The sequence below is a fragment of the Musa acuminata genome, chromosome BXJ1-9 (genome assembly GCF_036884655.1).
Source record: "Musa acuminata AAA Group cultivar baxijiao chromosome BXJ1-9, Cavendish_Baxijiao_AAA, whole genome shotgun sequence".
Lineage (NCBI taxonomy): Eukaryota > Viridiplantae > Streptophyta > Magnoliopsida > Zingiberales > Musaceae > Musa > Musa acuminata.
Genome location: NC_088335.1, coordinates 12,021,121 through 12,161,196, shown reverse-complemented (window position 1 = coordinate 12,161,196; position 140,076 = coordinate 12,021,121). Strand labels below are relative to the sequence as shown.

Genomic DNA, 140,076 nt, shown 5'->3' with positions numbered 1-140,076 from the left:
AATATTATTTTTCAAAAGAGTGCACTGAAACCATTAGTTTCTGGTGCCTCTACAAAATTTAAAGCCATAACCAATGTTTGCAATAATGAGCTGATGATGGATTCATTTAATTTTCAGACACTTAACTATATTTGTTTAGTTCTGCATCAAAGTTTCAGGATGAGCAATACCTGAAAATTTTTTTTTTCTTAATTCTGAGGTGGTGAATGTGACCATATTTTTGGTGAAGCAAAAGCATTTTCTCAGGGTTTTGTATAGATTGCTCATGACATCTGCTTTTTGTAACTCCAATGGTCATTTCTCCTTTAGTCATATAATAGATTTTGGAAAACCTAGGTGACAAGACACTGCCTCAAATGACTAACAGCAACCTGGAATGATCATAGATTGATCAATCATCTGATTTGCCATTGGGTTCTTTCTCTCTTTAGTCTTGATGGAGTATTAAAAGTTTAAGTTTAGCATGATAGCCATTTCATTGTTTAATTTGCCATACCCATTTCTGTTTATGAATTGGCTTAAATGTCTTATTGAATTTCTGAATTACTCATTGTTTAATTGCTACTGAGCTTTTCATTGTCCCTATTAACAGGGCTGTTGCATATATTCCTTTAACAGTACTAGCAGTCCCTGCATCAGTACTCACGGTAAGTATAAAGTTTTTTTAATAATGTTCATAATATCTTGGATTTGTAGTTCTGTTCTTATCCGTTTCTTATGTCAACAATCTTCACATATTTGGGTAGTTGTACTGGTTATCATTTTGTAGTTTATGAACTTCTCACAAGCCTAATATGCTTTGTTGCACTGATTGCTTCATTTGTAATCAATATGTGGCCTTCTTTTTACTTGTAATATGTCAAGAACTATATGTATTTAAAGCACTCTGTAATCTAGATAGTCTTCTGTTTATAGAATCTATGATAGTTGTTGAACTGACAGTTTTCTATAATCTAGATGCTGTACCACTGGTAATAACCTACATGATTTTCTATTTGTGTTGAATTTCCTATAGATGTTGAACTTGTAACTTAAATGTGGGCTTATGTACAGCTACTCCATTGTAAGCCTAATATTGATAGAAAATTTCAAAGTCTATCCATGCACAATTGCAATAACAATAAGCCATTATGTCCCAACTATGTGGCTAGTTACATAAATCTTTTTCAGTCATCGGCGATATCTTTAGTTAAATTGAGAGAATTGAATCTCCGTTTATAGTTTCTACTAAACTTTTCTTGGGTTTCCCTCTACGTTTGTTCATACCATTAATGTTAATTTTCTCACCTTGTTAATCATAACATCTACATATCTCCTTATAACATGATCGTATAATTTTAGACTGTTTTTGTCATTTTAGATGAAACTATACAAAATTGTTTATAAATAAATACAATTGTTATACAAGATATTCTTTTCTTTGTATCTAAACTCTTAAGGACACCCAGTGATCAGACAAAACATCTGACTCCTCTCTCACATCAGCCACTCAGCTTTTACTCATTGGACAAAACACATGAAAGCTTCCTATTTAAAAACTTTCTTTTTTGTGATTTATTGTTATTCATCAAGACCAACCTTTTAGAGTTTGCTTCTTGATGTAATTACATATTTGGTGATAACTAAGTAGCTACTTTAGTTGCTTTTTTAAAATATATTTTTTATATTGGAACTTTTATATATTGGTTGCCACATAGATAAGAGCTCATAGAAGACTCATTAGGTTGCACTTGGTTGATGTGACATCTTCTAAAGTGATCATGCTTTCTGCAATATTTGTGTTTAAAATATTTTAATTTTGCTTTGGTAATATGTTCAGTTCACCATGTGATAGAATCAACATTTTGGAATCTTCCAATTGTTATAACTTAGAATTAGTTTTTGACATGGCATTTTGGTTTTCGATAATTAAAGCACTTTCTTAAAACTATGTTTCTATTCATGTTTTAATGACTCAATGTACTGGATGAAAGTCCTTTTTATCTTGTCAGACCTTCAACAGTCGTACTAGACACTTTCAACGGTTGATCGCAATTTTTTTTGGAATACAGTATTTATGGTTAAATATGTATGCATTTTTTTTTTATTTCTTTGAGGCTCAATCATTATTGAATATGGTATTTTACCAGCTTGGTGGCGGATATCTATTTGGGTTGCCCTTAGGCTTTGTTGCTGATTCTGTTGGAGCAACAATTGGTGCAACAGCTGCATTTCTGCTTGGGAGAACGGTGAATAATTTTTAAATCTTTAGATTTGACCTTTAGTTAACATTTGACAATTCACATCACATCTTTATTGCCAATCAGTCTTTTATCTGCAGCAACAATTTTGGTGATAATTATTATTTAAACAGTGTTCATACTTCAAAGTAATGCTTTCAGCACCTTGGGTAGTTTTTCATGTTCATTTATCTCCATGAGCGTATTGGTCAAAATTGCCAAAGAATAGGTGTATTCTCTCATCAGTGGAATAGCAGGGTTTGTTTCTTTGCTAGGATTTCCAATTATTGAAGTATTAGAAAATCCTGTCATTTCAGGTGAAGTTTTTCGAGTAGATGGTGTACCTCTACCTGTCTCTCAAGGGGCATGGTTGTGTAGCAATCAATGCATACAAGACTTCAACACATTATTTTAGATTGGTGACAGCTACACTTTCTGGACACGTTCAGTCTATTATCAGTCCATAAAACAGATCAAGTTCCCTTCTTTTGCCATTGAACTTTTGCTTGACTTTTCTTTCATCGCTGTGCTTCATCTTGATCCTAGAGAGGAGGCTTAAGGAAGTGATCACTGGATGGGAGGAGGGGGTGTGCCGGGGGCAAAATGTTTGTACTATTTGCAAAAATCAATTAGAATTTTACAGTTTTTTGGGTTCGATTTTTTTGACAGAAATCAGCTCTGCCAACACTTGGCATGTAATGGTAAATCATGTTACACTGGCCACCTGAAAACTCCTATTGGAACTTTAAACCTCATGAAAAAGCTATGCAGAACTGCTTTGCTATGTACATTTTTAGGCAAAAGGGGACCTAGATTTTTTTTGGGTTTGTTTCAATGGAAACAGTAAATTGTATGCCTTTTTTTATTATTTGGAAGGCAAAGGAATACATATCCTCTCTTTGAACAAAATGAAGTAGACGTATAGGGACATTAAAAGAAACTGCAACAGCTGCTTCGGCCGTGCTCTTTCTCCTTTGAGTAAAGCTTTTGTTTCAGCTATTTCTTCAACAGAGAACCAAGGGTGTGGTTGGTTGTGTTCTTAAAGCACATTTCTTTATTCTTGAGCTTAAAAAAAACAAACTTTCTTGTTAAACTGCTTCTTGTTCAGAGTTGTTGGTTACACCTTTGCAATTTGGGTAACCAGGGTCAGAGTCACAGAAAAACTTCCCTTTCTGCAGGAGTAAGATTGTATATTTCAACTTTCTCAAATCGTTCAATGGTGGGAGCCTCATGCACTGAGCCACCTTGAAACAAATGCTTAGGCCAAGGTTTTAAATATTAGTTTGTAGTAGTTATGCATCACTAATTTTTTCATTTGCTGTTAATTAACAGATGTAAAGGTGTAAGTTCTTATGGTTGCCCATTAGTTTTGAACTTATTTTTTATTAGTTGGATCTTTTTAGAATTGTTGAATTGCTGCTTTTGGAGACCAACTTGGTTTGTCTTGTATCCCAGATCATTACACATGTCGCAAGACAAACTTAGATTTGGGTTTACTCTCAGAAATATTGTCCTTTTTTCAGTATGTTTAATTATGTTATTTGATGATTGCATTCATCTTGCTCCCTTTTTTGTTTTTTCAGATTGGGAGGCCTTATGTTCTTTCCAAGTTGAATGATTATGCTAAGTTTCAGGCAGTTGCTATTGCAATTGAGAGATCTGGGTTTAAGGTAAAAAGACATTTTGATACTTTTTGTGTTACCTTTACACACAGGATATGGGTCTCGATATTTTGTTAATGCATAGATTAAATTATTGAAATACAATTGGAAGGAACAAAACCAAGTTTCTGGTTGAGAATAATTTTCTTTTACAGTTCTTATAGATAAACCCTTATAAGGTTCAAATAATTTGTATTATATAAAATTTTCTCAGTTCTAATTATGGATGCCCTCGTTATCTAGCAATATTCTTAAGCACCTGAAAAAGTCAAGTATGTTTCTTTTCTGACATATAAAATAATTTCACTCAACAATTGTCACAGGATGAAGTATTTCTAATTTTTCGGTTCATAATGTTCGTAGCAAACTTCTTTGGAATATTGTCGTGTATTTGCTTCGTAGACTTACAAAATTTCTTGAACTTGCCATATGTTTCTCAAATATTCTGTTGTCTAATCAATCATCAACCACATATTTGTGCAACTCAAACTGCTGTGGAGAAATAATTGATGTGAATTGCAAAATCATCATAGATTATTAGCAGAAAATACTAGTTTAAGTCCATCTACTGGTACAAAATGCTTAAAAATGATGACTTGATGTCCTTGGCTGTTTATCTATTTCATTCCTATGGCTGTGTATGAATCAAGATTAATTGCCGTTAGTTTGTTACTTCCATTTGTTATGTCACTTCAACTTAGCCCATGCTTTTCCTGCAGCAGTATCATCATAAGGAGCTAAGCCAACATTAGTGAAATTGATTTATATTTGTTGAAATGACTATCTCAGATGCATGTCTCCAAATGTTCTTTTAGGTCCATCAGAGACTGGAGTTGGTCAATGTGCTCATGTATTATTTTACAAAACACTGTTGTCTGTTCAGTGTTCATTCTGACTCACTTTCTGATTCCATCTCTCTGTCATGTTTAAGAGGCAGTTTATTTGTTGACACTGCCATTCGTATAAGGCATTAACTACAAATTGATTATTTTAATAATCTGATATAGTCTGTGCCAGATCACATGTCCTACAGGCTTCTGAAGGAAATAGTCTGTGTTTGGCATTCAACAATTAGATTATTAATTTTTTTATGATATATTTATATGTGAAGTTATTATTAATATGGACTAGTTTTGTGGAGATGTGCATTGTAACTGCAACATCAACAAGTCATGATGTCCCAACTATTTGGGGTCAGCTGGACATATGCATTATAGCTAGTGAATAAAAATAAGTATAACATAAGAACAATGTGTTTGATTTTATTGATTTGTTGTGTTTCTTCATCCAATTCTGTTACACTGAACGTCATTCTAGTTCAAGCAGGGAGTAGCTTATCCACTATTTGATCATTTTATTTTATCTCTTTTTGCAGATTGTGTTGCTTCTTAGGCTTACACCTTTACTTCCATTTAACATGCTAAACTACCTCTTGTCTGTTACTCCTATTGGCATTGGAGAGTATATGATGGCATCCTTCCTTGGGATGATGGTATGTTTTCTTGAAACATCTTATATATTTTGAAAAGGTTACTAGAGAAGCGAAAATAGCAAAGTATAAGAATTTCTCAGCTGTTATGAGAGATTCAAAATTACTATAAGGCCACTCTGTTTGAATACATGATTATTTCTTCTGTTACAACTTTTCACATGTTTGTAAGTTTTGCATTTATTATGTTGATTTTGATATTGTTACTATGTAGCTACTGTGATCTATTTCAAACAGTAGGTTGAGCTATCATGATGAGTTTATAATTTTTAGATGTTTATAGATATATATAGTATGGGACAATGTGCTGGGGGCTTCAAAAGAGCTCAATGACTCGAGAAATCCTATGTAGCCAATCCACTAATACTAGGGACCTTATGGCTTGGTGTTGTCCTTGGTTGTTGTATTTGACTATTTTCTAAGGCATGCATACATTATATATGGGCTTGTCTTTGATTTCCTTACCTGGTCAATGGCCTAGATTTTTTATTTATACATCTAAGTGCACTTATTGGCTCTTTTTAGACATCTGATGTGTATACAAGTGACCTTCAAAAGCTATAAAAAAAGTGATATAGATTATTTAGTAATAAGTATTTTGGAGTCAGGATCAGCGGAGAAAATGTAAGATTATGATCAATGGAGCAAACTTTCGATTTGTCCCATAATCAGTAATATTGCATGCCTATCCACTCTCAATGGGTAACCAAGCACTGTGCTGGACGATTATGTATGTAATTATGTATTCTTTTTTCAAAATGCTTTTAACTAATGTTCGTCTTATCACCATAGATCCACATTGTATTTTTGATTTGTACTTGTAAGCATATCCAGAGCACCTTTTCATGCTTATTCTTCTCAATTTTTTATTACAGATGGTCTGGCGTGATCACTTCTACATCAATTTCATTATCTATTATTTCTTTTAATGCTTATTGCCCAAAAAGGTGTCGTTTGTTAATTAGATAATAGATAAGCAGCCCAATATTGTATGAGTCTACAAGAGTGACTGCTTAATTCTGACATTAGGATATCTAAATTTTTTACTATGTTCATGCCACCTTTTAGTGAACTATATGTTTCTTTTGGCTTTTTCTTATAATTGACATATACTGACTCTTTGACTTGGCAGCCAATTACGTTTGCACTAGTATATGTTGGAACAACACTGAAGGATCTAGCTGATGTCACGCATGGATGGAGTGAATTGTCGCCTACTCGTTGGGTAAAAGCATCAACTGCAAGCATAACCATACACATTCATGCATTCCTCTTTGTTGATGGTCATGAACATAAATGTCTATTGTTATACAGCTCAGTCATATGCATAAATGCATTTCCATATTTCTATTCCCGGTGTATCTATAGATCCCATTACATATATATTCATATATTTGTATGCATGCGAGTGTGTGTGCACGAGAATGAGAACATAGATCCCCACTTATTGGCATCGCAATTTGAGATCCTTTTGGTTTAAAATGGATGCAGGTGCTTATCATTTCAGGACTCGTAATATCTGGTAAGGAGTCTCTCTGCACATATCTTTTATTGAAATAACTCTAGAATGTCATGTTCATTTTCAAGGAGAGGGGAAAGGTACCAATATCCACAACCACAAGAAGTGAAACTATATGCTAGTAATATTTCATTAAACATATTTCAGGGGAAAATGAAATAGTGCACTGGCATTGTTCTTGTGCTAAATACTTTTAGTTTTTTCTTAAACATAATAAAGCAGGCATGCAAATGTATTTCCAAACTTAAGGGTGTGTAAACCAGATAATTGCATTTGCATGGTTTATGCTAGTGTTTTTTGCTTGGACCTGCACAACAACAAAAACTCTGAAAACAGTCCTTTTTCTGTTTTCCAATGAAACATCATGGAGATTCTAGAAGCATATACAAAGAAAGGAAAATAAAAAGAATATAACTTGATTTTTTAGGTGGAAGATTTTTTGTGTGTGAATTAAGCGATGTGCTTTCCTTCACGGAGGATATTGAACTTTTTGCTTGGTAGTTATAAATATTTGCCTCAGACATGCAAGAACAGATCTCGAAATATACTCATGTTTTTCCTGATTGGTCTTAGAAATCATGGAGAAATGGAGTGGGCAAACCAGATTAATCTGGTTAAAATGCATGCCAGTCTCATTAGTTGCTGTTTAAATCTTACGCTATGGGATTATTATTAGGTGAGACAAATGTTCTCTCTCTGTTATTGTGCAGCTATCCTCATCACATGTGTGACAAGAATAGCAAAGGCATCCTTGGAGAAGGCATTAGCTGAGAACGCAGAGGTGGATGCCCTAACCGCACCTTCACCGGTCTCTCCAGGTGCAACTGGTGACTTGCTCGAACCTCTCGTGGTTAAGATTGACACCTCTAGAAATAATCACGAAAAGTAACATTCTTTCTTTTTCGCAATGTAAATACTAACCCTAACAGGTTCTTCTGCATTATATAAGTTCATATATGCACAAGTCTCAATCCATCACTGGGTTCCAAGCAGCTGATCTTTATGCTGCCACTGTATTGACTATGTAGCTTTTTCAACCTAATATGGTAGTGTACAGTTGTAAGGATGTTTAATCAATGCGTGGATCCTGGTTGTAGCCTGTTCTCTTTCATATTCACACGATTACCATCAAATTCTGGATTTAATATTCTTGTGCATATACATGCACAATAGTTATCAAAACTAGGAATCAGATAATTGATTTATCTGATCCATCTATTGAATTGGTTTTTGGGTGACTAGGATGAATCGATCAGGTTAAATCAAACCGTTTTGGTTTTGTAATACGGTCCATACTACTTTTGTATTTAAATTGTTGTCATTTGTTCTAGAAGGTTTTTATATATGTCTGATTGCGTCTCTTCCCTATCAAACCCTCTCTCCTCCCGTGTGCCTTCTCATCTTTTTTTTTCTCTCTCTAACGATCCCTCTTTCATTTTCCCTCTCCTTTTTTCCATTTAAGCTTTATTCCTAATGTCAGATCTTTATTTTCGTTTATGTTTTAAGATTATTTGCCTGTTTACTAATTTTTAATAGTATATCTATCTTTTTGAATTTGAACACTACATATGATTTCAAATTATTTTAAAATATCATTTAATTGAAGATATCGTCCACCAGTTTGACTAGGAATCCAGTGGCTCGAGAGTTATATGCAGCATCGAGCAAGTGTGCCATTCAATCAAAGCCCAGTTCACATGCTAATTATTTCGGCCAGAAATAATTGGTATGTTCAGAAATGAATGCATTCGGGGCTTACATCGACAAGGGTTTACCTCGTTTCCTCATTGGTAGATTTGATGTGGAATGATGGGAATTGCTATCATAGAGAAACATGTTCGACTTTGGAGTCCACCTGAATCCTCACGCACCTCTCCAAACTTGTCCTCCGCCATGAGAAATCCTTAACCTTCTTTCTAATGGAATCATATGGGTAATAATAGACCAACGATTGTTAGCATTTCTAGCTTGCTAATGAAATATAAATCTCAAAAGGCATTAAGACTTATGTAACAAGTTCATATCAGTAGATGAAATTAGCATGTATACATTCTGAAGTAGCTCTGACTTTCCGTATCTCCTATATAACAGCACCAGTAATGCTACTAACATTTCTAAAGCATATCGTCCTCAGAAAGGGTGCCTATGGCAAGTCAGTGCCTTGAGCTTAAAACCAACAAAACTGCCCTGAATGCCATTTTAGCACCGCCAGCCAGCGTAGTTAACTCGTAACATTAGTAGCTACTAAATCAGTGTGAAGAAGGGAGCATGCAAGGACCAATGGGTAATATGATCAAACCTTTACTTCCCAGCAGATCCAGTGCGGACTGCATGTTCGAATCCATCAGTTGCCCCATCGCTTCTTCAAGAGGCTCACCACAACACTGCTGATGGAGCAAGTAGTGCCCATAACCCTGCAAAACAACAAGCTCATAACTACAGGATATGAGCACACCAGAGCTGTGGCAATCAGATTGGAGATATAATACAGAATGATACAGAAAAATTTACTTGAAGAATTATCTTGATTGCTGTTATCTCTTGCACAATCATATAGTAGTAGCGGGATTATTTTTTCTTTTCCCAAACTGGAGTTTCTATTTGCCAAGGTGAATGCGACAAATAATATGTTGCTATTGCAAGAACAATATGTGTATCGGTCATTTTAGCTTTAATTTGAATAAGCAATCAGAAACTATGTGCTCTAAGATAGCCACTGGAGGATGTCCTATTCATATTGTTGAAAATTGATAAAGATTTGCTCCTCATAATAAACAAAATGAACAACTGCAAGGCATGATTTGGACAAGATAGAGAATCCTTGACGTATGATGATTCAATTCCTGGCGTCTAAGGAAGCTCATGACAGAAATATTTAGCTCTTACGCATTGGAACAACATGGCACTCATGCGTGCCAAAGAGAAGATGAGGATCATTTGTACATGATCCGTTTTGAGCTGTCAATACATTGCAGCTCAGCCTATAATTAAAACATACTCATACTTACCACATTAAAAGTTTGCTCTTACGAAAGCAGGGAAGGAAAAGGAGTACCAACCAATGGTTCGAATGGAACTAAAAACCAGTGGTAGTGGAGTACCTCTACATAAACAAAGGGGTATATCGCAGCTTCACCATTTAACCGGCTCTGGCTTACTACCTGCAAAATAATCAAGGCAAAAGATTTTGAAATTCTATAACCACTATGTTGAGGTTCGTAAAATGAAAACAAAATTGTTCAAGTTGGAAAAGGAACAAGGTATTTGTATCTTCTATAAGGAGTCTTGATTTAGAAAGCAAAAAAAAAGAGTACCTGAAAGATAAACCGAAGTTCGGGAAACTTTTAAACCCTCTTAAATCCTTATATTAAGTTGCCTAAATAATAAAACAACAACTAAGACCTACTTATGGTTGGGCTGGTAAGGTCCTGTTCTGAACTTGTCCAAACCCTCCCAAACCCTTTTGTTACATTTATTTGCTTCATAACAGAAGACATATGCATATAAGATCTATTACAAACCTTATATACATAAAAAAATGTGATAAATTAAAAAAAAAAAAGAAGCCAAAATTAGAACATGATATACGAGTCATGCAAGACAATACCATATTAATAGGGGCCCTATTAATACTAAAAAATGAAAATGCTCCTACAGCATTTGATACCGATACAATGTGTCTCAATTGTGAATCAACTGAATAATAGTTGAGCCACTCATCAAATGTGTCATTGGTAGATAGTACAATTGGAACACCTTCAACTTGTATGTATTGGGATCAGGTATTAATATGACCAGGCACAACTATTGAAAACTATAATTGCCATCACTAAACTGCAACCACAGGCCACATAAAACCATCGACTCTGCAACTTTGGCCACAAAACCCTGTGCTAAAATGGTGGTTGCAGTCATGAGCATCTTCTGCATGCTTTATCTCACTGATCTCTCTCGTCTTCTTTTGGTCATCAACATCTTTTCCCTTGCCCTTTGCCTTCCCTTTCATAAATTATTTTTTGACCACTGCCTACCTCTCTATGTTGCAAGAACATAATTATCCCTGGCCACCATTGCCATTACCATCAATGTGGGTAGAAGCATTTTGGATCTTGTGGAGATTGGAATCAGACGGAGAGGTCCTGCCATTCTCATAATTGGATTGCTTATTAATTGCATTTAATGGATCAATACAATGAGACAACATTTGCCTTGTCATGCCCCACAGATAACTGAGACTACTATCATGTCATGAAACTCACGGAGGACTGACTATACATTTGGTGCTCTAATCTGATATCTTTCCTCCTCATATCAAGCCTCCTAATCATGTTGGTCCTCAATCTAGAATTTTAATAGATGTGGCGGATCTCCCACCTCATATAGTGGGTCATCACACAAATACAGGTCAATCATATTTGTCCCAATTTAAAGAAGAAATGCAAAGCAAAGGATGCCAAGATTTAGAACAGTAAACAAGCACAAACACTAACATAAAGCTTGGGTTTACCTTAGTCTGGAGAAAAAGATATCTATTACTTGAGATTTAAGCTTGATTTGGATGAAACCTTTAAGAGAGAGAGCTTCTCAAAAAGAAAACTAGCTATTACAAAAGTGAGAGTTAGAAGTGAAGGGTCGTTACTATTTTAATAGAAGGAAAAATTGAAAATGGGGCTGCTACTACAAATTGCATGGTAGGATGATGTGGATATCAAGTGGTACAGATACCATCTTGTATTTGTACATTTCTTTTGTGCCTAGTATGAACTGGTATGACCTATGATGATCAGAATGCAAGCCCATTGTGTTTAGACCAATAAATACCAGTCAGTCGTGCCCACACATGCTATTTCAAAATTTCAGTTCAAATATATTGATTGATGTCATTGGTATGGTCTTTTGTTAAAATGGAATGCCCAACATAGCTAAAATTGTACTTTCATTTCCAGAAATTTTAAGTTCTAATTACCTTTTTCTAGGATATTGAAATGTTAGGTTGCTAAAATATCCTGCTCTTGATGGCAATATTTATTGGTTACTTGTTACCATCTCTGTAACAACATACTCTAATGCTTCTTGTAAATGCTAATGATTGTTGAATATGATATTATATGCTTGACATATTCTCTGTAGACAAATCCATGTCATAATGTATCTTTCTCTTACAAGTTGGCGATATTTGATGTATAAGCAAAGTCCATTACAAGATTTGATGCATAAGCAAAATATCCTGTTCTTGATTAATAAGTTGGTGATATTTATTGATTACTTGTTATCATCTATCTGTAACAACATACTCTAATGCTTCTTGTAAATGCTAATGATTGTTGAATATGATATTATATGCTTGACATATTCATTGTAGACAAATCCATGTCATAATGTATCTTTTCTTACGAGATTTGATGTATAAGCAAATCCATACCATACCATATCATACATTCTTCTAAGCCAAGAAGAACAAATGTTTGTCAAAGATATGAATTGCTAAAACACAACTTATAAAATTGGTGATCCAATATGCTTTTTCTGTTCGTTTCATTCAGATATTTTTATATCTATTTCAAAGAAAATTTACAATAGTAATTAATCCGAAAATTACTAAGGAATTTAATATTTTTGTTATTTGGGCTTAAATGCTAATGATTGTTGAATATGATATTATATGCTTGACATGTTCTTTAATAGACAAATCCAATCTCATAATGTATCTTTTCTCTTGTGAGGTTTGATGTATAAGGATATGAATTGCTAATCAATATGCTAATGGTATACAATATGCTTTTACTGTATGTTTCAATCAGATATTATTTGTATCTCTTTCAAAGAAAATAAATAATTTAATCTAAAAAACTAAGGAATTTACCATTTTTGTTATTTGGGCTTAAATTCCGAAACTTGGACTAAAGATCTACTAATATCATTGAAAATGACAATAGCAAAAGTTTTCAGCATATTGCTAAACTTTACCTGATCCTAGAAACAGCATCAGCTGAACAGTTCATAGAAATTTCTTTCAAGCTTAATTTTTAACGAGAAAAAGCAAATATTTATCATGTGCTGTTCAAACTTGGACCCATATGAGATATTTGCATGGTGAGAAAATAGAGTAAGTCACATTGGTATATTTTGATTCCCTGCAATTTGTCATATAAGTTTTCATATTGGTATAATATAGCTTTGCTAAGTTAAAACTTAAAACTGTTTCTAGAACATAATATTTTCTTCTTTTTTTACTTTTAATACAACATATTAAAAGAGATATACAAATCAAAAACTTTAAGAACACAAGAAAGAAATTTAACCAACCTTGAGCTGAAGTTTTAAAAACTTTATATAATCGATGACATCATCCAGAACAGATTCTTTTTTACCCTAGATGTGATAAAAAAAAAGGAGGGGAAAGATAAGACTTCCATGATCATACGATGAATACATAGCCACCTATTTTGTATGTTTTACAAACATAGGAATGTTAATTATTATTATCTAATAATTAGCTAACACAGAGTACAAATTTTCATTGCATTAGTGGAGTAGAATGAATATGGAGTAATACATCCCAAGTCAACATCTGATATTAAGAGGAAGTGCCAGAGCAATTCATATATGAGAGTAACTAGTTCAACATCTAGCAAGAAAGAACAAGGAAGAGGCAAGGTAATATTCAAGCAGTTAGTTAGTTATGCTAAGATCATAAAGCACTGTCAAATATTGCAGATTAAACAAATGTATCACCACATACACATACAAACAAGCAAGAGAAAGCTACCAACACATGACAGAAAGTTTGTGCACAGCCAGAAGGTACATTTTGCCCAGGCAACTCGCTGATACCATTTTTGTCTTGATTTAAAACTGCGTCCATACTCCATACTATATAAAATAATTAAAATAATTAGCATGGAAAGATGCCAAATATTCTAATGGAGGAGTTATGTTGGTTTGTTATGAAAAAAGTGGGTTCAACAAATGGCCTTCTGATCATGCTGGGGTTTGGTGAAGAACATTGACAATATAAGATTATAGACTACCAAGCTAGGCATCAAGTGGAACTAAGATGGAATAACATAGGAAAGTTAACAAATTCAAGGTACAGTCCTCATGCCATAAAAATACAATAATTAAGTACAAGTTGAGACAATTATAGCAAAAATGAACTGAAGAACGTATCATGCAGCAAATTAGGAATAAAAGGTAGATTGCCCAAAATTCTCTTAAAACTATTTAAAAATAGATATGCAACTCTGACAAGGCCAGCAAAAGCTACAAAGATAAAACAAAGCGTAGCTTAAACAAAAAAAAATTTAATGCTCATCTATCTTACCTGGCCAGAGAATGGTATACTATTTTGCAATGCTTTAATTCCTTCAGAAATCCTAGCTCTGCGGAGCTGCCATTACCATATTAATAAGAAGCTCATCCAAACCAAAGATTAAGAAATTAAAATATCAAATTATAAAAAAATTTATGTTGTCCATGAAATGCCAGAAAATTAGGAAAATAATCAAAAAGCTAAATTTACTATGATTTATCATAAATCTGCAACTATTTTCATGAACAAGATATTCATTGCAAGAAGTGAAGATTTTAGTTCGAGATACAAACTGATGGATTATTCATGATCAAGCAGTTTGAGAATGACACAATGAAAAAAAGACAAATAACATCAGTTCAAACCACATTCAAATTCGATATACAACAGAAAATAGACAAATAGCAGTGATTAAGTGAAGACTTGGACTTGCAGCAAAATAGGCTACTTCAATGGATGCCATCAAGCTTGAACAAATTGTATTAGTTAAGCTGATAATATGATAGTATACCTGAGCAAGCTCTAAGAGCCATGTTCCATGATCAGAACTGCTTAACTTAATTGCAGTACAAGATATATAAACTTCAGAAACTCGTATCAGAAAAAAAATCTTATATTTTTGTTATAGACATCTTTACCCTGTTCTTTGTAGCAGCTCTAGCTTTGTCTTCTCTTGAGTGAACCATCTCTCTTGAATGAATCTCAATGGCATGTTCTTTCCTTTCATCAGAGTTCTCTTTCATTAAAGCATGACTCTGTTTATCGAAGTCACATCAGAATACAGCAACTATGTATAAAAGATTAACATATTCTTAGACATGGCCTAGAGTTTATTTTCACTACTAGAACATGTTCATATTAAAATATTAACATATTCATTTTTGTGAAAGGGAATATATCAGTATTCTTAGGCATGGTTTCCTTTCCTTCTTCGACACTTGGACATAGAGATGCAAGCTGATTATCTCTTCAAATTTCCAGAAAGTTTTGTTCTGCAACCGACATTACTTGTCTACAAAGAAAGGAAATTCTTACCCTGGGAACTGTGGCACTTGTGCCAACCTCACCATTCTGAACAAGAGACAAAGCTTTGCCAATGTAGCTTGTGGATTCCCTTTTAATGTAAGGAGTGTTTACTACTGTAGTGCTGACATTGTCAATCGATGAGTTATTTGATTGATCCAGAAGAGGATTCTCGATGAGTTTGAAATGTTGAAACAGATTTCTTGTTTGGGAACCATAATATGATTTAGCAGCATCCACTCTAGAAATTGGCAAAACAAAATCGCCCAGTATGTTTTCAGCAGGAATGGTACAAAGTTGCCTTGGGTCAGAAAATGGAGCATCAGTATAAAGCTCATTAACACTGTTGGAAAATACTTGCATATAATGAATCTGAGGTGAGATGAAATGCTGGGAAACAGAAGATTTTTCACTTCCAGGAATAGGCACGATATTTAGTGATATTGCTCTTGCTTGATCTGGCAACAGCATCAAGCTGCTCATCCTGAAAAAATTTAGTTGCTCTCTTGACCAGGGTTTCTCACCACAACTACCTTCACCCATGTTGCCAAAAGGAAATGAAGTCCAATGCATGAAACTACTTGCAATCACTGACTATTTCTGCATAATTAGGTACAACAGAATATTAATTAATGAAAATAGAAATTTGAATATACAGTGAAATTGGTGTTTGATCAAATAAGCACTCTCTTTCATTTCATAGAATTGTTCTTCCCAGGAGAATGATTGAATGAAAAAAGTGGAAGGTTCATAATGGTATACTAGGATTCTCCAATAATATTGCACAAGATACTACCATTATCATGCTATAATAAATTATTTATAATTTGGCAACAGATTGATTTTTTTTTAGTCTAAGGAACCTTTGGAAATTTAGATAACATATAAAAGAATGCAAACTACACATAATTCTGAGGAAAAGCATATGGAGGGATAGAAAATCTGAATTGAAGATATGAATGTAACCCGCATGCCTGTTTAGATATTTGAGCAATTATCCAAGTCAATTGAAGTCAAAATTCACTGAACTTAAATATAAAGTTCAGGTCATTGAAAAATGAAGTTAAGCTCATCTTAAACTTTTATCCTATAAATCTTACCAGATAGCAGACAAGAAAAGTAAATAAACAAAGTGAAATATGCATATGTGGATTTTCTAAACCCTTTTGTTAGTGACACAATCTCAACAAATGTATTTAAGCATTATAAAGGTGGTTCTAGAATCTGCAATCTTCAGATTTATACTACATATTAATATTATTAAGTTCCAAATTTGGCAAAGATTATATTCTAAATTGTGCCTACATTTGTATTGGCCTGATAGTAGCCATCTTATATTTCTTTGCTCTGATTGTGAGTCACAACATGTCATACATTCAATTAAATTACCAGGAGTTCCAATATCCATCATATTTCACCTTTTGCTCAGAATATTTGCACAGAGGATTGCACGTTTTTGATGCATACACATTTTGTAGATATGAAATACATACATAATTGTGCTTGTTTACAACCTTGTTCTACAAGACATCTTCAACCAATGAAGTGCTTCAATGATACTGAACTGACCTTATTTCCAGGATACCTAAAATCAGTTCTCAACATGAAGTTGCTCCTTTAACTTTGATTAGGAAATGTTGAGGCAGAAGCTAGTTAAAAGTGAGATGAAAACTTAAGTTATAGTTAGAAAAAGGGAAAGCCACCAGTCTGCTAATGCATTAAGTTCTTTATCTGGAAAGGAAAATGATTATGTTGGCAGGATTAGCAAATATGCAAAGAAGCATACCCTAGTATTGGTCATCACCAAAAGATTCTTATGCCAATCTATGCAAATGAGTGCCAGCAATATATTAGTACAGTATGCATATACATGGATGCCAACAATAGAAACCATATCCATTACAGAGAGTCAAACCATTCTAAGTCAAAATAGATATAATTCTTCTTTCTTGACTAAGCCACAAACCAGGGAAGGCTGAGTTCCCATTGGTTAGTAGCACCAGCCCCATAGGGGGCTACCGGCCTCTCACCTAGCACATGTGTCAAGAGAAAACTAAGCCCATGGATAACTAATCGAAAATCTATCTTCTTTGGTTGGTGGCTCAACCAAGACTGGTAAGCCAGACAACCAAAATTATAGATGATTATCAAACTTAGGACCTCCTAGCATATGATGCTCTGATACCAAATACAAAGTAAACATCCATATGTAGGATATGCTGCACTGATACCAAATACAAAGTAAACAAGTGAATGAAGGAGTTTCTAGTATGGAACAAAACATATTTTTTCTAAGATTCAATTGTAGAATATTTAAAACAAGCATTACGTAATTTAATTAAAAGACAAAAAAATGATCAACACCAATCGCACTCTCACTCAAGAATTCACTCACAAGAACGGAAGTTAGGCGCACCACGCACGTCTTCTATGTGGATGATGGAATCACACAACTGAGAAATAAACATGATCTCACAACACTTGTACATAATGTGAGGAAAACAAATTTAACTAGCTCGGTCATATTTCTAACTATAAATCTTTTTCTATGTATATAGGCCCCCAAGTACAAAAAAATAAAAATTGAAAATATATAAAAATATAGTCAAGAAAATTCATATCCCTTAGGTTGAGGACCATCAATCATTCTCTTTCTTTGGGGAAGGTGTTCTTCCAAATATATTCGATATATAGTCTTCCTTTTTTTACAAAATTTTTCACTGGCATTGACTACCTTTGCATAGGATCTTCAAAAAGCTTAAAAACCTTATTTGATAATATTCAGTTAAGCTCAAAAGTCTTATTTCTTTCATCCATTTCCATTAGTTTTTTCCTTTTTTTCCCTCCTTGAACAATTAAAGGAGCAAGTCTGTTAGCTCAGCTGGCAAAGTGCAGCCAAGATCTGTCAAGATGAGAGCAAGTGGTCGACAGAATTGCAGTTAAAAGAATTTCTGAAATTAAGTAGATACTGTAACAGCAATGACAGAGACAATCTAGTCTAACACAAAGCAGAAGCAGCATTCAGTTGACAAATCTCCTATCCACAAGACTATCTAATCGAGTCTAACAAAAACCAAATGCAGCATTTAGTCGACAAATTTCCTATGCAAAGAAAAAATCAAGTGACATTAATATTCTAGAGCTAATTGGTTGAAGATCAGTGCCTAAAGTTACTTATTCTTTTTTATGATACTTGTTAGGGCAGGAATAAGAGGGCAATTAGGTAATTTTCTGGTTTCTTATTTTTTAAACTCTCTAACACTAATGCCTACTACTGAGAGCAGCACAAATAAATAAATTCTCGATGCGCATGACGCATATGGACATCAGTCTGATGATGAGCAAGGAATTTGACAAGTTGTTGAGCTGAAAATACAGCAACTGCGCACTACTTATCAGGATTACTCTGAGGTGATTATTTGTGTTGATCAATACATCACCGATGCTGAAAAAAGTCATCGGTATTCTCGATCGTAATCATCTCCCGTAAGCACCAACAAAACCTACATTGCTCCGATTTCAAAAGAATCCCCAATCAACAGTCAGTAGGTCCAGAACACTGTAATGATCGAATAAGATCTAGAAATCATCAGAAGTTTTCATATAATATAGTATTATATTCACAATCTCATATCAAGAAGCAAACTCAACATATAGATGCAGTCGGTGTCAGGCATTTCGTTAGACATTAATCACCAGTAGAGTATAAAAGAAGCACAAAGCATCTCCATCAGATAGCTTGGTTCATTTATCAAACTGGAAGAGCAATAAACATCATGCATCGGAAGGCAAGTGTTCAAAGAGACTGATGTATCCTTCGAAGAAACCCAACTACAACCAAGGAAAGATCAAGAACAGAGGCAGCACATAATCCGAACGGGGAGAAATCTTCGGTTCACTGAGAACAAAAGACCGGGATGAGGGAAAACAAGGCAAGATGTGGATCGATGCCATACGAATGGGAGAGGGGGACGACTCCGATGGCATCACCTTTAGGGTTTCGAAGAGGAGGACGAAGAGACGTAGCGGAGCAACAGCATTTGTTGGTTGCTCGCTCTCACTTTGATTTGGTTTCTGAGCGTAGCAGTCGCGTGCCTGCTCTTATATGAGAGAAGAGATGTTTTTACGAAATTACCCTTATCTTTCGAGGGAAGGCAAGCAACAACAATATGCTTGATCATTGATCATTTACTTGCTTTGTTTACTAAAAGATTCAAATCGGATCATATTTGAATGCAGGATAGGATTGGGATCATAAAATTTACTCTATTTTGTGCTCGAATAAGCAATATCTGCCTTGCAATCGGCTTTTGATTTTATATAGTTCTTCGCCTTTGGAGAAGAAATTTTTACACTCAAAACCAATATTTTTTTACACTTAACTATTCGTTTAGTGATGCTGTATCAATCTCATTCTTTAACTGTTAATAATAATAATAATGCCATGAATTCACATCTCATCTACAATTTATCTTTTGTAAGAAAAAAAATATAATAATTCTAGTATAACCTATCATCTTCCAATATGAGTTTTGAATCAGAACACATCTTCATCTCCTCTACAACTTTGCTACAATTTGATAGGGAGAATAGTTTTAAGACTCTTTGAGTTTTGAATCTACCTTCAGCAGCACCTTTCTTCAGTTCTCTGTATTTATTTAATGGCATCAGTATAGAGATCACTTTGACAATTTAATGCAGCTAAAATATCATAACCTCACAATTCAAGCAGAAAGATTTTATGTCTGCATTACTGAAAGGAATTCGATCCACAGAAAACACCTTATGAATCTCGAAGTGGTTTAGGCCACATTATTGATGTTAAAGATACATAGATCAGACTAACAGAGATCCAACCATTACAGTCACAGCTTCTCCCTGAATGCATACACGCTGAGTCTCCTCCACAAGTTGAAGGTCCAATCTTCCACCTCTTGGAGAAGCCTGGTTTGGTTTACAGTAGAGATTAAATACATCGGCATGAACAGTTTCTATTTTAGAAAGAGGATGATACCATGTAAGCGATGAGGTTTGTTTTCCCCAGCTTTTTGCTCCAGTAGGGGGCTAGAGCACAATGTGCGCTTCCACAAACAGGATCCTGAGATGTGAATTTATATGAACAAGAGAGAGAAATTAATTTCTTATACATCATAAAACCACACAACCCAAAACCAAGATCATATCTCAGTTAATCAGATTCATTCTTATGTACATGCATGTGCAAATACATATCAATCATAAGCAACTGGACATGAATGCTATCAAATTCAACCAATGCATTGAAACCTACAATGAAAAAGTTATTTTCTTCCAGAGAAAAAGAATCAACATGTTAACAACACCACATTGCAGGAACAGTTCCATGGTTGTTTGAACATGCTGGTTTATCATTTAAATTTAAATCAAGTTTGAGCAAATGATGAAATGGAAATGAAAAACAGGTCCTTTACTTACAGAGAAAGTGAAAAAAGGTCAATGGGCATAGCATGAGCACGGGCTAGTCACTACAAGAAGAACAAGAAGAAAAGGAAAGATGATGCATTTCTGAAGAGGTCAGTATTAAAAGTTCAAATCGATACTTCTCAAAAACCTACATGTGCAACCTCCTCATTATTTATATGAGTGTAGAATGAGGCTACCTCAAATTTGATCTACATTCTTCCAACACCCTCACACCAAATCATGAGATCTGAACTTCATTTACCTATACAATAACTTGTTCAAAATATGAATGAAGTCATAAACTATTATTGTATTAGTTCATGTGTTTTTCTTATTATGAGAACAGAATCAGTGGAATATCATATCCTTTTAATGCCTAAAATCCTCAAAGTATGTAGAACAGAATCAGTGGGGTGAGTCATTGATTTTCAACATGTCAACCATCATAACACATATGGATTCACCTTTAAGCACATAAGACATTAACATTAAATTACAATTTCTACAAGTTTGACATGAAAGAATTGTCGAAGAAAAAGATTGTTTTGTCATCCTCTGTTGCCATCAGGACTGTTCCTCAATTGTAAGAGGAAGATGATAGTTTCCCCATTATACATGACTTCCCTCGGATTGTTTTGTCATCCTCTATTGCCGTCAGGACTGTTCATCAATTGTAAGAGGAAGATGTTAGCTTCTCCATTATACATGAGTTCCCTATTAATACTTCCCAAGAAGACGCTTTTATGCATAAAATGTGCAGCCTTCTAGTATTTATGACGTGCTCTCATTTGCATATGCCCACTATGAAGATTCAGATTCTAATTTCTTTATTCATAATCACATCACTACACTATCCTTTACAGTCTCGCTTAATCAAGATCATAAGAGAAAGGTAAAAGATGTGTAAAAGGAAATCATTGGTGATCTATCCAACATAATCCAGTTCTACTCAAGGGCAAAGCTTGCTAATGTTCACAATCCTCATTAGTAGATCAACCACATATGATGGTTAACAAGTAATTTAGTGAAATGTTGACTAGAGAGGATTTAGAAGTCATAGGATAAGAAAAAAGGAAAAACAAACATGAGGAAATCACTATGCCCTTTAAATAGCCTCTCTCAAGTACATGAAGAAATAAAATCCAAACATAGAAGGAAAAAGGAAATCCTTAGTTTTCATTTTGTTAACTGAATGAAATACTGATCAGAAATTGACTAAGGATTATTATAGATATTCCATAAAGGGCTAGTTTAGAATCAATCATGTCATGACCTATTTCTCGAGATTCTATACTTTCTTTTTCTGTGTGATTCTTGAATAAGGATGATATTAATGTGCAAATTGGTATTAGTTTCCACAGTCGAAAAGGCATCTTCACCTTAACATTACTAGATGTATTGTTGTAAAAAGTCAGAGAAGTGGTTGCTAACAATTAATATGATTCTGAAATGTGGTCATCAGTACTTGCTATCAACACTTGTGGCTGGTGGATAGGATTAGAAGAGAGAATCCAGAAAACGAACACAATGCCAATATGATGATGCTCTTGATGTATTTTATCTTCATGCATCAAAGCTGAGAACAAAATGGCATAGATATGACGACCAAAACCAAGCATAAGTGCAACTAATAGCCTTAATAATCTTATGGTATATCTATAATGTGGAGAACATGAATCTTGTAACTAGTTTGCATGACATATGCAAAATTATTGAAAGTTAATGTCATTATCGGTTTATATATTGGTCAAAGAGGAATGAATGATACAAAATGCCACCATATAATGATGGTGGATGCACAACCTACCATATAATGCCACCATTTTTGGGCCCCACATCCACAAGAAATAAAACCCTTTCTTGCTTCAACCTTAAGAGAGGAACCAATGACTTGGAATACAGCATTACTTCCATTTTTTCTTTTTTTTATTCTTCAGGTGAGAAGCATGCAAAGACAATCAATTTCTATGATGAGCTTCAAGTATCTACCCAGTAAATCTCAGACATATAGAAACTCTGGCAACAAATACATGTGCCTCTAATTGTGTACAGACATAAAATGTCTCAACAGTAAATGGCAGCAATATGCAGTTGCATTGACCCCAATAGTAGTGTTCTGAATCAATCAAACAAGTGGATAAATTCACATGTCTTTACATCAATTACCTCATTGATTCCAAACTTTGGGCAGAAGAAACGAGTAAAAATGTCATATTCAGATCCTGGAGGGGCAGGTGCAGTTACAATAAGGCCTCTTCCAGCACACTTCTGTATCTCATCAAAGTTTGGATGTAAATCAACGACTTCCTTTCCTGAAGAAAGTTCTACCTACCAAGTGAAGTTCAATTCTCTATGTCAATGAAATCTTTTCCAATATACCATAACTTCCTTAAGTGAAACAGCAATTAAGCATAAGATACATTCGACAACACCAAAAAAAGGTGGATACAAACCTAGCATAAAATTTCCAGAAAATTTGCTTTTATTGTATATAAAGCATGACAGATTTTAGAGGTAGTTCAGTCCTGCAAGCAATGGAATTGTTCTTAATAACAAACAGACAGGTGGTCCATTGCACAAGAAGCTCCTGCCAATACGGGATCGGATCAATGTATGTCAGCCTTACCTCTACAAGTAAATAGGTTGTTGCTATGACTCAAATGAACTACAAAGGAGCAACCATATTATTGGACAAGGCTTGCTGTTAGTTGTTCAATATATAAGTGTAGCAATTCAATATCAAATTTTAAAATATGACAAGTGATGGTTACTAGGTATCAAGGAAGGTTACTCAGATGTCTATCAAGAGATAAAAGAAAAGATGCACACAATGAGATCATGACTGGTCTCTGTTTTCTGAACGTTGACTATCGATGCACCATTTAGTGTCTCCGTAATTGATGGCATCTCTGCAGCATTGCATCCTCCCACTGGAACCACCGGAAAATCCAATTCAATAGAAAACTTCTCCCCAGCTTCGTTTATCGCCACATTTGGTGTACCCAAAAGATTGGATCGGATGACTTTCTTGGCTGTCAAAATTCCAGATTCTGTCACAAACTCAATCACTGTGCTGCTCACAAGACCAGATGTCCAAAGAAAATGTGCAGCTGCTAGAGTTGCATGTCCACAAAGCTTCACCTGCCAAAAAGGAAACACATATTAAGTTATCAAGAGAGAACATGTCTAAAGCTGCTTAAGAAACTCAAAATTTCTAAGCTGCTTAAGAATTCAATGAGTAGAACACGTCTAAAGCCTAGGCCTTTTACAAATCAAACCTTGCATCACTGTTGCACACTTACATGTTGGAAGCGTGGAAATCTGAGTTTAGTTTTCAGCATGAACGAGCATCATTTCAGAGAAAATCATGTCATTTTTCATACTCAAATTGAATGCAATTGATAGGATGCATGTGATTGATGGATCATATGTGATACATGAAAAACCAATTAATGTTGAGGGGTTAAATGTGCAATTAATGACTCCACGAAGACACATATAAAGACTAGAAAGGAATGTGTTGATAATGAACACTTCTTCCACCCGTGGACGGTCTCCAGCCCTTTACCTGACTTGTAATTGGATGAAACGGTGGCCCCTGAATCGGGTCCCACAGGGTCCCATCACCAGAAGACAACCGAAGCATCAAATGCGTAGAAAGAGCATGGTATAGGACAAAAGACCAAGGGCGAAGAGTAACCTCGGCGACGGGAGTGAACCACCGGAGACTAAACCGGGGAGGGGAAGCGCCGTTACTCGGACCATCCGATCCAGCACCGACGGCGGAGATGGCGCGGGAGAGAAAGCAGGTCTCCGAGATGTTGAACTCGCTGGCGACCGACTGCATCCACTCGTCGCCCACCTCCACCTCCGGCGACGAGGAGTCCAGGAGGCACACTGCTGCGGGATTCCCCTTAAACGGTGACCTAGTGAAGGCGTCTATCTGAACAACACAGTAATCGAGTTCCTTGATCGCAGCAGATTGCGAGCATTAAACTGGGACTGGGGAAAGAGAGGATGGAGTAGCTCACCACAGCGTACCTCACCGCTCTTTTCGCCATTGGAGCAAGAAACGGAGGCGTCGTCGAAGCTGGAACTTTGAATTGGGAGCCGAAACGTGAAAGACGAAACGTGCTTGAATCTGCGGCAGCGAAGTCAACAGCTTGGCCGCCAAGAAAGTAACCCAAATGTGGCCGAGTTGGCACAACAAAATATAACTTAATATAAGTTTTAGGAATTTATGATCATCTAATTAAATATATTAGAGGATTATATAATAACTATAACCTAAATCGACGATTAAAGCGATTTCGATAGAAAAACCGATTCGTAAATCACTTTAACTTGTGATCAAGCAGGATGTAGTTAAAGCAAGTCTATGAAGGCAGTTTGCAGTTATGATGGAAATTAGAATGTAAGCGTAAACTGAAATATGATGTTCGTACGATAAAACTGATTTACGTCTAAACGTCGATTCGGAAAATACTGAACTTTGAAACACGATCGTAAATCCGTAGAAGGCATTAAGCTATTGAGGAGGTTTGCAATAAAGATAATATTCTCAAAGTAAATGCAAATCAGAGAGCACCACAATTTTAGAGTGGTTCAGTCAATCTTAACCTACATCCACTTCTGGCTTCCTCCTTTGACAAGGTCATCGACATCCACTAGAGGCCTTCCTTCAATAGGCGAAGGCCAACCACCTTTTTACGATTTCACTCCGTTTGACGGGCTTAGGAGACAACCCTTACAAACTTTTCTCTCTTCTCTTGAAAGATCAAAACTTGGAAGAAAAGAGGGAGGAGAACTTCTAGACTTTACAACACTTTTGAGCTCTAAAATCGCAGAGTAAGATCAAGCTTTCGGTGTCTTTTGGGTTGCCCTTTCATTGCTAAAAGGGTGGGGTATTTATAGGCCCCAACCCAATTTGAATTTCGAGCTCAAAACTATCATCTCCCGGAATTCTGGGGTTTGGCGATTGCACCGCTTGACTGGGGCGGTTGCATCGCCTGGCAGAACTCGAAGACTGAGCCTCTAGGCGGTGCCACCTCCTGTCAGGGGCGGTTGCACCTCCTGCCAAAGCTCGGAGACCGAGCTCAGGCGGTTGCACCTCTGTCAGAGGCGATTGCACCGCTCAGCTAGAGCTCGGAGACTGAGCCTTGGCGATGCCATCGCCGACCTATGCGGTGCCACCTGGCCAAGTAATCTGGGTCCGAATGGGCTGATCCATTCGACCCAATTGCCCCAAGATTAAGTTAATGGGATCACCTCCCATTTCTAACTTAATCATCGTGCTAACTACGAATTTCTTAAGGCATTTACTGTAACTTGCTCCGGTGCGTCAATTGCTTCTTCCGACGAGCTTCCGGCGAACATTCGGCGATATTGACATCATCGTCAAAATCCAAGATTAACAACTTAGAGAGAGAGAGCTTTCACGACGTGCCAGAGATTATGATTTGACAGCATTTACCTCCTGATCTGGTTATACTTATAATTTTTTATGTAAGAAGAGATTTTTGTATCTGATTTAATTAATAAATTCATTTTTCTTTTGAAAAAAACATACTTGCAAAATGCTTACAATATAAAATAAAGAATAACATTATTACATTTGTGTATAAAATGGCCACTTATCAGATCCTAATCTTTTAATCTCATCACTTGCACAAGTATTATAACACCTTTGATTACATGTTAGCCTCTGAAGATTCTTATCTCTTATCAAAATCATGTCTGATTACATATCGTTTGGATTCTCATATATTCAGTCAATGATCGATTAATCTTTAGGGCAAATATATGTGATTATTCAATTCGTATAGAAAGGACAATTGTTACTTTAAATGGGCATATTGGACATTAGATTAATGACTTGTGTTTCATGTAATAAGAACTTATATAAAAATTAATCTTCATTCAACCTCCAAAACGTACGTAAAAAATGACTTAAAAATCATGTAAAATCATTTTTTATCATAAGTAGAATAATTCTTACGGGTTCATTTAACTCCTTGCTGATATGTATATGTATACATATACATATATATATGTATATGTATATATAGAGTATTTTTCAAACAATTATCCCGTTTTATTTTTTCCAAAACCATACCCTATTTCACAAAATACCAAAATTACCCCTCTCTCACTACCCTTCACCGCCACCGAACCTGTCGCCGCTCATCGCCACCCACTCTCCACCCGCCGCCGACCTAGGAAAGGGGAGGAAGGGGGAAGGGAGGAGACGACAAGGAAGGAGGGAGGAGGAGAAGGGGAGAGGAGGAGAGGGTAAGCGGCCAGGAAAGAGGGGAGAGGAGGAGGAGGGGGAAGAACGGGTGACATGAGAGAAGAAAGAGAGGCGGGCAACGGGTGAGGAGGAGAGGATGGGCGACAATAGAAGAGGAGGGAGGACGGAGAAATGTGGGATGCGAAGGCAGTGGGGACGGTGGAAGAGGGACGGAGGGGCAGTTTGGGTAATTTCTGAATTAAGAAATATGATTTGAAAAAAATCAAAATGAGGGTATTGTTTGGGAAATACCCAAATACGAAATTTTTTTAAAAAAGTACCCATATATATATATATATATATAAGAGATTTTTTTAATTTAAAGTATATTGGATATTAGATTAATGTGTTGGCCTCTAAGCCTATAGTTCACTCTGCAAAAGCTTCATTCCCATTCCTTTGCTTCCATCTCCAAAATTATTTATACTGTACGGATTTTGTTACATGCAAATTGACTTATATATAAATAAACTATTTCCAAAAATATAACTGCAGACAACCATCAAAGTTGTTTAGATTCGTGCAAACATCTCGAACTGATACAAACCACATTTAATAATCCAAGTTTCATTTAAAAAAAATAAAATTTCTATCATTTCATTAAATAGTTTACAACATAAATTCGAATCTAACATTTAAGATCAGATAATTGTGCACTTATCATCAAAATGTTAGAGACTTGCCAAAGATGAGGACGGAAAGGGAGAGTGTAACCAACGATTCAACAACATGATGCAAACTTGAAGACAAAGATTTCTAATCAAGGGGAAAAAAAGAACGACAAAAAAAAGAATATAATGGAAAAAGAAGAGCAACCGATTGTCATACACGAACCTCAACAGATTCAACGAAGACGAAGACGCTCGAAAGATCGATCGACCGACAATCGCCGGCGGATCCACTTCAGGCGGCCGTCTCTTCTCTGGCGTATACCGCACCAAGCCAAGAAGCAAATGAGGAACCCTAACGCCACAGCCCCAATACCTCTACTCCAAGCCCAAGCCCTGTTGTTCTTGAACCCCAGAAGCGTGACTCCAACCGCCAGCTCCTTCTCAGGGGCCATCCCCAGTGCCGCCGCTACCGCCATGGATACGAGAAGCCCGATCAGACCTCTTCCTCTACCCCTTCGTCGCCGGCCCCATCCCCCAAACCATCCGCCGGATCCGTAGCCCCAGAGCCCTCGCCGTCCTCCGCTCCCGTTCCCTCCGCCCGCCACGAGTTGTAGGATCAAATCCACTGGATCCGCCCGCGGAGGCCCGAGGAACTTTGCGGCGAAGGAGACGGCGGCGCGCCGAAGCGCCTCTGGTCCGGTGGCGATCCATCGCCTTCTGCTTCCTCTTCTTTTTCGGCCCTTCGCTCCGCCGAGTCCGAGGACGGCGGGAGGCGCCACATTGCGGAGGAGAAGCCTGGGTTGGATCGCGATGAGCGGCGGCGGATGGAGCACGGAAAGCATCGTCTGGTGTCGATGGCAACGGTATGTTTTGAGTTTTACGTTCTACTATTTTCGGTGGTTCAAAAAGGACCTCCAAAGGAAAGGAAAGGAAAATAGAAAATAGAGGAGAAAGCGGAGGAATTTGATGACCCAAACGTGGTTCCCCACCGCGTACCCAAATTCCTACCCGTTTCTGGTCGGCCACTCATGAGCCTGATTAATGGATCGGAAAATGGGACCCACTTTGGGACCACAAAAATCGTCAACAACAAGGCAGGTGGCGTCGTGGGCGTTCTTACATCAATGTTATTATATGAATTAATGTTTTAGTATTACTAGTTCATGAGCGAACAGTTACTAAAGATTCAGGTATTTCTACGAGCACTACCTGCCTTATCATCGGGTCCATTATAGAAAAGCTTATTATGCTGGTGATTCTGAATAGTTGCAATGAGTTCGTTTACAGGTTGCCAAGTTTTCATGTATGGTTCGTTTTCCTTAATATTATTTTAGTGTATGTGAATGTTTCATTTGCATATTCTGTGCTCAGGTATGCTAAGCCTCTGAAAGCTTGCTTGCTCAAATGTTACATTGTTTTGATAAATATCTGACTGATAATTATTCACATTTATGTTCTCATAAGTCATAAAGACCATAATCTTTTCCTCAAATAATGGAATTCTCTATAACATGCTGAACATTTATACATAAATAAAAACAATTGGTCTATTTGCTCATATTTGTATATGGATAATATAAGTTAAATGTTAATAAGCATTAATGTGAAATTGGTGGATGTAAACATATTTGAATGTATGATTAAATTATGTGCTGGTTGTCTAGATAGAGTGTAAGTGTAGTGCTTGCAATATTTCAACATTCTTAATCTGCATTTTGCTTTTCAGCATGCATTTCTTCTTTTATTCCTCTATAATTCACTGGGTGTCCAGATACCTCTTCTTGTGATGCTTTGTATTGCCAATTTGAAATTCTTAATATTATCATGATGTAATATATTTCTCATGCATAAGGAGTTTTTGTGTTTTAGAATTCCTGATAGAACCTACAATACTGATGCATGAGCTTTTGAAATCCACAAAAAATTCAAATCTTCCAGGTGAAATATATAATTATAGTTACCATGTAACTGTAAAATTCAGATTGCTGTGTGATTTGTATTACATGAAACGAATCCTGAAATCAATAAAAAATTTTGGATAAATCCTGAGTCTTTTGACTTGTTTTCATCGTTTGATGGTTATAATCATATATATTTAGAAGTTACAATGTTAAGCATCTTCTCATTATAATCATAGAAGTCTATGAGTCGAGGTATTTATTTCCCTCGACATGCTTGAGTCTAGTTTTCGACATTTTACTAATAAATTATCCTGTATTCTTTTGTATTTCTACAGTAAGAATAGAAAGATACATTTGATTTTCAGGCCATTTTCTGCCTATGCAATGCAATTTAGTTACAATTTGAGTATCTGCTTAAAGGCTGCTCTCCTCCTTCCAGATATTGGTGTTATTGTTAAATGTGTATCTCTTGGTTTACTAGTCACAAAACAATTGATGTAGTGGAGCTTTTGGATAATGTCAATTTACTTTCCCATACACTGGAAGTGACTGTTTACATTGACATGTAGAAATTTCTGGGTGAATGCTAGGTTTCTTGTTTTGTTGAGGAATTTGAGAAAACCATGTTCTTCTCCCCCAGTATAGATTTTGAATGCAGGAGAAAGTGCATGCAAGTATTGCATCAACCAAGGTTCTGCACATCCATCTCCTGGAGAACAAAATATAAGATGATTCCCACAGCCCACATGCATGCATTCTGCCTATTCCAGCCTCTTTGTTCCTTCTTATTAATGTTAGTTTCCCTTGCAGGGCACTGATGGCTGCTACTTTACTACTAGGTTTTCCAGATTCCATGCACTTTCTCACCACTTATAGCTAGCTCAGGAACATAAAAGCAGTTTCTCCTACCAGGAGAATATCAAGCTTTGTTGGATGGAAATGTAGCTCTCAAGACCCCATGCACCATGTCATATACATACCAGGAGGAGCACACTTTTATCCACATGAACGCCATGATTGATGACACCCCAGTTGTGATGATGAATACCTTCCTTCTGATCTACCATGAAACAGACTAAATTATCCATCACAGCGTGTTTTCATAATCCCAAGGCGCTGCAGACACTGAAGCTAAGCCTCATGCATGCTTGTCCAGTACAATGCTAGCCTAGCAGCTGAATTCTTATTCCTTGAACACACCAGGTAACAGCACAACTTCAGTACCTGGCAAACATGATGAGAGATGTAGGGTTTTATCTGTCTGGGGATCATGCTTGCCAGGAGACCACCACCACATTAAAAGACCAGAAATCCTGGTCCATGTTCTGATGCACGCAAGTGTTGCAGCTCAGCTGTCCTTCCTATATGCCTAATGATATGATAAAATACCTACTGCAACCAGTTGTTCAGGATAAATGTGATGTGTCAAACAGCACTTTCCAATATCTTCATATTAAATTACGATTATGAAGCAAGGCATTGTCCGGTAACAGTTGATCTAACTTAAAACTATGCCACTTGGTTAAGTCTTTGCTGGTTATACCAGAAACCTGAAGATGTTATACTGAGGAAGATAAGAACAGTAGATTTGCATATGCCAGTTGTTCTTAATTATAATGAGTTCAGGTCACCTTATTTTATATATTGTGAATTTTCATAGCATGTCCTTTTAGACTGGAAAGACAAAGAAAGAGAAATGGTTCTCTCACCCACTTTGTTACATGTTATAGTGCTCACAGATTTTAGGTGATGATTTCATGAAATTTTTAGCCACAGTTGGTGAGAAGATATAGGGAAAAGAAGTCTGGTTTGAGAAATACTTTCAATGGAATTTGGACACATCAAGAGGGTGGGTGACCTGGTGTTTGACCAAATGAGTGCCAACAGTGTTTCCCAATAAAGTAGCATCATCATATTTATAATGAGATAGCAGACAACTAATCCTCCTAACATTTCAATTTAGATGATGAATTCAATGATTCAGTTTTGTGTCCTGACATTACTGACTTCAATTTTGAGAAGGAAGTGAAGTTAGTGGTCAAGAATTCCACATCACTTAATTAGGGAGCCACCAAACTATTTCCCAAGAGAAGAAGAGAAAAATTGGCATACAACAGTTGTTGGAGTGGAGAGAAGCCCTGCCTTGCACCCTTTCTATCACATAGTGAAGTGGATTGGGATAAGCTAAAAGGAAAAGAAGAAGTTTGAAGGACAACCAGACTGGCAGACATCTGACCACTGGATATGTTTCAAGTCTATCTTGGATTTCAATCCATCCCCTCATCCTTTTGCTTGCAACTTTTGCTGGATAATCTCATGCACTTCTCCTCTCCACCTATTTATTTTCTCTGGGGCCACAAAGTAGTGGATTGATCAGCTACCATTGGGGCCCATATGCCTGTTTTATGCACAAGCCTCTCACCTGCTCCCATCCCTTGCCATTGCCTATTAATAGGCAAAGAAGTTGTAAAAGAGAGCAAGAATGAGCACTTGAAACAGAGAGAGAGCTGTGGAGTGGATCGGGACTGCTGGTCCCTACCTTGTTTTATTACTTCAACAACTTGGTGCTAGTGCTGATGGCTGTGGAGGTGGAAGATGATGTTTTCTTTGCAGATCTTGCTAAGCAGATTGCTCTGCTAATTATGGATGATGAGGAAGAGTTCCTAGTGCATTACCCTCAGCTTCCTGTTCAGGTTGGTTGCCTGTTTCCTCACTAATCTTTTTGAGCTGTAACACCCTCAGGTGATCATAGGAGGATAGCAGAAGATGTCTGCCGTGAGATCTTTCACTGCTTTTGCTCTTTTTTTCCCTTCTTTCTCTCTACTTCTCTCTCTTGTTTCACTAATTGTTAAAAAACCACTCAAACCAGGAGTTTTGAGGTGCTCGAATCAGTTTGGACCAGCCGATGTTATTCTCAATCTATTACTCAGGCAAGCATAGTATTTGAGTGTAATGTGCATGATGCTAATAATAAATCTATCCTTGTGGTTTGCTTGGGGGACTGTATTGTTGCTCTGGGCACCAGAAAGAACTTGGTTTCTCACTTGCAGACAATGCATCGAGTTGTCTATATACTTCACATCCCTCCTGAGGCATGTACTAAATTTGGCATGCCTCAGTTGTTTCTGCAAACTATGCAGTCCTCATCCTACTACTCACTGGATGTGGATCCTTTTTAATTACTAATTTTCATTTGAAAGATCTAATTTCCAGATTGTAATCTTGTGTAGGTCATGACAGAGACCCATCTGAAATAGAGCTGGATAATAATTGAAGATCTCAAATTGGATAACTATTGGAAATTTAATACTGTAGCCAATACACATCCAGTTAAAGCTCTCTCTCTCTCTCTCTCTCTCTCTCTCTCTCTCTCTCTCTCTCTCTCTCAATAAACAAGTCACCTAACAGTCCATGTTAATGCTCTTATCAAGTAATACTTCAAATATTTTGTATTCACCAGTGATTCATAGTTATAGTAATTAAAGAGGATCTCAATTTTGACTCTGTGACCAACACAAATCCATCTTTAAGTTTTCTGTCCATGTGAATGCTCTTATCAAGAATTAGTCTATGTTCTATATTCAGCAGGAGCTTATAATCCTTTACCTTTCAGTCACCACCTGTTCAATCACTTAGTCTTGGAAGTATACGATATAACCTCACCACAAATCATATGTTAATAAATGCAATTACTACAAGATGATGAGTTGCTGTTCTCACAGGAGCATCCTTGCATGCCTCAAATCATGATTCCACCACCGCAAAGCTATCAGATGGCTTACAGAAGGGAGAGCAAAGGAACAGGAGTCTTCATCCCATGCTCTACTGCACCAAGAAAGAAGAACAGGCCAAGGAGGCCCTCACCCTCTCCACCTGACAGTAACCCCCATAGGCAGCTGGGCAAGTCTGCAGCTGTGGTTTCTCATGTCACCGGCAACAATCTCATATACAGCAATCATTACCGTAACTCAAGTGTGCTAAAGAAGCAGACACAGAAGTATCAAATGATCTCTGGCTCATACTAACTTCTCTACAATGCCATGGTACAATGTGAAGCTAAAAATAACACTATTCCATCCGGTGATCTACTAGTGAAGAAGGCTTAAAATAAGCTTCCAGCCTCTTCAATGAATTGTATAGTGCCTGAAACTGCTGGAGTGTAGCTTGGTGGAGTGCAGAGCATGGCAATGATCATGTTTTTGAGATGCTGCTGTTGTGATGAGGGTCTTCAGGACCTCCAGAACTGATCAAATCAACAGTGATGTACCAAAAGCTAATGATGCACTCCCTTTTTAATCCAAGTGATGAGTTAGAGACAAGAAGACATCAAATGTGGTGTTCTACTTTAAGATGTCATTATGTATAGAACTCCTGTTCCCATTTACACAAACAAAGTGAAACTTGTCCATATTGATACTTGGAGAATGACAGAAAAGCCTTTCCTTGCATGATGTGGAATGTAGAGGAGATCTTCCACACTGTAGTGTGTACAAACATCATGATATCAAAACAGCAACTGCAGATAACATTGTCATAGCCACCAGGCAAAAGATAGCTTAGTTTATTGTTTTCTTTTCTTTTTCTTTTTTTTTTGTTTTATCACAGGGAATCCATTTGTTTTTGTTCCTATTTAACAAAGTACTTTAAAATATTATTAATTTAAATAAAGATCACACTAACCTGGGAAAGACCAAAGCCCTAAAGGTGTGACATCTCTCAAGGTATTAATGATTTCATGTGGAAAAAATATTATCAACAACTTGCATGACTTCATGAAGAACATGCGAAGGAACAAACCAAAAAGTATACTTCAAGGTATAAAGAATTAATCATAACAAAATCCTTTGTTTGATGACTTCATCTAATTTGGTTCCACCTCTTTGTCTTGCTTATAAAGGTTCAGTTTAAGATATACCAATTGGTTCAATCCAATTGATTCAACAATACAACAATAAGAAGATTAAGAAATATAAATTTCAAAATGTGATAAAACATCAAAGGATTGGTTGAAATGAATTGAAAACAAAAAAATTCAAATCTTTGTGATTCTTAAGTAATATTTGAATTACATCCTTTGCCTTCGAAATGTTTTACGATTCAAGGATACAAAGAAAAGAGAATCAAAAATATAAAATTTATCTTTTATACTTTTTTTTAATATCATTGAATTTTATCATTTTAAGAAATATAAAATTTTATGTTTCATGCTTTTCTTTTTTTGTATCATTGAATTTTAAGATATCAAGAAAATATATTTAATATAATCAAAATTTGATAAAAAAATGGATGATACATACATACATACATATATACATATACATATACATATATATATACACATATATATATGTATATACATATGTTTATATATATATATATATATGTATGTATATATATGTATATATATGTAGATATATGTATATTTATATATATACATATACATATATGTACATGTATAGATATGTATATATATACATATATATACATATATATATGTGCATATTAAAAAAAGTGATTTTATGATATGCATTCAAATATTTTTCTTCAAATTATATGGATCTGAATTATCATGAATTCTTTTAATAAATTCGCTCATTTTATCTCAAATGTTAATTAAATTATACATTTTTCCTTAAATATTCATAAATGAAAGGTTGTATTTTTGATGAAATAAATTTGATATAATGATTTAAAAATGAAATTATATACAAATATTAATATTATTTTAAGTTCATAAAAAAGGTTTTTTTATACATATTTTTTCATTTAAAATTCCTCAGTTTCGCCCGTCGTTACCGTCGTTGGAACAAAAAGCAGCTGTCGTTGTATCTCGAGCGCACGCATCTTATAGCGCCCGCGGTGCGGCGTTCCACCGCTCTCCCCTGCCCTTCCTCCCCCCGCTCTTCTTTTCATGATCGGAAGACGGCGCTGCGGACGCCCGGTCGGTCGCGGGCGATCAATTCTCCTTCTTCTTCCCGCATCCCCCCTCGTACCATCGCGTCCTCCTCTTCCCCTTTGCTGAGGACCACGAAGGCCATGATCCCGGGTACGGACTCCGGTGGCGGTTCCGCCGGCGAAGAGGATCCCTCTCTAGCGAAGCGCGTCGCTGACCGCTACCTGAAGCGCGAGGTGCTCGGCGAGGGCACCTACGGGGTCGTCTTCAAGGCCATCGACACCAAGGCAAATCGGTTAATAGTCTTGCTTTCTAAATTGGATCGTCGATCGTTTAACCGATCGATGTCAACGAACACTCCATTTGATCTCTTGGATCAGGGTTTAGAATCAATGCTTTATCGTCTTGATTGCATAAGATTTTTTGTGTCTGAACCAAAATCTGAACTTACTATACTGAAAGTAAAAAACCACCATTTCCATCAGACCCAACCGAAGCATCAAGATCTGGAGGCCAGATTTCTCTCCACAGACAAGAATACTTGGTGGCTCCAGCAAATGAAGCAGCCAATCATCGATAATTAGGTTTCATATGATTGCCAAGCTAGCACAATTGGGTTCACAGGCTATAACAACAATGAGCCATAATGTCCACCTATTTTAGTTTGGCTATATGGATTTCTTCCCACCATTGACAGGATATTGTTATATTAAGAGCAGTTAGAATTCATTTTATTGTCCCTTAAAAAGGTTTCTCAGGATTTCTTATTCTTCTCCTCACCACTAATCCTTATCTATTCACCACATCCAATTGGGGCATCAATAGGTCTCCATTGTAAATGTTCATATTTATTTGAAATGGTCTTTCCCATTTTGTCTGTTACTAGAGTTCAGGAATTTAAAAGCCTTTTTTTTTTTTTTTTCTGGTACTCCTACACATCCATACCAATATCCTCATCTAAAAAACACTGATTTTTTGTACATTTATTTCATCATAATTTAACTTTGCAAACTGTGAAGCATGGTCATACACTTATGACCTTTAGATATCATTTGTCAAAGAATCCAACAGTTCTCGACTTCTTATCTTATAAGCATTATGCATGGAAGTACTAATAGACGATGAACTTTTACAGACAGGGCAAACAGTTGCAATAAAGAAGATTCGACTTGGACAGTACAAAGAAGGTGTAAACTTCACTGCACTTAGGGAAATTAAATTGCTTAAAGAGCTTAAGGATCCAAATATTATTGAGTTGATTGATGCTTTCCCTCACAAGGGTAATTTGCATCTTGTGTTTGAATTCATGGAGAGTGACTTGGAAGCTGTCATTCGTGATAGAAATATCGTCCTGTCTCTAGCTGACACAAAATCATATCTCCAAATGACCCTAAAAGGACTTGCATACTGCCATAAAAAATGGGTTGTACACAGGTAATTTATCTTCTCTATGTTTTCAATTTTCCTTTTTAACAACTTCTAATCCAAGTGTGCTCATGTATCAGGGATATGAAACCCAACAACCTACTCATTGCTTCTGATGGACAGCTTAAGCTTGCGGACTTTGGTCTGGCACGCATCTTTGGAAGTCCAGATCGCAAATTTACTCACCAGGTTTTTGTTTATTTTTTTCTATGTTCCTAATTGTTTAGATAATGCATTGCAAGCCATTCATATGTAACTATCTTATATCAAATAGATAAGACATGTGTATGGAGACTTAAAATAATCGTGTTAAGAATGAAATGTGCATGAGATGAAGCAAGAACTCCATTTTTGTTTTCGTGTCAGTATACATGTATAACAGATTATGATATTTTTAATCTTGGTTTCTAAGCATGAGTGACAAACTTTCACATTTAACATATGTGGTGTCAAATTCCAACTATACCTCAGATAGATGTATGACATATAATTTTTTTCCTTTCTGGGGTTAAAATTATTTGTATGTCATATAGAGTTTCTAACAGGAGATTATATGGTGACCTTTGTCTTTATATTTGACATCACCAATTTTGACAAAGTACTAAACTTTTGTGCTAATATGCAGTTGTGTGCAACTGTGCATCATATGTGCTATGGGCATGCCTGCTCATCGGGCAGGTTCAGAGAAATTACTGGCTCACCGCAATCGTTTGTTGTTCTTTTTCACCCATAGTTTCACTATATGTATAATGAATCAACTAGACTTACCTGGATGCTTATGGAAGTTCGAATGGAAGACCCAGTCAATCAACTTATAAAGCTCTTTGTTTGGTTACAAATAGGTGATTCCATTTGCATCACACTCATCTCCAGTGTCCTGCCTAAGATAGTGACTATGGGGAATCCACTTTACTACACTACTTGTGCTATCTGTCTCCACTCTCCAGCTGCAACATGCCTATTACCCAGGGTGCCTTCTTCTCATGTGGTTCCCTACACGCACATGATTGTGCTTCTCACCTGGTCCGTACCCACATCCAGGCCATGTTAGCGACTGACTGCAGTCTCCGCCAGCACCATCTGATATGTCTCCTGCGACTCATGTGGTGTTTCTTTAGAACTTAAACCAAAGGGCTGAATCAGATTAGGAATTGCTGATTCCTCAAACTGCAGGAATAGGGTTGGTGACCATGTTTCCCAACCAGATGTGGTTTTGTGTACCTATTCTCATTGTCACAAGCCTGGGAACCAGTGAGAAACATAGTAACAACTGTAATCTAGTGACAAAATTATCTTTTTACTAATATTTGGGCCTATGCAGGGTTTAGGTACTGGAATTGTGTGAATAAAAGGAGCACGAGAGCCCCAAAGGCATGTCAAGAGTGGTATTATTTTTTGTTATTCTATCTGCAATCTGCAATTCCTGGCAAGAAAATTGGTTACATTTCTTTTAGATTAATCCTCGGAGACTTCTTGTCTTCTTCAAACTAGAGACACTTGACAATTTGGCACTAGAACTTGGGTCACTTGACATCCGACAAGTTTGTACTATGGCAATCGTTGTTATGAATTATCCATTGAAAGCGGATCTGAGCATATCTTGTTCATATTATACATTTTGTTTCTACCTGTTGAGTAGAAAATGTATTTTACAAAAGTAATAATCTGTTCACTTCTCTACAGTCTCAATCCAAATATCATTACATATGCTGTTCATATGTCTTGATCAGATCAACTTAACATATGATACCCATTTTACTTTGTAGGTTTTTGCCCGTTGGTATAGAGCACCTGAGCTATTGTATGGGGCCAAGCAATATGGGGCAGGGGTGGATGTGTGGGCTGCAGGTTGTATATTCGCCGAACTTCTCCTTAGACGACCCTTTCTGCAGGTCTGACTAGATTCATTTTCGTTTGCCCTTATTATCTGAATGTGGATTTTTTTTTGAGATACTTCTATTTTACAAGATATATAGCTACAAATTTATTTCTTTTCTAAATCATAGGTTTAAATGAGATTGTGATTCTTTTTTTGTTTGCATTGGCAAACAAAGATCAGATTCCTTCAAATTTTTGCTTCACATTCTTGAAAGTAATGAGGAGGATCCTATCCTTTTTCTGTTGAAGATGTATAAATATGAAAGAACGTTCTTTAAGAGCCAACAGAATGGAAAGCAAAAGAAAAATCCAAACTACAACAACACATCACTATCCAGATCACTATAACCAACTACACACTAAAAAGTGTGAACATATGCTTACACACAAAAAAGAAACCAGCAAATAGATGCAGAATTTGTCATGGCCCAAAGTAGCATACCTCATCAATGAGCACATATTCAATGGAAGATCCAAAAAAGATCATACTATCAATTTTCTTTCCACCAAATCTGGATTTATAACTACAGGTTCTTGGAGATGATCGAAGGAGGCTCTTCTATATGATTCTGTTACTGATATTTGATATTATGCTTTTGTACCCTTTGTTCATGTGATGAAATTTACCTAGAGTCACATTCATTGAAAATTTAGCCATTCAGAATCAAGTTCCTTATGTATAATGCCTGAGTGGTTTTTATTTTCATACTGTGCTGATAAGTTTGTGCTGGTGTGTTGATGGTGTTTTCATAACAAACAATTTTTTTCTCATTTCAGTTATTATTTTAAGTTGGTGTGTCGTGGCACACCGTATCAACCAATACATGCTAATCTGTTCTGATTTTGGTGTAGGTACTAGTACCAGTGTTTTTTATTTTTATTGTATTTCTCTGCTTTTCAAGTAAAATATTATTAAAACAATCATCTTCTTCAGTCATCTATCTATTAGCCTCTTCAACTTTAACAGTCATCTCAGGGATCAAGCATATTGATGGTTATGCACATATTGACTCTTGAGAGGACCTAAAATTCTGGGCCCGTGCAGGTCGATCATAAAAGACAGTATTTGTTTTTCAGGGCTCAAGTGACATCGATCAACTGGGAAAGATTTTTGCGGCTTTCGGGACTCCAAAGCCTTCTCAGTGGCCTGATATGGTGTACCTTCCTGATTATGTTGAATACCAATATGTTCCTGCACCTCCATTGCGGACACTTTTTCCAATGGCTAGTGATGATGCCTTGGATTTATTATCAAAGATGTTCATTTATGATCCGAAGGCAAGAATAACGGTTCAACAGGCTTTAGAACACAGGTGTTTGTGGTTTCATTTGTTGCGGAAGGGATTATACAGCTTTCACTGAGAACTATTTTATCTTGAAATCAGGTACTTCTCATCAGTACCTGCACCAACAAAGCCATCCTTGCTTCCTAGGCCACCTCCGAAGGGAGAATCACAGAATCAGAAGCCTTCAGACTTCAATCCACAGGAAGGGCCTATCGTTTTGTCTCCGCAAAGGAAGCTGAGGAGGGTCACCCTCGACCACGATGGATTGGCGGGAAGCACATTCCGATCCGAAAAGGCTGGTGAGAATGTGAAGGAAGTCAGACATATGGATGGGACTACTAGTCAAAGTGGTAGTATGCCGATGTCAATAGACTTGGGAGCCATGTTTGGCTCCAGACCACCTCCTAGACCAACTTTGAACAGGTAATAAATATTTGTCTTGAAGTATTTATTTCGTACCGTTTAAAGTTAGCAGCTTTAAGAAATAATCATGCAAATATCTTCTTGCTCTTATATTTCTGTGAAATCTCTATCGGCTTTGTAGTGTTGATAGGTCACATCTGAAGAGAAAACTTGATCTGGATGCTGAATTTGATCACCTGTAGCGAGAGCAGACGCATGTGGTGACTCGAGGAACAGTGTTGTAAGTCAAGTTTGAACTTGTCCAGATAGCAGCAGGACCAACAATGGCAATGCAAAAGATGCAGTTGGAATGAAGAGCACTGTTGGATGATACGGTTTCGACGGTGAGTGCAGAACGGAAAAAGAAATATAGGTTTGCATTGAGATGGGTAATTAAATCGATCACGGAGAACAATATAGTTGAAGCAACTTGCTGCTTATTTCGAGCATGTAATTTCATCCAATCCAATTTTTTATCTGTTTTTTCTTTTGACATCTGATAATAGGTCGACATTGCGGTGCTGTGATTACAACTCGTGCTGCCGAGCATAGCTTTCATGGTTAAATTAATTTGATTATTGTTGTGCCGCATCGGATGTATATTTTGAGTTTGTCGTTCGGTTCAATGATCTACTGAGTTAATTATCTCATCATCAGATCGTCACAAGTGGTAGATGTGGACGAGCTAAGAGTGCATGTCGCATCGAATCATCGAGTGGGGCTTCATACATATCATTTTAGGGTTCGATTTTGCTTTATATTGCTGATTATATTGGTCGACGTCATGCATTTAAAGGAGGAAAAATCATACTCTCGCATCGGAGAAGTCGGTAGTGACTTGAATCACATCTATTACCAATTGATACAAATTTAATAAGTTAGATTACTCCATCAGATCATGATAAATGTTATCAGAACTAATATAATATTATCATATTGAGTAGGAAAGGATTATGATAGAATAAATGGAGCCATCGCTGAGTTGGAAATTACTTAAAATATCTCATGCTAAAATTTGATTTTGGAAATAACTTTAATATCTCATACTAAAATTTTGATTAAAATGTTGATTCTCTAGGTTTTAAAATAGGGAAAGTTGTTAAATCTCGAATTTTGACGATAAAATAAATTGATGAAAATATGATATAATGTGCATTTGAGTAATTTATGGTTAACCTCAATCAAGAAAAGGTAAATCGATTGATGCAAGAAGAATCAGACGTTGGGTCGAAGTAGAACATGTTAAAAGATTGAACGTCGGGCCGAAGGATCGGTCGACGTGCCAGAAGAACTTCGTGCCATGAGTTTGGGCATCGGGTCGAAGGATCAAACATCGAGCTAGGGAGATTGGAAGTTGCGAGAGTCAACATACTGATTAGGCAATATACTGAAGGAGAGGACGATGCGCCGAAGAATCGGATGAAGCACCGAATGAACCAATGACATACCAGACAACATAAGATTTGAGTTTATAATCAATTGTATATAGATCGAGTTAGTTTAGGTCTAATTGAGTTGGTATTGAGGTGAAACAATACAGACTCAATTAAGGCCAACTGGGCCCGAATTGGAGCCGTTTTATGCCAAGTGGAAGGCTCATTCGGTGACCCATAACTAGCTCAAGCGATGGTACCGTTAGACTGGGCGGTGGTACCGCCCAAACACAATCTCCTAAATAGTATCAAGCGATGATATCGTCCAAACGGTCTCCCAAACTGTGTCAGACAATGGTACCATTAGATTGGGCGATGGTACCGTCCAATGTTAGTATCAGTGTCAGTGCTACAGGTGGTAGTACTGCCAAGACCCGAGACCTTTTTTGGCTTATTTTTTAAGTCATTTGGTGTCTATAAATACTCCAGCTATTCATGCTTGGATAAGCATGAAATAGAGTTGAGAAATGAAGAAAGAATCCTTGTGAAAAAAGTTATAAATCTATCTTAGTGTAAAGTCACCTCTTTCTAGTATTTAGCGAGGTCTAAGTTTAAAAGAGAGAGGTGTAAAGGTTCTCGTGAAAAGGAAAAAGAGTTGTAAGGATAGTTGACCTTCGCTCGTTAAAAGAAGCTCGGTAGTGGAAGCCAATGACCTCGAGTGAAGAGGAATTGGGAGTAGACGCAGGTCTCCATGACCGAACCACTATAAAATCGATTTGTATTTCTTTCATACTTTTTATTTATATTAATAATTGATTATCTTGGTTACTACTCTCACTATGCTTAAGAACGTACTCTCTAAGTTTAAACACTTTCCAATATCGATATGATCCTATCATCTTTCTAACCTAATTAAACTTAGGCTTGGTAGATAAATATAATTTGGGTGTGATCAAGATTGCTAGGGAAATGGGTGAGATGTCGAGAGAAAGTTAGGGTGATCCAACTTAACAACTAACATGAGAGTTATGCCATATAAGCTTGACAGATCAATTCATCACTTTCACCTATCGGCATATTATCTCCATATGGTCAACACATTAAGTGGGACCGAGCTTACGAGATTAGCACTATGGTGCGAACAAGAATATCGACTCAGCCCTACAAAGTCAACCATATTGTCACGACCTTAGCTGGAATTGCCTAAGGCGTGAGGCACCCTTGCGGCCAAAGACGCGAACTTAGCTTGCGTTGCCTAAGTCGCGAGTTACCCTTGTGGCAAAGACGCGAACTTAGCTTGCGTTGCCTAAGTCGCGCTTTGCCCTTGCGATATTGCTCTGCAAGGATCAGCCCACTTTGTAACCTCTCGCAGGTCCCGAAGGACCTGTAAAAGAGAAAGTTGGTTAGTTCAAAAGAACGAGCAACGAACAAGTCCCGAAGTCTCGCGAAAAGGGGAAGCTTTACAAGCAATTCGACGAACACCTTGTGTGCACAAGAGAAAAGAGGGAGAGGGAGAAAATAAGGCTTTAGAAGGATGAACGAACAGCTGCAAGCCTACAAACAGCCGCTCACCTGGTCCCGGGTGCGAAGACAAGTTCCCGTAAAGGTCACGTGCGAACTTGCGAAAGAGAGTTCAACACCTGGTATATAACCGAAGCCCCATCCAGCCCTGTGCCACCCGGGGGGTTCAAAGGGGCTAAGATGGCTGATGTTTTAGTGAGCGGAGGCAGTTCTCCGCAACCCTCCCGCGGCACGCGAAAACGGAGCTGTTTTGGGCTGTTTTGGGGTTGTTTTGCTCGGTTCGGTGAGCAGTCGCTTTGTAACGCTGCAGCTTGTTCGAACTTACATATTTACAAGCAAAATGACCCAAAACCAAGAGAAAACATGCTGTCAAGCAATTGTACATGTAGGTGTGAGCGACGAACGGTTCGTTTAACGGAGTTGTTGCGGGTGCGCGACGACCGTTCGTGACATTCTCCCCCACTTAAACTGTCGACACCCTCGTCGACGCTTGTTGGTAGTTGTTGATGACTTCTTCTTCATGTCGCAGGGCGTCATCAGGCTCCCAACTGGCTTCAGTTCGGGGAAGCTTTCACCACTTCACCAAGTACTCTGTCTGCTCAGCTCCGTTGGGTAGCTTTATCTTGCAGTCCGCTAGAATGGTTTCCACTCGCTTCTCGTAGGAGGCAGTGATGGGAGGTAGCCGAGTTGGAATACTTCGGGAAGCATCTTGCGGATCCGAGTGGTAGGCTTTTAGGTTGCTGTCGTGAAGAACGTCGTGAATTTGAACCACGCCGACAACTGCAACTTGTAAGAGACATTGCCTACCCTGCTAATAATTGGGAAGGGCCCTTCATACTTGCGCACCAATCCTTTGTGGACTCTGTTCCTAAAGAATTGGAGTGATGCTGGTTGGAGCTTTACCAACACCAAATCGCGAACTTTGAACTCTTGCGGTCGCCTTCCCAAGTCGGCCCACTTCTTCATCCTTTTTGCCACCTTCTCCAAGTAAGCCCGCGCAATATCTGCATTTCGATGCCACTCCTTTGCGAAATGATAGGCTGATGGACTACTCCCAGTATACCCAATTGCCATGGTGTGCGGAGTCGACGGTTGTTGTCCTGTGATAATTTCGAAGGGGCTTTTGTTGGATGCAGAGCTCCGCTGCAAGTTATAGGAGAATTGGGCAATGTCCAATAGCTTCCCCAATCTCGTTGATTGGCACTCACGTAGTGTCGGAGATATTGCTCCAAGAGCGAGTTTATTCTTTCAGTCTGGCCATCCGTCTAGGGGTGGAGGCTTGTAGAAAAGTATAACTTTGACCCCAACAATTTGAATAGCTCGGTCCAGAATCGTCCTAGGAACCGAGCGTCTCGATCACTAATGATATTGTGCGGGACTCCCTAATACTTCACTACATCCTTCATCATCAGCCTGGCCGCCTCTTCTGCTGAACAGTGTAGGGGAGCAGCGATGAAAGTTACATACTTTGAAAACCGATCGACCACCACGAGTATCGATCCGAGTCCCCCTATAGGTGGCAAGCTTGATATGAATTCCAAGGAAATGCTCTCCCACGGCCTTTCTGGTACAGGCAACGGCTCCAAAAGTCCCACCGGCTTCCACTGCTCCACCTTGTCTTGTTGGCAAGTAAGGCATGTTCGAACATATTCCTTCACATCAATCCCCATCTTCGGCCAATAGAAGGCCCTTTCCACGAGAGCCAACGTTCTGTGAATGCCTGGGTGTCCAGCCCAAAGGGAATCGTGACACTCTTTTAAGAGCTCACGCCTTAAATTGTCCACTCGGGGAATATAAACTCTATTCCCTTTTGTGTAAACAAGTCCCTCCTGGACCTAAAATCACCGTGCCTTGCCTTCTTTGATGAGCTGCATTAGGATAACTGCCTGGGGATCACTATAAAGTCCATCCCTGATTCGGGAAAGGAAGTTGGAGTGCAACTGACTTGCTTGGCCTCTGCTCTCTAGTTGTACAGCATTCACGCATTCCACTTTCCGACTCAGCGCATCGGCCACGACATTTGCCTTCCCGGGCTTGTACTCCATTGCCATATCAAATTCAGCCAGGAAGTCCTGCCATCGCGTTTGCTTTGGGGAGAGCTTATTCTAAGTTTGGAAATAGCTCAGGGCGATGTTGTCCGTCCTCAGCACAAATCGTGACCCGAGGAGGTAGTGTCGCCAAACTCGTAGACAGTGGATCACTGTTGTCATCTCCTTCTCATGCACTGGATACCGTCGCTCGGTCTCGTTGAGTTTGCGGCTCTCGTAGGGCACCGGATGACCCTCCTGCATGAGTACCCCCCAATAGCAAAGTCCGAAGCATCTGTATGGACTTCAAAGGGCTCTTCATAGTTCGGCAATTTGAGCACCGGTTCTTCCAGAACAGCAGCCTTCAGGTCTTGGAATGCTATCTCACATTTGTCCGACCACTTCCAAGGCTGCTCCTTCTTCAACAACTCCGTCAGTGGGGTTGCCCGCTTCGAATATCCTGCTATGAAGCGTTGATAGTAATTGACGAAACCAAGGAAGGATCTTAACTCTGGCACCTTCTTTGGAGTTCGCCATTCCGCAACTGCTTGCACCTTCGACTTATCCATCCGAATGGAGCCATCATCGATTCGATGCCCCAAGAATAAGATCTCAGTTTGAGCAAAGTAGCATTTCTCCCTTTTCACGAACAAAGTTTTCTCCCTGAGAACCTTGAAAATCGTTCGAAGGTGCTTGACGTGCTCCTCGAGCGTTTGACTGTAGATGACGATATCGTCCAGGTAGACGACCACGAACTTATCCAAATACTCCTTGAATAGCTGGTTCATGAGAGTACAGAATGTGGCCGGAGCATTGGTTAAGCCGAAAGTCATCACCAAGAACTCAAACGCTCCATACCTGGTCACACAGGTAGTCTTCGCTTCATCGCCTTCAGCAATGCGCACCTGCCAATACCCCGACCGAAGGTCGAGTTTTGAGAAATACTTGGCCTTGCCCAATTGGTCAAACAAGTCCGCGATGAGTGGGATGGGATACTTGTTCTTCACTATTACTTTGTTGAGGGCTCGGTAGTCGACGCATAATCGGAGGCTCCCATCTTGTTTCTTCTGGAAGAGAACTGGAGCTCCGAAAGATGCTTTAGAGCTGCGGATGAGACCACCGCTTAGCAGTTCACCTAACTGCTTCCTAAGTTCTACCAACTCTGGCGGGGGCATGCAGTAGGGTGGTCTCGCTGGAGGCTTCACTCCTGGCTCCAGCTCGATGCTGTGATCCGCGCCTCTGCGTGGTGGAAGAGTCTTCGGCAACTCGGGTGGCATAACGTCTTTGAACTCTTTTAGGACGTTCACCACCATAGCAAGTTCTTGAATGGCCTCCTCGTTGAGTGGCTCTAGCTTCATAGCAGCCACGAATGTCAATTCGTCTTTTTGCACCCCTTTCTTCAGTTGTAATGCCGAAATGTGTTAGGGCTCCTTAGTTCCTCTCCGTGAGACGGGAACCACGCAGGGGTTATCGCCTCCCATCATATATATGGAGTTCAAGAACGGCATCGGCACCAACTTCGCCGCGTGCATAAACTCCATTCCAAGAATCACTTGTAAGTCGTCCAGTGGCACAGCCATCATGTTGGTGTTTCCGCTCCATGTCCCAATTTTGATGGGAACTCCCTTCGCCAATCCGGAGATTCGCCTGGCCTCCGAGTTCACCGCCTTCATTCGGCTTGGGCTCTTCTCCAAGGTCAACCCAAGTTGCTGTGCTTCACGATCGGCTATGAAGTTGTGGGTAGCGCCCATGTCCACCATCGCACAGGTCGTTTGGCCATTTAGCTTGATGTCCACATACATCAGCTCACTACTTCCTGCTTTTTGTACCTTTGTCTTCATGTTCTCCCCCACTTGACCCCGCATAGCGTTCAACAAATGCATTGCTCCCATTCGGGGTCCTTGCGACTCTTCGTCGTCGCTGCTGGATTCAGAACTGCTCGAACTAAGAGCAACAGCTTTGCCCTTGTCCGATCGGGGGGGTGGATGGAAGCCGTCAAAGCATTGAGTGCTTGTTTTTGTGGGCACTCCCTTACCATGTGCGACCCTCCGCATAAGAAGTATCATCCAGGTTTTGAGGCCTTGCCTTTCGGGTTCGGCCCTTTGTGGGAGCTCTTCTTCTTTTGTTCGCCCCCGAGCTCCTTCCCTCAAGAATGTTTTGGAGGGCGATTGCCTGAAGATTGTTTCCTTCTTGCTGGGTCTTCAGAGGAAACAAAGTCGGTGAGCCTTTCTGCAGCAGCAATTGCCCCGACCACATCGGTAACATTCCTTCGATTTAGCTCCTGTTGAGCCCATGGTTTCAAACCATCGAGGAAGCTGAACAACTTGTCCTTCTCGGACATGTCCTGTATGTCCAGCATTAGTGCAGAAAATTGTTTCACATAGTCTCGGATGGTGGTACTTTGACGGAATTGTCTCAACTTCCTTCTTGCGACGAACTCTGTGTTCTCCAGTAGGAACTGAGTTCTCAACTCCCGCTTCAAGTCCTCCCATGTGTCGACTCGACACCGACCTTGTTGGATCTCCTCCCAACGAGTTCGCCACCAAAGTTTCGCATCTCCGTTCAGATACATTGTTGTTATAGAAACTTTGGTATCTTCAGAACCGGGCCTCGTAGCTCGGAAATATTGCTCCATGTCGAACAGAAAGTTCTCAAGTTCTTTGGCATCTCTGGCCCCTTCATATCCATGAGGCTCAGGTGCCCTCAAGTTTTGTGGCGGTGCAACGCAGGTGTTGCTTCCTCCCGCATTTAATGTTCTTGTGAGCATGGCCACCTTTGTAGTGAGTTCCGCCACAACATCCTGTAAGTGTTGCACGGAGTCTTTGGTGTCATCAGACAGTCGATCGACTAGGGCCTCGACCTTGTCGATCCTGGACTCTGCTTCCTCTTGCGAGCTCTCTACCCCAACAAGCCTTTGTTGGCCATGGTAGAGTTCCTCCATGCTCGCTTCAAGAACATCCAGGCGGGTTTCCGCCATTGTGAGTCACTCCTTGTGACTCTTTTTCCCAGTTAGCGCACCAGATTGCGCTTCCTCCGCTCGCGGAGAGTAGCCAACTTCTCGCTCATCCTGTTCGCTACCGCGCTCCTCTTGAGCGGCTCCAACAGCATGAGAGCGAGTGTGCACATGCAGCCCACCTGCGGCTGCTTGGGGCAAGGGTCCGGCTTGCCCCGTCTTGCTTGATTCGCCACGATGCTTTGCCATGGTGAAGTTGCGAAGTTAGTTCGATGTTCGCTCGAAGTGCTTGCCCGCTCTGATACCATAATGTCACGACCTTAGCTGGAATTGCCTAAGGCGTGAGGCACCCTTGCAGCCAAAGACGCGAACTTAGCTTGCGTTGCCTAAGTCGCGAGTTACCCTTGTGGCAAAGACGCGAACTTAGCTTGCGTTGCCTAAGTCGCGCTTCACCCTTGCGATATTGCTCTGCAATGATCAGCCCACTTTGTAACCTCTCGCATGTCCCGAAGGACCTGTAAAAGAGAAAGTTAGTTAGTTCAAAAGAACGAGCAACGGACAAGTCCCGAAGTCTCGCAAAAAGGGGAAGCTTTACAAGCAATTCGACGAACACTTTGTGTACATAAGAGAAAAGAGCGAGAGGGAGAAAACAAGGCTTTAGAAGGATGAACGAACAGCTGCAAACCTACAAACAGCCGCTCACCTGGTCCCGGGCGCGAAGACAAGTTCCCGTAAAGGTCACGTGCGAACTTGCGAAAGAGAGTTCAACGCCCGGTATATAACCAAAGCCCCATCCAGCCCTGTGCCACCAGGGGGGTTCAAAGGGGCTGAGATGGCTGACGTTTTGGTGAGCGGAGGCAGTTCTCCACAACCCTCCCGCGGCACGCGAAAGCGGAGATATTTTGGGCTGTTTTGGGGCTGTTTTGCTCGGTTCGGTGAGCGATCGCTTTGTAACGCTGCAGCTTGTTCGAACTTACATATTTACAAGCAAAATGACCCAAAACCAAGAGAAAACATGTTGTCAAGCAGTTATACATGCAGGTGTGAGCGACGAACAGTTCGTTAAACGGAGTTGTTACGGGTGCACGACGACCGTTGGTGACAATACGGCACAGACCAGAAAGTCCAATACATATAATCACCCATATAAGAAAGTCAAATACATACAAGAAAGTCAACCATACAGCCCTACACAATTACATGATCCATTAATAGTCAAATACATATAATTATTCCTAGTATTTACCACGATCTCAAATCAGTAATCACCTATCACATATAATTATTCTTAGTATATGAGAGGTCTTGTCAAATATACCTAATATAACTTTTTGTAGGATTCAATTGATTCGAAAGTGATTTTTTGTTTTATATATACAAAAAAGGGTAAGCGATAAAGACATGATTCACATGTGCGATGAAGGACCGAAGATCCTTTATCAGCTAAGTTGACACCTTCGACAATCAAAATTTAACTTAACATCTAATAAAAACGTTAATAATTAACAACAAAATCTTGAGATGGAATCGGTATTAATAAATTACCGGAACCTGTATTAAATTAAATTAAATTAAAATAGTACTAGTTTAGTTGGATATATATATCCTCCAAAAACATTGATAATGTCGTTATTATCATTTTACCAACAGGTAGAACATTTACAAATTCAAACACTTGCTAATCACTAACACGAAAGCGACTCTTTAAGTTTAGATTCGCTGTCGTGCTAGAGATTTATATATTTGCACCCTTTAAATTTAAGTTTAGCTTCGTCCATGTATTTTTCTTTAACCATTAAAAGAACACCATATGTTCACTACTAGCATCATTTAAAGAGCATGAAGAGAAATTATCATTTACTATATTAAGAATATTAAAGATAAATATATATATATATATATATATATATATATATTATCTTGAATTACTAAAATCACCAACCTAATCACGATTCCCAATCTTGATGCGCACCGAGAATCATCCTCCAACACCAATCTTAAGGAGATTGCAGATGACAAAAGCCAAGCCACCTCTTGTAGGAGCAGACACACCCACCGCCGGAGAGAAGAACCACGCCGAGGTCGCTGCAAGACGACCCTAACCGCTTGCGATTAAAAGAATATTATTTAAAATCAATATTATGCTATTATTCCATCAACATATTTTGTCATTTTTTTGACAGCTAACAGCCAAGTTTCAAGTCTTTACAAGAAGATCCAAGTGCAACATCAGATGCTATATCAATACTTGATTGCCTTGCCAACTCAGATACGTATATATACAGAAACTAAATATAACAGATCAAAATTTGGCTATTAGAAAGAGTGATGTGAATCAATGATAGATAATAACCATGCTACTTTACTAATGATTGCATCGCCTTAAACCCTGTGGCCAAGTTGGAAAGGAGAGAAGCCAGCATACGGTGGTAGAGTTGGGGGGGTGATGCCAAACTGCAGGGTTTTCTAAAATCGAAGGACAGTTTTTTTTTTTGTAATAACAAGTGAGTGGAAATTTCAAGTGTCATTAGCTTCAACTCCGATGCTAGTGATGTACCGTACCAAACAGCATCCAAGAAAAAGGAGATACAGGTTCCAGAAAGCTTAGAACATTCTTCCCCAAACCTGCTCTTGGAAAATAGAAATCACTCGATGCAGAAGGCTTTTCCAAACTGTATACAGTCCCCCCAGCAGCATGAGTTAGCAAAGATGGTGTCAGAAAAGAGTAGTTAGGATCAGGAGTTTCTTGGATTAGGTCGCAATGCTTTTGCGAAGTAGTTGCGGATCTCCGGGATGATCCGTTGAATCAGATGGGAATGCCTACAGAAATCCATCAGGGACATGGCTTGAGTTCGTGCAGACCAAGTTAAGAAATTTTGAAGAAACAGCTGAGTAGAAAGTACCCTGGCTGAATGCTTATTTTGTCGAATTGCTCCAAAATAAACAACACACAAGTGTGCCTCAGGGACATGGCATGGAATGCCTCTGACAATTCATACATGCTAGAGATGTTGTCTATGTTGACATCCTGCATAAGCAAAGAATATTTCAGCTTTAATACATAACTACTATTACTAGCCGAACAAAATTTCCGAAAAGAAGGAAAAATATATCATCTATTCACCTGAGCGATAGCATATTCACATAAGCGTTTAAGACCCTCCAGAAGATACTGATCTGCAGCTCTTAGTAGGTCTTGTGCGATATTAGTAGTAACCTCGACTGATCCTGTGTATATAAATCTGCAAACGAACACCCAAATGTCAAACCCCATAACACAAAGCATCATTAGTATGAAGAGTAACTGCACTTGCCTCATCATCAATTCAAAAACCTCCCATCTTATATTAGGTATCTCAATGTCTCTAGCATCCTTCTCCTGAAACAAATCAGTAAAAGTAAGACATTTTTAATCAGATCTTACTAGGCCAGAACAGGTACTACGATATCTTGCTCTTTCCAGAAGCGACTTGTTAAAAATAATATAACTTTCGTCATTCATACTCTGACATTGTTTAGTAGAAAAAGTTTCCGAACATATCATACGCTGACATTCTTAGGGCTTGTAAATACCCTAACTTTGCAAGAACACTTATTTATCCACCTGAATGTGAGTAAAGCCTAATTATAGAGGAAAAACAAACAGGGTAAGAATTAAGAGTTTCCTTACCCTGTATCCACCATCAAACATTGCACGAAATGCATCTGAAGAAGCAAGCAAAGCAATTCTGTGTGCATAGAAGCGCTTGCCTGGAAGAGAACAGGAAAATAAAACATTTTAATATGTAGCAAATAACTGATAGCATCCTCATGAATGGGAAATGAAATGTGAAAAACTTCATGAAAATTTTAAAGGTTATCCACATTTTTTGATGGAAAATAACAGCATAGTAAGAATATTCTACAACCTTCAACCAGAAAGGTAACATCTGATAGCGTGGAGCTATTCACATACTGCTCACCCAGATAAACCTGCAGGAAACAAATGACTAGTAACACATACAATGCATTGATTGGAAACAATAACAAACGTTACTATTCTGTTCTCACAAAAGCAAATCCAAACAACATAATTGAAGTTTTTCTACCAGGCACTTTAGAAGGAGGATGTCACCAAGATAAGATATAGTTGCTTCTATATTCATAGATATATACAGCTGTCTGTTCTGAGTCTTCTGACAAACTGGTAATTAGCTTTTAGGACCTTTGCATAATTCATGCATTTCTCAATATCGTAGCATGAACAAGTTCCAATATGAAGTTAATCCTTGTACACTGGGATGTCCAGTGTAAGAACGCCAATACTGAGAATCCAGGATCTTTAAATTATTAAAATAATAATCATGACATTCGATGTGAATAATTTTCTTTCCTTCCTCAATGTGATCAGGAAAATAAAAAGATAAAGGCACCCACATTAATTTCAACAACCATCTCAGTGTGAAAACTCAAACACACATGATGGCACTTATATAAGAACAATAATGCTGCATTAGTAACTCCTTTTTAGCTATGAAAATGCCAGTTGTCTATCCCTTACCTGAAGGAATATATTTATCACCTAGTTTTCTTATGATTCCAATTATACTCCAAAATCATATTTTACATTTGTAGCACAGATTTCTTGTAGAAGAAATGATATTTTAGATAAAAATAACCATTTTCCCATTAGAATAAAGGCTATACTTGTGAAGTAATAGTTCTTTGCTTAATAATACCTTGATAGTGACAACTGTGAAATTCGACAAATATAGAAGATAATTCCATCAATTTAAATAAAAGATTATTTTTTAAGTATACAAGTTTTAAGCATTGAAATCCCGACCCTTTTTATTTGTATCTCCATGATTATGGAACAAATTTTAATCATTAAAACTCGTAGCAAAGCTAACTAATGCCTGTTTTAACAAACCTGAGGTGTGGGGGATGGAGGAGCTGCATCCATAGAAGAGAGTGTCATGGCTTTGTTAGCCAACTTGTAAAGAGCAACTGAACCATCTTGTTGCTGTTTTAGATTAGTAGACCCCAGTAGATCTAGAAGTAAATCAAGCCCTACATTGAGAAATTGTTAATTAACAAACAAAGATATTTTCTTAAAGTACAAAAGAGAAATGAAAAGGATATCGGTGGTGAAAGGACGATATGGATAACTGGACATGTAACAGTTACCATTGTTATCAACGAAAATTGTTCTTTGATCCCCAGGTAAGCATAGATGAGCAAGAGCCAGTGCTACACGCCTTTGAACAACCTTCTCTCCAATTCGCATCAGATATAGCAAATGCATTAATACCTGAAAGAGCAAAAAAGGAAGGTACAGGATGTTACTATCAGAAGTAAACATGATTTAAAACTTGGAAAGTCAATGTTTGTCAATCAATTTACAATGCAAAGGACCTAAGAAACAAAACCCACTCGTCCAATGATCTTCTCTTCTAATCTTTTCAATGTCTTTGCTACACAATCCTTTGTTGCCTGCAATTGAACTTATATATCTTGTTAATGCACGATTTAAAACAAAACAAGATTGACACTCACAACCGAAAGCATTGATCTGAAGCATCACATCAACATACCTGGACAATGAACTCACCATCTTGGAGCTTTTGAACACCTCCTACCTTGATAAAATCAGAAACATTATCCTGAAAAAAAGACGAGTAAGCCTATCTGAACTTCTAGCATTATAAAAAATAACAGAGAATCAAGTCAGAACAAAGGAACATTTGATGTAGATTCACCTCATTGTCTGCAATTCCATAAAGAGCAAATGCAGCATTGTGCTGCAGAGATCCATTTTTTGAGTCAAGAAGTTTCAGCAGAGGAACCAAACCACCATTGTAGACAATACCAGCTTGGTTGTGTGAGTCCTATAAAGAAAAAGGGTCTTTGAGACACGCCAGAAATTAGGTACTATTGACCACATGGAAGCTTAAGAAACAAATCCAACCAGAACAAATTCAAGAGAAATTATTAAACAGGAAAAAGAGAAGTTTTTTATGACCAAAGGATATTATCTTAACTACAAGCACAAAAGATCATAGAAAGCATTTAAAAGGAGCATGTCGAATAATTTCAAAATGTGGCAAATATCTGTTATAGAAAGATTAAACTTAATCCTCCTTTTTTTCTAAGAATTTAATGAAGAATTATTCAAAGTATAAATGAAAAATCAATCTAAGCAGAGAATCAGAGGAAAAAACTTAAATTTGTTGTCAACTCATTTGACACCAAACTAGACTTGTGAAACAGTGAGAGTAAGGGTACAAATATTCTACAATTCGGTATATCCAATGCTAGAAAGTGCACAATGGAGGCACAGCCCAAACAAAAATAAGCCATGGCCCAATGAACCACATTGCTAAATAGCAATAGTGTTCTTGAAACTTCAAATTGGTAAGCAGTGCTATGACCCAATATATTACAAGTCTTATGTCCGGAAGCTCTATCTGAAGTAGGAAGCTTTCTTTTCCCCTGAACATTCCTTCTCATGGATTTCAAATTTTCAAATTAATGCTTTAACCTAGAACTATAAGTGTGCTAAAGAAAGCACATAAAGCTGCAAAAGCATGAACATACATGAAAAGAGAAATGAAATAACTGAATGAGTTATTCTTGATAATAGCCTATCCTAATCTTCCATATACAAAGAAATAGTAACAAAAAATGGCAAGAATAGCAATGATGAACAGAGCTAGCTTTAAAATAAACACTAGTAAAATAGAAAAATTAAGATATGATAGGTATCAGATTGAACGGTAACATATATCAATAACCTGGGCCAGCCTGCCAAGAGCAAAGGCAGACATCTCTTTAAGTTGAATATCTGGGGACTGAAGCATCTCAATCAGTGGCCGTACAGCACCCCTCTGTACAATGTGCACCTGCAAGAAAGTCAAGGTAGCAGAACCGGTACATGGATAAGATTATAACTTAACCTATATCAATATTATCCTTCAGATAGAACAAAGAAGAAAAGCGTTCAATGAAGTACTTTGCAATCTGAATCAGCTGAAGCAAATTGCCCTAGTAATAAAGCTGCTTCCCTTTGGCTCTCCGTGCAGCATGAACTGTAATTAATTACTTGCTCAGTTTAAAGGAATGCAGAAAGAAGTATTTAACCAACCCAAACATTCTATGATGAATCTAATTTGAAATTACAACACGATGTACGTACTTATCAAGCACATAAGTGCACATTTTGCCATCATTATCACACAATTATATCTTCCCACTTGCAAACTAAAGTCAAAGATCTGTAGCAATAGTGTCAAAGGCAGTGTGTCACTGGCATCTGCTTCTGTTGAGTACTTGGGAAAGTTAAATCCCAAATGATATGAATGATGACACCTCAGGTCATTTTGCTTGTTCAGAAATAGCATAGCAGTTAAACATATGATAACTATTCGCCCACAGGTGTCAATTAAAGAACTTGGCATCATATACATCATAGCATGCTGAACACCATCGAACTAGCTATGCCAATCACCCAGGCCAAACTGAGCGGGTAGCTTTGAACTGGCCTAATCCAGTTGGAGTTGATTATGTCCAATTTGAGATGAATTGGGGTCATATACATCATGGCACTTACCTATCAAGACTACAATTGCACTTCAAGAAGACACACAACTCACACAATCAATCTTCACATAATTCACATGATCATTCTTCAAATTTCTCTAATTGAAATGAGAAATCAAATAACTTGGCTGATCAGTTATGGGTAAATGACATTGCTAAAATTTATCAAAATTTACACCCATGCATCTGTTTAATGCAGTATGGTTTTCTATTCCATATTCATCAGGAGAAGCAGGAGGGAAAAGTTAAACAACCGAAAGATCCTTTTATTCTAAAGGAATCAGTATTGGGAAGTCAGACAGCTAGAGTCTAATCTGTTGAAGTAAAAGCAGAAAAGCTGATTGTTAAAGAAACAGAACACTAGGTTGTTCATTCCAATGTTAACCATAGCAAATTCAGGAGGCCAACTTGAAGTGGGCAACACTTCTTCCTCCATTTCCTACTAGTGGTACCATAACCTACATTAGTTTTTAACTCTATTTCTGCAATCACATTGCCAGCCATACCAATGATCAAAATACAAGCTAATCTTTAGATCTTTGTTGACCCTCATCAGCTCAGAACACTGCTTAAATTAATTGAAAATTCACACCGAAAGAGAATTATAAGCTTGATTTTTCAGAAGGAAAAGAAACCCTTTAGTTTTCTTTCAAAAAATATCATAATATGAAGAGCACAATGTCCTTCCTTTATGACCAGGAGCCAACTCTAACCTTTTATTTTCAATCAGATATAAAGTTCAGATTTCCTGATCTCGTTCTAGAATTAAGTTTAATCCTACCAGCATAACAGCTTTTATTGAAAGTCAAATCACCAACTTATAAATGAATAAGTTAAGATGCAGTTCAGGATTGTTCACCACTTTCTTACAACAACTAAGGAAGCACAAATTGAAAATAATAAATGATAAAATAACAAAATAGGTTTCACAATCACCTATTGACAAATGAGTCATGCTACCTTAATCAGGGCAATGAAGTCCAAAGATATACCTTAATAAGCCAATTACAGGTTGTAAAGCTCCTGCAAGAAGAACTTCTTTCTTTATGTTAGGTGATGAATGAACCAGATTCCCAATTACACCTACCTGAATATCAAGAGAAAATCAACTGGTTAGCTGGACATTGAAAAAGAATAAATCTCAAAAAATTAAGAAACATGAGTACCTTTAAAATATAGATAACATGTGTTTGTCATGACATCCAAGGAATAGATAATAATAATTCAATGTATTTTTTTATTCAAAGCTGGATGAATCATCCACCGTAAGTCTGTAAAGCTGCATGAGCATTATTGCAGTGAACAACAGTTCCATTATGTACTGCATCCCCAGAAGATTGTCACATTGCATGAGCTAATTCATAGCTTTGTCATCAGCTTGTCTCCAGTAAGTGATGCATCTCTAAATCATGATTTCAGGAAGATTATTCAGCAAAATGTTCCTTCCCAGAGACACCAATATGACAATTTGTTAATCAATTTGAACTTCCATCATAATTTAAGGGAGTGTCACTTGTTGAGTCTATTAAATCATTCACCTCTATATGTTACAATGTAACAATGTTTTAGACTACAAGTATGCCACTTTCCACAGTAATTATGTAAACAATCATGATTCTGAAAAATGTTGTACTTCTCCAAAACTTATTATAATGGAGGCTATTACATAAACCTCAAATACCTACATGACTTCCCTCTACCTACTTTAAAGATTAGGCATTGCTTGATGACTCATGGAATCATGAAGGTTATCTAGATGTGTGATATTCTCTTGTAGATATTGTTGACCTCCATTACTTTGTCACTGTTTCGAATTCCAACTACTGTTTGATCACTGATTAGGAAATTTACTATATTGCAAGTTATAAGATTCTACCTAACAAACTTTGCTACACACTGTTATCAACATGTCAAGTTACAATACACTTATGAATTAAGAAAGTTCAGGATGTGAAAAGTTTATACGTATATTAAAAATAGTTGCACATCTATGACATGGACCAGTCAGCTCAGATGTACTGAACTGAAAAAACATGATTGACACTAATCACTATTTTTCTAACCTAAGCATTACCGGTGCAGCTCTGAAATACCCAATTTAATAAATTGATTGTACTCATATTGGAAGCTGGAACCAACTGGTTCTAGAAAAGCAATGGGAGAATAGGGAGGTACAAGAGAGACATGGATCAACATGAATCCATCTCTCATTAGAAGAGAAAGTAATATCATCTGAAAGGTACTGCAAGCCTAATGTCACCCTCCACAATATAAGCTAAGTGCTCTTCCTTCTCAGAAACTGATATGTAGCACTATCATTGACAGAGTCATCAAGAGTAGGAAGTGTGAAGCGGGGAAGGAAATTGTAAATTAGTTGATAGATACTTGGTGGCAAAGGAGGGAATAAAAGTCCAAAACTAGAAAGGAAAAAGGGACAAAATTATCAAGATCATAGAACAACAAATGGAGAAGAGAGTGAAGCAGATGGCACTAAAGAGTATGCAACTAGATTACATTGTTGTTGAGTATAGGTATACTTTTCTTCAATACTCTAATGGTGTCCAAACTATAACATAGTAATAAATAACGTGGATGGATCTCCTTTTCAATTTACTTGATTGCTTGTACAACAGGATGGGGTTAAGCACATTCAAGATCATCTGAATATTAACAGGGCTCAACCCAACAAACATACTTGAGTTGCCAACCCTGGTAGGATAATGCACTAAACATTTATATCCTCCAAAAGCACTAGGATTCACCTTACATGCATCCAATTCATCATAACTAATCCAGGTGCAGATCGAGCACTTCATAAATCAAATGCATTCTATTCAAATAAATTAAAATATTTGTCTAAATGTGCAAGATATCAGGCCATGTGTTTCATCTGCATTATCTCACCGCCTCATAATGGATGGCAGCATCCTCTGATCGAAGCATGAGAATCAGCGTGGGAAGAGCATTACATTCCACAATCTGCAAATTTAATTTGAAATGAAATAGCAGCAAAAATATTTCCATATTAAAAGTATAAATTTTAAATCAGTTAGCAGAATGACCTGGTTCTTGTTACCATCATTTTTGAATGCCAAAGTCCGCAGGGCACCAGCAGCTGCTCTCTGTACCTTCAGGTCTGTAGACTCCAGCAATTCAACAAGCGGTGGAATTCCACCTTCAATTCTAGAAACCATTAAAGACAACAATCAGAAAAAGATGATATGCTAAATATTCAAAAGCAAAACTAAGTTTTGTGAGAAAGAACCTGACATAAGTTTTGATATTGCTATTTTCATGAGCAAGATTAGTTATTGCATCAGCTGCTCTCCTAATAACACTATTAACGGCTCGGCAATTGGAACCTTTTTTGTGCCTTCTTAACAGATTAACAAGCAGACGCAAGGCACCCGCATCAACTATAAGTTGCTGGTGTTCAGGCTGTTAAAATCATTAAAAAGCACTTAGAGCAATATCAAGAAAAGAGTGGAACAACCCCAACAAGAGGAAAATAATATTCATATACTATGAAGTAATCTATCAAAGAAGCAGTAGAAGTTATACATTAGTTGACACAAAATATTGGTGAATTATTTGAAAGCATGAATAACTATTAAATTGTGCAAATACATTATGATTCTGCTAAAAACAAATGCATACAGCAAAATCTTCATAACAGGATGACAAAATAAAGCAACCACTAAACTTCTAAATATCTTCAAATTACAACCTATGCGACTTGTAATGTGCATCTTGGAATGGAAGAGAAGTTTGAACTTAACAACAAATAGTGTTAAGAATGTTTAGTCTATGTAAGAGAGTAGAAGTTGATACAAAGACCAGCATCAGAAGACAATCTAAGGATTATAAACTGATACCGGATGAGTTAAGAAAAGTTCCTACCACAAATACAAAAGGATGTAGGACAAGTTCAAGAACAGAGCGCTAAAAACAAATTGACACAAACAAGATGAAAAATAAATTGTTAACCATGCCAACTTTTAAAGAGAAGGCATGTAAAAAACCACTGAAAACTATTTAATCTCATATTATCTTCCCTCTTAATATGCAAAACGTGTAACTCAGTGAAATTACTAACCACAAGCTTATCAAGCAGCCAATCAACTAACATCGAATACAGAACTATAGCAAGTGAACCGGTGAAAATCTACAAAACCCATGTTCGAACACTGAAAATCTACATATCCCTACCTTGCAAACATCTGAAATTGCATTGCTTACCTAAAACAGGACTTCATTTTTACAAATATTAGATCGCAGTTAAAAAGAGGATCCTTGTCCCATCCTCATAATTTGTCTCAACTAAGATCATAAGAGCTTCCAGGTCTCATGTCCACATGAAAAAGTATAAAAAAGTGCTACCGTGGATACCTTCACTGCAAGAAGTCCGAGAGCAAAAGCGCTCCCTTTTTCGACCTCATGTTCGAAGGGGCGATCTCCTCCGGCGGCACTCCCTTCCCTTACCAGCAGAGGCGGCGGCTCCTCCAGATGCTTTACAAGGGCGGGCACCGCCCCTCCTTCCACAATCACATTCACAACCTCCTCTGCAGAAAGGATCGGCAAACAGATCTATCAACATCAAGCATCAATAAGAAATAAAAACCCTAAAACAGACAGCAACCAGAACAACACAACATCAACGGACGAGCAAACTGATTGAAAGGAAGAAAGGGTTCGGCGGACCATTCTTAGCTAGCTCGGCGAGGATGTGGGTGGCGCGCTTCGCGGCGGCGCGATCGATGAGGCGCCAGGAGAAGCTCCGCTCGAGGACCTCGACCTGGGTCCTGACCTCGCGGGCGAGCGTCTTCTGGGACCGATGGCAACAGATCTCGTCCCCGCCCGCCTCCCCTCCATCCTCCGCCTCCCCGTCGTCCCCCTCTTCCGCCGCCGGCACCGAGGCCGCCGACGAAACGGCGGCGGCGACGTCCTCCTCCAGCTTCCGCTTCTGCCCCTTTCTCCGCGGCCGCTGCTGCTCCGCCTCCATCGGTCCCAAGGAAACACAGAACAGAGAGATGAAGGAATTCGACTGTGAAAAGAGAGCCAGAGAGAGAGAGAGAGAGCGAGCGAGAGAGAGAGAGAGATGGTGTATATAATAACATTTATTACAATTTGTTTTAATGAAATATTATTGAATGCATGCACAAGAGAGTGGGTGTGTGCCCGGTATGAATGAGAAGCTCCGATCCGCTTCAAATACTCCATGGATAGAATACCAATCGAACCGCTAATATCCAAAGACGCTTCATATTAAACGGTTGTGATGCTCAAAACGTCAACCGATCTAAAACGTGTTTTGGAAAGGATCTGGTCCATGTGATGTGGCAGACGGTCCAGCGTAAAGAGGGGAAACGCTGATGGCCGCTAGCCGGCTTTTTCTTTCTGAAAATATTATGTTCTACCAGCTCGACTATATACCTTGCATCTACCCTCCTTATGATTTGAGATATGTTCGGGACCTACCGATGATAAAGCAGGTAAGCTTGTTAGGTGAACGCGAAGGTTCCGAGAAGGGCGGACGAAGAGGGTTTTCGAAAATTCGTGTTTCCCGCGCCAGCGAAGCGATCGACGGCCCAGATTGCCTTTCGAAGGGAGAGATGGTCCCGTGCCGTACCCAAGCATTAACATCGCGTGTTCGACATACTCTAAATTACTTTTTCCACTGATGACTCGTCGACCCTCTTTCGTACCCGGCTCATCACTGGAGGAGGCGGTGGCCATCCCCATGAAAAGGTCGGCGTGTGAGGACAAGCGGTGTCCTTTGTGTTTTGCGATATGGGAATGAAATCAAAGAATGCTGCGACATATCTATCTATCCTCACGCATCCAATCAAGGTCTCTAAATAACGCATTTAACTCTTAAATTTAATGTAATACATATATCCATACGAATGCTAAGATTTGTTCCATATCTTATCATATATTAATTTTATTAAGAATATTATAATAAAATTTGTAACATCACAGTAAGGCTTTTTTATTTTTATTTTATAATCTCAAACTTTTATTCCACTATTGCATAATATGTGTACTACATGACTAATACTAGATAACTTTTTAAATATATTAATATCAATCAAAATTTATATTTTATTATACTGTATTTTTTTAATATATTTTATTGAAAATTTATTGGGATTGATAAAGATTTTAAATTTCTTAAAACTAATGTCCTATGATGGCAAAGAATCATAATACTATAAGGAGTTATTGTGGAAAAGGAATAATACTCTATCTGGTTTGATTTTTTTATATATTACATATCTTCTTTAGGGTTTGGTAAAGAAAAAGTAAAATATAAAAAATACTTTAGATGCTTTTCTTGTTTAAGGAGTTTGATAAAAATATTTTTTAATTTTTTTAAAAAAATATAAATTCATCGGAGTTATGTGAGAGGACATACATTCGATAACTTTGATTTAGATATAAACAGAAGTTGCTATGCTTTTTGATATATTTTATATTATTAATTATTAATTATTTTTAATTTTTCTCCTCTTCTCGCAATAAAATTTATAAATAAATATTTTGATTCAACCAATTATATGACTTTTCATAAGCTCAATCTCAAACAGTCGAGAGATTTGATATATATATATATATATATATATATTCAACTTAAAAGAATACATAAAAATATTACAGATAAATATCACATATTTTTGTTGTTGTTTCTGTCACGATATGATTGATGACGAAGGAATTCTAAATGCACGAGCAATATTTACGCACCAATTCGTAATAGGCCACTGGACCAGCCAGGGGGCCACGGAGGCTACCAATCAACCGACAGGTAGATCCGACAACGTCTTGTGGGCAGCCACCACATAATGTAGCAATTGTTCGTACGTACCCACAGAATATTGTCAATGGATGTCGACGAAAGAAAGCATCTGCCTTGGCATAAATAAAAGAGTAACACTTAATGATAGTTTTCATGTTGTAATTTGTGGCACTCACAATTGGAATGCTCGTACCATAGTACGTATCGTTGCCACACATGTCAAAGTCATTACTCAAAATTATAATGAGATATATTATGTGATATCAAAGTTTATAATGAGTAGATATATAAATATATATATATATATTGCTAATTTGGAGTCTTCGTAATACTTGTGGCGTTGGAAGCGGATCGATTCACAGCCAACCAGACTCGCTTCCTCGCTCATGGGAGCCGCAAGGTGTTCGATCTCGGTGAACGGTTCCCCGAGCAACCGCACTGCGGCGAGGAGCAGAACGAGCCGTCTGCCGCCGCCACCATGGCTGCCCTGGCCGAGAAACAGAAGCAATATACCCCATCATCACCGTTCGAGATCGTGGAGATCCAAGTGCCGAGACGGGAAGAGCGACGACGGCGGCGGCCGAGATGAGGATTGGGTGTCGTCGCCATCGGCGTCGCCTTACCAAGTGCTCGGCCTCGATCCCACTTGTTGCTCCCTGGCCCAGCTCAAAGCCGCCTTCCGAGCCCGCGTATGTCATTATCATCTTTCCCTCTTCTTTTCTTCCTGCCAGTTCCCGCTTAGTGTTTTCTTATTTGCTTTCCTTAGGTATAAAAGGAAATATTAATTCTGGTGCTCTGATTTCTGCAACCCTTAAAAAGATTCGACTCATCATGTGTGTATTGTTTTAGCAAAACCAAGCTCAAATTTGGATCTTTAGCCTCGCACAGAACCGTCGTCCTTTTACACTTTTGTAAGGATCATTACTCAAGTTATTTAAGGGTTTACATTCATGGTATGCGATTGTTTAAGTGCATTTTTCGTTTTGGAAAGAGGTGTTGCCTTGTTCATTCATGCGAAAAAAGGTTTGGAGTGTGTTGATATTTTTCAACATTTCCTATGATCTTTTGTCACTATGTTCTAAAGAGTGAAATAGAGAATCTTTATTCCATTTATTACACTTTGGGGCCTCCAGTATCGAGATAAAAGATTAACTAAGATGATTTTGACAATATAAAATGTTCTATTCTCTCTTTATTTTCTTCTTCTCTGTCCTTACTTCTCTCTATCTCTATCAAATGTGCAGTAACATATGTCACTTTGATTACTCAATACTTGAAGTGCACAATCAATGCTCATTTCTTCTTTCAGAAGAAAAAAGAGCTTCGACTTACAGGGAACTATGATCATGCACTTGTTTTCGAGAAGTAGCCATGATCACAAACTAGTTACTCACACGAGTGAATTCATCACAGCATGAAATGAATATGTTAGGTAAATTTTCAATTTTATCTCTTCTCATTGCATCATGGAACAATTATTATGTTAACATATTGAGAGTTGTCCTAGCTTTGGTCATTATATTACAAATTTGTACGGGATTAGATGCTGAGTTGATGATTTATTGTATGCTTAACCTAGTCCCTAAAAATCTATGATCGAATTATTTTTCACTTGTATGGACACTATTTAAATTTATGTTGTAGTTTTTTTATATATTGCTATAAGAAAACATCAAGGTTCTTTCCTGTTACAGGTTAAGGAATTTCATCCAGATGTGTGTAAGGACATGAAAGATGCAGATGCATTGATAAAACGTGTAATATGGGCCTATGAGGTAATTCTCATCATCTGGTGTTCACAGTGGCTCTAGAAATATATAGTTTTCCAATTAATATTCTAGAAAAGAACAAGCTAGAATTTATCAAGCGAAAGAATGCATATGTAATGCCTTTGCAAATTGCCTCAGTATAATTGTGTTGATTGCCTGGTATAATTATATCTATTTAAGACACCTTACTTTATATGGGAGAAATCATGTCTATGTAAACCTTGAAAGTGCAGCCTATGAGCCATTTTTCTACCTATGTTTTGTGGGATGCACTGTCAAAAGCAGTCTGGCTTTGGTAGGTTTTCCAACTATGTGTACTGGATGTCTGATTAGCCAATGTCTTAGTTTTCCTTTTTTTTCTGTGCTATGATTGATCAATCAGTCACTGTTATCAATTGTTCGATCATTTCATTCTAGGCTTATATGGTTCTGATCGGTTGACCAGTTTAGATAAATCAAATATTAGACAACGCTATTTAAAGTCTTATGGTTCTACTTTGATGTCATCTTGATGTTTCAAGAAGTGGAGATCTCTGAGATTGTTAAGCCAAGACATTTTTGTTGGATACCAAAGAAAGATTAACAAAAGCATGTCTGTGGTCTTATCTTAAAATTTCTGCATTTTGATATGGGTTCATTTAGTTACAGAAGTGCATATTATAATTGTAGATAAACAACAAATCATAAGCATTTATCTTTGAGTGACAAAGAGGAAATATTTCAAGAGAAACATGTTGCATGACAATGTATTCTTATACATTGTGTTTATTTAGGTTTCTATGGTATTATCTAGTGTGATACAATATATTTATGACATAATTTTTCATTACGATATATGTTTACAAGTGTAAGATCTATACTAACCATAGCTCATTGCTAAATGCAGATATTATCTAAAGACCAACCAGATGAGCCCTTAAGAAGGTAGACAAGAGTACCTAATGACTAAGAGTATTTGTAGTTCGATCATTCCCAGCTGAGTGCCGCACTGAAATTATGCTTGAATTTTTTGATGGTTGGCTGTTGTTCATCGAAAAAGATTTTCTTCTCGTGTTAGAATGCTATCTGTTGTTGGTTCTGTTTGTTTGACAAGCATACTTGGAAATGTTGGATGAAATCAGAAAAATACTGTGTAAAGTAACATCTAAAATCAATATTAACTAAAATTCATGAAAATGCACCATTAGATGTTTGTACTCTATTAAAGTAACATCTAAAATCAATATTAACTAAAAAGTATTTTAGCACTATATGTTTGTACTCTATTTTCTAACTTAGGGTCCAATTCTGGAAATCATAAACAACAAATATTACTTTTAAGAATTTTCTTTCTTTTTCTTGGAGAAGGTTGATCGCTTTGTAGTGATCTGACAAGGTCTTTACCCATCAAGCTAACCAACAAATATTACTTTTTAGATTTTTTCATACATCAACTTCTAATGGATCAAAAAATACACACCTTCAGTGAGATAAACGAGAATTTGCCATGTTAATTTTGATAAACATTCTTGGTATAGAGAATTGCATAATGCTCCTAGAATGCAAGCTTCAAGAAATTTTTGCTTTTCAGTGTGAACTATGTAACCTGGAAGTACATACAAATTCTAAAGCTTTTCTTAAGAAAATTGGCACTAGTGTTCTTGTTTTGTAAATGCAGGTTTAACAGCATTAATATATTAAATTATTGAAGAAATTAATGTCCAAATTAATATAGATATTCATACACTTTTGTTAGAACTAGAGGGGTGATTTTTGCGTCCAGAAAAATCATTTTACAAACCTGCATATCTTTTGCTGTCAGTTCCTTGATCTAAAATATGTTGTTCTGTAGGCCAGGCGTTGACCCCTTCGATGAGCCAGAATGTGAAGCTTATGATCTCTTCATCAATGAGTTTCAGTGCGTCGGTAAAGGTATTCTGTTTTACAACTGTTGCATCAAGCATATATGATACATCTTTTTGTTTCCTTTCTAGTTTCTCGTCTCTTCCATCCTACATATCGAAATTGTTTCGTGCAGGATGTCCATATTCTTGTGTCAAAAGGGCACCCCATGCCTTTTCTTTTTCTCCTGAGAATGCTACAGCTCGTGTGATCTCTCAAGGTCTGTTAATAGTTTTAGTTTCATTTCTTTAGTTACAAAATTTTTAAGATAGATCCTGTATTTTCTATCTTTGAACATCAAGTTTGTTGAAGTTTAACATCCAACAAGTCATTTCCGTTGGTTTATGCACTTATTCAATTACAAGATCAGTAATACCCAGGTACTTCTAATTTGTTCAAATGTTCTCAAGTTACAAGTTATACTTTGTAATATTTGGCCCAAAAAAAAGAAACTTGTGGCCATTGCATCAGAAGTCATCCCATAACCACCTCAACTTTTGGTTTGAGTTTTTCAGTCTCTTATTTCTTTATGCTGCCTTTGTTGGGGAATGGGGATATCTATATATCTTTTTGTGTTTGGAAAGCCTTTTTGTTGCTCATGAGATTATTGTGCTCTTTAGCTTTTGATTTATAAAGTGTTATTTAAATGACTAATAGATTTTGTAGAACACAACTATTAAAGTGCACTTAGTGATTAAAAGGTTCTGCTAGTTTTTATAAACCATGAACTTGAGGTTTAATTTATTTAGTTTAAGAGAATATTTGCTTGTAAAGAATTCCATGAGGGTCCATGTCTTAACTTTGATCAAAAAGTTTTACGTTGGTCATCATTTCCGCGAAACAAGTATTATATATAACCAATGGAACAGTATACTAATGGTACATAGTTCATAAAGAGAAATCCTATGCACAAAACATGTATGCCTGCAATAACACAAGTCCATCGTATCACATTATTTAGATATTATGAGTCATGTTTTATATGTTATATCATCCATCACCTACACCATGTCACATGTAGCATTTATGTGATACATGCCATCATGCTATGTATTATAAAGTATAAACACATATCCATCATATCTTATTTTTATATCCATTTACATCATATACTCATGTCATAACTGTGGAATTACCACTTATTGTTACCTTGGTGGTATAATTTCATTCAAATATATCTACCTTCCCTCCAAAAATCCTATCAAAACTCACCCAAACACTGCAAATGTGTGATCCATGCATACCGCTCACACCTAGGGTGCATGGCAAACAAAGATTGTGACCATGTACACACATCAGTTCCCAGTGAAAGTTCATGCCTGAGTTCTTGGATTTGTTTCTTAACCAACTACTGAGCTACTTGGTGCCGTAATCTCTTCTGCAGGACATAGCGATGATTACCTCGTCCAACTTGCTGTCGGACAGTGCCCAAGAAACTGCATACATTATGTCACACCTTCTCAGCGAGAAGTATTAGAGGATCTACTCCAGAGGTCAGTGATGTGTATAATAGGCAGATCGTGATTGTATCTTATTTGTCTTAAAAGTCAAATAAAGAAACATAGAATGCAGATTTTATATATACCTCAGCTAATTTCATCAGTTGTAAAAATCTTTTGCAGTGCCTTAGCCGCCCCATATGACATAGCGGAGGCAGCTTTGCTCGATTCTCTAATTGCCAAGGCAAAGTTTGAGAACAACAGATATCAGAAGCCAAAAAGAAAGCCGAAGGTTTCAACTGAATATGTTGATTGGGTCTGAGGAGTGGACTTTGCAGAACACCTTCTCGTAAACTACATGGAATGCAATAACATGATGGTTGTACAATAACATGCAAGGAAAGTAATTTAGGACGTTGGTTGTATAAGATGTGTGTTCTTTTACCTCTGTGGTTTGCTTGCCCTGTCAATGTATATTGATTGAGAATTATGAGACCGTAGCAGCTATACGCAGTCCATGTAGTCTATTTTCACCAGCATAGCACTTGTAGTTGCTGCAAAAATTGACAATATTCTCTAATCACTGTAAAGTATATTTGTTAATATGAACTCTGCTATGCAGTGTTATAATTTTGTTGGTACAAACTGGTGAAATAAATTTGTCCCATATATTGGCATGCAATATATATAACAAAAATGATGACAAGGGGTCTCAAGAGACCTATGTGATTGTCGTATACATTTTTATTTATATGATGCTTGATAAACTAACAATGATTTATAGATTTGAGTGTTCGATTATTAAAAAATAATATATATAAATACTTATGTTCTTGAGATAAAAATACTGAGATGAATACATGAAGTTATTATGAAGATAAAAAAATGAAATATTTTTAATCGTAAATATCACTTTGATAAAAGATAAAATGAGAAATAATCTTCCAAAATGATATGAACAATGTTAAGGAGTGGGATAATTAAAATCAGTGGTATGATAAAAAATATCTTAATATAAATTATTGATAAATATTTAAATACTTTTAATTTAAGTAAAATATATTTCAATGACATGACACATATCAAAGGATTCAATCGGTTCTCAAATATATTTTTCATTTTAATTGTTTTTAACGGTTCAGATCAAATCGATCTTTTGATATCTATTCTTATTCGAATCAAAGCGATGACGACAAGTGATTAGAGGGATTGGTCGTCATTCCGTCCGTCAACCACGTTGACCGTGATGATGCAATAGAGTCAAATGCAGCTCCCCGCGGGTTGTTCATCCACGTCACCGTCAAAACTTACCCAAATTCCGTTTCTTCCTCATAGTGAAGATAGACGTGGACCCACTAGTGGGTCCCACGTTTGTTTTCTTCTGCACCAATCATAGGGAAGTATATGATTGGGTAAGTTGTAGTTGGCATTTGTTTCACATGTGATATAGCATGGATACCTCCATATTTTATCATTTTTGTGCGATAGATTCGATTTAGAAATTATCCATTTTGAATAATCGATATACCTATATAGTTTTATTCTTTCGAAACTCTTGAGCTAAAAAAAAAACATCTTTGAGAGTATGGATAATCCGACGAACTTACGGGTCATTGGTTTCCTAACTTCTCAATTAATTAATGTGAAACTAAAAAATATCTTTATCAATCAATAATTAAGTCATTACAAATTACTTAATGACTTAGATGATGTAATCCTCAAAAGTCTTTTATCAAAGGAATTGGATTAATTACTTAGACGGTAAAATACCTTTGTTGTGGGCATGATATGTCATGTAAAATGTTGTATAGACAAGCGTTACTCTGTCTAAATCTACAAATAGATTAAAATGCCATGAAAATACGCTTCGTCGCCTTCTCTAGATGTCCATTCTACATTCACATCTTCTTTGGTGGTGTTCAAGAGAGTAAATCTATTACTGGACTTGATGGCAAGGAGTTAACCGAGGAAGAAGTCGAGACGTGTTGGTAAACAGATCATGTGATTCGATTCATACCGGCACTCATAAACACAGTTTGAGACAACAAATACTAATCTAAATTAAGAATGAGGCAAGTCTATTATTAGTCGCAGAGTTGCATAATTTCATTGATGAAGGGATTTTGGAATGAGAGAATAGAACACCTGATCTACTTTACATTGGACTCTGTAGAACCTCATAACTTGTCGTTTCTTTTCCATCTGGAATACTAATTTGGAATCATTTCTTATTGTCTTGTTTCCTTCATGTTTGAATCCCTCTCTCTCTCTCTCTCTCTCTCTCTACAACATTCTCTTCATAGAAATATGTAAAAAAAAGATTTGCAGCAGATGTTGTTGTCAAGGCGGATAATCTCATAGATCACATATGATTTTGGTATATCTTGGTTTGATCTCGCACTACCTAACCATGAAAGAAAAATTGAAGTTAATCAGTATCACAAGGCAACTTTAGGATCCCTTGTCAAATTCAGACTTCTTCAGTAAATTTACAGTTTGATGTATGATCATTTTGTTCTTTGCTCTTGAATGCTCTGCTCAGCAATTCAATGAATAGTAAACCAAATAATTTTTGTCTGATGAAACTTCGACTAATGATCCACTAGCGAAAGCAATTTGTACTGCTGTATGGTTCTTGGATTTGGCTACCATTGATTGTTGTTATGCACTTGCATTTTCATAACCATGGATCAAAATGAGATCTAGTAACACCTGTAACTCAGTGAATAGGTAGGTGTAAAGTCATGATGGAATCTACCGATAATGAGATCTAAACCTTTCAAGACGATGGTGGGCGCTTTATCTTCTATACAGCAAAATGAAGGGTTTCTGATTCTTCAAAGGTTTTAAGCTCTCAGCCTTGATTCTCGTGGTAAAGGAGAAGACTTCAAATGCAAATGAACATATACTCCCTTATGGATGATCTTGTTTGAACTGGATAAAGGTAATCACTCTGCTTAAAGAAAAATCAAGAACCGATAAGCATGTAAAACTTTGCAAAGAATTAATTACATTTGCTGAAGAGTAAATATTCATTCAAACACTTCGATCCACGACAGCCTCGACATAACCCCACCCATCTTCAGCATCAGGTCCGACCCAGTAGCCCGATATTGTTGTACGCGTGTGGGGATTTACAGTATCAAAACTCATAACTGAAACAGAAATTTTCCTTTTCGGCAATGATCGATTAGGATGGTTTCCCCAGCTGATGGCCTTCTTCATACCAATCAGATGAATTATATTGAATAGTCTCATTGCTGCAAGTGAAAACAAAGCAGAATCAGCTGAAGCAGAAGCAAAGTTGCACATATTAAAGCAACATAACAACCAGGATTGCCTTAGACCTGTCCTAGAAGCCGTTTTGCCTGATACACTGACTAGATCTGAAGCCCCTACATATAACTCCTGCCATCATATTATGAAAAGCCCACAAATAAACATCTGCATATGAATTTTGCTGCACTTCAAGATTTAAGTTCAGATGGCCACACATGCAAGTATGGAAGATAGTCCAATTGGCTATCACTTAATGCACTAAGACTCACGACTTAATGAAACTTTTTATGACTAACAAGGAGAATAAGTAGATGAATTACAAGCTTAAGGCTTCCACGGTGGAATGGTTAGATTTGATAAATTCCTATGTCCTTTAATCTTTTGTATTAAGCATAAAGTTCCAAAACATAATTGGAATAAACAATTCAGTTTTCATAGAAAGCACAAAAGATGTGAAAAGGCATGCCAATCTTTCACTACCTCAATCTTTCCGTAATTTGACTAATCCACATTTTATTGATCATTGTAAAATGCCAAATATGTAAGTGTGCCAATAATCCCTAATCTGATACAAATTTGGGTGGATATGCATTATTAAGAGCCATCACAACCAGAGAAAAAATTCACCAAGTAAAATAAATTAAAAGACATAGACCAAATGGAAGAAAAAGATAATACATACCGATATGAATACTAAGGAAAATTTGTACGTCTATTTAATGAAAAAAATGCAGCCCAATGCATGAGTCTCCCACCTAGTCACTATCAGTGCAGAAAAGATTACTAAAGACAATCAGGATTCAGGCACAAAGACAACCAATTCGATTATAAAGGAAGAGGATTTTGATGGTTTGAACTTTTAGTTTTGGTTTCAGTTCCATTTTGGCAGTCTCAATGGCTCTCATGGATTGAAGTTAAAGTTCAATGAGGGACTTCTTCAATGCATAACAAGAAAGTAACTTGAAAAGCCCAAAATTAACTGTTAATAACTCCAATGAGAGGGACATTTCTGTTGTATAGGATAGATATATTGGGTTTGATTGATTCTGTGACACAGTTGTACGGGTCCAAGATTTACTGGTTCTAAAGAAGAAACAAAACGAATTGAACTCTTCATTTACATCAATGCATTATAGACAGATACATACCTTTTGTTAATTGGTCTTCAATGGGTCCTCCTATCTCTTTCTTGCCCAAAATCTAACCTCCATTTTGGGCATGTCAAATCATATTTTCTAACGGCCCATGGGAGACTATGAGAAGCTAACATCAGAACACTTGACCTTTGGGTACCTTGTCGATTCCTCCTGTTTCTGAGATGTTTCATATCTAGTAATTCTTCCTTCTTGGTAGCAACATCCAATCTCACAATCCCAAAACATCAAATGCGCAACTAAGGTAGTCACAAGCCATCCTTCCACTACCAAGTGTCTTCAATACACAAATCTTGTTCAAATGTGATCATAGCCACCGACAGCAAAAGCCATCTTAGTCATTTAGTCTCATCAGAACAAGAAATCAGTTCAATTTACCCTAAAAATCATTTGTTGTTTCCCCTTTCATTTTGTTTCTTAGATATGCATAAAACAATGTCCTTCTGAACGGCCTAATGTATCAAGCAACCTTTATCTATTCCATTGTTTTCCTTATCTACAAGAATTCCAACCTCCTTTAACATTGTTATCACTTGGTCTATACCCAATTTATTGAGGGACTAATTCGGTGAAGTCTCATCTACCCACAAATCGTCCCGATTCTCTACTCCTAACTACCGGCATTATCTGCCCACCAGCCGTATGACGTATCGCCTCATACAAAATTATACTGCAAATGAGTTGCCAGCAGGATATACCATAAAAAACAGCTCATACAAATACAAAACTTCCTCAGAAAGAACAAGCATTAGTATATTTGAGGGACGCCGGGAATTAAGAGAAAGTTTCCAGTTTTAGGTTCGAGAAACGAATGGCTTGTCACCTTCTTTGCTAGTGCCTGGCGATAAGGGAGGATCGGAGGTCTTAGCAACATACAGCACACTTCGCAGGCCATCGTTGCTGTCTTGGAAGCTGCTTGAGAGAGAGAGACAGAGAGAGAGTTGGGAGGGATATAAAGCATTCGGTCGATAAGGGTTGGGTCTTGTACACCCAGGAACGATCCAACTCGGCCGCTTCGACTCGCGACACACCGATCCACGGGTTCACCGTAACAAAATAAATGTCATAATTATTATATTCCATATTAAGTTAATATCTCACTATTTTTATAATACTAGTTATAATATAATATAAAAAATAAAGTGTCATAATTATTCATATTAAATCAACATCTAATAATTGTTATATAAAAATTAAAATTAAAATTAGACTACTACTATTTTTATTATATATATATATATATATATATATATTTCTCTCTCTCTTTTGCTCCCCCTCCCAAAACGAGATACTCTAATTTTAATTAGATCCAATACTTATTGATTATATTTGAGATGGATGACAAAGAGGATACTCTAATTGGATGAACTCATAAGTTAGTGGATCCTATGCCTAATTATCTCACCTAAGCCAAATTAAGGTACCCTAATGAAGACAGTTAAAAATAAGTAACTAAATTGGATTTCTTTTGCTTAAGGAATTAGTCAAGGATTTAAATCCTTTGGTATGAATGTATTAGGGTGGGGTTCGGATTCAACCTCTAAGGGAAGATCCCACCGTCCATAGGCCTCGGTCCGGATGATCCAAAGCCACTAATCAAGTCTCGGCACACATCGTAAAGCGTGAAGGACGGGTGTTATGGATGATCCACAGCGCTTGCTCCCACCATTTATACTACGGCACACCTGAACACCCCCGTCGCCAGGGGAGTGGGCCCACCATTTAGAATGGCCCAACGGCAGCGTCACTCGCTTCAACTAATAACTAACAAGGTCGATTCGTTGGCTCACAAATAAATCAAGTCGATTCTTTCTGTCACGGTCTCCTTTGAAACCCACCAGCTCTCCACGTTTTGATGTGGTCGACCGAGGGTCCCATAGCGGGGTTGCTCACTTCAACCAGTCAGTGAAAAGGGTATGAATGGAGGTACCAATGTAGGACAACTCTAGACCCGAACCAGAGATTAGAGTTCGTGTCCGAGGACACAAATCAATTCCAAGAAACCGAAGAAGGAATCCCAACCGAAAGCATGAGATCGCCCGCCCTTCTCCACCGACCTCTTCCCTCTCTATACATAGAGAAGGATCCGGGCGTCCTCCCTCCATCGTCTTCATCATCGGCCTCTTCTCGACTTCGAGGGTTTGGGCTTTGGCTTCCCCATCGCCCTTTCCTTCTCATCTCCTTTCCTTTCGTCAGGTACGTCTGCTCTGCTATCTTTACTCTGTTTCTCGGCTGTCATTTTGGTTCGGATTCGGTTTCTAGGGCTCGGTTGGTTCGCGTGGACTGTTGGACTTGTAGGGGTTTGGATCGTTTGGTCTTAGCGTCATGGGGAAGATCGTAGATCTGGAGGAGGGATTGGAGTTGGTACAGAAGGGCATCACCAAGCTGACGAACATCCTGGAAGGGCGGGCCGAGCCGTCGTTTATCACCGATGAGTGCATGATGCTCTACACGTATGATTCCGATCGAACTTCCTTGTTGTTCCCGCCGCATTGATGCGTTCGGTTGTCTTTTGCTTGACATGATCGTGTTCTGGCTTTTGTTGCTGCATCAGGACTATCTTCAATATAGCCTCTCGGAACCACCCTCAAGACCACTCGCAGCTGCTTTATGACAAGTACCGGGAGTTGGTCGAAGACTACTTGACTTCGGAGGTGAGCAAAGTCTCATGTTGTTTTACGGATATAGATCATTCTTTTCGGCTACTTAGGAAATACATGAATCGTCGGATTCTGTTTGCGGTAATTTGTGAACTGCATCAGTGGAACTACCCAACTTCTCAGATGCTATACTTGGTGTATTTATTGATACGATGATGTTGCTGTCAGAGGTTAAATATGATACTAGATTAAAGTAAATTATTTGTATACAGATTGTGCAACTTAGTATATAGTGATTTTATTTATATGTTTTGATTGAGGATTTAGTACAAATGCTGGATCAATTAGTGTGAGTTGATCATTGTTGGATACAAGCATCTTATCTGTTTTTCAATAGAAGCGAAAACATTTTGTCGCCAGTTTCAGGAACTAAAATTGCAAGCATAATTGAAGTTCAAGACACTACTGGAGTACATAATTGATATGTAGAAGTTGTATTTTGTAATATAATTGTTATGTTTATTCTGTAGGGACACATATATGTACAACAAATAATCGTGGCAAGAAACTAAAATTATATGGCTAAACATGCTGTAAGGCAAACCAAGTATGACGTTGTGGCATATACCAGCACTTCCACCTATTACCTCTTAGTACTATTTTTGTAGTTTTAACTAAACATTGTCTCTACCTCATCATCTTCATTATATTCCATAATATCATAAAGCTACACTTCGATATGTAAGCTGGGTTGTTGAAGCATGGGGTGGATAAAATAATAGAGTTGATTGCGTTAATGATCAATACACCGCACCGCTGTTAATTGATATGAGGTGCTCTTCATAATTCGATGGCTGATATACCTAAGGAGACGTGAAGCTTCACAAAGTTAGATGTTTCAGAAGGGCCAAAAATGTTGTTCAGATGGCAAAAATATATGAAGAGGTCTTCTCAAGACACTATTGTTTACATGGGCCATATTGGACTTGCATGCTTCAGAACGTGGATGGTGCCTCTTATTAGCAGGTTTGGTAGATGTTTTTTTAATCGTACCAGCTGCTACGTACCATTGCAACTTGAGTCTTTAATCTTGGAGGTTTAGGATATCTTTGTTCTTGTAATCTTATAACAAATTATCCGTGGCCTGTACCATTGCAACTCGAGTCTTTAATCATGGAGGTTTAGGATATCTTTGTTCTTGTAATCTTGTAATTAATTATCCGTGGCCTTTGTTACGATAGTTTGATACTTTGATGAAGTGAAGAATATTCTTTTTTGTTATATGTGCAGATTGTTGATGTTTCTTTATATATGACTCTTTGTCTTGTTATCAAGTTGTTTTGATACGTTTTCTGCAACTTTTATTTCCTCCCTCAGGCGTTGCCAGCATTGAGCGAGAAACACGATGAGGTCATGTTGCTGGAACTTGTACATCGATGGAAGAACTATAAAGTAATGGTCAGATGGCTAACACATTTCTTCTTCTATATTAATCGCTATTACATTCCTCGAAGATCTCTCACTCCACTCGCTGAAGTTGGACTAAATTGCTTTAGACAACTGGTAATGTCAAGGATTCTTCATAACATGTTGAAGTTTGCGTGCTTCTGTCTGAATCTCTTTGCCTAAAATTGCTAACTGTTGTATTTGATCAGGTTTACCAGGTTCTTAAAGACAAAGTGAGAGATGCTGTGATCTCTTTGGTAATTTGATCTTACTCCATGCATGTGCTGAACGACTCCTTTTTAAACAAGTGGTATAAATCTTTCTTTTTTGGTCCACTGAGCAGATTAATCGAGAGCGCGACGGGGAGCAGGTTGATAAGACATTATTGAAGAATGTCCTGAATATCTTTGTTGAGATTGGATCGGGGAAGACGCATTACTATGAAACAGACTTCGAGGCACACATGCTAAGAGAGACCTCAACATACTATTCTCAGAAAGCTTCAATCTGGATTGTGGAAGATTCCTGTCCAGATTACATGTTTAAAGTAATAACATTAATTTTGTTTGAATTATGGCAAAGGCCTCAATGACTCGATATCATGTCGTGACATTCTTTGATGTCTTTAGGCCGAGGAGTGCTTGAAACGAGAGAAGGACAGAGTTCTTCATTATTTGCATGAGATCAGTGAACCGAAGCTACTACAGGTTTGTCCCAGGTGTTTTTATGACTTTATAATTACTCTGAATAAGTTTATATTTGGCTGCGTACTGTATAATTTATTCCACATGTTGATTTCTTGGCAGAAAGTCGAAGATGAGCTTCTGTCAGCTTATACTAACCAGCTTCTCGAAAATGAAACCTCAGGATGCCATGTCTTGATTCGGGATAACAAGGTATATATATATATATATATATATATATATATATATATATATATATATATATATATATATATATATATATATATATATATATATATATATATATATATATATATATACACACACACACACACAAAGTAAAGGTTGAAGTTATCTGGTGGTCAACATTAACCTTTTATTTGGGCTAGGTGGACGATTTGTCTAGGATGTGTAGACTCTTCTACAAGATAGCAAGTGGTATGGATCTTATTTCAGAGATAATTAAACAGGTTAGTACTGAACTTCCATCATATGTTTTACCACAAGTCAAGTGAATCACTATCTGATGTTAGTAGTTGATGTCATTATATTGTTCACCATGCAGCAAGTTACCGCTGAACTTACAGTCTTGATGAAACAAGCAGAAGATGCTGCAAGCAATAAGAAGGTAGAACTTTTCCTTAGAGAATGTCTTTTGTGGTCAGATTAAAGATTTGTCCATCCTTATGTTACATATTTTATAACCAACCTAAATATGGTTCTTTTTCTCTCATAATTTTTGGGATTGATAAAGCTTTTTATGTTCACCTTATAGAAATATTTCGCAAGGAAATTTTTCCTTAAGACTTGAATAAATCCATCAGGATATTATGTCGAATTCATAAACTTGGAACTACAATTCTGTGGAATTATTTTGTTTTTACACACCATCTTCAATATTTTTCTTGTTGCAATGAGGACTTTCTACATTAAATAGGGAGCAACAAACTAAGTACATCTAGTGATTCGTCTTTGGAACAACATACAATTATTCCTTTTGGACCAATTATCTAAGAACATTTAGCTATGAAGCCTTAGAATGACCAATATTTAAATTCGTAAAAGCATGATTAAGTCTTTCTGTGTATTATGAAGAGACAATGATGATAGTTTCAGAAATCCATCTCACTAGAGAAATGATCTTAAATCTCAGTTGGACATGGATTCTGGCACAACAAGCGGTTAGTTTGTAGTTAGTTTGTGATCAATCATAATGGCGAGTTCGTCTGTAGAAAGAAAATTCAAGCTTATGTTTGTAATGAAGCTTTGATTATTTCTTGCTTTAAAATGTCAAATCTATCAAGTTTTCCTTTAGCAGAAGGTTGATTCTTTTGTTTAATATTCTTTTGCTTCCGACTCCTAAATGTACTTCCCCTTCCAAAATATTCTGACTTAAAAAGTTTAATTTTGGGTAACAATTTTATGCAGCCAGAGAAAAAAGATGAGATTGGATTGCAAGAGCTGGTATTTTTCTCATTTGTATTTTAAAATCATCCTGGCAAATATGAAGCAGTCCATTCCATCTATTATTCCAGGTTTTAGTTAGAAGTGTCATTGAGCTTAATGCCAAGTACTTGGCATTCTCAAATGACTGTTTCCAGAACAACTCACCTCTCCGCAAGGTATGAACTTTGAATATATGCATATATATTCCTTTGGCTACATTTTCAGCAATAGTTATCTAGAATATTGACCATTTTTCACTCTTTTGACAGCCTCTTAAAGAGGTTTTCGAGGTTTTCTGCAACAAGGGTTTCTCAGGAAACTCATGTGTCGAACTGTTGGCTACTTTCTGCGATCATACCTTAAAGAAATGTGCCACTAAAAATTCAAGTGAAGCTGTCGAGGAGACAATAGAGAAAGTAACTACGATTCCCATTACTAGCTAGTTTTTCCCCCCTTTTTTTTTTCTGATCGTCTTTATGAAGACCAAGGACTCATCCTATGGTGACATTACTACTCTTTCACAGACGGTGAAGTTGCTTGCATATGTCAATGATAAAGACCTTTTTACTGAAATCCATAGGTTATTCCCGATCCATTGAATAATGCCATCACATCCATGTTTATAGATTCAGTTTATTGATATTTCCATCATAAATTTAATCTGCAGAAAGAAGCTCGCTCGGAGGCTACTATTCAACAGAAGTGCTCATGATGACTACGAAAGGAGTATGTTAAAAAAGCTGAAGCAACAACTTGGGTGGCAAGTAACCTGGAAGATGGAGGGCATGGTTCGCTCATACTAATCCCCTATGATTAAGCCCAGTGATCAGCTTCTCAATTTTCTTTCTTTCCAGGTTACTGATATGACACTCGCAAGAGAAATCCAATCAAGCTTTGAAGAGTATCTCAAATCTAATCGCCAGGAAAATCCTGGAACTGACTTATCAGTCACTGTTCTAACGACTCGATTCTGGCCAGGCTACAAATCTCATGATCTCAATCTTCCTTCTGAACTGGTAAGGTGAAAGTACTCTTTTTGTTTTCCTCACGTATGATTTTGATTATGGATAATAATTCAATCTTTTACCCATATTGTAGATCAAATGCGTACAAGCGTTCAAAATATTTTATGAAACAACATATCGTCGAAAGCTCACATGGCTTTATTCACTTGGTTCCTGCAATATCAATGCGAAGTTTGGAGAGAGAACCATAGAGCTGATCGTGACAACGCCTCAGGTTTCTTTCTCTTCTCTTAAATTATTAAACCTTGTTGTAAAGATCCTCCTGACAGTTTGTTCCTTCTCTACAGGCTGCAGTGTTGATGCTTTTCAACTCAGCTGACAGACTCGGTTATTCTGAGATCAAGTCACAACTAGGTATGACGGACGATGAAGTGACCAGATTGCTTCATTCTCTTTCACGTGCAAGATACAAAATTCTTAACAAGGAGCCAAATTCCCAAAGGATCTCCAGAATGGATTACTTTGAGTTCAATTCTGAGTTTACTGAAGCAATGAAAAGGATCAAGGTAACGCATGGCTTTACATGCTGCTGTTGTCTTTTCGCTTGCTTGCCTCCTCATGCCGTGCTTACCGAGGTCGAACGTTTTATATTTTCTCTATAGATACCTCCTCCTCCGGTGGACGAAAGGAACAAGGCAATCCAAGATGTTGATAAAGGTAGAGAATATGCAGTTGATGCAGCAATAGTTCGGATTATGAAGAATCGCAAAGTGATAGTTTACCATCAATTAGTGGTGGAATGTATGGAACATCTCAACCACGTGTTTAAGGTACTTGATCTCTGCTGTTTAACTGCATGTTAAAGGTAGTAGTATGCTAATACCTTTTTAAAAAAAGAGAAAAACTAGATTATCTCAGTTCGCTCATACAACTAATGCATTGTTCAACAAAGCACAAAAGACATTCCAATTCCTGAGGTCAACAATTGAGTAGTCTTTGAGGAATTAGCCAAATGAACACAACGATTAGCTTCTCAGTAGTATATATGTAAAATTCTACAAGTTTTAGAACTTGGCCAAAACAATCAAAAAGTTTACGAATATAGTTTATAAAATACTACGAGAATTGTTTTCACTATGACACATGAACATATTTACCTTTATAAAACCTATTTAACATTTCATCATGCTGGAGGGGCAATTAATTTTAAGCCTAGTTTAACCCTTTAATACTAGTTAAATAATACTATCTGGACTGCTGTTTCTCTAGCCTTCTATGACCTAACTTTGACTTGATTTATGTGCAGCCTGACATCAAGGCGATTAAGAAAAGAATCGAAGCTCTGATCACCAGAGAGTATCTGGAGAGGGACCAAAAGAATCCCAGCATCTTTAGATACTTAGATTGATTCAAGTGCTCCAGTAAACTGAAGTTTTTAGATCAAAGACCATCATGAGTCCACGAAAGAAATCTTTAGGTTCCACCTGTATAATGACAAGCCACTATGTCCCTTCATCCTCGTAAGTGTTGAGGGAGAAGGTCCGGGATACAAAAGAAAATTTCTGAGACAAACAATTAAATACAAATCCAAGCATAAGAGTAGTGGTTCCACACTTCCAAGTAGTTATAGTAGTAGTTTGATACTTCTTAACTACGTCTACCTACGAAGAACAAATTCTTCACCATAATCTCTATTTTTTTTTTTCACATCCTTCTAGAATAATCAAATCCCAATCTCTACAATATATTCCATAGTAGTCTTCTTCTATACTTAAGTTCCTTACTTCATGAATCTAAAAATATCTACCACCCTCAACAATTAGAGCTAAAAGGCACAAAATAAGGAATAAACTCCTATATAAACATTAAACTGATGGCTGAAATAATTCTGCTTTGCCCTTTGACTACTTCCCCTCTGCTAATTCTAGGTGACCATTGGATTGCTATCTTGCCTGCATTCCTCAACTCTTTCATCATTAAAATGTAATCATATATAAATTACTACTGCTACATGAATTGTTCTCCGGCGGCCCCATAGATGATTGTAGTAGTGTGGGTGAGATAGAGTCAGCCATAACATGACAAAGGGCCATCTGTTGAGCCATTATTTGCTTCAACTCTTTCTCCAAAGGCAACATGAAAGAACAAAATACTTGATCAAACTGTTGACTTGACAAGTCCTCCTCTCAAGGCAACTCAAGCTCGCTCGATATCCATTTTGCTCAGCCCTCAATGCTGAGAGTGGCCACTACAGAAGCTAGAGAGAGAGACAGAGAGAGAGAGAGAGGATCACAGGGTTCCAAGGAAGGCTTCATTCGTCTCAGGTCTACGGTACCCAGGATTTAGATAGAGGCCATGGCAGTTTCATTGGTGTAAATATTGAGAATAAGGAATATTATGACATCTAAAGATCATTGTGAACCAACAATCCCATCACAATCGAAGATCCCTAAAAATAGTTGTTAAGTCTCTAAGGTCGAACTCGATTTAAATAGGTCAGATAGATTGACATGTGAAAAAAACACTCACCCACTGTCATCCTACATTATCAATATCTACCATTATTTAAAACTTGCTTTAGATGGATTTCAAACTTGTCTCTGCTGCTTATTTTCTAAATCAGGAACCTGAAGTTGGAACAGAACCAAAAAAACAAAAAAACTTATGAAACAAAGAAACACAAATCTTGCAGCCTAATACATTTACCTGGTCATTGAGAGAAACGATCTAAAATTTGTTAATTTTAGACTTGTTAGTATCTGAACAGTTTATCCTTCAAGCAATATGTATGCAATAAATAAAATTGTCACATGATAAACAAATCTACTACATATCTGTTATCAGTTTAATCATAAATACTCTGTCAAAGAAAGACATCAAATTTGCTAATCAGCATTCAGCTTATTGGTCAGTCATGAGCTCTGTCAATAAGATAGCCGAACAAAAATAAACTAAACAGACAACGTCTAAAATAGCTCACTTCTATCAAAGAAAAATTTGGCTGAAACATCAAGAAACAATTGGGTTCTTGGATTGCATCATAAAGCTATCAGTGTTGAATCATAAATGTGAATAGAGAGGGAAAAAAGGCGAATCTAGACAAATGATTAATAAACTAAATTCAAATACTTCATATCTATGCTGAACTGAAAACGTAATAAATTCTTTGATAAAAACAATTAACTTAAAAAGTGTCCAGTGTCTCACAACAGTAGTGTACCTTGTCTCAGAATGGTCTGATCATAAAATTACACTTGGGCCTTCAATATTCTGTTCAGAGAAACTATGAGAAGATACAGTGACAAGTTGGACAACTGGTTGATGCAAAATCCAGCAGCCTTTACATTTGCAGATTAGTTCAGTTACTAGAATCCGATAGCCTGCTATTCAGAGAATTATGCACGGTATGCATGCAAGAAATGAGATGATAAATAAAAGTGAAGCAGGGGAAGACACAAGCCATGAAGCTTGCGATCAATTCTGATATGAAGTTATCAAAGCTGGAATTGATAATTCTAGGTAGAACTGTTGGGCTTTTCTAGTGTTGCTGAAGGGCTCCGTTTATTAAGGGAACAAGAAGAGATTGAATACTATAGGATTTGCTATACCATGTTGGCCATAGCTTATTGTATAGAAAGTTGGGCGAAGGTACTGTGTGAACAAGAGTAAAAAGATCTCAGAAGTGGGAACACCTAGATCAGATCCTGAGAGTTCTGCAACATGAAAAAATTGGAATCTTGATTGAGTGCAAAAGCAAGGCATGCATATGCTGCATTGCCACTTGTCTCAGGACCAATGAAGAATGAGCTGTTTGTCTTACTTTGAACAAGAATCTGATCAAGATTCTCATCTTGAACCAGAGATATCATTACCAGGAACTGGGCTGCTGCTGCTGCTGCTTCTTGAAGTAGAGGTTTGAGGTTGGATAAATGAGTGGGGAAGAAAACCCCCTGTTGAAAAGATTGAACCAATGGAGCTGCTAGATCTGTTCTCAGGCGGCATCCTAGAAGAGAAATGCTCTTTGGTAGAAATGAATTCAGGTTGTAGCTCTGAGGATGATGAGGATGGGGCCAAGGTGGCAACAGATGATCCGATAGGGTAAGGGGCAACTGGCATATCAGAGAGAGACGATGCAGAAGGACTGTAGCTAATAGTTGCCACCGGATGGTCAAATTTGCATGTCTGCCCAAACTTGCATAATCCATGCTGCATGTAGTAAGTGCAAGGTTGAGCTCCCTGTCACAAGACCCGGATAAGAAATTATATCAACTCTTGAGTTGAAAGAAGAGCGACTTAATAAGGTAACTACCAAAACAGACTGATAGTTCAGCTACTTCCTTGAGCAGAGAAAATTATTTAACCAAGAAACAAACACTTCAGCTGTGAGCATATAAAGGCATCTTAGATAGAAATCATCAACACCTTGGTCCATTCAATCTTTGCCAGTGTGTCTTGTGTCACTTTAAATCCTTCTCAGTAATCAAACTCATGGTGTCTTATACACTTTAACATTCATAAAGCTATTATGAAATATGTAGCAACTTAGACAACATTAAAAGTCTATGCCAGAGACGGTGAAATGCAAGTAGACAAGGTTCAGTTCTCTTGATGCAATAATGAAACATAATATCAGAAATAATGACACTTTAATCACCATAGGTTTTGTTAGCCGTATTGAAGCTCTCCGTCCTCTTTCACCTTATATTAGTTCATTTGAAAGAAGTTTGTAACTTAGACGTGCCGTAGAATTACAGCAGCCATCAAAAAGCGGATATGGGGAATTACAACACAAATATGCAAGATCATGAGTTGTGAAGTTATAGTCCTCGTAAAAAGCATGCATATACAGCACAGAGCTAGTCTGAACCTTCACAGATTGATCTTATAGCTGGTATATCAACTAGGCACCCTTGGAATTGCCAACTATACAGGAAAGTAGTATTTATTTTAATATGGGAACTTTATGGAATTCTCTCTCTCTCTCTCACTCTCTCTCTCTCTCTCTCACACACACACACACATGTTGATGGCATTCTAGATTCACCCTGAAAGAATTCAATCAAAAAGTTAATCTTACGTTGATGACGTTCTAGATTCATCCTACAAAATGAATATTTTTCGTCATGCTTATGTCCTTGTTAACTTTTTTTAGCTTACATTTCTTTCAAGTTTTATTAACATGGTACAGAAACTTAACATCAGTTTTGATTGTTCAATCAATCTTCAGGTTTGACTGCAAAGTTTAAATACAGAGGGGAGAATAGATCACTGCATGTCCTGTATGGACGAATAAGCAGGTCAAACAGCAACAAAGGTATCCATGATTGGTTTGGACTTGCTAACTAAATTAAATCTGTGGTGAGGCTGGTCATCCAACTAAAAGCAGGTCTGGTCGACGTTGCAGATTATGACATATCAATTATCCCTAGATTATTTGACAATTTTAGTTTTGGTACAAGTTTATTGACATGATAAACACAAGACAACCTCATGCTTGCCAAAGATGATTGCAAATGACAGTTACCGAGAATCATTGGCCACCACATGTTCAGTACTGACACTTGGTAAAAGCATGAACAACTAAAGTTGCTAGATTAGCATAACAAATAAAACATATCATGCTAGCATGTCATCAATATGAGAGCTCCCCAGAAAAACTGGAAACCTTCAACCATGCCCATCCAAAACTATGTTCTATGCCTGAACATCCTACAAACAGAAACATAAAATTTCCAACAAGCAATAAACTGCCGTAGGATTTTAAGCTGGACTGTATCTTATCAATCAATAAAAAGAAATCACAGGTATTTACACAAAAATGATTTGTATTCTATAAATAGAATCACACTAATCCACCATATTTGTGATAATTCTTTTTCTTTGTAATGGCATACATGGAATAACATGCAACATATCTTGATTGGAGAATTCATCAATACTGGGATAATAAAATCTAATTTTCTTAGTACAAAGTACAAACCATCAGCAATTCTTCATGATAGTTAGTTTTCTTTTTCTTTTTACCATCTTCATGATAGTTAGTTGCTAATGTGAAAATCAACTATATTGACTCTTAAATATCAGAAGTGGCTTGACCAAACATTATGGTCAAATTTTCTACAAAATCACAAGTCCAAAACCATTCAAAAGTAGATACATCTAAGTAAACAGTAACTTGTATCTATGTTTTTTCAAGATAAAAGGGTGATCCAAAGTTCAGTTATTATACAAAGCTAACATAATTTTGAGAAAATTGCCTTATACATACTTGCAGTTTGGCCTGGTTCTCTTGTTTTCACAATATCACAATGAATTTATATAGCAGTTTATTGTTATAGTGTTGCACCGTAGAGGATCTCAATACAGTATGACATACCATCATCGGTTGCCAGGAAAGAATTAAATATTACATATTGGTATGGGATTGGACTGGTATGTACTAGTCGATATGGTCCACATGGAACCAATACCTGATGACATCACTCAACTTGTGATTTGATCCATAAGATACATAGGTAGGGTTTACTCAATACTGGACCTATGACATTGAGGTCATATGCAGATTTATACCCCAAATAAAAACTCAAGCAGCCTATTAGAATGGAGCCAGCTCCAAGCCATTCTGCTAGTTACTCTTCACTATGTTTTTTTGTGTACGTGGCAATTGAATAACACTCAAGTTATTAAGTGAACTGTTGCAAAAATTAGATCTAGATATCAATGAAGCTGTAAAAATAATGCCAATGTATCTTCACTTCAGCATGCATAAGATTCTGGAAACTACTGCAGTTTTAAGGCTTAATATAACCAGGGATATTGCATTAAATATAGCTCAATGACAAGAAATCTAATGGACATCCCTAAATAGCTGGGATATTGCTACTTGTTATTGTTATCGTTGTGTTTCTTGTACTAGCAGTTTTGGGCCTACACAACTATTAGGAACTTCAATGAAAAGAGGTGATCCATCCAAAGCTTCAGAACTAAGAAAGTCACCAGCTCAACTTTCTTATTTATGATAATAAATAATAAGCAATGGAAATGTGTACCGGACGAAGAGGGAGACCAAGAACATTAAGAACAACATTTGTCATTGGCATTCTCCGACCTGGTGGATGATGGTATTTACACTTGGCTCCAAATTTACAATCCCCTGTCTTCATGAAGAACTGACATTCAGGTTGCCCAGGTCTCTCAGGAAAAATGTTCCCCCTCTGGTTGGTGCTTGAAGGTCCCGCTGGTGACAGAGAAGGCATTTGCGGTACAGGCAAAGCTGGATTGATCGAAGATGCCTGGTTCTCTAATCCATAAATTGGTTCCGCTTGAATTGTTTGCTGACCAGCAGGTGACACAACAGGGTTTACAGATGCCTGGCTCGTATGCAATGCCACAAAGGATGACATCTGAAGTTAACCTCTTATGTCCTCTGATATTTTATGATGAAAATGTCTTTTAAGTGTCAATAGTTTTACGAACCGGATAAGGGCTCCAGCTCTGAACTGGAACGACTCCATGAGAGAGCAGCATAGGAGCATAAGACCCTTGCAAATATGACCCAGGCATCACTGAAGGTCTTGCAACTTGCCAACCAGCATAAGGTGGATACTGATGAGATGAAGGAACTGATGGATGCTGCACCGACGGATAGAATGCAGGTGCAGAGGCAGAGGGCACAGAGGCCCCACCAGGTTGTGGGTGATGGAATTTACAGGTAGAACCAAACTTGCATTGCCCAGTCTTCATGTAGTAGCCACACTCTTTTTCACCCTACAGTTTCATAGTTCCACAAACTTAAGTAACAACCTCAAGTCAGATTAGAAAAATATGTGATCATTAACTAATAAATGAAGTATTGATCGTATCAAGAATATCTAGAACAAGTCTAACCGGTCGTAGTGGATATCCATAGTAATTAAGTGAGACTGGTTGTGCAGATCCACCTCCTTGTCTAGGGTGGTCATACTTGCAACTGGAACCAAATTTGCAACTCCCAGTCCTCATATAGTACTACAGAAAAAGATTTCAGTATAATCAAGATTAACAGAATATATATGTAGAACTCCAGCCAAGATATTCTCTAATGCTTAAGTTTCATTTACAATTCACCATTCCGCAAATTCTTGCATTTTCGACTTCGACCAGACACTAATGCTAGATAAGGTAAATACCTCACATACAGGCTGACCAACTCGCTCTGGATACTCCACAGTTCCTGTCCTTCCTGCTCCAGTCAACTAAAGAGGGCATAGATACCGTCAAATTTAACATGACTAGCACACGATCGTGGATAACACGAATCAATTACATCAAATTTCACAGCTTGGTAACTAATCTAGCTCAAAATTCAAACTTTGTGCTACCTAATCATTTTTTACCAAAACCACCAACTAATTAATGGAAGCAACAGAACAACATACATTACCAACACATAAAGCACAAAACCAAAAGGTAGAGTTATTCCTGCTAGACCCAGTCCAAATCAAAGTTTGACAAAACCCTTACTGATCCACGATCACGGGGATGATTGTAGCGGCACTTCTCCCCGTAACTGCACGTTCCGGTACGCATGTAGTAGGCACAGTCCGGCTCGCCGGGCCTCTCCGGGTAATGCGCATCGCCGCCACCTCCAAAGCCCAACCTCCACATGGACTCTATCAGCACAAAAAAGAAAACGCGCAAAACGAAACTTCCATCATCCCAATTCTCATCGCAGTCCCAAACCGAGAACCCAAACACCACTCAACCCCGGAAAACAGAGGGGGGGGAAAGGGGCGAGTGACGAATAAACCGAGGACCTACCTTCGAGGCCGGTGTCAGGATCGGGGCGGGCGCCACCCGGGGCGGAGTCGCGTCCGTACATATCCATTGACCTGGATCGCCGGCGGCGGCGGTGGTGGGTGTCGGAGCGGAAGTGGGAGGGGCTCTGGAAGGTTCCGGAACGATAACCAATGGAGCGATCGAGCGGGGTTACGGGAACCGGGGAGAATTCGGGCCACCGAAGGGATCGATTCCGATTCCGATGGCGATCGCTGCTATTTCTACTTCTTCTGCTCGATTTCCTCTGAGCCCCCTTCTCTGCGCTCCGCTCTCGATGCTCTCGGTCCTGCTTTCAAAACTCTGTCGCCGATCCTTTCGTGGGTGCGCTTGGTTTTATATAGGAGCCAAAGAAAGATGCAAAATGCCGTATTTATTATTTGTCCCCTCAATAAATCATTTAAAACCGTCACATCCCATTCTACCCTCGGAGCCTTCCCTCAATTACGAAATCGCCACGTTCCCAGAGAGGCCACTCGTTCCGCGTTTACTCTCTCGTCCACCTGGTTTGGTATTGGCCGCCGAGATGGATTGCACGTGGGAACCGTAGTGTCTTTGGTCTCGTAACGGAGGTTTGCTAGGTGAGCGGAGGTTAATGGCATCGTCCACCGACGCGTCCCCATGTGGGCGCGTGGTGTCCCGGGGACACGCGTCTACAGAGATTCCGAATTCCATGGACCGACGTTGGTTTCGGGGGAACAGCGGATCCGACCGCACCAAGCTAGACGGAGGTGTGTCGGCGGTGCGAGTTCGACGGTGCGAAGGCGGAGTGGCAGGCAGGTGTTTCTGGGGATTGGCGAGGGCCGTTTTGGTCATCCGAGACGCCGGAAGAGCCCCACCGCGTCCGGATACGGAAGCGGGGGGCGTGACAGTCTGATGCCGCCAACCCGAGATTGACACGTTCGTACGTCGCCGGATCATAGATCATCTTAGGTTGGTCCCCGAAATCGACGGCTCAGATTCGCAGGCGAGGGTAAGAAAAGATGGACAGAACCAGGAGTCGGTGCGTGGGTTCGGCGACGAGCGTACGCAAAAGAAAACCACCCTTTTCTTTGTTTGTAATCTGTGATCGTAAACATGGCTCAGATAAAAAAATAATAATTAAAAGTAACTCCGACCCGTTTTGGGTTCACCTCTGTCACCTCCGTGCCCTTTTCGTGGGGGTAGCGATGGCTCCACCGCTGGGTCCCACATGCCGATCGACAGACGGGAACGGGGAGTAGGTGGGCGGATGCTTTTGCGGTGAGAATTCAGGCATTTGCGTAATTATCCTATTTGGTTAAGCTAAATGAAAGTAGTTAATTAGAAGGATTAGAGATAAATAAGTAATCGGATTTAGATTCAGCATCCCCAATCATTGTCATTACAATAAATGATGGGGATCGCAAGGATGGTTTCCACAAGAATCGCATGCATCATGGTTTACTGTGCATGGCGACATCTTGGCTTCTTGTGCCGTTGCTTGAGACGTTTGATCGACGTCATCCAAGTACGACGACGCACGCGGCGCTTGGTCAACCCAAGCATCTCGCATCAGACATCAGCATACCACAATTGTTGATGCCCCACGTGGCACGTCGTAGTTGATGTGTGTCGGTTGCAACAATAGTGAACCGGTGTGACAATTAATACTCCAAGTCGGAAGCTCGATGAGCCAAAATCAAACAATATTGACTTCACCGATCCATTTCCATGATTAATTAGTTTAACAATATGAAGCCATGGCCTCGGGGCCAACACGACTGGGTTCGGATCCGAATGATTGAGGATCTTCCTGAGCGACCCTTGAGACCGTTGAGGTGGCCGACTGTGATGGTACGATCGCAACGGGACGGCTGTTTCCTCTAGAAGGGAACTCCTCGCCTGGGCACACGATGGGAGGCGCTCCGTCTTCGTCCCTGCGCACAGGTCGGGTCGAGCCCCTCCGACGATCCAGTCAGTTGATAGTCACAGGGGGTTTTTGTCTTTTTCTCTCCTCCTCCGTTTCCTCGAAGCGTGGGGGTTTTTATAGTAAAGGTTGTCGTTGTTTGATGTGCCCGCTTGCAGGGACCAGGATCGTACTTCTTGTAACGTCTGATAGCGGTGTTGGCGTGACGTGAAGGACCAAACCTGAGTAGGATGTTAATGTGCCTCGACCGACGTTTCGATCTGTTCGATCAGGTACTATCAGATCAACCGAGGCACGAGACGACATCAAACCACGTCCCATCACCATTATTGCCCTCGTCAAGTCTCAAGTCGAGTTAGTCACATGATGGATATAGCTCGATGAGCCAAAATTAATATTGACTTCACCGATCCATTTTCATGCCCCTGATTTGATTAGTCTCAAGTCGAGTTAGTCATGATATGATATAACACCTTGATCATGTGAGTACATTTATTTTAAGATATGACACAGCAGCTAAAATCGGTAATGTTCTCGTCCATCATCATCATCATCTTCATGATTAGGTTGCAATCAAGATTATAATTACGATGAAACATCCTCCTCATGTTTAATATAGATATGTTGATGTGAGTGTGTTAAACTAAACGGTTGGATAAGAAAAGATTATGAGAATTAATGTTCCTCAGAGACATGTTCGACAAGATCACTTTGTAATTATATCATTAGAGATGAGTAAACTAAGAGTCAAAGCAGGAGGAGGTGGTCATAATTACATGAGCTTAAGGGAGTATTGTCGAAATCTATTTCTTAGAAATTGGATATGTTGGTTGAGAAGATCAATGTGACACTAATTATTACAAAAAAATATTTTTAATAGGGAATTCAACATGAAACTTCCATTGGATGACCAGCACGTATGTAATATATAATTCTTACTGAGCAAATCAAATTACAGCAATTACATGGACGGAGTCAATTTATTCCCACCATTCCTCTAAATGATCAATGCAATACTAGTAGTAGTCATATCATATCATATTATAGTGCAACACTGTCAGTGGAACCATGAAACTAAATATGATGTTATTAGAAGATCATCTGATGGATTCCTTCTTCCCCACCCCAACACGGCTCTACACCTCAGCTTGTGGAGTGCTCAGCTTCTCAGGGAGTTCGATGTCGGAGCCTGAAGTCACTGCTGTAGCCGTGGCTTCCGCGGGCTGGTTGCCGAGCTTGGTCTTCGTATCATCCTTCTTCGCGTTCTTGTAGACGAGGTAAATGATGATTTGGGCTACCCCGAACAAGAACCCCACCACATTGGGAAGCTGCCGCAGAAGCTCCGGAACATTAATCCATGATCTCATCTACTTCGGCTAGGGATAGAGAGAGAGAGAGAGAGAGAGAGAGACTCACCGCTACGTGCAGATCGCCGAGAAGGAGACCGTAGCTGAGCCATGCAATTGCAGACACGGTGAGGAAGAAGGAGAGTGAGATCGGCATGTACTCCACGCTCTTCGTTCTTATCACCTGCTTCTGCAAGAGATCAAGTTTGCCATGTAAGATGATGACGGTAGCGATGGTGGGTGTCACATCGCAGTTTGCGACGGTGTCAGCTTACTATAATGGATAGCGGAGCCACAAAACAGCTGAAGGCGAAAGAGGCACAGATCCAGCCTGCGATGTTGGTTCGTCGTCCTCCCCGGAGAAATAGCATGGTGAAGAGGACGACCGAACCGTAGGCGCCAACATTGAATAGGGATACCAGCTTCAGCGTGAAGGCCTGCACGAAAGAAGACGAAGATGGTTTGATTGCACTGGTCAAACATGGCGGTGAAGCAAGAACAAGCAAATTGGTTTCTTATCTTCCTCATTTCTGAGAAATTGGAATTTGAGATGTTCTACTAATGAAGAATCAAACAAGATTTAGATGTTCTACTACTGTAACTTTTGTGCTGTGCTCCCAATCTATATGTGAGACACCAAAGATTACCCTGGGCTTCGCCGGGGCATAAATCAGGAACAGTATGAGATAGGCCGTCTCGATAAGGGAAGCTCCAACATTGATGCTGAGCAGCAGGAAATCCATTGTAAGGGCACCATAATAAATCCACATCATGGCACTGAACAAGCCCACCATGTATGGCACCGAACCAAACTCTTCTGTGGATTTCTTCTTGTAGATCTTGTAGAATGTTGGCCTGCCAAATACCACGAAGAACCCTTTTCATATACTTGTCAGAAAGAAATGGCAAATGATGCAGACATGGATTGATGATGTTATGAACCACAAATGAATCAAGAACATAAATGTTGGGAGTGGCTTGCTTACATGGGTGCCAAAACCACCAGAAAAGATAGAATATTTCCTGCACAAGGAAGAAAACAAAAGAAACCATTACTTACATATGAAAGAAATGTCTCCAAACATACTTACCAGTCTCATTTCTATACTCTCAAAATTCATTCATACAACAAGTAGTACTACTCATGCAAATTTTTCTACATCCTCGTGGCACGTTAAGTTGGGAAATTAATGATCAGAGATGGTCAATCACTTCTTTGCTTGATTGTTATGAGCTCATCAAGCTTTACTGAACTATAGTAGAAGAGCTTTCTGTCATCATATATCATGAACATAGACAAACAAAGCAAACGAAGAAGGATTAGGGAGAAAGAGGAAGAGGCACACTACCGGCGAGGCCAGCTGCCGTAGCCAAAGGGTTCTCGATGGTGATGACCAGCATTTTCGAACCCTTCTCTTGCTCCTGAGGTTAGAACAGAGCAAGCAAGGAAGCTACAGAGTTGGGTGTGGCAATGGAGGCTGGGCTGGTTGTGCAGCTCACCATCTTCATCGCATCCTTATATAAGCTGCGAAAAAGTGCTCCGAGGCAACCAAAATGGTGGTGAAGCAAGCAATCTAGGCATTAAATTGTTGAGACTGTCCTCATCAACTTCCACATACTCGGCATAAATCTTGAACATTATTGGTCACATGACGAGTTCAGGTGTGTTGATTCATCCACATAATGCCAAGAATAATCGCATGCACTCTTCGAGTTCCTAACCAATGGCAGAAAGGAGTTTAAGAGATCCGTGTCATGCAATCACAGGGACAGTAATGCTGAAACTAATTATATATATAATATATATTGTTGATTACATCAATTTTCTCTATAGAGACATTATGACTTAATTGTTGTTGGTCACTTTTAACCGAACTGCAAGACAAGAAATTTGGTCTTCGTTAATGGAGTAGATATCGAGAGAAGTTCCATATTTGTAGTAAAGAGAAACTTGGCTCTATGGTGGTAAGCAAACAAGCAATAGCAATATGATAGGGCATGGAGTCAGATCATAGTCATAAAAGATTACATGAATTAAGGTAACCAGAACAAAGTTGGACACGAATATGAGCGAGAATAAGAGGAAGAAGAATGAGAGTATATTTCTCATCAGAAAATTCAGAGAAATCTATGAGAGGCATATAAACAAATCTATATATATATATATATATGTGTGTGTGTGGATAGATTTTACGTGAACTTGTGGCGTGGCGTTCGGCATGTATCCACACAGCCAGCGATCCTCATTCATGCATTATTAGGGAAACGTCATTCCTCCATCAAATCGAAGGGAAGCTCAGAGGAGATGCACCGACTCGAGTATCTTAAGCCATTAATGGAGCTCTCTCATCACCAATGGCACGCACGATCCCCAAAGTCACATCTTCTTCATTCGTGATCGAATCAAGCACCCGATGAAAACCTGGAGACGACACCTGCGGATAGCGCACTATAGAGAGCCGTGGTCGTGGTAGAGGAGAGCTGGCATGCAAACACCACATCTTTGATGCCACCATGGCTAGTCAGTCTTTATGAGCATGCATCGCGCAAAAAAGGGGGGAAAGGTTGATGCCGTGTCAAGTTGCTACCAGGAGAAGGAAGGGGGAAGTGCGTTAGGCATGTATCGCATGCAGGGGTTGGGCTTCTTGTAGATGGGTTTGGCTTATGCGTGGGGAAAAGGGCTTTGCGGTGGGCATGCCAAGAACGACAAGGGGATAGGAGATTGGACACGCCTTTTTTATCTCATTTGTAGTTAATAGGAGCAATAGGGGGAAGAGGATGAGATGGGTCGATTACAAAACTTACAATGCAAAGAGAAAAGCTTAAGACGGCAGGTTGAAGGTGACATTCGATTGTCCGTACTTGGCGGCGTACTTGTCGTCTTTTTTTGGCTTCACGGTGAGTAGTCAGTCCACTTGTAGCCGTTCTAAATGCTTGTAGATTGTAGGTAGATATGTCTTGTACAATTATCTACGCATATTTTATGACTTTGTGTGTCTTTTGATTGATCGATTGATTTGGAAGCGACTGTAATGCATTACAACTCCTCCTCCTGTTGTTATTGCATAAAACACCAATGAATGCATCTTTTAATGTCTTACCCTTTTTGTAGTAATTCATGAAATGAAAGAAAGATAAAACCCTTTGTAATGTTTCCGAATGTATTCAATAAAATTCTCTCCTGCAAGCAATCGAGAATATTCCTCCTATCCAAAAACAAATTTTTTCGCTTATAGAATTAGTCTAAATGGAAACATTGATTGATTATCCAATCAATTCATCTGTATTGATGCATCCAAATTATAAGAAATCCAATAGAAGCCACGAGTACAAATCATTACCACAACATTTCCCTAATGGATGCAAAAGCATACCAATCCAAATGCTTGGTACATATGTGCATGCGTATAAATATTGATGTCTTCCATCCTGCACTAATCCACCCACCACCTTACAAGTTAAGAGAGAGAGATATGATCCCGAAATCACAATAGACTGTGTAAGAATGACGCTAACAGAGAGTTAACAGCCTTGGTCATTGGCAAATGAGATTAGATTGGGGCAAATGTTGCATACATCATGAGCATTGTGACCATTAGTACAAACATCATTCGAACAACAAACATGAGGTCGCGCAACGTGTAACCAGCACATGTTCGCCCAAAGAACCTGACCCAACCTGCACCAGAGGCAGCATGATCCAACTGTCGCTGTCGGTGAGATAATCAGATGGCTCGGTCAAAGTGTCCGCTGTTGGATCTTCATTTTCAAGCGAGCAAATTGCATTTGATACAGCCCGCTGATATGCAAGTAGCAAATGCAACTCAGCTGAATTGATTCAAACTCCCTACTTATACTGTAAACCATGACAGAAATAGAAAGCTTACCTTGAGAATATTTCCAAGCTCGTGTTAACACGTTAAATTGTTTGGGGTTAACATCTGAGTACACACAACTCATCCTCCGTGTATATGGGCTGAGAAGCAATTTGCAGAGACCTTACATTTAGGCTACAGAAGAATTATGGTTAAATTAAAAGGTAAATCTTTCCTCGTACCAGAGAGTTTCTTGACAATTTTTCTAATACAATTGCGGCCATTTTACAGAACCAATTGCTCGTTTTCTCACGCTCGATGAATCATTTTTTTCAATTTCATCATGCCACACCATTTCCATCTTGTGAATTGCCACAAAATTTCAAAAACAGAGTTAATCAAATCAAATTAAAAGAAAAAAAAAACAATTTCAATTTTGAGAACCCGCTACCTGCTGAGCTTGTAATCATTAAGCAAAAACTTTAACCAATAAGAGGATTGCAAATTGTACCTCTGATATGATGACTGTGTCCCCTTCTTTAATTCCACGTTTAATTAGAGATTTGTTCACGCCACATGCCTCCAAAACATGCTGAAATCTTCTCAAAGACTCCAAATACCTGATCCACATTTAAGGTTATGTCGTATGTTATCAGATAATTTCAACAAAAATAAATAAATCCTCTTAGTACGGGATACATAGAACCACACCTCGCCCCCTCTGAAAAACATTATTAATCAAATTTAATCAAATTAATTTTGTTACATTTTGTACTCCCCAGATTAGATGTGATAGTTTTTAGCAGGTTATCATGCAAGATAACAACCAGTGAGAAAAAAGTTCTTTAATGAAAAAGAAACCTCATTGCACAAGGTTTCCACCACTACAAAGTTTGTGGAGGGACAAATACATATAGCCCAACCTACAAAACTCACTAATGCACCATGGGTCACTCTCAATTATGTCTATAATGACTATGAAAAAAAGAAAAATGATGGTTTCGTAGAGTTCTAAAAATTAAAATATTTGATTATATTCAGCACTATTAAAGAATTTTTAGTCTGACATAACCTTCTTCAAATTGAACTTCATCCAACCTTTTCCCCAAATGAAGTTATTGTTTCTTTTTAGTTTTACATTAGCTTGCTAATGTTCCTTCTTAGGTACTATAGTTTCATTTTTCCATCAGTGAATTTGCTTAGCTTAAGTTATAAACGTATGTAAAAGTGACATGTAACCACTTAAATTCCAGAATTTTTCTTACAGATATAGTGCAAAAATGATCCATCATAATGTACCTTCTTATAGTGCAATTTACGCAAATACGATACAAAAAAACCATTTTCATATCATTTCCAAAATGTAAGTGTTATGGTTAACAATTTTATCAATAAGGTGCTGCATAAGAAATGTGTGTGTGTGCGTGCGTGCGCGCGCGCACACACACACACACGCGCACACACACACACACACACACGAAGTTGAATACTTCACAGCAATAAGAACACAAGAATTGGCCAACACCCAATGATAAGGTCAGAATGGTCACAAAGGGAGTAGAATGCATACTGCCAATTTGTCATTTGAACAAAACGTTGTAATCCAGCCCCATCTACATGCCATGTATTAGAGCTGCTATCGTAAAAGATTTCAAATTCATTCATGGAAGAGCTTCGTTGCTTTTGTATGGTGTCGGCAACATGATTTAGATTCAATGGACCAGTCCACTCTGCAGCAAGAAGCAGCACAACAATGACTATGGGAAATACCACACATACAAAACCAAATAAATTACATGGATAAAGATAACCTTTACAATTCAAACGTAAATCTATAAAAGTAAACAACCAAACTAAGCTACCATATATAATCTTTTTCCAAACTGAAACAACATAAGGTTAGGAAATGTCAAATCTTAGTGCTTCACTAAGATCTATTTTCTTAGTGAAGTAGTTGTTGGTAGTCCATGTAGTCAGTTACATGGGCAGTAGTTGGTAGTCCATGTAGTCAGTTACATATCTTATTTAAGCCTTTAATTATGAAGAAAAAGTAGAGAGAACAGATCTATTTTCTTCTTAGGGGCTTCTTGTCTCTCAGAGAAGCCGAAAAAGGTCAAATTCTGAAGGTTCTAAGATAAGGTAGCTGGCCCTTTTTCATTATAACTTTTCTTCCATTCCAAACCATTGTTGGTGGAGATTTCTTGGTCCATTGTTTCTTAGTTTTTCTGTCAGCTGCAATTTTACTTTGGTTAGGATATTGTGGAATTTGTGCTTGAAGGCGTTTCCTCTCTTGTTTGTTTAGCATCTATTTCTTCTCCCCATCTCTTGGTTGATGTTCTGACCTAGCATTGTACACTTTGTGAAAAGTGCTTGTATTCATGCAGATGGTTTATTTTCCCATCAAGAAGGATATCAGATTTGTTTCATAATATCACCACAAGAAAAATTGCCAAAAAATCTCAGTTATCAGAAACTTATGATGGCCTTAAATAAAACCCAGACTAGTATAGTGATCTTAGAAATAAGAAAGAACACAAAGGTGAAGGTACATGCATAACATGGATAGTTTATTTTCAAGAACCAACTGAACACCAAATTAGTTTAGGATAACACACAAAGGAATTTAGCTGGGAAATCAGATTAGTGGCACAACATCACCACAAGGACACTTCTCACAAAATCTCAGTTATCATTAATTTGTAATGGTCTTAAATTAAGAACCAGTATATAATGAACTAAGAAAAAAAAGAATATAAAATGAAGGTATATACATAACACGGATAGTTTGTTTTCAAGAACCAGCTTCACACCAAATTAGTTTAGGATGACCACACATAATTGGAATTTAGGCTTATTAAGACAGAAAAATACATCAGTACCTAGTCATTGGACAGAAAAAATGCTATGATTACACCATAAAAACAGGAAAAGAAAAGAATAATAAATTAGTTACCTTCAGATTCCCTTTTTGATTTCCTTTCTTCCCTTAAAAGTTCATAGGCAGCAACCACAATATCATGTGTCCCCTGTCTATTCATTGCACTACTACAGAAAGGCTGGATTCCACGAGCTTGCAGATGTTCCTCGAATGAATCCCAGCTCTCATATGCTTCTGGAAGGTCCATTTTGTTATATACAACAATATACGGCTTCTCTGCGAGCCCTGGGCTAAATAATTCCAGTTCCAATCTAACTGCATCAAATTCATACTCTGGCTGCAGCCCTGAACCATCAACAACATGCACCTGAGGATCCATATCACAAGAGAAGTTTTATTAGTCAAAAATGTTAATTGTAACAATAACTAATACTAGAAGTAACTCATCTGCACAATTAAGATTAATTAGGAAATCCTACAGCTGAATAGAAAATTATTTTTACAAATTATTATCATTTAAGCAGCAAACCAGATGGCCCATGAAAATGAACAATAAGTATCACAACAAAGTTCAGCATATGAATTCGTTTATGAGTAGGCATTTAAATGAAGCACCCAAAATTAACCATTAGAACTAATTCAAAAGATTTAACCAGTCTTGCTATAAAAGAAACTTGTTAAAATTTAATGTATTTGATAATATATTGAGTATGAAAAATTTTAAAATAAGGTGCCAAGGTTACCAAAGAAAGAATAGTCACAAAAGCCTTGTAAATTTTCAGAAGATAGGATAAAACCTAGGGGATTCATTATCGTAGGAAGTATAGAATTCAAACATGGAACCCACCAAACACCAACATTCACATCTTGATGTATGCATTTCCATGCTGCACTATCAATTCATATCAAAAACTTATACCTTTGATAGTTATTGCATGAAACCTACTGCAGTTTTGAGATAATAGAAAGTGTCAAATGATCTTTGAGTCTACATTCTACTTATGGCTGATGTCAAAACCAGTCATCTACAGCTGAAATTTAACATATAGATGCCGAAACTACACAACAGACTAACTGATAATCAAGAGGAAGGAAGAAGAAAAGTAGATTGGAGGAAGACAAAAGAATAACAAAGATCTAGTGGCTTAAACTGCAGCACGTAGGGTTGACCAGAAGAATTCATGGAAAGATGTTAGAATAATGTAAGCTCATCAGCAAAACGTTCAAGAACTAAAGAAACATGAGCTATGACTATTACTTGTGCTTCAAATCAATTAATAACCATAAATATGACAAAGGGATATTGTCTCTGGCTTGAACATTAAAACACATTTCATATCCGTCAAAATGACCTCTATGGAAACTTGAATAGTTGATGATGATTGAAGTATAACATTGAAGAACAAATTATGTTTGCTAAAACTTTTATGATGTGCATCATACTCAAGTGAAAATTCATATTGAAGAAGACGGATGCCCGAGTCAGCAGATACAAGAAATGAGGAACAAGGATCATCAACGTGCAAAATAATCAGGAAGAAAAGGTATCAATAGGTACTGAATGTTAGAAACCCTAAAAATTGCAAGTTTAGAATGAGAAACACAACGGCGCCCACTAATCTTGCTGAAGATCATTTCAGTACTATCACTAATTATGCAAATTCTGAATAAATTCCAAAAGAATTATTGCTTGCATAAACTATGCATACTGTGCCAGAACTTTCTCCGGGAAAAGAAGAAACAACCCAACAACACATCAATATGAAATCAACTAGATACCATCTACCATTAAGTCTGAAAGACAAATGAAAGTAACTAGCTAAACACTGATTAAGCATTTTACCAAGACAGAACATCTTTCAGCATGTCTTAGGAACTCATGACCTAAGCCAAATCCCCTGTGAGCACCTTCAAGCAAACCTGGTAGATCTGCAACCACCATCGTGGCATCAAAATCTAATGAAACTACTCCCAGATTAGGAAGCAAAGTTGTAAAGGGATAATTGGCGATGGTTGGCTGAGCAGCGCTAATAGCACTTAAGAGAGTGCTTTTTCCAGCATTTGGAGCACCCACAATTCCAACATCAGCTACAAGCTTCAGCTCCAGATCCAACCACCTGAGGAACATTCTAGTTGGGTAACAAAACTTCTTGACCTACATAATTCTGACAATGAATCCAAGGATCTTTGAACAGATCAAAAAAGCATACATAATTTGGCAGAGAAATTCAATGCCATTAAGACCCTGCTTGCTGGAACTGGGTCTTAAAAATATATAGGTTTAACCTACTTTGGAGGAAAAATCCATTTCATACTGACAATTTGTATATAAAATATTCTTTCTCCAAATATGGTCATTATCTTATGCAGAGCCTACATATCAGTTCTTTTAGCCAGTTCATGAATTTTGCCATATGGTGCTGCTATAGAAATCAAGAGAAAGTTTCAACCATCGCATAATTCTGAAGAGTTTATCTAATCACAAGCTTCATGTAAGAACAGAAATTTTATGTTCACTTTCTAGATACGAACAGTAACAAAATTATAGTAAGAAATATATCAGACCCAGTTGCTTCATCAAAGATCTCTTTTTAGACTTCTCGTTAAGCTACAAAAACTTGATAACAAAAAAAATCTACAGAGATGGCATTGGATAGCCTAATCCATCAGCAAACTTGTTTATTCCAGAACATGACAATTTCTACATAATACATGTATCATAATTTATCTCAGGCTTCATATAAATTACAATCTTGGTTTGCCAAATTATTTAATTGATGCAAGATATAAAGCACTCATGTCCTTGTGGAAATAAGGTCTCTTCTTTTTTTTGAAAAAAAAGAAGAAAACTCTATTCCATTACTAAATAATGGTGCCCATCAGTTACAGAGGCCAAAAAACTATCAAAATCATCTCCCCAAGATTGAGATACCATAGATTCCCTACCAAAATTTGCCAGATTGTGGGCAATTACATTAACATTTCTGCTAAGGTAACTGACCCTCACAGCTTGCAGCTGTCTAAGTAAAATCAAATATCACTAACTAGTGATTTTAGATACAACAGAGTGCTTCTTCTTAGAATAACTCATCCAGCAACATGCTAGAGGTTCTTTTAATTGACAATCACATCAATCCAGGATTTTTATATGACAATCTTTGTGTTCAGTGATGATGATTACAACATCTTCTCTTTAAAATACATAACAACATTTCTTCTGTGAACTAATTTCATTTCTAATTCCCTCAACCTACTGGTTAACTGATTAATTTTCTTTAAAAAATTCAAATCATCAACTATTGTGTTTTGATTTTATAATGGCAACATTGTAGGAGAACCATGCATGTTATCCTTAGTGCCCCATTGCCCTTTTTATACTCACATAGCTTCAAGATCATCAGTCATCAAGATGAGATATGTTTCCTGCACCGATCGTACACACAATGATGATCATCAAATTTTTGTAGACATTCAAAATCATCAGCCGTCAAGATGACACATGTTTGCTAATCCCATGCAGGGTGGCTATCTAATTGTTTAGGAAGTTCGAGAACCTTTCAGCCATTCCCACCATAACAAAAATCCCTAGATGCTACTCTGTCTCAAAACAAAAGAAACACCAATAAGATAAATAAGGAGCAGTACAATATATATGCCTAGCTAATTTGACTCTCTCAAGAGTAGGTCAATTAGATAAATTGGATGACATGAACTTATTCCCTCTCCACTAAGAATCCGGAGGCTCTAACAAACTTCAACTTCATTGCAGTCTATATTGTAAGAAGTATGTCGACTAAATTAAAAGTCAGTCGTTGGAAATGTTTCTCATTTCAATATGAAGTCATTTCTTAAATATGTATATGCTCTCTTGCAAATTCAAGAATAAATACATATTTAATACATAAAATGAGAAGAAAACAAAAAAAGAAAATTTTAATACTCACATTTCGGCGCCCTCTTCTCCATTTTCTGCAATCTTTGGTACCTTATTAGTCCCTGATTTGAAAGATGCATTTCCTCTCCCACCCCGCCCACCAGGTAAGAGCAGTGCCCGCTGTCCAGGGTGCATTAACTCCAGCAACACCTCACCCAGCATACCTCCTTTGAAGGCCTCTCTGATCACAGTTCCAGGTGCCACCTTCACAACCACATCCTCTCCCTTCGCCCCAGCCTGCTTCCTTCCCTGGCCGTGCCCACCTCTCCCAGCCCTGAAGTGCACATTTTTACGGAATGGGAGTAAAGAATTCATTGCCCCATCGACCTCCACATACACATCTCCTCCCTTCCCTCCATCTCCTCCTGATGGACCGCCAAAAGGCACAAATTTCTCACGTCTAAATGCCACAACTCCATTCCCTCCATTCCCGGCCTTCACATATATCTTCGCGCTATCAAAGCATCTCATAATCGCAGGAACCCCCTTCTCCTTCACTTCTCCATTCCCAAACTCATTGTCCCCATCAAGATAACCCTCCAACTCCCCATCGGATTCAGACTCTAAATCCAAATCCGAGGCCTCAACCTCTGGATGCGTGGATCCATACCCCACAATAACCTCATCTTCATCCGATTCGAACTCCAAAAATTCGTCGTCGCTTCCCTCGATGTCCTGCACAAATATCGAACTGTTCAAAAGCTTCTTATTCATCAAATTCGACGCAGGATTTGTTACCTGTTGGACCCTAAACTCGCCCGAGCCTCGTGCGTGGAATCCGAGGGATGGATCGAGGGAGAACTTGCCATCGGGTTCAAACGTCAATAACTCATCTTCGATCACTTCCACAGAGAACGAACCTTTAGCCTTCTTATCGTAGCCTCTACTTCGATGACGGTCCGAAGGCTTTTCCTTAGAAGAATTTAAAGCCGGAACCGGCGACTCACGCAACCTAATTTCACCGGAGGTCGCTGAGGAGAACGGAACGACGGATGGATCGAGGGACAAGTCGCCCTTGGGAGGGAGGCGAGTGTAGGTCGTGGCCTCCCCACCGCCGCCGCTCGAGGAGCGGTAGGACGGCGGGCCGCCGGAGACCTTCCGGGACTTGAGGTTAGGCTTGGGACGAGATGGCCTTTTAGGGCTTCCGGCCTTAGGGCGAACCCCGGCGGCGGAGAGAGGACGGAAGCGGAGGGAGGAGAGGGCGAATGCGGCGGTCGCCATTACAGTTCCTTTGGCCGTTCTCTAGCCACAGGAAGAAGCATAGAGCGAGGAGAGGGAGTTTGCTTTCATATTTATATTAATTTTTATTGGCCCTTTTCTTTGGGATGGATAAGAAAGAAACACGTGGATCGGCAAAAATATCCTGAACGAAAAAGTGGGATATTTTCTTTTTCTTTTTTTATTTATTTCGAGAAGATATAATAATATAGGGTGAATTCTTGAAAATTATTTCTATTTTAGCTCTCGATAGACATTCCTTTTAATATTTTTTTAAGAATGTTCTTATTTGTTGTTATAATCTATGAAATCTTTTTTCATTATAATACAGATGTGATATAAAGCGAAATAAACTTTTGTATATGAACAAATACTAGTAGACCATAACAAACAGTAAAATTAAATAGAATATTGAGATATACGTGTAAAACCGAAAATCCTTTCAATGTGAAGGGTAAAAATGACGAAAGAAATTAGAGATAATTCACTATAATAATAATGAATACACAAATCTCAATCTCTTGTCCAAAACCATAACAACAATCACAAGATAATAACTGGGATATAAGGATCACGTCACTGTGCACAATATCTAAAACCTCCATAATTATCTCCAAGTAATCACAGTAAAAGTCTACTGTAGATCTGATCTAACTTGATATGAAAGCACCACACCCTCCGTAATATAAATTAAGGTTAGATTAAGAAGAAATAAGTTGTGGGCTGAATATGGGCTGTTAACCAAACAACCTCCCCCTTCAACCTATAAGGGAGGTTGTCTCATGACTTCTCAATGTGAAGTCATGCCGATCAGCTGTCGACATATCTCTTGTCTTTCTTTTGGTAAAGTCTTTGTCAACATGTCTGCTTCGTTGTCATCTGTATGAATTTTCTGAAGCTGCAATTGCTTCTCTTTCTGCTCACTTTCAATTGCTTTCTGGTAACTCTCTAGTTCACCTACATCAGTAAGCATCACATACTCATTTGTAGAGTATCTTCTGGAAGGTTGACGTTGTCTAGAAGATCTTCTCAACTGAGGTTCTGTAGGAAGTTACCCTCCAACTTCTTCTTACTCAATATGTCCTATAGGTAGATCAACATCAAACTCTACACCATCTTCCTGTACATCTCTCCCATCATCCTGATATACTAGAGGAATAACTGGGTCACAATATACTAATCCTGCTAATTCTTCTGCAAAAGTCTTGGCTTATGTCTTCTTCATTAAATCCTCAATGGTTTGATCCTCAAAGAAGATCATATCTCTATTTCTGAACACCTTCTGTTTTTCTGAATTCAAAGCCCGTAACCAAACTGATCATGTGAGTAACTAAGAAAAATACATTCTTTAGTCTTACCATCCAGCTTGGACCTCTCATTGTCTGGAACATGTGCAAATGCACGATAACCAAACACTCTCAAATGTTTGTAGGAAACATCTTTCCCTGACTATACATGCTCTGCAACATCACCATCTAAGATTGTGCATGGTGACAAGTTGATCATATCAACTACAGTCCTCAAAGTCTCATCCCAAAACCTTTTGGGTAACTTGGCCTGTAAAAGCATATATCTGATCTTTTCCATAATGGTGCGGTTAATCCTCTCTGCAATTGTATTATGCTGAGGTGTACCAAGAACTGTCATATCATGTTGGATCCTATATGACCTACAATAATTATCAAATAATCCTGTGTACTCACTATTATTATATGATCTTATGCATTTCAATTGTCTTTCTATCTCCCTAACCCTGGTATGAAACTCTTTGAAGACATTAATCACATGATCTTTGGTCTTCAAAGCATAGACTTAAATTTTTTTAGAAAAATATCTATAAAAGTGACAAAATAAAGTACATCACTTATACCAAGAACATCAACAGATCCATCAGGAGTTTTTATCCTCAGAGGACCATATACATTTGTATAAACATGGTCTAAGACATATATTTTTCTAGATATAATAGGACAAGCAAATGAAACTATGTGTTGTTTACCAACCAAACAATCAATACAAGGGTTTGAGCTTGCAGCCCCTTCTCGCTCATGTGTCCCAATCGCCTATGCCACATTTATGTTGAAGTCTTTCTCTATAGTATTTAACTGCTCACCATAAATTTTAGCCTGCAACCTGTACAAAATATGATATTTTTTTCAATTAGCTATAACAAGAGAACCCCTACTGAGCTTTCATTGCCCTCTATAAAATATGCTATCATAGTTTTCATTATCTAGTCTTTCAACTGAAATTAAATTCAACCTCAAATCAACCACATGCCTCACATCTTTAAGCACCAGCTTTTAGCTAAAGTTGGTCTTTAAATGGATATCACCCATACCAATGATGTCTGTCGTGCCATAGTTGCCCATCTTGACAACATCAAAATTTTCAAACCTATAGGTAGCAGAAAACTCCCTCCGTGGTATAGTATAATAAGAAGCACACGTGTCAATCACCTACTTAAGATCCTAACAAAAAAAAAAAAAATCATCAGAATGAGACAAAATCAAATAATTATCACCCTACACTACTTGTGATATTATCTTTTGACTATGTAGAATCTACTTCTTTTCTCTTTTTCTTGCTCTTCTTAGGTTGCTTATATTGATTCTTGTAATGTCATTTCTCACTACAGTTATAACAAACAATATCTTTTCTTGATCTTGACTTGCTCCTACCCATGTGTGAACTGCTTCTAGACTTTGACCTTCCTCTATTCTTTGAGATAAGTGCTTGTGAATCATTCTGAGATGTTGCTGAATTCTTTATTCTCAACTTCTCATTCAACAAACTACTTGTTACTTGACTCATGGTGACAACACCATCGGGCGCAGAATTACTGAGGGAAACCACCAGTGTCTCCCAACTTTCTGGTAATGAACTGAGAAGTAACAATGCCCACAACTCATTATCAAGAGACATTTTCATAGAGGATAACTGGTTAGTGATACTCTGCATTTCATTCAAATACTCAGCAATAGAAGCACCCTCTCTATATTTTAGGTTCACAAGTTTTTTGATTAAAAAAGTTTTGTTACCGGTTGTTTTTATTTCATAGAGACCTTCCAACTTTTTCCAAAAATAATATATAGAACTTTCAGTAGAAACGCCACTATCGAATAAACCCAACTGATTTTCGATCTACCCTCTTCCACTCATCATCTGTTATAGTTGTGGGTTTTGCATTGTTCCCCTGCAAAGGTCTATATAAATCTTTGCAATACAAGATATCTTTCATTCTTGATTTCCATATCATCTAATTGTTTCTATTTAAACTAATCATGCGAGAAATATTATTGATCTCCATGTTCAAATACAAAATTAAATCACTACAACCCTGCTCTGATACCAATTGATGGGATATAAAACGAAATAAACTTTTGTATATGAACAAATACTAATAGACCATAATACACAACGAAATTAAATGGAACCATAATCAAATATAACACCAAGATATACATGGAAAATCCTTTCAATGTGAAGGGTAAAAACCACGGGACAAACTAGAGATAATTCACAATAATAATAATGAATATATAAATCTCAATCTCTTGTCCAAAACCTTAGCAATAATCATAAGAGAATAACTGGGATACAAGGATTACGTTACTATGCACAATATCTAAAACCTCCATAATTCTCTCCAAGTAATTAAGAATCTATTGTAAATATTATCTCACTATAGATATTATCTCACCTGAATATTATCTCACCTGAGATGAAAGCACTACTATAGATAATTGAGAACAGTCTCTCTATTATTCTTGTCTTCTTCTCTTTCTTTCTTTTCTTTTTCTGTCTCTTTTTATAGCCACGACACCCTTTCCAATATAAATTAGGATTAAATTAAAAGGAGATGAGCTGTGGACTGATAAAGCCCACATTGGGCTGAATATGACTATCAGCCCAACAAATACAACTAAAACAATACCTAAATTATAACTTGAACTAATTGAATTTCTCAGTTATAATATTTTTAAAAAATATTATAAATTTATACAAAAAAACAATGTGATTGAATATAAATCTCTCTATTTAATTATTTTTATTTACAAATCAGCGAGGATACTTATTTAAAATACTATTTTTATGTGAATAATTTTGAGTAGAATTATGATGATCCAAAAAATAGCAAAAAATCAAACAATTATATAATATCTGTCTTAACATGTTGGAATTATTTAGCTAGTAATAACGAAAAATACACACTATATCAAAATAATTATGTTGGAGCTGAGCGGTATAGATTCTTATTTGTTATAGCTTGAGCCTTTTACGACGAAATTGATAGAGAATTGATGTTAATGTCGTATAAACATGAGACAAATAATTTATAGATATACGATTCGGTAAACTCATATGACTCGAATATGACATGGTTTATACGTAAATCTGAGAAATAATTTAAGTTAATATATTATATTTGATTACAATACATACCAATTTACGGTAATTACATCAATTTCATATAATAAAAAATTAGAGGAGTCATATTTCCTTTAATTTGTGTGTAGGAATTGTATTAGGTAGGATAATCCTACCTAAATTTAAAGCTAACTAATGTTTTTAGGCATTAACACCCTCTTATATCCAAATCGTGTATCTATTTACCTATTCTTACTCGATCCAAACCTAATATGTTGTTCATAAATAATAATAATCAAACAAACATGAGACCTATTAACAATGCACTAATCATCAACTGATTAATTCCTACTTAGTCCAAAATAATTAAAGATTTTTTCTGAAAGAAATATAATATATATATTTCCAAATCAATATCTAAAATATCCTTCACCAACTCTTCTCCTCAAAATTTTCACTCTTTTTTTTTTTGACTAGTTTTAATGTGTTATAGTGTTTTCATTTGAATCATTTACAGTATTTTTAATATTAAATATTATTAAAAAAAATTATAAAAATAATATCATATTATATATATATATATATATATATATATATATATATATATATATATATATTATCATTACTCGTACACCATTATGATATCATATTTTTAAGCTTATAATTAGTTTGGTGAAGATTAAAAGTCTATCAAGATCATTTTTAATATTTTTGAGTAGGTTTTTTGTTGTGATCATCAAGGCACTATAACAATTCAAACTTTTATTTTTATTTAGATAATTTTTATTTTTTAAAAAATTATTATCAATATATATATTTGAATGATAATATGATATATAAACTGATTTTAATATATTTTAATTTTATTTGACTCATTTATAATATTTTTTCTTGTGGTGATCAAAATATTTTAAAAATAAAAATATTATTTAGAAAGAAAAAAGATACTCAAAATATAAATATTCTCTAGCAAGATATTAAGCATCTTTTAGTGAGGCTTACGAATATTTTGACGGTTATGCGATCTGTCCATTCACATTTTGACGGTTACGATGGATACAAATCTTTATGGGCCTTGGTCCAGGTCTTCTGATGGACGGCGATAAGAAGTAGACTATGTTGGGGATCTGTTGCTTGAGTTGGATAAGATCCCACATTCTCGTGATTGACGGCTATCCTTGGCAATCGCCGTTTGCCCGTGTTGGCTTTAATCGACGGCGGTGGCTTTATTCTCTACTGTTTGCTGCTAGCGCTGTTCGTCTGGGAAGTCGAGATATCGCTGGGGACGCGGGGGTGGTGTGTTTCCCTTCTTCTTCTTCTTCTTCTTCGCGTCGATTTTTCTATTTCTATGTCGTCTCGATGATCGATCTCGTGTTTAGCAGAAAGAACGAGAAAGGAAAGATGTGATGTTTTGGAGTGTTTAGTTTGGGGATCGATCATTTGTTAACGTTGGAGTCGAGGATTAGTAACATAGGATTTTGAATGCTCGTTTTGTGAATAAAAATGTCGGCTTGTTTTCCTTTTTCCTTTTTATCTGTTTTTATGTCGGGGTTTCACTTTGGATTTCTTTTGAAGTTCTTCAATTATATCGTGTTTAGGGAGAAAGGAAAGATGTGATCTTTCGGTGTTTAGTTTAGGAATAGATGAAACATGAGACTAAGTTCATTTGAAGAAAAAACGCGTCTTTTGAGGAGACAAATCGAATTTGATTTCCTATTTAGTGGTTCATGAGGGGATGGGATATTATTCAGTTTGTTTTTTAATCTGCATCAAACATTGAGAAAAACGGGAGCAGTCTGTACATGTTGATTAATTCAATTTTTCAAAGGACTCCGTGATTTGTTGCTTGGTTTGTGGTTGTATCTCTATATTTTATTTAACTTTCTTAGCCGTGTAGCGTAATGTAGAAATAGACCGGTTAGTCACTGAAGGAATTTGATTTCTCAAGGGGAATGGATTTGATTTGTCCTCGGAAGTTGGTTGTATTCTCTTATTGAGTTTCTCCATTTTACCCAAAAACTTATTTTATCAAAGACGTAATTTTAGAACTTCAAAAATTAGCCAAATCTTTATACAAAATTATGGACAAGCTGTATCCTCCTCTTTGTATGGAATTTGAAATGTTCTGTTTGAGTTATAGAAACTCTGACCAGTTTCTCATGCATTCTAACTCTCTCAGTTTCAGAACCATCTTTTCCACTTTTGGTGCACCATGGAGATAAAGCGGACTCTGCTGCTGTTCTCCTTGGCCTTGGTCCTATCATCTGTTGTGAGTAACCCCATACCTTCTTTTTCTTTTTCCAAATGTTCAAATGTCTGTCTTGGTGGAAGTGTGAATAATTTCTACTTGCAGATTGCAGAAGGTCCACATACATGCCCAGCTAATCTCGAGGCCAAGTGTGATGGTGGTTCTTCAGATGGCTGGGAAGGCGAGTTCTTCCCAGGCATTCCAAAAATCAAATATGAAGTAATATCTTATTGACATTGTATTTTTTTATTGACTTTGTCCGAACATTGGGTCTGCTGCAATATGAACATGGTTTTCTTGTTGATTTGATTGATCAACTAATACAAATTTTGTTGCAATTTTCCCCTTTCACATTAGGGTCCAACCAGCAAAAATCCACTTTCTTATAAGTGGTATAATGCTGAGGAAGAGATACTTGGAAAGAAAATGAAGGTTTGTTTGTTGGTTTTCTTATTTAAGGATCAGTTGTCCTGTCATTTGTTGATGCTAATGCTTTCTAATTGTTATTGTAGGATTGGTTGCGATTTAGTGTTGCCTTTTGGCACACCTTTCGTGGGACTGGTGCTGATCCTTTTGGTGCCCCAACAAAATCATGGCCATGGGAGGATGGTACAAATTCTGTAGCCATGGCCAAAAGACGAAGTAAGATAATTTTATGTCAGCTAGTTAGTTGGACAAAGTAAGATAATATACAATCAGGTAGTTAATTAAAGTTAAGACACTCATGTTATGTCTCCAATCACAGTGAGAGCACACTTTGAATTCATGGACAAACTTGGAGTTGATAGGTGGTGTTTTCACGATAGAGATATAGCTCCAGATGGTAAAACACTTGCGGTAAGCAATGATCATTGTTGTTTCTTATCGTTAACTTTATTCAGACTTTAGCAGTTATATATGCTGATGCAAGACAATGATTCAACTAATTGCAAGATTCAAGTTATGTTGCTTCTGAGGCATGCTTGAAAAGTTTTTTAGCAAACTCTGTCACTGTTCATCCATAAAAAAGTTACCAGGGTTTGCTCAGTGATATAGTTAATTTCGAACTTTTTAAGTTTAACTGCTTAAGCATGTGAGAAACATTTTTTTACTTAAAACTCTGTTGTTTGACAATTTGGTATTGTCAGGAAACTAATGCAAACTTGGATGAAGTGGTAGCTCTTGCCAAGGAACTTCAGGTAATAATTCTGCATTACCACTTGTAAAACATGAGTAGAGCCTCTATAATGTTGCTATTTGTTATGATCTCTTTTCATTGTTCACTTATTATTATGAATCAACCATAGTAATTTAAGTTTTATCCCCTGACGAATCTCATATGTTTTACAGGAGGGAACTAAAATTAAACCTTTGTGGGGCACAGCGCAACTTTTCTTGCATCCTCGCTACATGCATGGAGCAGCTACTAGGTACTGTGTGATTCTTCTTTTAATAATAGTCTGTATTATCTTTCAAAGTATATATTCACCAACTTTCATCCTTCTGTCTTGCAGCTCAGAGGTTGGAGTTTACGCTTATGCGGCTGCTCAAGTCAAGAAGGCCATTGAGGTGTTAATTTTGAATATTTGAATGCCTTTAGTTTCAAATATCCGCTACATTTGTGCTTCATTTTCTTGTAGGTAACACACTACCTAGGAGGAGAGAACTATGTTTTTTGGGGTGGACGTGAAGGGTATCAGTCACTTCTTAACACTGATATGCAAAGAGAGCTTGATCACTTGGTATGAGTTAGTAACTATATTGGCCAGTCTAACCTGTTCAGAGTTAATCTTTTTCTATTATCAATTTTCTTTTATTTATTATGATAGAATACCTGAACAATTCATAATTGTAAAAGCACACATATTGTTTTCCAGATTATTATTCTTATGCATTTAAAAGCAAGGATTTACTTTTTGTAGGCAAGATTTCTTCAAGCTGCTGTTGATTACAAGAAGAAGATAGGGTTCAATGGTATCCATGTCTTGATCCATATTGGCTAATATAAGTTCATTGCACAATTAGGTTTTCAAGTCATTAGCTTACTAGTTAAAAGCACTCAGAAATTGATGTTCCATATTTTTGTATGAAGTTTGATTGTTAAAAAAAATCATTTTCTTTTGTAATTTATCTGATCTGACAACTATATCTAATAGTCTTATCTTCTTGGCATGCTTATTTATGTTTTCTTATTGCAATTACTGATTCACTTGCTATAGTACCTTTAACATCTTGAATTATAGTATTATTCATGATTTTTTCTTCCATACTCCAGGAACTCTGCTGATTGAGCCCAAACCACAAGAACCTACAAAGCACCAGTATGTATTGCAATTAAGGGTGATGGTCTATGATATGTTCATTATCTTAATCTGATTGATTTTTGTTATATCAGATATGACTGGGATGCTGCAACGGCCTTTGCTTTCCTTCAAAAGTATGGCCTTATAGGTACTTTTCTGTCCTCATCTTGCTCATATTCACATAAGTTGGTTACATAAGCCAGAGTACCATGACTTCTTGAATGGATACTTTATTTCTTCTAATTTTAAGTTATTCCATCAAACTAGTCATAGCAAGAGTTTTTGTTTTCTCTAGAGTTTAGCATTACGAAACAATTCAGTGACCATATGTTTTAGTAAAATCACTAGTTCTTTGATAATTTTATTGTGTCTAAGTATTGTTGATGAGAATTACCATGAGGACTGCTTTTTTCTTTAGTTTTTTTTTGTGATAAACTTTTAGCATAATTATAGAATTATTGACTTGTTTACAAGCATTGAATTGGAGTTCATGAAATTGCCCATTATGTTCCCAAGTTTTTCTTAGGTTTTGGCTCACCAGCTTTCCTAGTGATATACTGAAACACTATTATGGGTTGCAAATTATCATGGCTTCATTTCAAATCAACCAACAAGATTTATTTATATGAAATTTCATAATTATGAGTTTGAATATGTATCCCTATGGGCTAAGATTTTTTAGTGTCAATTCACCTCACTAAAGAAATGAAAAAAGTAATATATGCTACAGTTTATGAACTCATTTATAACTATCTCATTTTCAGCTTTGTTCTTTCTGGTTCATCCGGTCCCTGATGTTGTTTTCCAGGTTGATAATTGGTTAATTTTTAGCAATTCTAATCTAAAAGGTGTTTTTTTATGGTCCAAACAAGGAAATATGTTTGTTTTGATTATGCTCATTCAACTAATTCGGAAAAGAAGGGAATTTCACCCAGTATTCAGATTGCTGGCATTATGAAATGAGTTTATACATTCATGAACTTTGGAATCTGCAACAAGTACATGTATGCAAAATTCTATGGTTTTTCATGACCACCAAAATGTCATGCTTACACCTCTTATGGTTGGCCATCTTTAAAGACATTTAATAAAGCAAAAGACAAAATCATGACTGCAAAATCATGGCCCCCCTAAGCCTTTTATATGCATCTCTTGTGGTATCTACCATTTTGTTTATATGCATTCCTGTGCAGATAGACATAGCAGAATGATTATGTTTACATGCACTCCTGTGCAGAGGAACACAACAGAACGACTATCAGATATAAGTGCCTAATAGTTTTGGATTGACTGCCATATTGTATATATGTTTGAACATGTCAATGTGTTTTCTCTGTTGCTCATTTACAGGCTATCATTCTAGGCAGGCTTTATCAGTATATTGTAATATGATTGTTGCAACTAGTTTCAATATTTTCCTGTTGAGGTTTGCATCCTTTGTCAACTCAGTTCTTGATAGTTCAGTCTCTTGATTTCTATGAAGGTTTTTAAGATCACTATTTTTTCTTCATTTTATCACTTGGACTTACCATAACAAGTTTAGGTTCTCCATTCTGCTCAACAATGCACTTCGAAAATCTTTGCAAATGGAGCCATAGTTTGTAATGTGAATCTTGATCATTAGGAGTCTTAAGCATGTAATTGTTGATTCAATTGAACCGTACTTTTCTTTGTTTCTAATAGTTCCTTTCAATAAAGAAGTTTCTGAGTACATTATTCTGATATTTCTATGGTGCAGGAGAGTTCAAGCTGAATATTGAATGTAACCATGCTACTTTGTCTGGTCATAGGTAAGATCTGTCTGTGATGTGGATTTGACTAATGCTGACATATGAAGATTGTCATATGAAGATATTTGTTCTTTTTCTTGAAAATATCAATGGCTTTTTCTTGGCTGCAGCTGTCATCATGAGCTTGAAACTGCAAGGATAAATGGATTACTTGGAAATATCGATGCAAATACTGGTGATCCTCAGATTGGTATGTGCAACTATCCCTTAAAGGCACTTGAAGCTACAAATCTCTTAAGTCTTTCCTCATTGCTGGAGAATATATAATGATGTGTGTTTGATACCGTCAACTATTTTTGGCACAGGTTGGGACACAGATCAGTTCCTTACAGACATTGGAGAGGCAACCTTAGTTATGTTAAGTGTTGTGAGAAATGTAAGTCGAACTAAAATACTTGTCTGTCTTAATAGTTGAAGTTTTCTCTAGGTAATAGGATATACTACACTTTTCCAAGTTATTTTGGATCTATCACTATTGTTTTATTTGTTTTGATAGGGAGGACTTGCACCTGGTGGATTTAACTTTGATGCAAAACTGTTGGTGCTCTTACTCCTTATTGTCCATTTATTGATCCTAGATCCCTGAAATTGTTTTGATGACTGATAGCCGTATACAAAAGCAACAAGTGCATGTTGCTGCTACAAGTTAAACTAAGTGCTAAGCTTGTTTTTTTTCCTTGGTTTTAGGCGGAGAGAGAGCACTGATGTTGAGGACATGTTCATTGCTCATATTTCTGGAATGGACACATTAGCCCGTGGACTCCGAAATGTTAAAAAATTAAACGAGGTAATATGAAAATTTTATTTTATGTGAGACCACTCCCAGTATATTAATAAGGGTCCTTTCTTTATGATAGGATGGTTCCCTGGCAGAGCTTGTCCGCAAGCGATACCAAAGTTTTGACACAGAGATTGGGTCTTTAATTGAGGTCTGTTCATCAATACATCCATTTCTTGTACAAATAAAACCAATTGACCATGAATGTGGGATTATCCAACAATTTTAATGCTATGCATTTCATTTTTTTTATATGCTTCTGATCAGGCTGGCAAAGCCGACTTCGAGACACTTGAAAAGCAGGCCATGGAATGGGATGAACCTTCTGTTCCATCCGGAAAGCAGGTATCTATCTCGAACCCAAGTCTGTTTTCCATGCCTGTATGAAGCTTTCTGGTAATCTGAGTTCACCATGACCTTTGCTTTTAACTTTCGATGCAGGAACTCGCGGAGATGATATTCCAATCTGCACTGTAGATTATTAGGTACTTTCAACTTTTGTCATGGGAGATCAGATTCGTATAATAAGAACACTTCCATGACTTCCAAGTATTGTACAGCGTAGTCTAGAAATAAAAGTTGCAACCTTTCTACACTCAAATTACCGGCTCCCGGGAAAACAACTTGATTTTTGCCAATCAGTGACGCTTGTGATTTTGCAAGAGATAGATGTGATATCTCCACATTAGCGGTTCAATTATTTTCTGTTTACTTTGGTTTAGCTCAACATATTAGTTTATCATGGTTAAGAGATTTATTGCTTGTTATCGTTCGATTTCGGTGGTCGCTTTAAGAGTTTGTTGAGCAGACTAATTTGGTTTGAGCTCGAACTTTGATCTTGTCCATAACCTTGATCACTTGATGTGGTGTCGATTTGGAGGTGTCTTTCTTACGCCATAATAAAAAATATTTTGACAATATTTTTTATTTGCGTTCTACTTATTGATGTAACTACCCATGTTTCTGAGCTACTCATCTATGCATTCGAATTGTGGAGACCTGTGAAAGATTTGTAACAAGTATTACTGCAACATTCTTAGTAACAAAATAATTGAATATCTAACTTAGAGCACTCTTTCAACCAGTAAATTGTCAATTCTATACATAGTATGAGCTTATTTCTGCAGTCACAGCTTAGATCTTTCTTGCTTCCATCTCAAGAGAGGGCTATTCTCCCTATCAAACCTTCAATTTTTGAAGTATGGTTAATGGAAGGTGGTATAGTCCACCTTTCCTACTCTTTTACTATGCTACTTGAAAATTAGGGTTTAGAGATTAAAATTACCTAAATGAATTTGTTTGAGTGTGTGTGCATATTAGAAAGAAATATAAAAAAAATTGATTCAGATCAAGAAAATAATAAAATTAATATCAAATTAGAAAATAATAATAATATTGATTCCTATATCGATTTTAATCGATCGATATTGATCCTCATAGGTGGACGATCGATCGTAAAAAAAACTTAGTAATTTTTCTTTTAATACTCGAGTAGTAAAATAGTAAAAAAAATAAAATAGATCGAAGATGGATCAAAAGTTTCGATTATTAAACTTGTAGGTCTTAATTCTTAAAATCAAAATTTTCTACATCATTTCTTTTATCAAAGTTCGATTGAAGTTTTATTTAAGTAATAACAACATGGACTAAGCCCTTGTTGACCAAGTGGTGCACACACCACAAAATTTGCCATTGGTGTAAATAATTGCTAAAGTCAAACCTACCAATTAAAAGAAAAGAAGAAGAAGAAGAAGAAGAAGAAAACATAGTCAACACAAAATGTGAGAAGAATCAATGGGAAAGAAATGCCTGATTGGTATAAGATTGTAGAAGACTGAGATCAATTGGGATTTTCATTTTATTAGTGTGAAGTCCAATCTGTCCTAAAAAATATAGTAAATGTGACACTCTACCTATAAAGTAAAACAAATATAATTAATTCGACAGTGAGGAACAATTATTTTCTGCTCGTTATTGAATTACCCATTATTTACCGTTTGATAGATGGAAAGGGATGGATAAATATATACACACAAAATTAACTCTTTTTATTAGTAAAACAAAATTATTCCCACAATAATAAACAATTGTTTTCTACTCAAATAATTAATTAACAATAAAAGGCAAGTGTTTTCTACCCCTTTGAGAATTACATTTTTGCAAGAAATTAAGATATCATTGATTAATTAGTTGGCATGTGAAATATTGAGATAATTAATGGATGTAAAGGGGTATATAAATAGGTTAAAATGAAGTATTTTTATTAATGAACAGTATAATTATACAATAAAGAACAATTTTATTTTTACCCGTTAGAACGTTACCCAAACCTACTTGCTTTGTGAGCGGAGGATTCCCGTGGGGTTCACATAGGGTAAGTTTGTGGGGGACAAAATAAGTCCCTTTTTGTTAATATGGAATTTACCCACAACACTCTCTCGCAACATTTGGTGACTCCTTCCTTCTTACATCACACGCTGCTGACTTCAGCTCTCTTTCTCTCTCATTCGATTTTGACGGAGGTTGTGCATTTTGGTCCGCCCCTCTTCCCTAAATCTCATTCCCTTTGCGGATTTAGGCTCTGATCTGCTTCGCAGGCGGCGAGATTTCATGTAGGCACGTCGGGATCGATCGGAGGATCGAGGAGGAGCTGTCGCTGGAGCTGAAGTGGGTGGCTTTTGGGGGGGTTTTTTCTTGGTTCTTCTAATTTATGATGGGCTGTTTTCCCTGCTTCGGATCGGCCAGTCAGAGGGAGGAGGAGGAGGAGGTGAAGAAGAGGAATGAGGGGAAAGGTGGTGGGGGTTTCAAGGGTGCCTCGTTGTCGCACCATGGCGGTTCTGGTGAGAAAGTCGGAATTTTTCATAGGGAAAATTGTTTTTTACGTGAATCTCGTGGATCTGATGGTCCCTCTCTGCTGCGTTTTAGGAGTATTTGTTTGTTTAGTGCTGATCGTTTTTCTTTTCTTATCGATCTGTGGAGCTATTGTTCGTGGCCTCGCTTTAGGACATTCAACGTTTCTTTTCTAAATAATGCCAATTGATTTCATGATCATTGCATGAAGAGTAAGTAAGAAAAGAAAAAAGAAAAAATTGAAGCTATTTGTTGTGCTCTTGTTCGATGTTCCATCAGATTTTGGAGATCAGACTCCTCTTTTTGTGGCTAATTTTCTTGCCATATGCATTGATCTCTCCTTACTGAGGAGAAAGATGTCTTGTTCTCCCAAAAACGTTAGGGTGATGCTTTTGTCATGAAATGATCAGGGTATAGGAAGGTGAATGGGAGCTCATGCAATTATTTGATCATGCCTAAAATTATGTTCAAAAGAAGGTGCATTTATGGTTTTTAACAAAATATACGCAGGATTGCGGAATTCAAGAATATTCATTTGTCTCTCGGCTTATGCAACTTATGCTACGAAAGCAAATATCATATACTAAGTCATGTTTTGCTGTCAAAATATCGAGTTTCTTGTTTACTGTTGTGGATTGGTTGTGGCATTAGACAAATTGAGGTCGAGGACTGGTTCAGACTCCAAGAAGGAAGCATCAACTCCGAAGGAAAGCAATGCCGGTCATATTGCAGCTCAGACATTCACTTTCCGTGAGCTTGCTGCTGCCACGAAGAACTTTAGACAAGATTGCCTTTTGGGTGAAGGTGGTTTCGGTCGTGTATATAAAGGAAGGTTGGAGAATGGACAGGTTAGTTTCTGTTTTAGTACTTCATGTGACTAGTTTACCTATAAATGTCTTGATTGCTTTAATTAAATTGATCGGGAACACAAAAATACCTTGTATTGTAAGCTTAGAGATATTATTACAATCTAAGATTGCTGCTTAGGAAACATGTGCATCTGTTATGTGAAAAATGGTATCTGGCATTTAGCATGCAGCTGATGTAAACCAATGCAGGTTGTTGCTGTTAAACAACTTGACAGAAATGGTCTTCAGGGGAACAGGGAGTTTCTGGTTGAAGTCCTCATGCTTAGCCTCTTGCATCATCCTAATCTTGTCAATCTGATTGGTTATTGTGCTGATGGTGATCAACGATTGCTCGTCTATGAATTTATGCCTTTGGGATCATTAGAAGACCATTTGCATGGTTAGATTTCTCAGTTAGCTTATATTACTGATTTAGCCTTGTTGTTCTTATTTTTCCATAATTCCTGCGGTTGCAGTTCTTCTAGAGTTAGACATGTAAAGTGTTAATTAAGTATTATAAATGTTAAAGGACGATTGATAAAATAATTTACATCATCTTACATGATCTGCAAGGGTTTAGATTCTCTTTTACTTGAATGAATACTTAAGAATGAAGGGTGTCACAAATGAGTCCAAATTGAACTTATGAAGGTTCAAGTTACATTAACCTAGAATTCCATACCCTGCTTGAAATTATTAGATTATGTCTCTGCAAATACTTATTTGGCTTGTTTGGTTGTTTGTTTAGAATAAACTACTTGGAAATGTTTGACGTAAGATCTTCTAGTTAAACTATCATATGTTCTTTATGGCTTACATATCACTTTTGTCCATTTTTTACCAACTCCCTTGATCTCATTCACTCCTCTTCAGAGTTCATAGTATATCTGAATCATATAAGTTTAGCCCATAGTGACTAACCACCTCCACAATAGGGAGAGTATCTATCATTTGTTGTTAACAAACAATGGCCAGTTTTTGAGCTAAAGTACCCACCTACAGACAACTGTATTTTTAGTAAAACAGCTATCATGAAATGGTGATGGCTGAACATGCCAAATCCAGCATCAAATCATAGCCATGGTGTCTGGAGGACTGCTTCCATGGTCTTCATTTTAGTACGTCTTTGAGTTTATAATGCTCATCAGCAGAAACTATACACACATATAAAATGCTGTTAGTGGTGGGACAGTAAGACTTTTTAGAAATGGAATTGTGAATAATGTCCTCTTCTTGTAGTATTGGGTACCAATAAATTTCCACCAGTTCTCTAGAGGAGAAACCCACCATGTTTCACTTTGGATGCATGAATGGAACCTGGTTGATATTTTATCAACCCCAAAGATAGGGTGCTGTAAGTTTGGCATGTACCCTTGAGGAGACCTGTATTGGATGTGTTTGAGTAGTATCCTGATAGAGTTATACATAAGCTTAACGCAACAAAATTATTAAATAGCTTTATTGAGATAATGAGCCAAACTGCACATGCTTACTTGGATATATATCTTATTGTCTTGCCTAAGCTTTCAATTTAGAATTGTTTTTTCATTCATAAAGTAAATGTTTATTACACAAAGCTTCATATTCCTTGTATACAAATAAAACAATTCACCAATGTTTATCCTTGCATACATTAAATTTTAGATAGATCATGGTCCAAATAGGAGAAAATTGTTAAGGGCAACAGATAGCCTAAAAACAAGAACCTATTTTTACGGCTAAAATTAAATTGCTAAGCATAGCTAATTTCATTGTACTAAAGTTGAAGATATATCCAAGCCTGAACCTTAAGAGCTTATAAGCAAGTCTGGTAATAAAGTTACTAGTGTCAAATCCTCTAACATAATTGCATTTCTCATCTATTCTAGAACAATCAATCAAAAAGCATGAATATTTTTTGAAGTATTTAAATAATACATCAGATTTCATATATTGCAGCTGATCTTCATCATTGAGTCCTGACTGGCCCTTAATGGGCTTTCACCAAAGGGCATCTGCATAGTTGTACTGATTGCCCTTTCATAGTTCTTACAGCCGGTATAACCTGATCCCAAAAGTGGCTGTTGGCTTATATTTTGGTAGGTTGATTAAGGCAGTATGCATGGCTGGTGAAATTTGTTTCTAAACAGAGGCTGTCAGCCCATATTTTGGTACGCAAATAAGATAGGATTGCTAGTTTTCTTTGTTTGCTATGTGCTAGACCTTGTTCAAGTCAATTTTCTTCTTTACTCCTTGGTCCTCACCAAATTAAGCCAGCTGCTATCCTTAACCATGTGAAGCTGAGTGTACACATCTTGATGCACGAAATATTTCTGGTCCCTTCTTCTGAAGCCACCTCGTTCCTAGTTTGATTGATCTGACAGTTCGGATAGGATTTGATATAATCTGTAAGATACATCTAAATTATCCTTTCAACTTGTAATTACGAGCCACGTTTTAAAAAACCAAACGTTTTTGGTAAGATACAATATTTAAGGAGCAATTTTGATATGTCGTGGAACTCAAATTAGGGAGAATGCTAGTCACAGTGTGACCTGCTGGCACTGTCTCTTACTTCTTTCTAGAAATGTTTCTACACCAGGCTAATGTTATCGACACCATGGAAACTTATTTTTTTGAATGTTCTCAATACTCCTGTTTGTCAAAGAAATATACGACTCAGGGAACATATTAGTGGAAGGATCAGGGAAAGTTGATTGAGTTACACGATACATTATAGTAATGTCTCAATAATAACTTGGCAATTGGATTATTTTAATGGCTCTTTTTAACTCTGGGTATTCTCTTTGGCAATTCATTATGAGTCATGCCATTTACTAAGCAATTGCCAAGTTAGATTTCTTGAGTTCTAAAAGATACTAGACTTCTTCACAAATTTGATTCCATTCTTCTTAACATCTTGTTTTGTTATGAGACATGCCATTTGCTAACCAAAACCAGAATTTATAACGCAAAGATCTTGAGTTCCAACAGACACTAGACTTTTCACAAATTTGATTCAATTCTTCTTAACATCTTTTGTTGTGCTTTAACCTGAATGGACAACATTATGAAAATTTAAAAAAAATTGCTTGTAGCTTTTTTTGTGAGACTGGTTATTATTTAGTTAAACTTCATTATTAGCAACTGTATCTATCATCTGCTTCTTCATCCTTTTATGTGGCTTTTGTTGGTTGTCTGGAATTAATGAACTTAATTGCCCCCATTTTTCTGCATGTCAGAGAAAAGGATAATACCTTGATGCTTTTATGGAGTGATGTTATGAGAATATATGACTGATTCAAGGTCCCAGACAAATCAACTTAATTTTTATTGTTATTTTTTTTTATTTTATAATAGATATCCCTGCTGATAAAGAACCATTAGACTGGAACATCCGGATGAAAATAGCAGCTGGTGCAGCTAAAGGTTTGGAATACCTGCATGATAAGGCGAATCCTCCAGTTATTTATCGTGACTTCAAATCATCAAACATACTTCTTGGTGAAGGATATCATCCGAAGTTGTCAGATTTTGGGCTTGCAAAACTTGGTCCTGTTGGTGACAAGACTCATGTCTCAACCAGAGTGATGGGAACATATGGTTACTGTGCTCCTGAATATGCTATGACAGGGCAGTTAACAGTGAAATCTGATGTCTATAGTTTTGGTGTTGTCTTTCTTGAACTGATTACAGGGCGTAAAGCAATTGACAATACTCGGCCTTCTGGAGAACAAAATCTAGTTGCATGGGTATGTTGCTGTTTCACTTTTTTGTAATACCACATCTAACCTCTGGCATAGTAGTAGAAATTTTGTGGAGTGATTCAGATTCTTATTCTCAACCTTAGATCCCAAAAGTAAAGATTAGAGATTCATACAAAGTATAAAAGTTTGGTTTTGTGATGGCCTTGCAAATTTCAGTTTCAGATATAGACGAAAACTGTGACCTCTTATTTTAAATCTTATTTACAGGCTCGTCCATTATTTAAAGACCGTAGGAAGTTCCCCAACATGGCTGACCCATTGCTACAAGGCCGATATCCAATGAGAGGCCTATATCAGGCACTGGCTGTTGCAGCTATGTGCCTGCAGGAGCAAGCAGCCACTCGACCTTTCATAGGGGATGTCGTGACAGCACTTTCATATTTAGCTTCACAAACTTATGATCCAAATGCAGCTAGTGTTCAGAGAACCAGGTTTGGTTCATCTACCCCCAGGTCCCGAAGCGGGTCTGACAATCAACAGGCTGTTCATTCACCACATCAAAATTCTCCAGACCTTAGGCAAAGGGATCCATTCAAGGCGGGTGGTAAAGGTGCAAAAGTTGGCAGAGGTGGTTCTGCTGGTGGCTCTGGGCGGAAGTGGGGCTTGGATGACTTGGAGACTCATGAGTCTCAGATGGATAGCCCAGTTCATGTAGGGGTAGCAGAAGGCTCACCAAAGACTGTCGATCCGAATCTTGTCAGAGAGCATGCTGTTGCAGAAGCCAAACTATGGGGTGAAAATTGGAGAGAGAGACAACCGAGAAATACACCAGGTAGCTATGATAGTACACATGAGTAGGGGTCTTGTTTGGATGGTGCTTTTCTTGCCATACTTTCATGCACAAAGGGAAGATATAGGTTGCGTGCTTAGCTGGTCAGGACATATGACGTTTGCAGGTTTCATCATGGTACCACATTCTTTTTGTGAATAAGGTTGATGCTCTGTGACATCTACTTTCTTGTCAATCTGCTATATCCGCTGGTTCCTTTTCCTGAGAGACGTGATGTGCCTTACTGAAGCCTTGTAATGTGGCGTACAAGATGGCACAGCCAAAAAGTAAAAGGTCGAAAAAGCATTCAGAAAGTATAGAGTTTGGATTTAGAATGTATACATGCAATCTAGTACAGTCAACTCGTACGAGCAAATTCGGTGCACATTCTGTGTAGTGTCTTTTTTACTCGAAGTACAAGAAAATTTTATTGGATTTTTGTCCATAAAATCTGCACATGAGTTTTCTGTTCACATCTCGTCTCGTAAAACTATGTTTCTTCAAGTTGTATGTCATGCTATTGGAAACTTGCAGAATTCTGTTGTATTTCACTGTGTGAATTTTCTAGCTTCCACCCTTTCTGGTCACTGTTATGTCAGACATTGTTGGTTCCATTTGTTCTTATAATGATGGATGATTATTTCTCCAATTGTTGTTACTATTGTGACACAGGATAAATGTTTGGTACAAGAATTATACAGACTTGATGTTGTCTATTGCCTTTCTTTCATTATCTTCACCTGAGGAATCCATTTTAACCATCACCAGGTAATTTATGACAGCTTGACTTGAAGTATGTGCTTTTGAGTTGTAGGAATTCCAATCCTTTGCTTTGTTCTATTTGGCTCTGACTTTTCATCAAAGGTGAGAAACAATTCTTATTTGATTAATCTAACAGCCAAAAAAGTCTCTTATTTCTTCAATCTTTGTGGCAGGAGTCCCGGTGATGATCTAATTCCCAGTTCAAGAGGATCAAAGACTGTGCATCAGGGAAGTCCTTTTGAGTAAGTTACTATGGTGCGCTGCTGTACTTTTAACCACTGGGTACTCTCTCTCTCTCTCTCTTGGCCTTCATGCCTAAGAGAGAACTCTTTGAATCTATTGTTGCTTTTGTGAATCCACTTGTTCCACTTTCTGATACTTTGCTTTTGATCAAATTCTATGCCTTGTTCATCTTATGTTTTCTTGGATTTCCAGAACAACTATACTTCCTACCCGAATCATTTTGAGCATGGACTTAAAATGCATACCCAAAACGTTGTCCTTTGTGCTGACTCCTATATCTTGGTATGAAGCTCTTGCCTGAATGGATTTAGGGAGAGTTAATACATGTAGTCTTATCTTTTTAATGTACCTACTTGAATTGCTAGATAGAATTGTATATTTAGAGCCTTCTTTTCCACCAACATCTACACGAATTAGTTTAAGATGCCTCTTGTGACCTCAAATAGTTGATACTTTATGCTGTTATTGTTTATCTCACATATTTATATGAGTTATTCACATGATAATGGTGGAAACTAAACATAAATTACCTTTAAGTTGTTCACATTATAAATAACCTTCACACACTATGATGGCTCGACTGATCAAAAGTATCAGAGAAAAATAGAATTATACATGAAATCAAAGATTTACTTCTCATGAGTATAATAATATTGCCACTTCTGCTATGTATTGTTATTATCTCTTTGGGAAACTAAGATAAATGTTTCAATGGATTATAATGATTGCATGATCGCTAGAAATGCCTAAATAAAACCCTTGCATCGACGTGTTTTTGAATGCTTATTAAACAATGATAACACAGGTTCATACCATTCATATAAACTCGAAAGAATATTTTTCTCCGTATTTTAAATACCAACTTAATACGAACGAAGTTGAGCATACATGAAATATTTCTCTAATTATGTGTTCGGTTATTACAAAACGGGGATTGTAATTTTTCATGATTTTTTTATTTTTCAATCAAATTTTTTTCTCTTATCGTAAAATAATGATCAAGTTATATTATTTTTAATAACCATGTAAAAATATAAAAAAAAGGTAAATCCTCTCTTACACAAAATTTAGATGAATGATGAATACCTTATTTAAATAAATAAATAATTTTTTTTGTATGATGTGCTATAATGTTAAATGGATTATAGGGATTATTTTGAAAACCCACGAGCAAACAAATCGCATATAACCGATGAATTATTAAGTAATTCATGATGAAAAGTTCAAGATTTTTGGACTCCAAAGTCGATGCATTATCGATGCGCGACAGTAATCGGATATCCCCACAGAAAATTCAATTTAATTTAATTATTTTTAATATCTTTTACCCGAATCCGATTTAAGTGAGTCGGCGGTGTCCGTACCCGAAAGAACACGGTCCGACGGTGTCCTCAGCCAGCCACTCTGTGGGTCCCATGAAGGGGCAACCAATGGAGAAGCTTACTATGGTGCCGGGTGGCTCGGCCGAGAGAGACGCAGGGAGCGGTCCAGGCCCCGCGCAGGCGCACGTTTCACACGACGACTTCGGTCTTTATACTCACGGCTCGGGAGGGAAGCCGCCTCCGACGACGACGACGACGATCGGAAATGGAGAGGGACGGTGGAAGCTCGGGACTCGACCTGAGGTGGAATTACCTCCCTCGCGATGTCGCCCTCGACATCGTCTCCTTGCTCGAGGTGCTCTCTCAATCCTCTCTCCTCCTCCTCCTCCTCCTCCACCATGCATCTGAACCTCAATCTTCGGCTCTTCACCAATAGGCCTCGGATGTATGCTCCTTGGGCATCTGCTCCAGGTTCTGGCGGGACATCTGCTCCTCCGACTCTATCTGGATCGCGCTCTACGGGCGGCGGTGGCCCTCTGAGGACCGCCGCCTCGTCGCATCGCCCTCTCAGGTCAGCAGAAAATTTCATCGTAATTTCGCCCCCTTTTTGTTCTTTTACTCGTGTTGATTGTGATTCACGAGGGAAGAAACTAGAAAGGCGTTTCAATCTTTAATTTGTGATTGAAAAGGGCCGTATCTCATGGGTGGGTGGGTGGGTGGGTAATTCACACACTGTTGCTGCTCTTAACTAACAGGCTAAGATATGAAACCTTGTCTTTTAATCGAGCGACAACTTGAGCCAATTTTTCATGTTCTCAGGTTAGTCGACATATATGCTCTAAATGACTGAAATCATACACTTGCAGTACTGTTTTAGCTGTTTCTACATCAAAACATATGTACAACATCATGTACTTGTATTATGTATATGGTTACCAATATATGTTCCAATCATCGTTGGTTCTTCATGGTCTCAAGTGAATCTTCTTGAAACCACAGTTGTAGCTTGTATTAGGAGAGTGGTAACCCATATTTGGTATAATTACAATGATATTTTGAGTTTTGTGGTAATCATGTTAAATTTTTGTGGTTGCTCATCTTAAACCCCAATGGGCAAGTTTTTCAAATGTTATCTAGGTATTGTAAAGAGAAGAGTTGATTGGTGGTCTAAAGGTTATATCACTGGTCGAAGAACTTCTAATCCTGTAGTATGCACTGTTTTGTACAAAGTTATGCTGGACCAAATAACTACCACCTAACAACACCAATTCCAGGCTCAAATGAGAAAAATAGATGATTGCATTAGGACACTGATAGCCAACATAAACTATGTTAGATTTCATCGAAATGAATCTTGACTACTTTCATTGTAAGGTTACGCAAGTCATGTGAGATTTCTTCACCATCTAGGTGTCTTAAATTGCTTGTCCGGAAGCGACTCGTTTGGATATAGTGCAAAATAGGTAAGAGTTTCATGTTGTATTGCCAATATATGTTAAAAAAATGAGTTCAAACCAAAGGGTTAAGCTATCAATTTAGAATGTAGAAACACTTTTAGGGAAAGAATTAAGATTGATACATATTAATGAAGCGAAGAATAATTTACATAATCTGTTTATAAGGAACTGAGTAGATAAAATATCTAAAAAGATTGATAATCCTGGACATAAATTTTGGTTTATTAAAAAATAAACAAAAAAGCGGCATAGGTATTGTTTAGACAGGGATATTGCGAAGTGAAGAAATTGAAGGATAAAATTATAGTTTCAAAAATTATACTAGTAGAAGAGACAACCCTTGTTTAGACAGGGTTGTATTTCACTCGCTGCAATTAGGAAAGGAATTCACATCTGAATACTGAGTGACAACCCTTGATATCACTGTAGTTGTATGGCAATGTTTCCTGTGAATTAAAAAAGAAAGAATCATGGCCATGCAATTTCAAAAGTCAAAAGAAGAAATGTTGGTCCCTCTAAAGTTAGAAGTAATTACAGTACAATCAAAATCATCAACTGAATTTTGTACATCTGAGGCATCATTCTCATTTGTCTGTCCTTGATATACTTGTTCAGAGCATAACATCCTTTGCGGTGGCAATGAAGATTTTTTTGGATATTGTATCTCTGTTCATTTCAGTTTGATTTAATTGATCACTGTAATGTATCTTTTACCCAGAAATTAATTTATGTGCTCACTTCCCAATAATCACTTATGGTACAATAAATGTAGTACAGAGAATAATGGCGTCACATAAACTTTTTAACTGTTATTTTATTTTGTAGGAATGCAAAGCTTTTTACATGAACGAGCACAAGAAAATGGCCAGTGCTGTTTCTGCTGTAATAAAATATGTGGAAGAGTCGACACAGAGTGGGTCACTGGAAATTCGTTTTTACATGAAAGCAATTGGTGATCTGACGTCGATGAAACTTGGTTTTAGGGACGTGCAGCTGTTTCTGTTCAGAAGAGAGCAGAACGTGCTATTGAATCTGATTGGGTGTCATTATTGCATATCTTTTCTGGAAATACCAGTCAGTAATCCTCTACACAAACTTCCTGTATTACATTTCCTTGGGTTTTAGATTATTGTTGATTATTCTTTAACCAGGATGATAGGGTTTGTAAAATTAATTATTCCTTGATATTTGTCAATCCCCTTTAACAAGATCTGTTGGTACTCTAAAGTGATTCTTTTTTAGATTCATGTCAACTTTTAACTTTCAAATTTTGGTTTCATGATGTGGCACTTATCTTTCCAGTAAGGAATGATCAAGAAGACATGTAAAGGTCGGCTGTTATTATATTTTGGCAAACATGCTGCTTGCTTTTTCTAGACAATATAAAGCAATATATGGCCTCTTTCCTTAACTAAACTTAGTGATTCCCTGTAACATCTTTTTAGAAGTTGTAATTATATTGAAATATTGTCAATGTGGCAGATTAGTAAATCTTTCTATTGCAACACTTTAAATGACTGATATAGGTGGTGCGTATTTTAGAGTGAAGACTTGGGACTTCTATGATAGAAGATGTCACAGAATACAAATTGCTGGCTAAACTTTCATTTTATAAATTGTTTTAGATTCTTAAATTTAGCTCTGAACAGAAGCTAAGAATAGCTGATCTTGAATTATACCTGAAAATAAAACACATGGAAAAGTTAATGAGAAAGTAATTTGACTACCACATAAACTTGGTTCTCAACATTATTTGAGCTATAATCTAAAACATTTTCACTGAGGTCTTCAAATTGATTCCTGGAGATAGAAGTGAATATTCTATCCTGTTGCAGACAGTTGTCACTGTTGAATGTCAATTTGTTCTTGAAACCTTGCCCATTGTTTACAGCATAAAATAGGTCATAGTTCTAATCATTTTCAATAGATGGAAAAAGAATTGTAGGATTAGTTCAAATGGGGTCAGTCCAATTTATAATGTTCTCGAATTATTTTAGATTACTCTAGAGATTCTGTATGTAAGGTCAAATCCAATAATTAAACATCAACATGATTGTTTCTTTAGTCTAATTAAAAGCATAGAAAACATCCATAACATAGTATCTTCTATAACAGAAAGCAAGACTGTGCTAGCAGCCACAACATTGTGTAATAACAGCATATACTTGGTTATTCTGCGTTGCACGAACATTATGCATTAACATTAACGAATAACATTATCCATGCAAATTATAGTTATCTTCTATATGGAATCAAATAAAAAGAAGGATCATCTAGTGCATATGGCTCCCGCCAATCCTGGATCTGGGATCTAGGGAGGGAATTATGTGATCAATCATTTGGACATAGGTCACAAGGGAGCATCTTTTCTGTGGCATTACGTAGAATCAAATTTTCTTAAGGATTCTTATTCTGCATGAATTATTCTTTTTGTGAAGTTCTCTTTAGTCCAAAATCATGTTAGGAATCTTACCTGATTCATCAGTTCAAAAGTTCAGGATACCAAACTAATGATCTTCTCTATGGTGGTGGCATCCCAGACTGTTGATCTAATGGAAGCACTTGAAATCTGCCAAATACTCGAGCGACAAGTATGCGTGAGGTGGTTTATGCTATGTAGGCGGTTTTACGGCTTCCCCATGCCTAATGAGCACCACTCTCACATAGTGTCTCTGGGTGATCTCGCCATGGGCAACGAGGATGAGGTATTTGATTTGCTCAACTATGGCATAACCAACCAAGGAATGCGTATCCGGATCTCATCTGTTGGATCAAATGGCACATGATCCTGACAAATCATGCCAATCTGAAGGTTATATCTATTAAACTTCATTTTCCATGTAATATATCTAATAAATGTGGATGTTTGTGCATGTGAATGATGGTGGTTAACTGGATGTACCACAGTATGCATGTCCCTTAGTTTGTGAATCTGCAGCACTGCACCATATGCAGTGGAACATTTGTGTTGCCGCTTGTTCATAACTTCTAGGTTTTGATTTCAACTCTTTTCCAGCGGAAAGCTAGTAACTATCTTTCCATAGTAAGATTGATATAGCTTCTCAGATTTGATTATTTGTGTTAAAAAGTGTTTTCAAACACAGTTCGTTCAGTCTGAATTATAACAGAAAAAACTTAAATTTATAAGGATCTGATGAGTATATTATCATTTATTAATATATTTATTGGCTTAGATATTGTTCGTATGTTTTTTCATTTAAAGAAAAAACACATGAACATAAGATATCATTTTATTTCTCCAAATGACCATCTTGGGCTTTGATTACAATTAACCATACCATTCAGGTGTATGATAGGCACAATTATAATAAAACAAAAATATTACAGGAATAAAACAAAAAGATAATAAATAATATAAAATAATAATAGATAATAGAATTATCTATTTTCTGTAACCAATTTCTAACTATTCAAAAAAAGAAAAAACAAAACAAAAACAAAGTTATCATTTGTCATGTTGTCTTCAAAATTATAATGGTAGCCTTCCCTTCCATAACCATAATATGCTCACATTAATCATATGTCAATACCTTTCTTGGAAACCAGTAAGTCCGACACAATCCCATATTTCGGAGCTGGCATCACAATGATTAACAAGTAAAAAATTATATCCGTACACTGACGTGTCACATTTATAGGCATCATTCATGTTACTCATCTACACTTGTCTAATATATTTATTGTGAACATATATGATTCATACAAAATTATTCTTCTTGCTTTCTTCCTCTTCCTACAAGAAGTTTCAAAGTTTTCGGTTCCTATATTGTTTGATCATTTACTCTTTGTAAAAAAAAAAAAATTGTATAACATTGCATATCCTGTCCATTATATATATATATATATATATATATATATATATATATATATATATATATATATATATATATATATATATATATATATATATATATATATCGTAGAAGATAAGAATTTTTATATTTAAGAACACCGTATACCCTTTTTCGTCATCCCAAATAGTAATCTTCATAACTTCTTGTGGTTTTATCTTGTTGACCTAGTATAAGTTCGAATAGTTTTATAGTTGAGTTTTATCATTTCTATCGATAGATTTTTCTTCTTCTATTATTCAAGCCTTTAAGGATCATGCTTCTCCTTCTCGATTAGATCAATATATTTCTTTTGTCTATTCTTAAATTTAAGAATACCATGATATAGGAGATTTTATACCTATTTCGCTTTGCAATATCAACTTCATAATTCTTGCCAAAGTGTTGTTTAATAGGATAAAGCCTCATCTTAATATTGTTATCTTTCAAGAGATTGGATCAATTAACGATAATATTTTTATTACCAATAAAGTGACATATTCTCTTTATAACTCAAGGATCGATATTTTTTTATTATGATTAAGATTGATTTGTAAAGGCTTACCATAGGATTTCGTGGGATGCCATCTTAGCTATTATAAAACTTACTAAGTTTTTTGATAAGTTTATCTCTTATATTAATACATGTATCTCTATCTCACTTTTGTTTGTCTAGTGAATGAGCACCTATGTCAAGGGGTGTAGTGGGGTATTCGGTGACTTTATTTCTCTGTTTCTTATACCCTTATGTCATAGATTTTATCATTCTTTCTTAATGATGCATGTGTTAGAGGTGCTATTTCTCCCTTTTATTTTAAGAGATTATTTAAAATTTATTACATTATATACGCTGGTGAGATTTTGTTATCCTTTCTTGCAAATAAGTGTTCTTGCCATACTACTTAGTAGATTTTAAGTGTATATGAGTCTTTGACTAATTAGAGGGTGAATATGGTCAAATCAAATATCTTTTTCCGTAAGCATATTTTCTTCCAAGTGAGAGAGGATCATTTCCTCGTATCTGAGTACACTTATTGTCCCCAAGTACATTACTAAATCTGACCTTGGTTCCTTGGTCCAACCTGAAATGCTTGGGGTGATGACATGGATCCTTATTATCTTAGATTGGGTCCATCACTTTGATTAATTTGATGTTTAATTCTATTCTCTTGTATCCATTGAGTGTGACTTAGATGTAGGATAGCATATTGGATAAGATTACTCAATCTATGATGAATTTCTTATGATCTAACTCTAGTAAGACCAAGAGCATTCATTTAGTGGCTTAGGACAATATGATTTGCCCTAAGAACTAGAGAGATATATGTATAGACTTTATAGAATAAACGTATTCTCTTATATTTGAACAATGGAGACAACCTCTAGGTATAGGTGGTAAAGTTAAATATAATATTATCGACCTTTATTGAATCAAAACTTAATCTCAATCTTTCGTGTACCCAAGGATTGAATTGATGAGGGGCTTAATTGGAGGGAGAATTGGGCTCACTAGTAGCCGCCCTTGTTGTTGTTATAGGTTTATGGTGGATTTGAAGAGAATGCAACAATGCTCTTTATAATCATTCTAACATATCTGTTTCTAACATTGGTTATGGGTTCAGTCTTGGGTTATAATAAGGCCAACGTTTCTGATAGCATTAGGCAGGAGAGAGAATTTAATAGTCCCCTCCTTTTGTAGGGATCATATTAAACTATGATGATTCTTAGAAAGGGGGGGATGTTGATCCCATTTTTACCGATTGATTGGTGAGTGCATATAGAATCTTATTTATTGATTCTCATTAATATTTTGAAGCATAATTATTCAGTTCCATGGTTTATTAGAAATATTATTTTGTCGAGTTTGTTAGACTTGATAGATATTATAATCTTTCTCATCTGTATAGGAAAGTGAATTAAGTTGATATATATTATTTTTTTAGTTAGTGAGAAAGGGACATAGTAAGATTTTTTAATTTTGAATAAATAGTGTTTATTATTTTTCTATTTTTTTATCAACTAAAATGAAGGTTCATGCAATTTCCGAGATGATGATAATGATGATGAATATGAATTATCTTCTTGTTAACTACATGTTTACATTAGCTACAATTTGATAGATTCCATCACGGGAATAATGATCTTTTAACGTTTCTTTTCTCTTCTTTTTCTTTGAAAGAAGCACTTTCATTAGCTTAAAAAAAATCAAACTGCATGTAGACAAAACATTTGTTAGATTATTAAAGTCGATCATTTCAGTGAATTAATTATATGATAATGTCGGATGCGATTAGAGGTGTTTATAAATGTTGGACGAGATCACAAATTAGTTCTATCTTTTTTTTTCATCTCAATTGTCTGTTTGCTCTAATAAAATATATATTATTTTGATTAATCTCGCGTCGGTGTATTACTGTCAACTTTAGTTTAGACATCTTGACCAGTAGTTTAGGTCAAACGAAGGCAATAGACCAACTATCCCCGACCTAATTCATGATAAGTCCGCCAACTTCCTAGCGAAATAACTAACATGTCAAAGATCACTTTGTTCACACTAGCGGTCCAACTTGTAATGGTCTTTTTTTTTTTTTACATTATGAACAACACGTTTCGCTAGTTCCCTTCCCGTGTCGAATAGCGCTCTTATCCAAAAAATCAAATATTTAATATTAGAACCAACCTAATATTTAGAAATGATGAAAGGAAAAGAATTATTCATGAATAAAATAAGAATCCTCGTTAATACTCTAATAGTTCAATGAATAAGACTAAGATAAACTTAGAAATATACGATTGTGATCAAATGAATTGATAGGCGTATCCTATCGGGTCTAAACTTTAACAACCAGATATTTTTGGCCTGAGCCATATCAAATTTAGGATGGTTTTCATAGAGACTTAAACTCCAAAATCTAATCTTTATATTCATGTCCTCTTTCTCTCCTCCAATTTGTAAGCGATAAACATTAAAGTTTTCTTTCTCTTTTTTTAATGGATCAACAACTACTATATCTTTTAACACTAAATAGCAAAATAATAAACAAATCACAAGCCAAAATTTACATTACAAAAAAAAAACCTTCAATGTGAAGAGAAAAAAATTAGATCAATTATTTTACTTTTAATATAATAAATTTATAAACTTTTTATATCGAATATCATGATAAAATAGATCCTCAGATGTGTTTCAAGAATATCAAAAATAAATAAAAAAAATTCAAAAATTACATTAATTGATTCATAGATCAATTATTTTGCTTTTTAATCTGTTGTCATCTAAACTACAGGATTAGGATTATGGTATTAATTACCCGTCTGACTCACCCGTGCGTCACCAATGATGACTTAGGAAATCCAATCTGATGGCATGAAAGAGTTGGCATTACATACACTTAATGGAATTATGACATTTTTTCTAAAATATGTATTGGTATTCCGTTCGATAATATTATTATTGCCTTCTTAAACGGTAGATCTCGACAACCATATAAACCAAAGGAAACAATTAGAGTTCACTGCGCCCGTCGTTCACCCAAGACTCGAGTAAAGGCCACATGGAGAACAAGAGAGTGATGGGGGAGGAGGTGGTGGTGATAGTTGGAGCTGGGCAGTCCGGGCTTGCGGCGGCGGCGTGCCTGACGGAGCTGTCGGTGCCGTGCGTCATCCTGGAGCGCGAAGATTGCATCGCCTCCCTCTGGCGCAACCGCTGCTACGACCGCGTCTCCCTCCACCTGCAGAAGCAGTTCTGCCAGCTGCCGCACGCGCCGCACCCGCCGGAGACGCCGATGTACATTCCCAAGCAGGACTTCATCCGGTACCTGGAAGACTACGCGGCGCGGTTCCGCCTCCGGATCAACCTGCAGCGCAAGGTGGAGTCGACGAAGTACGACGAGGAGGCGGGGAGGTGGCGGCTCGTAGCGACGAACGGCGAGGACGGGAGCATGGAGGAGTACGTGGCGAGGTACGTGGTGGTAGCGACCGGGGAGAACGACGAGATGGTGGTGCCGAAGATCCCGGGGCTGGAGGGGTTCAGCGGCCCGGTGGTGCACTCGAGCCTGTACCGCTCCGGTTCGGAGTACAAAGGCAAGTCGGTGCTGGTGGTTGGGTGCGGTAACTCCGGCATGGAGGTGGCGCTCGATCTGGCCGAGAATGGCGCCACCACTCACATCGTAGTAAGAAACAAGGTTTGTATCCACCAACCCATGCACGTATTCTTGACGCCTCATGCGTGCGTCAGCTGCAGCCAAAGCAGACGCCCAACGACTCATTTACCTCCGTGCAAGAATGCAACTTTGCATTCATGTTACAATGCTGATCTCAATTTGATCTAAAAACATGACTTGTTTGATGCAGTTCCACATTGTAACCAAAGAGATATGGGTAAAGGCCATGATTCTAAGCAGATTATTTCCATGTAAAGTGGTGGACACCGTCATTCTCCTACTATGCCATCTAGAGTTTGGCAGTCTGGCCAAGTATGGCATCCGCAGACCGGCAAAGGGACCGTTGTATCTCAAGGAGCACACCCCAGTGTATCCTGTCCTGGATTGTGGCACAGTGAAGAAGATAAAGTCTGGAGACATAAAGGTGTGTGGTTTTTTTTGTCTTTGCTGTATCTTACTTATCCACGTGAATCGACCAAACCCTAATCCCTCAACTGGATGCGTTACAGGTTTTACCTGCGATAAAGCACATCGAAGGAAACGACGTGACGTTCTCCGATGGAAGGACTCAGCACTTCGACGCCATCGTTCTCGCTACAGGCTACAGAAGCACAGTGAAGAGATGGCTCAAGGTAATTAATGTGCTTGCACTTCACACGTATGAACACTGCATGCATGCATGAGAGCATACATGTATACATCATCTATTTACGAGATGGGTGCAGGGTGATGACAGTCTTATCGACGAAACTGGAATGGCGAAGCAGACGCACCCCAACAACTGGAAAGGGCGGAATGGACTTTACTGTGCTGGGCTTTCAAGGAGAGGGATTTATGGGTCTGCAGAAGATGCATTAAAAATAGCTAATGATATTGGTGACGACTACAAGCATACACAATGAATAGGATCCATTCATCTATCAATAAGAAAGAATATGCATCTGTCAATAAGAAGATGGAGACGATGAAATTGAGTTTGAGAAAGAGTTCCTGGATTCCTCTTCTTCGAATGAACAAGAAACATTTAATGTCTGCAATGGTGCTTCCTTTATCATCAAGATGTTGACGTTTATCCTCTATATTCTGATTCGTCGCACGTTGGGTGTGGAGCTTTAGTTATTACCTGAGTTGTTATCCAACCTTAAAAGGCACTTTGTGGGCACGAAGGTCCTCACAATGTGTCTGCCATGCACGCACACAAAGGATGACATATATTATGCCAAGATAATAGGGGAATGTTTGACATGCACAGAGTACGGTGACAATAATGTGATGGATAATAATGCTTCGGAATTCTAAAATTTCCATTTTGAAATCCTAATGGTCCAATAACAGGTAAAAGATATATATTTTTTGGATTTTTCTTGAGAAACCCACCGAAGCATCCTCCGTTTTTTTAGAATTTTTAAACAATATCTTTTTTAATAATATATTTTTTAATGGACCGGTCTATAGGGTAAACTGGTCCAATTATAATATTTTTATATTACAATAAAGTATTTTCAGTACTATTAAAAATTTATAATATAGTATTGTGTCTTTATATTGTGTAATAGTATTTTTTTAGTATTATTAAAAGTATTATAATATTTTCTTTATAAAATTTATATAAAAATATTTTTATACTATATTTTAATACTATATTATAATTTTTTTTGATATTATTAAAAGGGATCATGTTTGATGTATGATCTTCTTAGATTATGTTCATTGGTGGCTTCGTATTATGATGAGTCTGTAACTCCTTTTTATATGTTACACTTATAATGTGAACCACTTAGTATAATCATATATATTATATGATAATAATTATATTAATATCATTAATTTAATATAAAAATATGATAATACTAATAATTATATTCAAATAATATATTCAAATAATATATTAAAATAAAAATTTTAAGTTCATCAAATCATAAATATATAAGACATAAATATCTAAGAATCTTTAATCAATCAAAACCCTGATTGAAATAGCCGAATTGGTTTAAACCAAATTCAATTTAATTATGACCTAATGGAACCAACATCAAATCCTTATAGAATTGGTCTAGAATCACCTTAGACTAATTTAATTTAGGTTTAATTAGTTTCAATTAGGCCTAATAAGTAAGCTTGAATCGGTTAAGTTAGTTTAAAATCATCATAAATAGACTTGAATCGATCAAATCTATTTGATTCAGGTCATTAACGAGCTCAAACCATTAAAGGAAGAGAAATTTTGACTATGTTGCATGGTGCTAGCCTAGGCCAAACCAACTCACCTAAGCTTTGGGCGGGTCACATGCTTGTCCAAGATAACATATTAGGTTGAGGTATAATGGATGAGGTATAATGGATTAGATAGAAGGGTGACGATATGTGTAACACTAGTTACATAGTTAAGTTAAGCCTTACCATTGAATTATATCATGCTTGGCTCGTGGGTCGGGACATGCATAGTCATATGGGTTGGATCATATCTAACAATATAGATTAGGTCATGTAAGATCACATGGGTTGGACTATGCTTGTCCACATGAGTTGGGTTATACTTATCTTTATGGGTTACTTTGTATCTAACTATATCGGTTGTAACATACCTAGTTACATGGGTTGAGCTGTATATGGTTATATGGGCTAGGTCATGCTTAACCACATAAACTGGATTATACTTGACCACATGAGTTGGATCATTCCTGACCACATAGGTTGGGTCATGTCTGACAACATAAATTAAGTTATATCTGACCGTATAGGCCAAGTCATGCTTAACCACATATGTTAGATCACATCTGACCATATGAGCTAAGTTATATTTGACCATATTTACTATGTTGTATATAGCCACATGAGCTAGTTTTATCAATCAACTTAATTTAGATTAGATTCTAATTTGACCCTTCTTAAGAAATTATTTTAAATATTATATTTTTTAAAATATAAAATAATAGTTAATCTTAAATCCATTCTTTTCATGAATTAAATAATTTAAATTTATGATTCTAAATTTAAAAATTAATGAAATCATAAAATTCATATATAATTCCTTGAAATATAAATATATCTAATTAAATGAAATAGAATTATTATTAAATTAACTAATCATTCTAATACAATAATAAAATAATCATAAAAATTAAAATTAAAATATTATTATGCATCACATAAATTATAATAATTCTAATTTAAATATTTTAAAATATAGATAAAAACTAATAAGAAAAGAATATCATATCGTACTTTTCTCGAGAAATCCTTTCTCTAATCCTTCCCCCATAAATGAGAGAGGGGAAGCCCATTTACATAAGAGAAAACAAGCTCTTTTTAAAAGGTAACAAATAATTTTAATTTTATTTTTATTTTACTTTCACATAAAAAATAGAATTATAATATTTATGTCTTATGATTCGTACACAAAAATAAATTTTAACTATTTATTTTTCAAAAAACAACATTCATTAGAAAATAAATAAATTAATAATTTAATTAATTGATAAAATTCTTAACTTATCCATATAATTAAAAAAAATCAATTTGATCATTTCTTTAACCATACTACACAAATAAATAAATTAATAATTTAAATAAAGTAATATATTATTTATGATAATTAATTTATTTTTAGGGAAAAATTATCAATTGATTACAAAAATATAGTTGGAAAATTTAAAAAATGAGAAATACTTTTTGGGAAAAAAGCCAAAAAGTTGAGCTTTTTCAGGAATTCGCTCAAAGATATATCAAATTTCTTGTCGTGGTAAAAATGGCTTTGATATTTTTTGAATAAATAAAATTTCATATTGTTCATATAAATCTAATTAATCTAATCCATTGTCTTATCATTCCCCTTCACACCGTGGACCACTTGAAACGGTCCCATGTCTCCTTCCAATCTCACAACAACCATGTGATCGACGCAGATCTGTTGCGTCACCCGTTGCTGTCAGTATCTTCTCCTGCTATTTCAATTCCCATCTCCAGCCATGACAACAAGAGCGGGAACCCGGAGGTGACCGCACTGGAGAGTGAGTGGACTCGACGGGCTCCACTCTCACGTGTGGACCGAAGCCAGCTCACAGCGCCAGACTGGCAACCTTAGCACTTTGACCGACGTTTTCTCCTACAATTACGACGCTGCAACTACGTTCGCCGTCTTCGGCAGAGACCATCTGGGCCCGTACGATCGAGAACGGACGGACCACGTGAATCCCGCCGCGGCCGACGGGGTGTCCCCGTTGAGCAAGACAACGGTTCCAATCGGCTGAACGGTTCCCGGACACGAGACCGCCTTCCGACTGCCGCTGATCACGTGCCACGTGGCAGTGCGATAGACTTCGAGTCCGGTTAATTTCTAACCCACTCTTTTTATAGGTTACATAAAAAAGAAAATAAAAAGCAATTCTAGTTTAAAATATAAATTCTAAAATTTGAACCTGCTATTTATTTGCGCCAAAATTGTTAATAATAATAAGAAAAATAAAAAGAAAGGGATTAAAGAGGTTGTGTGTTTGTATCTCTCTGACCTCAATAGAATAATAATTACCATTATTAGATCGCCACCATCAAGAACAGGGGGAAGGGGAAGAAGAAGAAGAAGAAGAAGAAGAAGAAGAGGAAGAGGACGAGGAGGAGCGACCAAATACTGTGGATCGCGGAAGTAGAGAAAGAGGGATCTCCAGGAGTAGGAATGGCGGAAGGAGAGAAGAGAGGAGGGGAGAGGGGAGAAGAGAGCGTGAAGCTGTTTGTGGGACAGGTACCTAAGCACATGACGGAGGAGGAGCTCATGGACCTGTTCAAGGAGGTGGCTCTCGTCGACGAAGTCAGCATCATCAAGGACAAAGTCACCAAGGCGTCCCGAGGTCCTTCCTCTGAGATCCATTCTTTGTTATTCTCACTATCCTTCGTTGTGGATTTCTGTGGGTTGCTAATGGTGTCAACCTGGAAGTTTTCGTCGTAGTTTCGGATTTGTTTGGTCAATTGTGTTTGATTTCGTCCGCAGGTTGCTGTTTCCTGTTCTGCTCGTCGCGGCAGGAGGCCGACAAGGCGGTCGCGGCGTGCCATAACAAGCGGACGCTCCCCGGTGTACGGCATTCCATCTGATTTCTTTCCCCTTTTGTTTCTGTCCTTAATACAGCATAAATGTGTCGTGGATCTGCATTTCTTCTTTCTTTACCTATTGAGGAGGGGATTGCTGACTTCGTAGAATTTCATCCCTCTGTTGTGTTTGTATGCATTCTGGGCTTTTTTCCTTCTTCCTTTTCGATATCTCATTCTCATATCATGTCGTGGATGTCCAAATTGTGTCATGATCTGCCGGTAGGATTTTTAACAGGGAATCACTGGCTACTTTTCTGGAGTTGGATTCTTGGAGTAGTTTAAGTTATACCACCAGAGAGGAATGGATTGTGCATTCACATGCATAGCATAGTGATTTGGCCATGCTCCAAAGAAC

At 37.3% G+C, this 140,076-nt stretch overlaps 17 protein-coding genes across 23 annotated transcripts in view; 10 read left to right on the top strand and 7 right to left on the bottom strand.

Moving 5' to 3' along the window:
• Window positions 1-7,999, top strand: part of LOC103998229 (uncharacterized) — an 11,640-nt gene extending 3,641 nt beyond the window's left edge. Inside the window, exons 3-9 of the mRNA XM_009419645.3 lie at window positions 593-647; window positions 2,130-2,228; window positions 3,803-3,889; window positions 5,256-5,372; window positions 6,502-6,594; window positions 6,861-6,891; window positions 7,599-7,999. Of these exons, the coding sequence (XP_009417920.2) occupies window positions 593-647; window positions 2,130-2,228; window positions 3,803-3,889; window positions 5,256-5,372; window positions 6,502-6,594; window positions 6,861-6,891; window positions 7,599-7,777 (661 nt within the window). The 3' untranslated portion in view covers window positions 7,778-7,999. The remainder of the gene's footprint in view (window positions 1-592; window positions 648-2,129; window positions 2,229-3,802; window positions 3,890-5,255; window positions 5,373-6,501; window positions 6,595-6,860; window positions 6,892-7,598) is intronic.
• A 1,021-nt stretch (window positions 8,000-9,020) lies between these two features.
• LOC135594279 (uncharacterized) lies at window positions 9,021-15,927 on the bottom strand. Its single transcript, XM_065084680.1, has 6 exons — window positions 15,236-15,927; window positions 14,839-14,955; window positions 14,213-14,278; window positions 13,195-13,260; window positions 9,990-10,049; window positions 9,021-9,302 (listed from the first exon to the last, which is right to left on the bottom strand). Exons 1-6 carry the CDS (start codon window positions 15,794-15,796, stop codon window positions 9,138-9,140), a joined length of 1,035 nt encoding a protein of 344 aa, XP_064940752.1. The 5' UTR covers window positions 15,797-15,927; the 3' UTR covers window positions 9,021-9,137.
• A 4,019-nt stretch (window positions 15,928-19,946) lies between these two features.
• Window positions 19,947-24,863, bottom strand: LOC103998230 (uncharacterized). 2 transcript variants are annotated; one of them, XM_065083162.1, is made up of 6 exons: window positions 24,707-24,863; window positions 24,366-24,608; window positions 23,495-23,806; window positions 22,832-22,993; window positions 20,238-20,321; window positions 19,947-20,167 (listed from the first exon to the last, which is right to left on the bottom strand). In XM_065083162.1, exons 2-6 carry the CDS (start codon window positions 24,510-24,512, stop codon window positions 20,060-20,062), a joined length of 813 nt encoding a protein of 270 aa, XP_064939234.1. In that variant the 5' UTR covers window positions 24,513-24,608; window positions 24,707-24,863; the 3' UTR covers window positions 19,947-20,059. The 2 variants fall into 2 exon arrangements, with proteins under 2 accessions (XP_064939234.1, XP_064939233.1); XM_065083161.1 differs by having other exon boundaries at window positions 24,697-24,858.
• Window positions 24,864-31,927: 7,064 nt separating this feature from the next.
• Window positions 31,928-33,990, top strand: LOC103998231 (uncharacterized). The gene is made up of 2 exons (XM_018831504.2): window positions 31,928-32,159; window positions 33,189-33,990. Exons 1-2 carry the CDS (start codon window positions 32,043-32,045, stop codon window positions 33,489-33,491), a joined length of 420 nt encoding a protein of 139 aa, XP_018687049.2. The 5' UTR covers window positions 31,928-32,042; the 3' UTR covers window positions 33,492-33,990.
• A 1,289-nt stretch (window positions 33,991-35,279) lies between these two features.
• Window positions 35,280-40,941, top strand: LOC103998232 (cyclin-dependent kinase D-1). 2 transcript variants are annotated; one of them, XM_018831147.2, is made up of 7 exons: window positions 35,280-35,646; window positions 36,495-36,793; window positions 36,865-36,973; window positions 38,551-38,676; window positions 39,740-39,975; window positions 40,048-40,371; window positions 40,502-40,941. In XM_018831147.2, exons 1-7 carry the CDS (start codon window positions 35,503-35,505, stop codon window positions 40,551-40,553), a joined length of 1,290 nt encoding a protein of 429 aa, XP_018686692.2. In that variant the 5' UTR covers window positions 35,280-35,502; the 3' UTR covers window positions 40,554-40,941. The 2 variants fall into 2 exon arrangements, with proteins under 2 accessions (XP_018686692.2, XP_009417925.2); XM_009419650.3 differs by having other exon boundaries at window positions 40,493-40,941.
• Window positions 40,942-50,729: 9,788 nt separating this feature from the next.
• On the bottom strand, window positions 50,730-60,869 carry LOC135593262 (ARM REPEAT PROTEIN INTERACTING WITH ABF2-like). The gene is made up of 19 exons (XM_065083160.1): window positions 60,507-60,869; window positions 60,195-60,367; window positions 59,071-59,243; window positions 58,868-58,988; window positions 58,710-58,784; window positions 56,798-56,892; window positions 55,219-55,294; window positions 55,001-55,108; window positions 53,966-54,094; window positions 53,801-53,869; window positions 53,640-53,699; window positions 53,394-53,517; window positions 53,137-53,276; window positions 52,133-52,196; window positions 51,895-51,974; window positions 51,539-51,603; window positions 51,349-51,466; window positions 51,128-51,252; window positions 50,730-51,044 (listed from the first exon to the last, which is right to left on the bottom strand). Exons 1-19 carry the CDS (start codon window positions 60,805-60,807, stop codon window positions 50,960-50,962), a joined length of 2,181 nt encoding a protein of 726 aa, XP_064939232.1. The 5' UTR covers window positions 60,808-60,869; the 3' UTR covers window positions 50,730-50,959.
• Window positions 60,870-62,935: 2,066 nt separating this feature from the next.
• On the top strand, window positions 62,936-68,323 carry LOC103998234 (chaperone protein dnaJ C76, chloroplastic). The gene is made up of 7 exons (XM_009419653.3): window positions 62,936-63,293; window positions 64,299-64,379; window positions 65,260-65,297; window positions 66,205-66,284; window positions 66,391-66,474; window positions 67,639-67,747; window positions 67,877-68,323. Exons 1-7 carry the CDS (start codon window positions 62,991-62,993, stop codon window positions 68,013-68,015), a joined length of 834 nt encoding a protein of 277 aa, XP_009417928.2. The 5' UTR covers window positions 62,936-62,990; the 3' UTR covers window positions 68,016-68,323.
• Window positions 68,324-70,650: 2,327 nt separating this feature from the next.
• Window positions 70,651-73,101, bottom strand: LOC103998235 (uncharacterized). The gene is made up of 3 exons (XM_009419654.3): window positions 72,950-73,101; window positions 71,041-71,101; window positions 70,651-70,953 (listed from the first exon to the last, which is right to left on the bottom strand). Exons 1-3 carry the CDS (start codon window positions 73,085-73,087, stop codon window positions 70,730-70,732), a joined length of 423 nt encoding a protein of 140 aa, XP_009417929.2. The 5' UTR covers window positions 73,088-73,101; the 3' UTR covers window positions 70,651-70,729.
• Window positions 73,102-74,155: 1,054 nt separating this feature from the next.
• LOC135594074 (cullin-1-like) lies at window positions 74,156-80,674 on the top strand. Its single transcript, XM_065084497.1, has 20 exons — window positions 74,156-74,322; window positions 74,448-74,579; window positions 74,681-74,780; window positions 76,104-76,289; window positions 76,382-76,429; window positions 76,516-76,719; window positions 76,802-76,879; window positions 76,979-77,068; window positions 77,245-77,325; window positions 77,421-77,483; window positions 78,284-78,319; window positions 78,391-78,477; window positions 78,571-78,717; window positions 78,826-78,881; window positions 78,969-79,089; window positions 79,156-79,317; window positions 79,400-79,540; window positions 79,614-79,832; window positions 79,929-80,096; window positions 80,573-80,674. Exons 1-20 carry the CDS (start codon window positions 74,156-74,158, stop codon window positions 80,672-80,674), a joined length of 2,388 nt encoding a protein of 795 aa, XP_064940569.1.
• Window positions 80,675-82,403: 1,729 nt separating this feature from the next.
• Window positions 82,404-88,414, bottom strand: LOC135593260 (zinc finger CCCH domain-containing protein 6-like). The gene is made up of 7 exons (XM_065083159.1): window positions 88,066-88,414; window positions 87,769-87,917; window positions 87,435-87,500; window positions 87,154-87,273; window positions 86,743-87,033; window positions 86,316-86,636; window positions 82,404-83,502 (listed from the first exon to the last, which is right to left on the bottom strand). The coding sequence occupies exons 1-7, from the start codon at window positions 88,130-88,132 to the stop codon at window positions 83,113-83,115; spliced, it is 1,404 nt and encodes a 467-aa protein (XP_064939231.1). The 5' UTR covers window positions 88,133-88,414; the 3' UTR covers window positions 82,404-83,112.
• A 2,472-nt stretch (window positions 88,415-90,886) lies between these two features.
• Window positions 90,887-92,851, bottom strand: LOC135594278 (bidirectional sugar transporter SWEET14-like). The gene is made up of 6 exons (XM_065084679.1): window positions 92,664-92,851; window positions 92,301-92,337; window positions 91,962-92,169; window positions 91,590-91,751; window positions 91,385-91,504; window positions 90,887-91,296 (listed from the first exon to the last, which is right to left on the bottom strand). Exons 1-6 carry the CDS (start codon window positions 92,713-92,715, stop codon window positions 91,105-91,107), a joined length of 771 nt encoding a protein of 256 aa, XP_064940751.1. The 5' UTR covers window positions 92,716-92,851; the 3' UTR covers window positions 90,887-91,104.
• Window positions 92,852-94,833: 1,982 nt separating this feature from the next.
• LOC135593259 (probable GTP-binding protein OBGC1, chloroplastic) lies at window positions 94,834-103,196 on the bottom strand. Of its 2 annotated transcripts, none has more exons than XM_065083157.1 (9): window positions 102,680-103,196; window positions 101,952-102,616; window positions 99,851-100,124; window positions 98,083-98,374; window positions 96,700-96,859; window positions 95,641-95,749; window positions 95,372-95,490; window positions 95,202-95,290; window positions 94,834-95,113 (listed from the first exon to the last, which is right to left on the bottom strand). In XM_065083157.1, the coding sequence occupies exons 1-7, from the start codon at window positions 103,160-103,162 to the stop codon at window positions 95,395-95,397; spliced, it is 2,079 nt and encodes a 692-aa protein (XP_064939229.1). In that variant the 5' UTR covers window positions 103,163-103,196; the 3' UTR covers window positions 94,834-95,113; window positions 95,202-95,290; window positions 95,372-95,394. The 2 variants fall into 2 exon arrangements, with proteins under 2 accessions (XP_064939229.1, XP_064939230.1); XM_065083158.1 differs by having other exon boundaries at window positions 94,976-95,113; window positions 101,952-102,632; window positions 102,680-102,896.
• A 5,483-nt stretch (window positions 103,197-108,679) lies between these two features.
• LOC135584028 (xylose isomerase-like) lies at window positions 108,680-115,339 on the top strand. Of its 2 annotated transcripts, none has more exons than XM_065083156.1 (21): window positions 108,680-108,826; window positions 109,710-109,799; window positions 109,884-109,997; window positions 110,136-110,210; window positions 110,291-110,420; window positions 110,524-110,615; window positions 110,906-110,956; window positions 111,108-111,187; window positions 111,272-111,326; window positions 111,398-111,499; window positions 111,680-111,731; window positions 112,033-112,078; window positions 112,153-112,208; window positions 113,799-113,850; window positions 113,961-114,040; window positions 114,156-114,226; window positions 114,347-114,387; window positions 114,538-114,637; window positions 114,708-114,779; window positions 114,896-114,973; window positions 115,070-115,339. In XM_065083156.1, exons 2-21 carry the CDS (start codon window positions 109,743-109,745, stop codon window positions 115,103-115,105), a joined length of 1,440 nt encoding a protein of 479 aa, XP_064939228.1. In that variant the 5' UTR covers window positions 108,680-108,826; window positions 109,710-109,742; the 3' UTR covers window positions 115,106-115,339. The 2 variants fall into 2 exon arrangements, with proteins under 2 accessions (XP_064939228.1, XP_064939227.1); XM_065083155.1 differs by having other exon boundaries at window positions 108,696-108,826; window positions 109,716-109,799.
• A 1,774-nt stretch (window positions 115,340-117,113) lies between these two features.
• Window positions 117,114-123,490, top strand: LOC103998241 (receptor-like cytoplasmic kinase 185). Its single transcript, XM_009419662.3, has 5 exons — window positions 117,114-117,468; window positions 118,130-118,326; window positions 118,537-118,726; window positions 121,666-122,057; window positions 122,280-123,490. The coding sequence occupies exons 1-5, from the start codon at window positions 117,339-117,341 to the stop codon at window positions 122,868-122,870; spliced, it is 1,500 nt and encodes a 499-aa protein (XP_009417937.2). The 5' UTR covers window positions 117,114-117,338; the 3' UTR covers window positions 122,871-123,490.
• Window positions 123,491-125,317: 1,827 nt separating this feature from the next.
• On the top strand, window positions 125,318-129,630 carry LOC135593258 (uncharacterized). Its single transcript, XM_065083154.1, has 4 exons — window positions 125,318-125,523; window positions 125,605-125,739; window positions 127,451-127,699; window positions 129,166-129,630. The coding sequence occupies exons 1-4, from the start codon at window positions 125,434-125,436 to the stop codon at window positions 129,409-129,411; spliced, it is 720 nt and encodes a 239-aa protein (XP_064939226.1). The 5' UTR covers window positions 125,318-125,433; the 3' UTR covers window positions 129,412-129,630.
• Window positions 129,631-134,036: 4,406 nt separating this feature from the next.
• Window positions 134,037-135,541, top strand: LOC135594072 (probable indole-3-pyruvate monooxygenase YUCCA5). The gene is made up of 4 exons (XM_065084496.1): window positions 134,037-134,660; window positions 134,830-135,063; window positions 135,149-135,271; window positions 135,365-135,541. Exons 1-4 carry the CDS (start codon window positions 134,049-134,051, stop codon window positions 135,539-135,541), a joined length of 1,146 nt encoding a protein of 381 aa, XP_064940568.1. The 5' UTR covers window positions 134,037-134,048.
• A 3,634-nt stretch (window positions 135,542-139,175) lies between these two features.
• The window catches only part of LOC135593256 (RNA-binding protein BRN1-like), a 7,594-nt gene continuing 6,693 nt past the window's right edge, over window positions 139,176-140,076 (top strand). For 2 of the 3 annotated variants that reach the window (XM_065083152.1, XM_065083151.1), the window contains exons 1-2: window positions 139,177-139,483; window positions 139,624-139,706. In XM_065083152.1, coding sequence (XP_064939224.1) covers window positions 139,312-139,483; window positions 139,624-139,706 — 255 coding nt within the window. In that variant the 5' untranslated portion in view covers window positions 139,177-139,311. Of the gene's footprint in view, window positions 139,484-139,623; window positions 139,707-140,076 lie in introns of all 3 variants that reach the window. The other variant, XM_065083153.1, reaches the window with a different exon arrangement.

Coding starts and splice junctions, on each gene's coding strand:
- LOC135584028 (XM_065083156.1), top strand. CDS start 109,743: ATGGAGATAAAGCGGACTCTGCTGCTGTTCTCCTTGGCCTTGGTCCTA. Junction 111,500..111,679: donor AAAGAGAGCTTGATCACTTG/GTATGAGTTAGT, acceptor TACTTTTTGTAG/GCAAGATTTCTTCAAGCTGC. Junction 114,974..115,069: donor CTGTTCCATCCGGAAAGCAG/GTATCTATCTCG, acceptor CTTTCGATGCAG/GAACTCGCGGAGATGATATT.
- LOC103998234 (XM_009419653.3), top strand. CDS start 62,991: ATGGGAGCCGCAAGGTGTTCGATCTCGGTGAACGGTTCCCCGAGCAAC. Junction 63,294..64,298: donor AAGCCGCCTTCCGAGCCCGC/GTATGTCATTAT, acceptor TTCCTGTTACAG/GTTAAGGAATTTCATCCAGA. Junction 66,475..67,638: donor AGCTCGTGTGATCTCTCAAG/GTCTGTTAATAG, acceptor TCTCTTCTGCAG/GACATAGCGATGATTACCTC.
- LOC135594072 (XM_065084496.1), top strand. CDS start 134,049: ATGGGGGAGGAGGTGGTGGTGATAGTTGGAGCTGGGCAGTCCGGGCTT. Junction 134,661..134,829: donor ACATCGTAGTAAGAAACAAG/GTTTGTATCCAC, acceptor TGTTTGATGCAG/TTCCACATTGTAACCAAAGA. Junction 135,064..135,148: donor TAAAGTCTGGAGACATAAAG/GTGTGTGGTTTT, acceptor GATGCGTTACAG/GTTTTACCTGCGATAAAGCA.
- LOC135593258 (XM_065083154.1), top strand. CDS start 125,434: ATGGAGAGGGACGGTGGAAGCTCGGGACTCGACCTGAGGTGGAATTAC. Junction 125,524..125,604: donor ACATCGTCTCCTTGCTCGAG/GTGCTCTCTCAA, acceptor CTTCACCAATAG/GCCTCGGATGTATGCTCCTT. Junction 127,700..129,165: donor TATCTTTTCTGGAAATACCA/GTCAGTAATCCT, acceptor GTGGCATCCCAG/ACTGTTGATCTAATGGAAGC.
- LOC103998231 (XM_018831504.2), top strand. CDS start 32,043: ATGGCTGTGGAGGTGGAAGATGATGTTTTCTTTGCAGATCTTGCTAAG. Junction 32,160..33,188: donor ACCCTCAGCTTCCTGTTCAG/GTTGGTTGCCTG, acceptor CTGTTCTCACAG/GAGCATCCTTGCATGCCTCA.
- LOC103998232 (XM_009419650.3), top strand. CDS start 35,503: ATGATCCCGGGTACGGACTCCGGTGGCGGTTCCGCCGGCGAAGAGGAT. Junction 35,647..36,494: donor TCAAGGCCATCGACACCAAG/GCAAATCGGTTA, acceptor GAACTTTTACAG/ACAGGGCAAACAGTTGCAAT. Junction 36,794..36,864: donor AAAAAATGGGTTGTACACAG/GTAATTTATCTT, acceptor CTCATGTATCAG/GGATATGAAACCCAACAACC.
- LOC135593259 (XM_065083157.1), bottom strand. CDS start 103,162: ATGGCGACCGCCGCATTCGCCCTCTCCTCCCTCCGCTTCCGTCCTCTC. Junction 102,617..102,679: donor GCGAGTTTAGGGTCCAACAG/GTAACAAATCCT, acceptor ATATTTGTGCAG/GACATCGAGGGAAGCGACGA. Junction 95,750..96,699: donor GTTCAAATGACAAATTGGCA/GTATGCATTCTA, acceptor AATGTGGATCAG/GTATTTGGAGTCTTTGAGAA.
- LOC103998235 (XM_009419654.3), bottom strand. CDS start 73,087: ATGCTTTATATCCCTCCCAACTCTCTCTCTGTCTCTCTCTCTCAAGCA. Junction 71,102..72,949: donor GCCAGGCACTAGCAAAGAAG/GTGACAAGCCAT, acceptor ATATGATGGCAG/GAGTTATATGTAGGGGCTTC. Junction 70,954..71,040: donor CAAAACGGCTTCTAGGACAG/GTCTAAGGCAAT, acceptor TTTCACTTGCAG/CAATGAGACTATTCAATATA.
- LOC135594074 (XM_065084497.1), top strand. CDS start 74,156: ATGAGATCGCCCGCCCTTCTCCACCGACCTCTTCCCTCTCTATACATA. Junction 76,430..76,515: donor GAGATGCTGTGATCTCTTTG/GTAATTTGATCT, acceptor TCCACTGAGCAG/ATTAATCGAGAGCGCGACGG. Junction 79,541..79,613: donor TGATCGTGACAACGCCTCAG/GTTTCTTTCTCT, acceptor CCTTCTCTACAG/GCTGCAGTGTTGATGCTTTT.
- LOC135593262 (XM_065083160.1), bottom strand. CDS start 60,807: ATGGAGGCGGAGCAGCAGCGGCCGCGGAGAAAGGGGCAGAAGCGGAAG. Junction 55,109..55,218: donor CAGCTGATTCAGATTGCAAA/GTACTTCATTGA, acceptor ACTTTCTTGCAG/GTGCACATTGTACAGAGGGG. Junction 51,045..51,127: donor AAAATAAGCATTCAGCCAGG/GTACTTTCTACT, acceptor GGATTTCTGTAG/GCATTCCCATCTGATTCAAC.
- LOC103998230 (XM_065083161.1), bottom strand. CDS start 24,726: ATGGCGAAAAGAGCGGTGAGGTACGCTGTG. Junction 24,609..24,696: donor GAGCGGTGAGGTACGCTGTG/GTGAGCTACTCC, acceptor TGTGTTGTTCAG/ATAGACGCCTTCACTAGGTC. Junction 23,807..24,365: donor GGTTCACTCCCGTCGCCGAG/GTTACTCTTCGC, acceptor CCTTTTTGGCAG/GTGAAGCTTTGTGGACATGC.
- LOC135594278 (XM_065084679.1), bottom strand. CDS start 92,715: ATGCTGGTCATCACCATCGAGAACCCTTTGGCTACGGCAGCTGGCCTC. Junction 92,170..92,300: donor CTGGTGGTTTTGGCACCCAT/GTAAGCAAGCCA, acceptor GGTATTTGGCAG/GCCAACATTCTACAAGATCT. Junction 91,752..91,961: donor ATGCCCCGGCGAAGCCCAGG/GTAATCTTTGGT, acceptor TCTTTCGTGCAG/GCCTTCACGCTGAAGCTGGT.
- LOC103998241 (XM_009419662.3), top strand. CDS start 117,339: ATGATGGGCTGTTTTCCCTGCTTCGGATCGGCCAGTCAGAGGGAGGAG. Junction 117,469..118,129: donor GTCGCACCATGGCGGTTCTG/GTGAGAAAGTCG, acceptor TTGTGGCATTAG/ACAAATTGAGGTCGAGGACT. Junction 122,058..122,279: donor AACAAAATCTAGTTGCATGG/GTATGTTGCTGT, acceptor TCTTATTTACAG/GCTCGTCCATTATTTAAAGA.
- LOC135593260 (XM_065083159.1), bottom strand. CDS start 88,132: ATGGATATGTACGGACGCGACTCCGCCCCGGGTGGCGCCCGCCCCGAT. Junction 87,034..87,153: donor ATGGATATCCACTACGACCG/GTTAGACTTGTT, acceptor ATGAAACTGTAG/GGTGAAAAAGAGTGTGGCTA. Junction 86,637..86,742: donor AGAGCTGGAGCCCTTATCCG/GTTCGTAAAACT, acceptor CATACGAGCCAG/GCATCTGTAAACCCTGTTGT.
- LOC135594279 (XM_065084680.1), bottom strand. CDS start 15,796: ATGCATTGGACTTCATTTCCTTTTGGCAACATGGGTGAAGGTAGTTGT. Junction 14,279..14,838: donor GAGCTGCTACAAAGAACAGG/GTAAAGATGTCT, acceptor TGGTAATGGCAG/CTCCGCAGAGCTAGGATTTC. Junction 13,261..14,212: donor GTATACCATTCTCTGGCCAG/GTAAGATAGATG, acceptor TATCACATCTAG/GGTAAAAAAGAATCTGTTCT.